General features: G+C 55.1%; 3 protein-coding genes across 4 annotated transcripts in view; 2 read left to right on the forward strand and 1 right to left on the reverse strand.

Moving 5' to 3' along the window:
- Positions 1-6,294: 6,294 nt before the first annotated feature.
- LOC123349382 (fibulin-7-like) lies at positions 6,295-36,531 on the reverse strand. Its single transcript, XM_044987396.1, has 9 exons — positions 36,428-36,531; positions 23,487-23,640; positions 21,012-21,168; positions 18,806-18,976; positions 17,322-17,447; positions 13,978-14,100; positions 13,520-13,657; positions 12,901-13,039; positions 6,295-7,177 (listed from the first exon to the last, which is right to left on the reverse strand). Exons 2-9 carry the CDS (start codon positions 23,553-23,555, stop codon positions 6,817-6,819), a joined length of 1,284 nt encoding a protein of 427 aa, XP_044843331.1. The 5' UTR covers positions 23,556-23,640; positions 36,428-36,531; the 3' UTR covers positions 6,295-6,816.
- On the forward strand, positions 36,282-68,680 carry CLEC18C (C-type lectin domain family 18 member C). The gene is made up of 12 exons (XM_044987395.1): positions 36,282-36,753; positions 38,052-38,143; positions 43,388-43,621; positions 45,193-45,290; positions 48,145-48,266; positions 48,389-48,496; positions 55,956-56,048; positions 57,822-57,928; positions 60,726-60,855; positions 62,219-62,315; positions 64,522-64,613; positions 65,920-68,680. The coding sequence occupies exons 1-12, from the start codon at positions 36,624-36,626 to the stop codon at positions 65,955-65,957; spliced, it is 1,341 nt and encodes a 446-aa protein (XP_044843330.1). The 5' UTR covers positions 36,282-36,623; the 3' UTR covers positions 65,958-68,680.
- A 35,919-nt stretch (positions 68,681-104,599) lies between these two features.
- The window catches only part of LOC123349200 (heterogeneous nuclear ribonucleoprotein C-like 2), a 46,851-nt gene continuing 10,485 nt past the window's right edge, over positions 104,600-140,965 (forward strand). The window contains exons 1-2 of one of the 2 annotated variants that reach the window (XM_044987063.1): positions 104,600-104,849; positions 118,268-118,346. In XM_044987063.1, coding sequence (XP_044842998.1) covers positions 104,615-104,849; positions 118,268-118,346 — 314 coding nt within the window. In that variant the 5' untranslated portion in view covers positions 104,600-104,614. Of the gene's footprint in view, positions 104,850-105,481; positions 105,616-118,267; positions 118,347-140,965 lie in introns of those variants that run through there. The other variant, XM_044987064.1, reaches the window with a different exon arrangement.

The raw sequence follows: 140,965 nt of genomic DNA on the forward strand, positions 1-140,965 counted from the left end.
GCTAATAATGGGTGATGTCAACAGTGGAGGTGGGGGGAACTTGCATTAGTTGCATATATTAGGTTTTAGGTGCTATAATTCCATTGGCTGTGCCTGAGCCAATCCTGACTCATCCCCATGCAATGGGGAGCAGGATTGGCCTGGGCCTTTTAAACCTGCGATGGGCTCTCTAACAGCAGGTCTTTCTAGCCAGTGTTACATTTTGGACTTATTCCAACAGCTTCTCCTGCCCAGCAGATGGCACCGTGGCGCTGCAGATGCCCATGGAAACATGGCGGCTGGCAGAGCCCAGCCTAGCCAGGGATGTGCTAGGCGCAAAGCAGCCACACACGAGCAGGGCGCGTGGCTCCTGGGCTTTGCCTTGTCCAGCCCCAGAGCCCCTCCTTGCACCGCTGAACCGGGGCCTCCAGCGTCACAGCACATGCCTGGCTTCCCACAGCAAACCGGCTGCAGGAACGAGATCAGTGTGGAGGCTGCCGGGAGGCCAGGGCTAAGTACTGAGGCTCTAACGCATGGCTCCAGCTTGCCCTCGCGTCACACCAAGCTAGGGCCCCTCTGAAACCGGATCGACCCTCTTCCTCCAGCTCTCCCAGCCTCCGGCAGTGGCCAGGCACAGGCCTGGGAGCTCTGAGTGCACTGCTGTACTCCTGGCTCTGCCGTGGCCTCGCTGTGGTTCCCATCTGTGAAACAGGGATGATGCTACTAACCCAGCTGCCAGGGGGCTAAGCAGGTCCAGTCATTTATACCAGTAAAGTGCTTTGCAACCCTCTTATGGGAGGATCTAGAGGTGGGCGTATTATTGTCCCTGGCGTGGGACCCTGCGTCTGTTGCTTGCAGCCTGGAGCCCCCAGCTCTAAGAGGGCTGGTGATACAGCACCCGCTTCCAGTGCTGTGCATCTGAAAGGGGGCTGTTGGCCCCTTGCTAACACTCAGTGGGGGTGTTTTGGTTGCTAGCTCCCAGTACCAAAAGGAAGGGGAAGGGTCGAGGGGAGCAGGGTCGTACCAGCCAGAGAGAACCAGAGAAGCAGCCCAGGAAGCAGGTCAGTGCTGGGAGCAGAGCCACAGACGTAGCCCGGAGAGCTGACCTGTGCTGGGAGAAGAGCTGCAGCAACCAGGGCCAGAGAAGCAGCCCAGGGAGCTGGAGGCAGAGCAGCAGCAGCAGCGCTGAGCCAGGATGGAGCTGGAGCTGGGGCAGTCCAGAGCCGGGTGCGGTGAGCAGCTGGGGAGAGTGAGGGGGACCCTGGCCAGCAGGCCCAGCACAGGCCAGGCTTGGAGGGGGAAATCACAACTCCGATGGGGGGCTGACGCTGGGAAGAAGGGTCCTGCCACCTAGAGCCTGAGGGCGTGTGGCCACCACCAGAGCAAGTGTCCGACCCCCAGCATCCCGCAGCACAGCCAGGGCCTGGGCAGGGGCCTGGGACGTATGAGGAACAGACTGAACTTCCCTTACGTTCCAGAGAGGCTGGGTGTGACGTCCCTGTGCCACACAGCGGGGTGACGGGCTTTCCTTTGCCATTTTCTCCTTATTTTTTAATTACTTGCTGTTTAATCATTTGTATTTGCTTGGACCTGTATGCGGTGATCAGTGGGTCAGGGAAGTGTCCAGTGCAGAGAGAGCCCCCGGAGTGGGGACACCCAAGCCCCCGCCCTAAGTGACCACGACAAGGTTGGGGGTCGAGCCCCCCAGGAACCCTGGGCCCAGCCGTGCTGGGGTTACGAGGACTCTGCCGGACAGGAGGGCGGAAGGGGAGCTCTCGCGGTCAGGCAGCCTCTGGGTAAAGGGAGTGGAGCGAGGACTCGGATCCTTTCGCCAGCCCATTTCACCGGGGTCGTGTCTAAGCCAGGGAAGTTCCCCACCACGGGGGGCCCATCCCCCACTCGCACATACAAGCACTGGCTCAAGCAGCCAGCGCCCCAGTGGGCAGCTGCACACACTGGCTGGCCTTGCTCTGCTGCAGGGGCCTGTATTGCCCCCAAGAGAGGAAACTGGAGCAAAGCGACCGGACCCCCACGCTGGCCTGAGCTGGCTGCCTGCAGGGGGGTTAGCGCAGGGCTGGGGCTCTTCCACCCAGCGCTCAAGTGCCAGGTTATGAAGGCTGGCAAGAGGGTTGTGGGCCTGAGCATGCCCAAGCCACTCTCACGCCAGGCACAGTATTGCACACTCATGTGAGTTGAGTGCGAGGCTCACACTAGTGAGCGTCTTTAAACCCCTCAGCCCCTGGAGTCCCGTGATTAACCGAGAAGCTCTGCTGTCATTAGCAGCAAGGCACCTTGCTAACCCTCCCAGGTGTGGGGGAAAAGCCTGAAAACATCAACCTTACAGGTTCAAAACTCAGAAGGCAAATCAAAAGCAACTAAAATGTATTATTATTTTTCAAACTCTCCTGGTTTTAAGCCAATCCTGTGATTTCGGAGGGCTGGTGACAATACTGCAGCGGTTCTCAAGCTGGGTCAGGAACCCAAAGTGGGTTTAACGGGGTGACCAGGGCTGGCGTTAGTCTTGCTGGTGTTGGTGGCACCAGGCATGACCCAGTGTTGACAGAGGGGTGGAAAATGACAGTGCCAATGAAGGCTCCCTGTATTAGGCCTCTGCTTGTCCGAACCGCGTCCATGTTTAGACTTTAATTAACTCCACAGGCTAGATGAAAAGAATGGAATGTGTGGCAACTAGTTATCAGTACCAGGAGGCAATTATACAGCCTGCTTGCACCTGGCTAAAGGGAGTGAAACAGAATGACCGGTCAAGAAAAGTTACTAACGAGATAATATGTTTTTTGCCAAGTATGATCTAACCTGTTTAGAGTAATTGCTGCTTCATAATGTATTTGCTGTATGGGAACTGAAAAGGAGGGAGAAGGGGGGGGAGGGGGGAGCTGGGCATTGGGGGTAATAGACATGCTTAGCTAAGATCACGTATAAAGACAGAGAGCTGTTTGTCTGGGGTGTGCTTGATCTGAGGTGTGTTCCTCCAAGCATCCTGCGCTTTGAGATCTCAAATAAACTTTTTTTTGCTTCTCCACCCTGGTGTGTCTAATTGGAGCAAGGCACTCCGGGCAACGAATCACTGTTGCTGTAGCCTCAGGCCTTTTTGTGCCGGCAACACTGGGACCTGGGGCTGAAGCCCGAGGGCTGTAGCCCTGGATGGTGGGGCTCAGGTTACAGGCCTCCTGACCGGGGATGAAGCCCTTGGGCCCCCCTACCCAGGGCCTGGGGCTCAGGCTTCGGTCCCCCAACCTGGGGTCATGTAGTAATTGTTGTTGTCGGGGGGGTCACAGTGCAGTGAAGGTTGAGAACCCCCCTTGTTATTAAAATTCATGCATCAACTGCCTCCATCTCTCTCATTAGGCGTGGGGCATTTAATTCAATCCTGGGGCAGGCCGGGGCACTGACTAGAAATGGGCCAGGCCAGTCTTGTGCCGGGGGGCTGAAGGAAAGGCGCCGGTAGCTGCATAACGGTCTGTGTGTCTGTCAGCGGCGCATCTCTTCCTGGCGCCAGGCCACTCCCTGTCAGTAAATAAACTTTGCTACGCGCTGGAGGAGATGCCCTGTCCTTGGCAGGCACGCTGGCCGAGCCTGCCCACCGTGGGCACCTGGCTGGCCTGGAGCAAAGTGCTCTGTGTTATATAAGGAGACCTCTGTGGGCGGGTTTCTGCGCTCGCTGCACACAGGAGCAGCTTTGTGTGGGGGGTGCGGGAACATGCTGGGTCAGGCTGCTTTGAGCAAGGCTGCTAACTGGGCTGTTGGGGGGAGGGGACCGAGGCAGAGGATGGGTGGCATGTGTGCAGGCAGAGGGGGATGCATGGGGTGGAGTGTCACAGTGATTTTGGATTCTCCCTCCCTCTGTCCTCAGAGCCCTTTCTCACCCTATCATCCTGGAGCTAAGGTAAGAACAGCCATCCAGCCCAGTATCCTGTCTACTGACAGTGGCCAATGCCAGGTGCCCCAGAGGGAGTGAACCTAACAGGCAATGACAAAGTGAGCTCTCTCCTGCCGTCCATCTCCACCCTCTGACAAACAGAGGCTAGGGACACCATTCCTTACCCATCCTGGCTAATAGCCATTAATGGACTTAACCTCCATGAATTTATCCAGTTCTCTTTTAAATGCTGTTATAGTCCTAGCCTTCACAATCTTCTCAGGTAAGGAGTTCCACAAGTTGACTGTGCGCTGCGTGAAGAACTTCCTTTTATTTGTTTTAAACCTGCTGCCTATTAATTTCATTTGGTGACCCCTAGTTCTTGTATTATGAGAACAAGTAAATAACTTTTCCTTATCCACTTTCTCAACATCACTCATGATTTTATATACCTCTATCATATCCCCCTTAGTCTCCTCTTTTCCAAGCTGAAAAGTCCCAGCTTCTTTAATCTCTCCTCATATGGGACCCGTTCCAAACCCCTAATCATTTTAGTTGCCCTTCTCTGAACCATTTCTAGTGCCAGTATATCTTTTTTGAGGTGAGGAGACCACATCTGTACACAGTATTTGAGATGTGGGCGTACCATGAATTTATATAAGGGCAATAATATATTCTCAGTCTTATTCTCTATCCTCTTTTTAATGATTCCTAACATCCTGTTTGCTTTTTTGACTGCTGCTGCACACTGTGTGGACATCTTCCGAGAACTATCCACGATAACTCCAAGATCTCTTTCCTGATTAGTTGTAGCTAAATTAGCCCCCATCATATTGTATGTATAGTTGGGGTTATTTTTTCCAATGTGCATTACTTTACATTTATCCACATTAAATTTCATTTGCCATTTTGTTGCCCAATCACTTAGTTTTGTGAGATCTCTTTGAAGTTCTTCACAGTCTGCTTTGGTCTTAACTATCTTGAGCAGTTTAGTATCATCTGCAAACTTTGCCACCTCACTGCATACCCCTTTCTCCAGATCATTTATGAATATGTTGAATAGGACTGGGCCCAGTACAGACCCCTGGGGGACACCACTATTTACCTCTTGCCATTCTCACCTTTTATTCCTACCCTTTGTTTCCTGTCTTTTAACTGAAGTGCCTGCAATGCTTTCGGGTCATCTAACCAGCCTTAATTTACTTTAATGACAAGCCTGCACTGCTCCTGGAAGCAGCCAGCATCTCGCTGTGACCCCTAGGCAGAGGAGCAGCTTGGGGGGGGGGCTCTGTGGCCTGGCCAATGGGAGCTGTGGCGCTGGTGCTGGGGGTAGGGGCAGCGCAAGGAGCTTCCCTGATTGGTCCTGTGCCTAGGGGACATGCTGGCCGCTTCCAGGAGCTGCGCAGAGCCAGGGCAGGCAGGGAGCCTGCCTTAGCCCCGCTGCGCCACTGACCGGACTTTTAACGCCCCGTGTGCCATTGTGCTGAGCTGCACCTGGGTGTGTCTGTGGTGCAAGTGCTTGGGCCGGGCTGGGCCCTTGGTGAGGAGGCTGCACTGGGAAAGCCTCCAGCAGGTGCAGGCACAGCAGGAAAGGAGGGAACTCTAGGCTGGGTTTGCAGGACAGTTACCCCAGGGGCTGGGCGCTGGAGCAGGCTCCTTGTGCGTGGTCCCTGGGCTCTCTGGAACTATCAGAGTCTGGCTACAGGGGTGGGAATGGGTTGAAAGAGGCTGAGTGAGGAGATGTGGGACTGGGAAGGGCTGACAGCAGCCTGCTCCCTCCTGCTCCCGAGTCGCAGCGCTGTGGGGTGAGTCAGGGGATGTAGCAGGACCTCAGCCCTCTGTGGGTGGTTTCTGATCAGATAGTAACTACAAGGGGTCCCCCCAGGGCTGCGTGCTGGTGCAGAGGCTGCCAGGGACGTGTCGGGCCAGGGAACACACATGCACACGCACCCAGCCCCTCAGGGCAGCACATGTACCCACCGCCCTCCGTGGCAGCTCACCCCCCAGTCCCTCCTGCCCTGACTCTGCAGAGGCCATGGCCCAGGCAGTCAGCACAGGGCCTGTCAGACAGGGTGGGTGCAGCCATGGAGGGCAGCATGGGCCCCTGGCACCGTGGGCTAGTGGCCAGCTTGCCAGGCCCTTAGGTGCCAGCATGGGCCCCAGTTTGCAGGTGGGTAGCTGAGGCCCGGTCGGCCTGGCCTGGCAGCACCTGGCCGGCTCTCGCTGAGGGAGCAGGCGTGAGGAGAGCTCAGGTGCTGGACAGCAGAGGGACGCCGAGGTGAGGCTTGGGGCACTACCCTGTTGATGGGCAGCGGTGCTGGGGCCTGGCGCTGGAGTCAGCCGGCCGTAGGGGAGGAGGGCAGAGTCTGCTGCTGGCTCGCTCCGAGGCCTGGATCCTGTGCCGGCGCTGGGGAGCAATGAGCGGAGAGGGGTCCTGCTAGGGACGTTGCTGGTTTATTTTATGTTACTACGTATGAGAAGCCAAATCCCCCGTTGGCAGGTCCTGCTCTTCGGCTCGCAGTGCTGCTGCCGCCCTAGCCAGTTGCGGCGTCTAAGCCCGGGGCGCCTACGAGAGCAGGGGAAGGGAAGCTGGAGGGGCGGCAGGGAAGTGCAGCTGGCGGCTGACATGGGACACCCCCACGGGCTCATGGCCAGGCTGGGGAGCAGCTCAGCTACCCCAGGAGCCACCCTTGACCCTGCGCTCCTGGGCACTGGCCATGGTGATTTCTCTGCCATCCACAGCCAGCCCCGGTGAGACCGTGACATGCTATAGTAGGGGGGGATCACTAGGGGCAGGACACTAGGGCGAGGTCTTTGCCAGGTGAAGAATGGGGGTCTCCCAGGAGGCAGCTCCCCAGACATTGACTAGAAGCCAGCGTGGCTGGATGCCCTGGAAGCCCCGTCTCGGCTCTGAGGCGGGTGTCTCTGCTGGACTGCATCGGGCTGGCGGCGTGGGGGGCTCAGAACTCATACTGGGAGATGAAGGCCGTGACCCTGAAGATGTGCTTCCCAAGAAGAACCTTCTGGGCGAGTTTGCTCATTTCCAGCTCCACCTCCAAAGTGGTCGGCCCCGCCACCGGGCTGGTGAGGATCAGCTCGCCAGTGTGCCGGTCGGAGCGCCGCACGGCGAAGACGCCCTGGCCCCTGCCACCCGTGATGGCGAAGCGGAGGCTCTCGCCCATCAGGTGGGTGGTGGACATCTTGAAGAGCACCCTGGGCACGGTGCGGTTGGACTGGAGCGGCAGGTAGTGGAAGGAGATGGAGTTGGCGGCCAGGCGGCAGGCTCTGCTGTTCACAGGGCATGGGTTGCGCTCACACTGACTGCGGGGAGATAGAATCATAGACTCATAGGACTGGAAGGGACCTCGCGAGCTCTCTAGTCCAGTCCCCTGCACTCCTGGCAGGACTGAGTATGATCTTTCTAGACCATCCCTGACAGGAGTATGTCTAACCTGCTCTTAAAAATCTCCACAACCTCCCTAGGCAGTTTATTCCAGTGCTGAACCACCCTGACAGTTAGGAAGTTTTTCCTAATGTCCAACCTAAACCTCCCTTGCTGCAATTTAAGCCCATTGCTTCTTGTCCTGTCCTCAGAGGTTAAGAACAATTTTTCTCCCTCCTTGTAACAAACTTTTATGTACTTGAAAACTAAACAAACCCAATTTTTGCAATCTTCCCTCACAGGTCATGTTTTCTAGACCTTTAATCATTTTTGTTGCTCTTCTCTGGACTTTCTTCAGTTTGTCCACATCTTTCCTGAAATGTGGTGCCCAGAACTGGGCACAATACTCCAGTTGACGCCTAATCAGTGTGGAGTAGAGTGGAAGAATTACTGTTGATTCATATTTAGCTTGTGATCCACTATGACCCCTTTCCGCGGTGCTCCTTCCTAGGCAGTCATTGCCCATTCTGTACGTGTGCCACTGATTGTTCCTTCCTCTGATTGTTCCTTCCTCAGCGAAATACTTTGCATTTGTCCTTATTGAATTTCATCCTATTTACATCAGACCATTTCTCTGGTTTGTCCAGATCATTTTGAATTTTAATCCTATCCTCCAAAGCACTTGCAACCCCTCCCAGCTTGGTATCGTCCACAAACTTGATAAGTGTACTCTGTATGCCATTATCTAAATCATTGATGAAGATATTTAACAGAACCAGACCCAGAACCAATCCCTGTGGGATCCCACTCGTTATGCCCTTCCAGCATGAATCATAGAATCATAGACTTTAAGGTCAGAAGGGACCATTATGATCATCTAGCCTGACCTCCTGCACAATGCAGGTCACAGATTCTCACCCACCCACTCCTGTAACAAACCCCTAACCTATGTCTGAGTTATTTGAAGTCCTCAAATCGTGGTGTAAAGACCTCAAGGTGCAGAGAATCCTCCAGCCAGTGACCCGTGCCCCATGCTGCAGAGGATGGCAAAAAAAACTTAGGGCCTGATAATCTGCCCTGGAGGAAAATTCCTTCCTGACCCCAAATATGGCGATCAGCTAAACCCTGAGCATGTGGGCAAGACTCACCAGCCAGCACCCAGGAAAGAATTATCTGTAGTAACTCAGATCCCAACCCATCTAACATCCCATCACAGACCACTGGGCATACTTACCTGCTGATAATCAAAGATCAATTGCCAAATTAATTGCCAAAATTAGGCTATCCCATCATACCATCCCCTCCATAAATTTATCAAGCTTAGTCTTAAAGCCACATATGTCTTTTGCCCCCACTACTCCCCTTGGAAGGTTGTTCCAGAACTTCACTCCTCTGATGGGTTATCTAATTTCAAGTCTAAACTTCCTGATGGCCAGTTTATATCCATTTGTTCTTGTGTCCACATTGGTAACTGTGAACCACTGATAACTACTCTCTGGGAACGATTTTCCAGCCAGTTATGCACCCACCTTATAGTAGCTCCATCTAGGTTGTATTTCCCTACTTTGTTTACAAGAAGGGCCTGCGAGACAGTATCCAAAGCTTTACTAAAGTTAAGATATACCACGTCTTCATCTTCCCCCCATCCCCAATGCTTGTTACCCTGTCAAAGAAAACTATGAGGTTTGTTTGACATGATTTGTTCTTGACAAATCAATGCTGACTGTTACTTATCACTTTATTATCTTCTAGGTGTTTGCAAATTGATTGCTTAATTATTTGCTCCATTATCTTTCCAGGTACAGAAGTTGAGCTGACTGGTCTGTAATTCCCCGGGTTGTCCTTAATTTCCCTTTTTATAGATGGGCACTAGATTTGCCCTTTTCCAGGCTTCTGGAATCTCTCCCATCTTCCATGACTTTTCAAAGATAATTGCTAATGGCTCAGACATCTCCTCAGTCAGCTCCTTGAGTATTCAAGGATGCATTTCATCAGGCCCTGGTGACTGGAAGACATCTAACTTTTCTAAGTAATTTTTATCTTGTTTTTTCCTTATTTTAGCCTCTGATCCTACCACATTTTCACTGGCATTCACTGTTAGACATCCCATCACCACCAACCTTCTTGGTGAAAACCGAAACAAAGACGTCATTAAGCACCTCATCCTCTGTTATTGTTCCCCTCACCCCGTCATGGAGTAACGGGCCTACCCTGTCCTTGGTCTTCCTCTTGCTTCTAATGTATTTGTACAATGGTTTCTTGTTACCCTTTATGTCTCTAGCTACTCTGATCTCGTTTTGTGCCTTGGCCTTTCTAATTTTGTCCCTACGTCCTTGTGTTATTGGTTTATATTCATCCTTTGTAATTTGACTGAGTTTCCACTTTTTGTAGGACTCTGTTTTTATTTTTAGATCATTGAAGATCTCCTGGTTAAGCCAGGGTGGTCTCTTGCCACATTTCCTGTCTTTCCTACGCAGTGGGATAGAATCATAGAATCTCAGGGTTGGAAGGGACCTCAGGAGGTCATCTAGTCCAACCCCTCTTGTGCCCTTCATCGTGTCTCCTTGAAAAACTGCCACCTGTCAGTTGTTTTTCCCCTTAGACTTGCTGCCCATGGGCTCTTACCTAGCAAACTCAGGGATTTGGTAAGTCTGCCTTGAAATCCATTGTGCTGTTCTCCCTCCTACCATTCCTTAGAATCACAAACGCGACCATTTCATGATCACTTTCACCCAGGCTGCCTTCCACTTTCAAATTCTCAGCCAGCTCCTCCCTATCTGTCAAACTCAAATCTAGAACAGCTTCCCCCTTAGTAGCTTTCTCCACCTTCTGAAATAAAAAATTGTCTCCAGTACATTCCAAGAACTTGTTGGAGAATCTGTGCCCTGCTGTGTTATTTTCCCAACAGATATCTGGGTAGCTGAAGTCCCCCATCACCACCAAGTCCTGTGCTTTGGACTTTAAAAAAAAGCCTCATCCACCTCCTCTTCCGGGTTAGGTGGTCTGTAGTAGACCCCTACCATGACATCACCCTTGTTTTTACCCCTTTTATCCTTATCCAGAGACTTTCAACAAGTCTCGCTCCTATTTCCATCTCAACCTCAGGCCAAGTGTACACGGTTGTAATATACAAGGCAGGGAAAAGGCCGTGAGATGGGGATGGTGGCAGGGCAGGTGGAGGGGGATGCCCTGGGCTGGGCCAGGGGACCTAGGATAATATTTTAAATGTGCCATTAGTTAGCACGTGACCCCCTAAAAGGGTTACCACTGTACACCAGGGAGCACATGGGCCGCGGCTGTAGAATCCTGGCCCATCCAGCTCCGCCAATGCCCCTCAGTCTTGCCCCACAGCCCCGCAATGGGCTTCCCCCCGCCCCACACATCTACACCCAGCTCTGCAGAAATGTTTCTAGCCTCAGCTGCAGGGCCCGCTCCTGTGCCAGCTGTTAATGAGCCATGTCCGCCTGGGCCCCACAAGGAGGGAAGTTTAGCAATGGCAGTGCCTGCTGAGGGTTAGCAAACTCATGGCACGTGTGACCTAAGCCGCATTTAAAGCCAGGCCTTGCAGTGGAATGCCTGGGCCTGAGGCCGGCCAGCCTGGCAAGCTGAGCTCTGTCTAGCGTCAGGGCAAGCCAGGGAACCCCAACGCAGGCCCTAGACCCAGCCTCTGACAAGGCAGCTGTGCCAGCGGGGTGGCATCCTTAGCAGCCTCCCAGCTAGCCCGCACGCACGCCGAGGAACTACGGACACGATGGCCAACCGTTGGACTCAGCGTGGGCCCACGCACCTGGCCAGTCTGCAACCCGGGCCCTGTGAGGCTAGGACAGCTCCAGTGCTCAGGGTCAGAGCACTCCCCCTCCGTCCCTCCGAGCTGAGCTCTTGGGACGGTCTGGCCCCAGGTCTCCCGAGCAGCGAGGGCCGAAAGGGCCTCGTTCTGCTCTAGCCATGCCCCGGGAACGCCACACAGCCGCGGAGCGACTTGCTTTACACTGGTGCAGCTGAGGGCAGAGTTTGCCGTTTGCTGAAAAGCAGAGGGAGCCGGGGGAGGGGGGGGCAGGTTGACCGAGGCGCTGATGAGAACCAGGGTGTCCCGGTCCCACCCTGCACACAACATTCATCGAGCCGCCCCCCACCGACAGCCGGAGGCGCCTGCTTGGTGTCCAGGTTGAGGCTGCCAGCTGGCGGGGGGTGGGGGGGGGGCTCCGCAGAGCCCGGCGCGGGTGTTATTCTCTGATGGAAGAACCTCCCTGCGTGGAGACGGTGCCGTCGCAGGGTCCCGGGGAGCAACTTTGGGTCTAAACAAGCCGAGCCTGTGGAGCCGGGGGAGCAGAGCTGGTCTGCCCCTGTGAGCCGCCAACCCTCTGCTCAAAGCCAGCCACGGGCGCAGGCTCCTGGGCGGGCCTGGTTGTAGGTTGAATTCCCGCCACGGGAGCTGCATGAACAGGACGTTTGGAAATGCAGGCGCAGCGCCAGCCCCAGCCCTAGTGACGCTGGACTGCGGCTCAGGCAGTTGGTGCCAGGCCGCCCATCCAGGAGAGGGCTTGGGTGGGACGCCAGTGCCGGCGGCACGCAGCGGAGCCGCAGCCTGCCCCAAGGCAGGGCCTGACAGCTGGATACACATGTGCCTCTGCAGGCCCTGGCTGTGTGAGCCCCCCGTGGAGGCCAGCCCAGGACGCAGGCTTTGCAGGAAGGAAGGCGTGTGGGCAAGAGGTGCTGACCCTTGTGTGCCCCTAGTGCCTGGGACAAGCCGCACCAATGGTGGGGAAGTCCTGGGAAAGCGGCCAAAGCCTGGGCCAGCCTCAGAAGGGAAGAAGGCCAGGAGAAGGGGCTGTGGTGAAGCTGGTGCTCAGACCAAGCTAGCTCTTCAGCCACAGCACGCAAAGCTGGTCAGATGGGGAAACTGAGGCATGGAGACCTCACTAAGGTCACCCAGCAGGCCCATGGCAGTGCCAGAGCTCCCGAGTCCCAGGCCAGTGCTCTACTCACTAGGCCACACTGCTCCCCTGGAGAATTCCCCTTTGCTCCTCGGGTGCCTTTGCTTTAACAGAGCCCACGGGGATGGAGGGTACTTTGACTTGGGGACAGCCCTTGAATGTCAGAGATGTGACACCAGTTTCCTGCCAGGTGGTTCTCTCATTTTGAAGCAAGTCAGACTATGCCACCTTAAAGCAGTGCGTCTCCAGCTGAGCGTTCCTAGTTTTACACACACACACACACACACACGCACACACACACACACAAAAAATCAGGCATTGATTCGGACAGACCCATTGCCGTAGATAGCACAGCGCTCGCCAGTCACCCAGCTCTGAAGAGACGCTGCTGCAGTGGGGCAGAAGTAGGGGGGCAATGCACGAGGCCAGGCCACCCTTACTTCTGCGCTGCGGCTGCTGGGCACCCGGCCACCATCTGCCGCCTCGTGCCCCTCCCCCAGAATACATTCTGCGGCCCCCTCCCCGGGAGGGCATCCCCGCCAGTTTGCCTTACATGGATACTTGTGTCTGGCAACTGGCCGGTGTCCCTGCCAGGCACAGCATAGGGCACAGGCAGCCTCTGCCAGCAGGGGGCACTGTGCCTCCCATGCCAGCACCTACCTTGCAGGGACTCAGCACTCCCCCCCCAAGAGCCGCGGGCTGCCGCCTGCGTGCACAGAAACACTTACTAGACTGAGGTCTTGACGTAGCTGGTGTTGAGCCTGGGCTTGGGGCACTCGGGGCGCACACACCGGTAGCCCCCGAAGACATTGACGCAGAGCTCGCCACGGCTGCAGTTGTGCTGATTGTCGGCGCATTCGTCCACATCTGGCAGAGCAAACAGAATCCCCCAGCTCCTGGTGTGAAGCCAGGGCCTCGCCCTTCCCGACCCACCCAGCTGTGGCCACGCACCCGGCCAGTGTCGTTCCTGCCCGGGCTGTTTAGCCCCCGTCTGCTGAGCCACCATGCATGGCAGGCCCAGCGTCTGCTCCGGGGCGAAGATGGGGGCCAGTGGGCATTTGCCTCTTCAGGATCAGGCTGGTGCCAAGGCAAGGGGAGCCCAGGTAACACTAGGCCTGGGGAGCCCAGGGGGCTTTGGCAGCAGCCTGGCTCTCAGGCAGAGGGGCAGAGCTGATCCCAGGGTGGGATGGTGCCAGGCCCAGGCCCGTGGGCACCCAAAGGGCTCACCACGCTGCTGAGCTGAGGGCACAGGCGGGCTCCGGGCTGGGTCCCCCTCGCAAGCTGCAGTGCGGCGACCCCGCAGGGAGTGAGGGCTCGCTCCCCTCCCCCGACGCAGGTGCTGCTCACCGGTGCACATGTCCTGGTCTGTGGGGCGCAGGTAGCCCCGGGGGCAGACACAGCGGTAGGAGCCGGGCAGGTTGACACAGTCGTGCGCGCAGAGGCGGGTCTGCCAGCTGGCCTGGGAGCGCTGGCACTCGTCAACATCTGGCCACGGAATAGACAGGGGAGATTCCGGGGAGCGGGGTCAGGAAGGGTGTGACACCCACACCACCCCTCGCAGCCTGGCCAGTGCTGGAAGCCCCCCACCCTGGGTGCTCTGGGGTACCCCAGTGCCATGCAAGAGCCTCCCCTTGGGTTCCCTGGCTGGGGCTGGCCACGTCCCTGAGCCCCAGGGTGCTGCTGCTGCTGCTGGGCGGGTCCCTCGTTGGGAGGGGCCAGGGCCTCGGTCGGGGTGGGGCTGGGCCTGCAGGGGGTTAGACACACCCCAGCCCCGTTGGCAGAGCCTGGAGAGGGAGCCGTGGTACCTTGGCACACGCCGCCGGCCCGCAGCTGGAAGCCGGCGTCACAGGCACAGTGGCGCGAGCCCAGGCGGGTGTCTGCGCAGCGGGGCTGGCGGCTGAAGGACGAGTTGCTGAGCGTCACCCAGTCTGCAGCGGCAGGGAGAGGCGGCTGTTAGCTCCCCTGGTCGGCATCAGGCGGAGCCCGGCCCAGGGCATGGCACGAGCCCGCTCACGCTCCGGGCATCCCACAGCCCTGGGCACTGTGTGGGGGCCACTCCCACCTGCTGGGGATTGGGCAAGCCCGTCGGCCCCGAGCCGCGGCACTCACTGCTCTTGGCACGGCGCCCTGTGAGCCCCGTGTCCGGAACACAGGGCAGCGCCAGAGCCGGAGGCAGATGGACTGGGACAGCCATGGCTGCTGGGGGCAGGGCTGGAAGGACCCTCTATAACCCCACGGAGATTGGCTCCTGCCCTCCCTAGATGGCACCATGGTCACCCAACATCACAACCACATCCAACACCACTCCAACACGCACCCTGCTCTTCCCTGCACCGTGCGCAAACACGCACACATTGCCTGCTCTGTGCACCCACACACACACACACACCCTTCCCTGCACCGTGCACACACACACACACACACCCCCGGCACCCACCCACCCACACACACACACCCTTCCCTGCATCGTGCACACACACACACCCCTGGCACCCACACACCCACCGCTTCCCTGCACCGTGCACACGCGCGCACACACACATACACACACCCCTTGCCTGCACCATGCACCCATGCACACACACACACCCCTTGCCTGCACCATGCGCACACACATATACACACACACACACACACCCCTTGCCTGCACCGTGCACCCACGCACACACACACACCCCTTGCCTGCACCATGCGCGCACACATATACACACACACACCCACACCCTTCCCTGCACCGTGCACACACACACACACCCCCTGGCACCCACCCACCCACCGCTTCCCTGCACCGTGCACCCACGCACACACACACACCCCTTGCCTGCACTGTGCACGCACACACCCCTTGCCTGCACCGTGCGCGCGCACACACACACCCTTCCCTGCAACGCACGTGCACACACACACACCCCTTCCCTGCACCACGTACCCACACACACCTTCCCTCAACCGTGCACACACACACACACACACACACACACACCCCTCTTCCCTGTGCAGATTTTCCCTTGTTATGTTATATGTGAGCCTATGTGAGTCTTACTGTTTTGCTTGAATGCCGTGTGTGCCTCAGTTTCCCTGTGTATTGCACCAATGACTAGGTGGTGGGAATAAGGGGGTGTGACTTTTGCGGAGGCTGCTCCAGCTGCCTGCACTGATGCTATGGCCGCCCCTTCGTAACCTGAGACCCAGGAGAGGGATGCGACCAGGTGATTCTTGGCCTGGGAAGCGAAACAAAGGCCAGAACAGGAGCAACGGGCAGGGCAGGGGCCAGGCAGCTGGAAGCGGGTCAGTCTCGGCTGGCTTGTGATGCAGGGGAAGGATCAGAGCCCTGGTTCTGGGCTCCCCTCCCCCCAAGATGGACTTGGCTGAAAGTCACTGATTTCTGTTCCAAGAAGTTCTGTCCTATGCTGTGTTCCTGTTGACTAATAAACCTGTTTTACTGACTGGCTGAGAGTCACATCTGGCTGCAGAGTTGGGGTGCAGGGCCCTCTGGCTTCCCCAGGAGCCCTGCCTGGATGGACTCGCTGCGGGAAGTGCACGGTGTGGCATGGATGCTGAATGCTCCATGGTCAGACCCAGGAAGGCTGAAGCTGTGTAAGCTTCTTGCCCTGGAGACAGTCTGCTCAGAGAGAGGAGGCTCCCCCAGAGTCCTGACTGCACTTCCCTGCACCATGCAAACACACACACACAAACACACTTCTTCCCTGCACTGTGCACACATAGCCCCCCGCTTCCCGGTACATTGCACGCACACACCCCTAACACCCCTCTTCCCTGCACCATACGCACACACACAATCTTTCCCTGCATTGTACTGTGACCATGCACCCCATAATGCTTTATAGAAATATGCTTATGAGTGTAAATATGACAGAACTGGAATATGTTTTATGCTACATATGCCATTAATGTAGCTTTGCAAATATTATGTTCTACTGAATCTATTCATCCTATTTGTAGGCATGTATCATTTTTATATCTGAAGTTATGAGCATTGGTTCTATACCTGTATTTAAAGTGTTTGCTGTAGGAAGCACATAAGGCAGATTTGGTCAACATAGTGTGAAGGGGTTAGTCAAGTAATTGGGAGCACTTAGGTAACAATGGACTTTGGGAGATGCCAATCCACATCTGAGTTTTCCTGGGAACGTTCAAACACTGGCACTAGCCTGCAAAAAGCTGAATCATCCATAGACACATGACTTGCCTAGGTGGCTACAGACTCCATCTTGTTGTTGTGATTTTGCACAAGAGAACAAAGGGGTTTCCACCCACAAGAGAGGATATAAAAGGCCTTGGAAACCCCTCCAGTTTGTCTTCAGTTGGCTCAAGAGAGAGCCTCTCCACCCCAAAGAAACTGGAACAAAGGCCAGTAACTACGGGGTCTGAGTGACTGCTGGATCCAGACTAGGAAGGAGTCTAGTCTGTGAAAGAAGCTTATTGGAACATCTCTGAGGGGGAGATTTACCTGCATTTAGTTTCCTACTGTATTAGGCTTAGACTTGCATGTTTGTGTTTTATTTTGCTTGGTAATTTACTTTGTTCTGTCCGTTACTACTTGGAACCACTTAAATTCTACTTTTTATACTTAATAAAATCACTTTTTACTTCTTAATTAACCCAGAGTAAGTGATAAATACCTGGGGGAGCAAACAGCTGTGCATCTCTCTCTATCAGTGTTATGGAGGGCGAACAACTTGTGAGTTTACCCTGTATAAGCTTTATACAGAGTAAAATGGATTTATTTGGGGTTTGGACCCCACTGGGAGCTGGGCATCTGGGTGCTAGAGACAGGAGCACTTCTTAAGCTGCTTTCGGTTAAAGTCTGCTGCTTTGGGGATGTGGTTCAGACCTAGGTCTGTTGTGCAGCAGGCTAGCGTGTCTGGCACAACAAGGCAGGTACTGAAGTCCCAAGCTGGCAGGGAAATTGGTCTCAGAGATAGTCCCAGCACATCAGGTGGCAGTCCCAAGGGGGTCTCTGTGACCCAACCCATCACACGTACATATACACACATACCCCTCTTCCCTGTACCGCAGACATGTGCGCACACACACACACACACACACACACACACCCTGATCCACTCTGCTGCTGCCCCTCCCGGAGTTGAAAGGTGCGAGAGGCCGGGGCCTGGTCTGTACCTACAGGAATAGACAGGGGTCTGGCAGTTCCTGCCTGACCAGCTGCTGGGGCACAAGCAGGTGAACCGCTGCACGTCCTCCACGCAGGTCCCGCCGTTGGCACAAGGGTTGCTGGCACAGTGGCTGATACCTGTGGGGTGGGGAGAGACGCTGGTTATCGAGAACCTGGAATGTGGTGACAAAGCTCAAATAAATAAACTCAGGCACAAATACTGGGATCACTCGGTGTCGTCTGACTCCTACCCACCATGCTACTCAGCTGTCCCACCTGCCGTCCTGCCTCCCCCCATCCCCCCACCTCTGGCCGTCCTACCTCCCTCCATTCCCCCACCTCTAGCCATCCTGCCTCCCCCCATCCCCCCGCCTCTAGCCGTCCTGCCTCCCTACCAGCTGCTCCCTGCTGGACATCCCACCTGGCCATCCTATTTATCCATCCTACCCACCCATCTGTCCATCCAGCCAGCGGAGATCGGAGTGGGCGTGGAGGTGGAGATCGGGGCGGATGGGGTGTTGGGTGGGGATAGGGCTGTGGAGGTGGAGATCGGGGTGGAGCGGTGATCGGGTGGGAGTGGAGGTGGAGATCGGGGCGGATGGGATGTTGGGCGGGGATAGGGGCATGGAGGTGGAGATCGGGGTGGAGCGGTGATTGGGTGGGAGTGGAGGTGGAGATCGGGGTGGAGCGGAGCATGGAGTGGGGATCGGGACGGGTGTGGAGATCGGGGTGGAGCGGGGCGTGGAGCGAGGATGGGGGCGGGCGGTGGAGGTGGAGATCGGGGTGGAGCGGGGATCGGGGCGGGAGTGGGGGTGGAGCCGGGCATGAAGTGGGGATCAGGACAGGTGTGGGGGTGGAGATCGGGGTGGAGCAGGGCGTAGAGTGAGGATGGGGGCGGGCGTGGAGGTGGAGATCGGGGTGGAGCGGGGATCGGGGCGGGCGTGGGGGTGGAGATCGGGGTGGAGCGGGGCGTGGAGCGAGGATGGGGGCGGGCGTGGAGGTGGAGATCGGGGTGGAGCGGGGATCGGGGCGGGCGTGGGGGTGGAGCGGGGCATGGAGTGGGGATCAGGACAGGTGTGGGGGTGGAGATCGGGGTGGAGCGGGGCGTGGAGCGAGGATGGGGGCGGGCGTGGAGGTGGAGATCGGGGTGGAGCGGGGTGGGAGTGGGGGTGGAGCGGGGCGTGGAGCGAGGATGGAGGCAGGCGTGGAGGTGGAGATCGGGGTGGAGCGGGGATCGGGGCGGGCGTGGGGGTGGAGCGGGGCATGGAGTGGGGATCAGGACAGGTGTGGAGGTGGAGATCGGGGTGGAGCCGGGCATGGAGTGGGGATCGGGACGGGCGTGGCTTCTGGAACGAAGGCGCTGGCAGCTCTGCCCAGGATGGCTGCCGCAGTCCCTAGCTGTGGCTCGGTCCCGTTCCCAGTCTCTGGAGGCCCCTCAGCCCCTCTCCTGGCGTGGGGCTCTGCCCGCCCGTGGTGCCCCCCCAGCCAACACTCACTCCGGCAGACGGGCTGCTGCCCGCTCCACGTCCGGTCCTGCAGGCAGGTGCGTGACTCGGAGCCCACCAGCCGGAAGCCGGCCTGGCACAGGAAATGCACCTCGTGCCCCACCGTGGCCTTCTTGCCCAGCTTCCTGCCATTGAGGGGCACAGTCAGGGGGGGGCAGCTGCCTGGGGGGAAGGGGAACGGGGTTAGGAGGGAGCGAGCCCTGCCCCCCCCCCGGCTCAATCCCCATCAGCTCCCTTCAGCCGGGATCAGACACCCCAGCAGCGGGGCTGACTGCAGGGCCACAGGCTGACTCCTGCCCCTTCCCCACTATATCCCACTCGCCCCGGGTCAGCAGAGTCTGGCAGAGCCCCAGTCCACACCGCTGGCTGCACCGGGCAGATCTGGGCCCATGGAGAGGTGGGCAGGATCCAACCCAGTGATGGCGGCGGCTCACATGGCCCCTTTGGCCTCAGCCACCCCTGGTCTGGAGAATTCTTTGTCGACCTACCTACATCCCGCGGGGCAGGACGTGCTCACAGCCTCGAGCCATCTAGCCACTCCAGGCGCCGCCCAGGCCTCAAAGCAGTAGGTAGGGACGGAGCTGGCAGTGCAGTGGAGAGCCAGGGACACCCATGCCCCAGGTGCCGTCCAGGAGTGCGCTGGAGGCAACCTGCCTGGGGCAGCCCCACAAAGCCAATGCCTGCAGTACAGCGCCGGGGCACCGGGTTGCCAACTTTCTAATCGCACAAAATCCAACACCCTAGCCCCGCCCCTTCCCTGAGGCCACGCCCCCCACTCACTACATTCCCCCTCCCTCGGTGGCTCGCTGCTCCTCACCCTCACTCACTTTCACCCGGCTGGAGAAGAGGGCTGGGGTGCAGGAGGGGGTGCGGGCTCAAAATGGGGGTGTGGGCTCCGGCGGGGGGGTGCAGACTCCGGCGGGGGGTGGGGCTGGGGATGAGGGGTTGAGGTGCAGGAGGGGGTGCGGGCTCAAAATGGGGGTGTGGGCTCCAGCGGGGGGTGCAGACTCCGGCGGGGGGTGGGGCTGGGGATGAGGGGTTGAGGTGCAGGAGGGGGTGCGGGCTCAAAATGGGGGTGTGGGCTCCGGCGGGGGGTGCAGACTCTGGCGGGGGGTGGGGCTGGGGATGAGGGGTTTGGGGTGCAGGAAGGGGCTCCAGGCTAGGGGGTGGGGCCGAGGGATTTGGAGTGTGGGAGGAGGCTGCGGGTTGAGGCAGAGGGTTGGGGTGCAGGAGGGGGTGTGGGTTCTGGGCTGGGGGTGCCAGCTCTGGGGTGGTGCCAGGGATGAGGGGTTTGGGGGGGGCTCAGTGCTGGGGTAGGGGGTTGGGGCTCAGGCTTACCTCGGGCGGCTCCTGGTTAGTGGCACAGCGGGTCTAAGGCAGGCTCCCTGCCTGTCCTGGCACCGCGCTGCACCCCGGAAGTGGCCAGCAGGTCCGGCTCCTAGGCAGGGCGAGGGAAGGACAAGAGGCTCCGCATGCTGCTCTCGCCTGCGGGCACCACCCCCCAGCACCCATTGGCTGTGGTTCCCGGCCAATGGGAGTGTGGAGTCGGTGTCCGGGGAGGGAATAGTGCATGGAGCCCCGTGGCCAGGGCCGGCGCTTCCATTTAGGCGACCTAGGCAGTTGCCTAGGGCGCCAGGATTTGGAGGGGGCGGCATTTTGCCGGGAGGGCGGCAGGCGGCTCCGGTGGACCTCCCGCATGCATGCCTGCGGTGGGTCCGCTGGTCCCGCGGCTCCGGTGAAGCATCTGCAGGCACATCTGCGGCAGGTCCACCGGAGCCCTGGGACCAGCGGCCCCTCCGCAGGGACGCCTGCGGGAGGTCCACCGGAGCCACGGGACCGGCGGCGAAATGGGTAGAGCCGGCCCTGCGCCTAGGGCGCCAAAAACCCTGGCGCCACTCCTGCCTGTGTCTCTCCCCCAGCCTAGGAGCTGGACCTGCTGGCTGCTTCCGGGGCGCAGTGCGGTGCCAGGGCAGGTAGGGACTAGCCTGCCTTAGCCCTGCAGCACCACCAACCTGACTTTTAAACGGCCCAGTCAGTGGTGCTGACCGGAGCCGCCAGGGTCCCTTTTCCCCAGGCATTCCAGTCGAAAACTGGACACCTGGCAACCCTAGCACCTAGTGCCGCCCAGCCAGAGGCGTTTGCACAGCTCCGCCAGGGGAGCGTCGGGCAGCACCCGGTGCACCATAGTTTGCACTACCGTTGTGCCCGGTGGCCTGCTTGTGGACGTTGCTTTGCAGGACCGTGAGCTGCTTCTTGAGGCTGCGCATCCCCTGCAGCTGGGCGGCCTCCTGCGTGGACAGCAGCTTCTGCATCTGCTGAATGGTGCTGAGCACCTGGCGCTTGCTCAGGCAGTCCTGGGGGCAAACACACGTGTCACCCGGGGTCTGGCTGCACTGCAAGGCCAGAGTAGCAGAACGCGAGTCAGCAGGCCCTGGCGATGCTAACCTAGGGCATGAACAGCTACACTCATTTGTAGGACTCGTGGACCCCGGGTCCCAACCTGGGGCTCTGCCTTACCTGGGCCCATGTCCAGCCTCCGTCTCCCAGACTTCCTAGCACCCACTCAAAAAGTGGCCTCTCGGGCCCTTTGCTCGTGGTGCCGTGTCAGGAAACATGGCAGCCCACAGGTCACCGAGTCGGCCCAGGGGATTGTGGGATATGTTTGGTGGACATGAGTCCAGGGGGGCTGCATCTATACTGCAAAGCAAGAGGGTGTGAACCCTGGGTCCTGGCTTGACTCAGATTTGGATCCTTCATCCTCGTGGGGTCCTGGGAGCCTGGGTCTGAGCCCTGGTTTAGCATGATTGTGTGTGGACGGAAGAGGGTAAATCCTGAGTTCAAGCTCCAGGCTTACAGTGCAGTGTAGACGTACCCTTAAGGGCCAGTCCTGAGCGGAGTGCACAGAAATCTCCCCGAAGGCTGTAGCTAAATGCTGCTGAGTCCTGGGAGACGCCCCCTGGCAGCTGGGGCCCAGGCCCATCACCTCACACCCTGGAAAACTCCATTTATTGGAGCAGGTTTCCTAGAGGCTAAACAGAACAAGAGTGGAAGGGAAGTGGGGGCAGGATCCAGGCCCGTGCCTGAGGCTTTCAGCAGGGCTGTCAGACAGCCCCAGCCCCGGCAGGCAGCCAGGAGATTCAGCCTCTGCCCTGGCACCACAGGGACGTGGGGCACTGCAGAGGCCTCAGGGAATTTCCTGCCCTGATTCCAGCAGGCTGCAGTTCAGCATCTCTTGACGCAGCAGCACTGAGTGCTGGGGCACCCTGGTGGGCTGAGAGGCAGGGCAGCGAGAGCGGGCCCTCGGGCCAGGTTATACCTTACAGTCCACGGTGCAGCGACACGGCTGTAGCTAACGCGCAGCTGGAGTCTGCAGGCTGGGCTTTCTGAAGGGCGACTCCAGGGATCAGATACTTCGGCCAGTTAACTGTTGCCCAGAGCCCACGCGTGCGCTCCACGGCGCCCTGCGTTCGAAGGCTGGGCTCGGCTGTCTGTTCCAAGGGCTGCCAGGGCTCGCTGCGGGGAGCCCCTTGGGGACGCCGCTGGTTGGTGCTCCTCATCACTAGCACAAAGCCCCACAGGGCTGCCTCCGTCTGAGTGTTCCCTCTTCCGCATCGGATTCAAGACACTTTACAACTGCGCTTCAGGCCACGTGCTCCAGGGATCCCCGGCTCTCCAGACCCACTGCCTGCGGCACACTCTGGGGACTGCTGCAGCCAGCCCAGCTCCACGAGGTCCCTCCTCGGCGGCCGTTCTGCAGCCTGCTCCCCTTTCCGCATGCTGCAGCTACAGCTGCTGCCCAGCCGCTCCGGCAGCCCATTCCCCAGGTGGGGGGAGGTGTTTGCGGACTGTAGTGCAGGGGACAGGGTGTGTCCTAGGATTGCATTAGCCTTTTTCATGGGTGCAACATATTGGCGACTCATACTCACCCTGTGTAAACCAATACAGCCGGGTCTTTCTCCTCCTCTGTCGCTTCCAACTGATCCATCCCCAGCTTAAAGCAAAACTGCTTGTTTGTTGTGAGTCCCCGAGTGCATGACCTTGCATTTTGCACTATTAAATTTCATCCCATTTCTACTACTCCAGTTTGCAGGTTCTCCAGGTCTTCTTGTATGACACTCTGGTTCTCCTCTGCTTTGGCAATACCTCTCGGCTTTGTGTCAGCCACAATTTTTATTAGCACACTCCTGCTTTTTGTGCCAAGGTTGTTAATAAAAATGGTAAATAAGACTGGTCCCAAGACAGATCCCTGAGGAACTCCACTGGTAACCTCCCTCCAGCCTGACAGTTCCCCCACTGTAGTCTGCCCTTTAACCCACCTTTCAATTCTCAGATTAATCCAAGTTTAACTACATTTCCCAAGTGGAGCTATACCCAACGCGGCACTGAAATCCAGACAGACTAGATCTAGTGCATTTCCTTAGTCTAAAAACATCCGTCTCGGCTCAAAGCAGAGCAGGTTGGTCTGGCACCATCTACCTGTTGCAGACCCGTGTTGTATTTTATTCCAATTACCTTTCGCCTCTATGTCCTTAACTCCTTGCACTTTCGAAATTGGTTCCAAGACCCTGCATACAATTGAGGTCAAATTAACAGGCCTGGAGTTTCCTGGATCACTTTCCCCCTTTCTTTAAAAGTGGGGCTTTGTTAGCAATTCTCTGGTCGGTCTCCTTACCTGGGTGCTGCTGAGCGGCAGGTGCAGGACGCACAGGGCCACCAGGGCCTGCACCACGAGGAGCCACATCAGGCGGGAGCTGGGCTGGGGCGAAGATCCTGTGACACCCGGGGAGAGCTGAGGGCTGGCTCCTTCCTGGCAATGGCTCGACCCGCTACACAGATGGGAACAAGGGAACCCATGGAGTAACGGGAATAGCAGCTGGCACCAACCCCTGGGCTTTCCCCCCCAGGTTTCCCTGTGGTCGGCATTGTCACCTGCTGCCCAACGCCCAATCCATCATCCCCCTCCCGCTGCAGTCACTGCCCCCTCCATGGGGCTTCCCCACCAGAGGTGCTTCAGAAATAACCCGCTGGAGGCAGAAAAATCACAAGAATCCCCCAAATATGGCTCAGAATTCACCAACCAGCCAGCCCCTAATGGCATCCCCCCAACAACCCCCCACAAATGGCATCCCCCTGGCAACTTCCCCCCAGCCCCCCCACCTATGATGGCATCCCCCCAGCAACTCCCCTTGCAATGGCTCCCCCTGAAGCCCCCCCCACAAGCCCCCCTGCCCATGGTGGCATCCTCCCATGCAATGGCATCTCTCCGGCATCTCCCCCCTGACAATGCCCTCGACAACCCTTCCAGTGATGGCATACCCCCGGCAATCCCCCCTGTGGTGGTATCCCCCAAGCAACCTCCCATTGCAATGGCATCCCCCAGAAACAACCCCCATGATCGCATCCCCCTGACAACTCCCCTGCGATGGCATCCTCCCAGCAACCCCCTCGTGTGATGGAATCCCCCTAGCATTCCCCCCAAATCCCCCTGACAACCCCTCCCTGCGATGGCATCACCTGGCAATCCCCCCCAGCGATGGCAACCCACCAGGAACCCGTCCTTGCAATGGCATCCCCCCCATGATAGCATCCCCCTGGCAACCTCCCCACACCGGCAATGGCATCCCCGCAGCAATTCTCCTTTCAATGGCATCCCCCCAGCATCCCCTCCATGATGGCATTGCCCTGTCATTCCCCCTGTGATGGCATCCCCCCAGCATCCTCCCCTTGCGATGGCATCCCCCAGCAATAGCATCCCCCTCAGCAACCGCCCCCACCGGCGATGGCATCCCCTGGCAACTGCTTCCCGGCGATGGCATCCCCCGGCATTCCCCCATCATGGCATGCCTCCAGCAACCCTCCCAGCAACTGCCCCCCGGCATTCCTCCCCTGCAATGGCATCGTCCTGGTGAACCAGGAGCGTGGCTGAGAGGAGCCTTTGAAGATGCCCTTTCGCTCCATGCCTCCACCCACCCCTGCTGCTGCCCCAGCCACCAGCGCCTGTGTGAGCCCTCAGGGCAGTTCTCGAGGACCGGGGCAGGCTGGCTTATGGCAGAGGTGCCAGCACCCCCAGGCGTGGGAACAGCCCTGCTCCCTGAGAAGGAGCCAGCATGGGGAAGATCCCAGCCTCCCTCCCCCGCCAGCAGGCATGCTCGCTGCATTGCTCCCCGGGCTCCAGCCAGGCTAGGAGCTGCCCCTCACCTGGCCAGTGCCCCTGCAGGCCCAGGCGGCGCCTGCACAAGGGGGCCTGTCCTCTCTCTCTCCGAGCCCTGCAGGAAGCTGCTGTACTCTGCTCCCCTCCCTTGTGTCTGGGGCCCCTGCAGACCCCTGCTTTAGCCGGAGTGACAGGCAGACCGACCGAGCAAGCTGTGGCTGAGTCTCCGGGAAGGTCCGGCTCAGAGCCTCCTGCAGCCCCTGGGAAGGGAGAGCGCCTGCTGCAGCAGCAGGGCCTCTCCCGGGCACAGGGGAAGGCCCGCCAGCAGAGGTTGTTTGTAAGATGCAGGCTCCTGGCTTGCAACCCCTTACTCCCGCTCCTGCCCTCCTGCCGGCTGCAATTTATCCTCCCAGCCACGTGTTTGTTGGTTTTTCCCCTGGCTCCAGCGGTGGGAGGGCAGCGGGTGGTAGGAAACGTTTCCCTTGGCACCAGCCCTTCTCTCTCTCTCCTCCAGATCAGGACATTTCGGGCCTTTCATCTGCAGAGTCTGTTGCTAATGCTGGTCACGCAGTGGGCAGATGACGGCTTTCCCCGAGGCACTCAGAGCTCTAGGATCCCTGGGCGAGGTCCTGTTCACACCAGCACTTGCAGCTAGAAACCAGTGCCCAGGCAGGGGTGTCCCGTGGGGCTGTTCCCCAGGCTGCCTCTGCCCACCCCTTGCTTTCAGTGGCAATTCCCATGTCTTCCCAGCCCAACAGCTCACCCCAGCTCCCCCTGTACAGCCACCTCCTGGGATCACACCCTGAGCTCGCAGACACCAGCTGGTATTTGTGTACAGCGCCATGCACACGGTGCTGTATAAATGGTGAAGAACTGAAACCAGGGCACCTCGCACTAGGGGTGAGCCCCCAGGGACCCACCAGAGCTGCACAAACGCAGAGCAAGTGAATGCACAAAGGGGCTTTTACACATATACCCAGTGGGAGACGCAGTCAAAGGAGATCGGGTCCTGAATGAATGATGAAGGGGGTGAAGTTAGTGACTCCGAGGTGGTGGAGGCACCCGGCTCCGATTTAAACTCTGTCCAGCAAGGCAGAAAAAGTGGGGGAGTGTCGAGAACCCACAGTCCAGGCCAGATTTGGAAAGAGCTTGGCTCCTCGGTAGGGATCTCAATACGGGCAGGTTATCAGAAGGGCTCTGCAGCCCTCACTGGGCCCGACTGGCAGGAGAGTCTAGCGCTCAGCATACCGAGTTCTGACAATCGTGCTCTTGCAGCACGAGGAAGATCTGATGAACGCAGCCTCGATAAAGAGGAATCCTGGGGAAACTTGGAAAATAGGAATACAAATGTGCCAGTCAGTCCGGGTTCCCGAGTAAGAGAATTAACAAAGGAACTCAATATACAACTGGAAATTATTTCTGAAAAGGTCTAAGGAGGAGCTAGGAGACTGAATACAAGCAAAGGTGGTACCGAGCTTCAGAAAGGTAGGAAGAGAGACGCTGGCAATTACTGTGCCATAAATCTAACCTCCATCCCCAAGAAAACAATGGAGAACTATTAAGAGGATAAAAATCACTGACCATCTAGGGGATAACGTAGCCATGAGCATTCAGCAGCCTTGATTTAAAAAGCAATTACCATTGTCTGGCCAGACCATGCTCTGAATGCTCATGGATTGCTTTTGTAAACCACAGCATTAGTGGAGGAGTGTGGAGCAGTAGCTGTCAGGCATGTGAGCAAATGTCTCACAAGACTGATGGCCCATTACCAAACTGGTAGGAAGCGGGCCAAGGGCCGGTTTGCAGGGAAGTCTCTATGGAGCTACTGCAGGAACCCGTTTCAGGTACAGTCCTCGATGATCCAGAAGAGGCTGAATGAAATTCCCAGAGGACACTAAACTGGGAGGAGTGGCAAACCGCAGCGAGGACACAGCAATGACACAAGGGTCCTCATGAAAGAAATACAGGCAGTGGGTACTTGGATAATAATATTCCCCAGCTCTTACATGGCACTTTTCATCAGTAGAACTCAAAGCACTACACAGTCCTCAGTGTATTTATCCCCACATGCCCCTGAGAGGCAGGGCAAATGGGAAACTGAGGCACAGAGAGACTAAGGCCCAGGTCTACAAAGGTATTTAGGCTCCTAACTTCTAATGGACGGTGCACAAGCCACCCTGATTCAGCTTAGAAAAATACACGTCAGTACATCTGGGGAGGGGGAAATCCTCCAGGCCTCACACCCCAGAGGAGGGAGAGTCCTGGGAAGCAGCAAGGCTGAAAGCAACACAAGGGCGAGCACGTTTGCAGTGAGATGTGGTAGCAAAAAGGCTGAGTCTAATTTTGGATTGGCCACATGGAGCCTCGGGTGCAGGTCTGGGACCCACAGAAGTATGGGCTGGATGAATGGAGTATAAGGTGGATAGAAAGCTGGCTAGATCGTCGGGCTCAGTGGGTAGTGATCAATGGCTCCATGTCTAGTTGGCAGCTGGATTCAAGTGGAGTGCCCCAAGGGTCAGTTTTGTTCAATATCTTCATTAATGATCTGGAAGATGGCGTGGACTGCACCCTCAGCAAGTTTGCAGATGACACTAAACTTGGAGGAGTGGTAGATACGCTGGAGGGATAGGATACAGAGGGACCTAGACAAATTAGAGGATTGGGCCAAAAGAAATCGGATGAGGTTCAAGGACAAGTGCAGAGTCCTGCACTTAGGATGGAAGAATCCCATGCACTGCTACAGACTAGGGACCGAGTGGCTAAGCAGCACTTCTGCGGAAAAGGACCTAGGGGTTACGGTGGACAAGAAGCTGGATATGAGTCAACAGTGTGCCCTTGTTACCAAGAAGGCTAACGGCATTTTGGGCTGTATAAGTAGGGGCATTGCCAGCAGATTGAGAGACATGATCATTCCCCTCTGTTTGGCATTGGTGAGGCCTCACCTGGAGTACTGTGTCCAGTTTTGGGTTCCACACTACAAGAAGGATGTGGAAAAATTGAAAGAGTCCGGCGGAGGGCAACAAAAATGATCAGGGGGCTGGAGCACATGACTTCTGAGGAGTTGCTGAGGGAACTGTGATTGTTTAGTCTGCAGAAGAGAAGAATGAGGGGGGATTTGATAGCTGCTTTCAACTAGCTGAAGGAAGGTTCCAAAGAAGATGGAGCTCGGCTGTTCTCAGTGGTAGAAGATGACAGAACAAGGAGTAATGGTCTCAAGTTGCAGTGTGGGAGGTCGAGGTTGGCTATTAGGAAACACTATTTCACTAGGAGGATGGTGAAGCACTGGAATGGGTTCCCTAGGGAGGTGGTGGAATCTCCTTCCTTAGAGGTTTTTAAGGCCCAGCTTGACAAAGCCCTGGCTGGGATGATTTAGTTGGGGTTGGTCCTGCTTTGAGCAGGGGGTTGGACTAGATGACCTCCTGAGGTCCCTTCCAACCCTGAGATTCTATGATTCTGTGATGACCAGCAGTATATCGGATGTTAGAGAGAGGTCAGGGAAGAGCAGCTGGTTAGGGAGCTGGAAGATTACAGGAGCTAAAGTTTGCTAAGAGCAGGGCTGGCTCTAGATCCCAGCACGCCAAGCATGCGGTTGGGGCGGCCTGCTGCCGGGAGGGCAGCAGGCGGCTCCGGTGGACCTCCCGCAGGCATGCCTGTGGATGCTCCACCCGAGCTGCAGGACCAGCGACCGGCAGAGCGCCCCCCGCAGCGTGCCACCCTGCTTGGGGCGGCGCAATTGCTAGAGCCGCCCCTGGCTAAGAGGTGGCTGTTGGAGCCAGGATGTTGCGGGGGAATTACTTAGCTAAAAGGGACAGAACTAGGGTTAGGAGCAGGGACATTTTCCTGCCAGTCAGACCTGCCAGGCTGGGGAACAGTCTGCACGGGCAGCGGTAAAAGCCACAGCGCTTAGGGGTGTAGAATGCCGGACACGGTCAATGCTAGACTGGACAAACACCAGTAAATGTACAATGGGAATGCCCCTGTCGGGGGAGGGAGCGGGGCTGCATGTGACCTCACAGATCTTCCCCAGCAATAGAGGCTTTGACTGGGTTGTTTCTTTGGGGCCCCCCTGGGAACCCTTGTGTTGTGTGTCCCACCTCTCCCCCCCAGGGACAGCTGCTCACATGGGTAGGGAGGCACAGCGGTGCTGGCCAGTGGGAGGAAGGGCCTGACAGAGGCCCAGCAACTCAATGTCCTGAACTGGCTTTGAAATACCATTGTGCCAATATCTCATTTCAGCATCCAATGAGCGAGCAGAAGCCCAGGGACTGGGACGCTCCAAAGCGCCTGTGGCCCTTAGAGTCAGTCTAGCTGGTATCTCTGCTCCTGAGCGGGCCGCATAGCCCAGCGCTATCTGCTTGAGATCCCACTGCTGCCCACAGAGGAACATGGCAGCATCCTGGCTACTAAAAGCGATGAATGAGAAAAGCAATGATGGGCCGAGTCAATGCTCTAGTGAGGCTGTGACCACGGGGCATGCTGGGATCTCTGGATCAGGACCCCGGGGGGAGAGGGGGGCTGTGACAGTACCCAACAGGGGTGTGATGGTAGCAGTGTGGTGAATGCCCCCTCGGCCTGGCCACGAGAGCATGCCCCACTGTGACGAGGTGGGACTGTTCTTAATGTTTCCTCTGAATACTGTGTGGGTGCCTCAGTTTCCCCTATGCATTTCTTAAGTCTCCAGTGTGCATAAATGGCCGACACTCTGTCTCCTGGCAACAAATGGCCGGGGCCCTTCCCCCCTGCAAGGGGGTGGCTAAGGGTGAACAAAGAGATCAGGTGACCTCCTGGGCTGGGAAAGAGACAAAGGCCAGAGAGGAGGGGCTGGAGGGGGTTTCAGTTTGGAGCTGGCTGGGCATGGGAAGTGAGTGCACATGGGGTTGTCTGGCTCACTGGGCCCCAGAATGGACCCGGCTGAGGGGTCCCGTTCTCTGTACCTACAAGATCTGTTTTAGACTGTGTTCCTGTCATCGAATAAACCTCTGTGTTACTGGCTGGCTGAGAGTCACGTCTGACTGCAAAGTGGGGGTGCAGGACCCTGTGGCTTCCCCAGGAACCCCTGGGGCGGGCTCGCTGTGGGAAGCGCACGGAGGGGCAGAGGATGCTGAATGCTCCAAGGAGAGACCCAGGAGGTGAAGCCGTGTGAGCCGCCTGCCCTGCAGACAGTCTGCTCCGAGGGAGAGGAGGCTCCCCAGAGTCCTGCCTGGCTTTGGGGGGAGCAGTTCCAGAGCATCGCCCGGGGACTCCGTGACACCCACACACAGGTAATGTTCCCGGCACTGCCAATGACCTTCAGGAGTCTCTCCATACAGCTGCTATGTCAGAAGGGGGAGGAACATCTCTGTGAAGCCTTCCTAGGTGCCCGTGCGTCTAACACCAGCATGTGGCCCATGGAGATGGCAGCCTGGGGTGCGCGCAAATGCAAGTCACTCTGCCCTCCTTCGTGCCCAGCAGGCATGTACCTGAGCTGGTCATTGCCCTCTGGCTGAGCTGCTCTGTGCCATGCCAAGCCACCCTCCGCCATGTCTGCTGGGACACGGGGCAGGTGCCGAGCTGGGCTCATTGGAAAGCTTTGCTTGGCATAACTCACCTGAGCTGCTCAGCTGGGAAGAAAGAACCAAATTGCTGCTAGTCTGAGAGCACCAGCTAGCAGCGTAAATGCCCTCTCGTGGGCCCCCTGCCGTGGTGTGAGGGCTGCCCAGGCACTGCCCGTATGGGGCAGCAGAGACCAGCGGCGTAAATGCCCTCTCGTGGGCCCCCTGCCGTGGTGTGAGGGCTGCCCAGGCACTGCCCGTATGGGGCAGCAGAGACCAGCTGCGTAAATGCCCTCTCGTGGCCCCCCACCGTGGTGTGAGGGCTGCCCAGGCACTGCCCATATGGGGGAGTACCCGCCATGGTGTGAGGGCTGCCCAGGCACTGCCCGTATGGGGGAGCAGAGACCAGCGGCGTAAATGCCCTCTCGTGGCCCCCCGCCGTGGTGTGAGGGCTGCCCAGGCACTGCCCATATGGGGGAGCAGAGACCAGCGGCGTAAATGCCCTCTCGTGGCCCCCCGCCGTGGTGTGAGGGCTGCCCAGGCACTGCCCGTACGGGGCAGCAGAGACCAGCGGCGTAAATGCCCTCTCGTGGCCCCCCGCCGTGGTGTGAGGGCTGCCCAGGTACTGCCCATATGGGGGAGCAGAGACCAGCGGCGTAAATGCCCTCTCGTGGGCCCCCGCCGTGGTGTGAGGGCTGCCCAGGCACTGCCCGTACGGGGCAGCAGAGACCAGCGGCGTAAATGCCCTCTCGTGGGCCCCCGCCGTGGTGTGAGGGCTGCCCAGGCACTGCCCGTACGGGGCAGCAGAGACCAGGTCTCCCCACTCACTCGCCAGGGCAGGCCAGGTAAGCAGGTGGCGCAGAACACCAGTCACAGGAGCTGCTGCCTCTCCCCGGAAGCAGGTCTGTGCTCAGCAGGTGATTCCCCCTCCTCCGAGTGCCCCCTTGTGCCCGGGAACCCTAAGGCCAGGGGTACATCCCGCCTTCCCTCTCGGGCACCTAGGGCCTCCCCCACCTCAGTAACACCCCTCCTTGGGGCCGGTTCATTACACAAACCCAGAGTAAATAATCCAGGGCAGAGACCACGTCTCACCCTTGGCCCAAAGAGCCCAGATAGTCCCCCAACACCACACCTGGGCTCTTGGCTGCCGGAGAGCCACGCCTGCCCCGGCACCGGAGTGCCACGCCACTCGTTCCCGCAGGAACGGACCCCGGGGGCAGGCACCCCTCACCCCCCGCTCCATTAACCTCTCATCTCAGGTGCTCTCAGCTCAACTCCGGAGTTAGCAGGTAACTCCCTCTGCTGCCTTCAGCCCCCTCCCCCAGGAACCATCTACAGCTTCCTTTGGGGGCCTCCCTCTCTGACTCTCCCCGGCCCTTCAGAGCCCCAGGTGCTGCCCCCTGCTTACCTGGCCAAACTGGGAGCAGCTGCGTGGCAGGGGGTTGTTGGTGTCACTAGGCATAAACCTAGGTAACTCGGGAGGATGGCTTTGGGCCTATGTGACCCAAAGTACCTTTATGTAAAGTGCTTTTGTTAGCCTTACTAAACTTTTGTAACCTTTTGTGTTATGTGCTAATTACTGGCAGTGGCAAGGTTGCTTGATACTAGATGTAGCCAATACTAAATAAGATAGGCGGAAAGCAGGTGCTGTAATTAAAGTTATATGCATGAGAACGTAGCCCCCACGGTGGGAAAGTACAGATAACTGATCACAGAAGAGTTGCTAACGAGCTAAGGTGGTTTTTTGCCAAGTATGACTTAACTGCTTCATGTGATTGCTATTGCAAAGTGTATTTGCTGCATGGGAATGAAAGGTGGGGGGAGAGGAGGAGTGTGGGGGTGATGGGAATGCTTAGCTGAAGTTATGTATAAAGAGAGGAAAACCGCTTGTATCGGTGTGCAGGATTTGAGATTGCTAGTTCTCCCTTGCACCTTATCTGGGCTCAAATAAACCTGGTTTTTGCTTCTCCACCTTGGTGTGTTTATTGGCGAAGCACACCGGGCAACGAACCACTGTTGCTGTCGCCTCGGGCCTCTGTGCCGGCAACAGGGTGCTGGGCCGGCTTCATTTAAAGGGGCCAGCCATGCTGTTGTGCTGCCCCCTTGGGCTCATGGGAACCTGGACCCATTGCACTGGGCCATCCCCTGACTTCTCAATCATCTCTCCCCCTGACTGGCGTGGATACCCTGCCCACACTCCAATGGGGGGGCTCTATTTTGGGTAGCAAAGTCTGTATTTGCCAGTTCAGCCCCCTGGGTGGTGAATGGCTCTCAGGGGTGAGGATGGGGGAGGGAGTGGCTTTAAATGAGGACAGGCACGGTTCAAAGGGGCAAACGCCTGCGTGGGTAGCATCGGGGTTGGCACCACCACTGGCATTTGGACTCATGGCACGTGGACCAGGGAGACAAGGGGGTGTCTCCAAGTACAGTCACGCTGCCAGCTGCAGGATATCACCCATTGCAGCCCCATGGCTGCTGGTACCCTCTGGTACCAGGCACCACTAACGAACCGCCCTGCAGCGGGTCTCCATGGAGACGCCGACCTGAAGTCCGGAGGGACATTGGATGCAGGGGGTTGCTCCAGCCCTTTATCAAGGTAGGGGCCAAGCCCAGCCAGAGCGTCACAGCTTTCATGCATGCCCTGACTGGCTCAGCAGCAGAGCGAAGGAGGGACAGGCCAGGTGGGAAGCCATATGGGCTGCATGGGAGCCCCGGTTTAGCCACTACTTAAGCCTCTGCAACAAGCAGGCACAGTGGGCCCCAAAGAGCCGTTTGGCACAACTGACACCCCTCCTCCAGCAGACACCCCCCTGCCTCTTCAACAGCCACAGTGGGGCAGCACCCCGGCAGGCAGCCGGCTCTCCAGCACGTCAGCCTGATCCACCAGGAGCACAGTGGGGTTTCCAGACCCACAGCACCCCCTGCTGGCCAAGGATGGCTCCACCTCAGTTTCCCCTCACCTGGTTCACAGCAGTTTTCTATCCTGTAACTCCCCTGGGGGGTTATTGGCAAAATAATCTTCCAGGCACAATCCCCAGAGAACCACTCCGGCCCTTTCTAGCTGGAGTCCTCCCACAGGCCTCTGCCGGCCTTGTCTACCTCCAGCTCCAAGAGGCCAGCAGGCAAATGCCTTCTGCTGCTCTCCTGGCCTCTCAGGGTCTGACTCCCTAGTGACCTTTCCCATCTCAGCCGCTCTGGGCTGCCTTTGTGGCTTCCAGCCTCTGGGACAAGGCAGTTTCTTCCAGGCCTGCCGCAGAACCCCCTGGGCTCCCCCTCCAAACTGGGTTCTCTGCCCAGGGGTTTATCAGGCCACCACCTGAGCCCAGTTAGTCCTGCCCACCTCCTAGCTAAGAGTCTGTTAATTAGCACAGGTGGGGCTGATTGACGGCTAGTGTAGCCAAGTGCTGTTCAGATAAAGCACTGCTCCAGGCCCTGAATACAGGGACATGAATAGGGACGTATCTGCCTCTTGTGGGACCTGACACCTCTCAAGCCAGGCTGGGGGATCCCTGCATGATCAGAGTCCAGGCAATCGTTACACTGTTGGCTTCTGACACCGCCCCCCCACCCCCACCCAAAGCCCAGACTGAAAACATTCCGGCTTCATCTCAGCGCCAACGGGCACGGGACAGGCACACATGATGGGGAGGATTCAGCTGGGGTGTCGCTTTGCCCAATGCCCTCTGGGTGCTGCACGGTCTGTTCAATCGGAAATAACCAACCCACCCACAGGCCGCTCAGGTTGCGTCCGGGCAGCTGCGTGTGGGATAGGAGAGAGAATAGTGCCCCCTGCAGGCACCAGAGCGCCTAACACAAACTGGACACATGCTTCCGGAAGCCCGTGCTGGTGTTCACGTTTTCAGACTCCACGGCTTAGCCATCGTTCCTAAGAGCAAGGCCCCCCACATGCTGTGCAGCAAGAGTGACCCTCATTCTGCACCACCAATGAGAAAAATGTCAATGAGATTCCATCTGAGAGTTCATGCTACAGTCAGCAGGGTCTCCCTTCTGTTGTTTAATCTGCCATGCGAGTCAACTGGTTTCACGCTGCCCCGTGAGGTTGAATTGCCAGGGGCTGCAGAATTGTGCATTAAAACACACCACGGCCTTCCGGAAGCTGACGGCTAAGCTGGCCTTTGAGACTGTGAGATAAGCACATTGGCTGGCTCGTTTGCTAAAATGATCAACAGTGAAACAGCCAACAGAGCTGGCATCAACCACAAGGGCTAGAAAATGTAGGGCCTGACACTCCACTGGGCTATGGCAGCCTAGCACTGGCGCCAATGGAGACGTGCCAATCACAGCAGCTGAGGAGCTGCCTAGCATTTCTTTCAGAGGAGACATTGGCTTCTGGGGCACAATTCTGCACCAAGGGATGGATTCTTTGGCAAATGCTGCAGCTTCGGTGACCTGCCCGCCTCACTCACGGGGAGGCCGTAAGGCCGGAGGGGAGCACGACAGCTGTGTGACCGAGGGGCGAGTGCAAGGAGCCGACTAGCCGGCCCAAGGGAGCCCAGGGTTCAGGTGCAGCTGCTCCGACGTTCCCAGGTGCCAGGGTGTTGAAAGCCCAGTGGCAGTGGGTGAGGGGGTGCCCCAGGGGCTCAGCGTCTCTCCTAGTTCCCCACCCCGATAATCACAGCACCTTGTGATTGAGGACCAGGCTGGGAGTCAGGAGACCCAGCTCTGCATGGCCGGCCCGCGAGACGCTGGGCAGATCACTGGGACCAGCGTCTTCAGTGGGGGCGCCAGTTCACTGAGGGCAGCCTTGGTGGCTGGGGCACAGCACGCTGGGGAGTCAGGCCCTCAGCGTCTCCTCCCGCAGCCAGTGGAAATCTCAGGGGTATTGTAGCCCCATTGGGCCACTTCTCTCTTTGTGCCTCCATTTCCCGTCAGATTCCCCCTCCCATGGCGGTGGGGCAGCTTCGTTCTCCAACGTTCGGGTGGGCTGCCGAGACCGCTGGAGGCAAAGGCTTCCAAAGAGCTGGTGCTGTGAGCCAGTGGCCTGGGCTAGGGCTCAGGAGATCTGCATGCTATGCCAGCTCAGCTGACCTGCTAGGCGATCTTGGGCGTGCCCCTTGCCCGCCCCATGCCTCAGTTTCCCCTCCCAGCCTTTGTCTTATTTATTTTGCTTGTAAGTGTAACTCCAGTGGGCGGTGTGTGTTACAGCACCCCGGCTGTGCTGAGCCACACAGGATGTGACTCCCAAGCACGGGCTGAATTCCCCGCTGCATGTAGAGTGCAAACCAATTGCTGGTTGGCAGCCACCTGCCACCCTGCAACGTGTCCCTGGGGCGTCTACACAATGGGCATGTTATTTTAACAGATTCTTCCCTCGTCCCAGCAGAGCCGCCCCCTGGCCTGCAACCGGTCTTTTCCCTAGTAACCCTGCTGCGTCGCCACGGCTCCCGGCCATGGGCCGCTTTCCCTGCGGTGTGTATTACAGCTCCAGCAGGTTTCACTGATGGTGCAAAACAGGGGCGGGGTGAGGCTCTCAGGAAACAACCCAGCCCATCTCCAGCATGGACAGGTCTGACACGGGCCCTCAGCCCCTAGCAGGACCATGCTAAGCCCCATCCCCTGGAGTCGCCCAACTAGTCCCTGCCTAGCGCACGGGAGGGCGAGGGAAGGGGGAGGCTCGTACACCCTGGGGGGCGGGTTGGTGGTTAACGAAGCTGCGTGAGCTGAGAACAGCGCAGCACAAAGCCAGCTGAGAGTCCCATTCATTAATCCGCCCCTTTGGAATGTTCCCCAGCCCAGTCAGCCTGCCCCCGCGCGGATCGACACGGAGAATAACGCACCAGTGAGCACCGGGGTCTGCGCAGCGCCAGGCTCGGGCCGGGGGGGCCTGCGCGGGAGGATTGCACAGGAGCTGTCTCTCCTTTCATGCCAGTGAGCGGTTGGCGGAAGAGTCTGGACAGAGCCATTACTCACCAGTCTCCCTTTTGTTTAACCGCCCAGCAGTGCTTGTCTGGAGTTTTGAATAGGAGCAAAACTTGGAAGCAGCCAGAGAGAGAGACACATCCCCGACCCCCGGCTGCAGGAGCCCAGGATAACTGCGTGGCACAACACTCCTGCTTCATGGGGAGCCGCCCCTTACCCTGGGAGAAGAGAGCACAGAGCCATCTGAATGAAGGATAAAGGGATGCCAGCGTGCCAGCTCTTGGCACTGGCTTGCAGCTTGCTGGGCTCTGCTTTGGGGGAGTTCCCGGTACACCGGCACCCGGAGAAGCTGCCCCCCCTGGTGCCGCTGCAGCAAGGTAACTGACCAATTCCACTGAAATAACTGACTAAGGGGCCAGTCAAGATTTTCCAGCACCAGCTAAGCTGGTTGTAGGGGGCACATATCTGATCTCGGACCTGGAGCTGGGGGAGCCCACCAATATATATCCTTGCAGCCAGGGCTGACCCCGTGCTCACTACGCCTCCTGGTGCACCCTCCGCCTCTACGGAAGCCAAGGGGAGCTGAGGGCACTCAGCGCTCTCCAGCATCAGACCCTCACCCTGCTGGGCCAGGTGCTGTGAATCGGCGCAGCTCCGGTGGCCCCTGTTTACTCCAGCGAAGGGTCTGCACACCGAGGTTAACGGATGGTTTGTTGGTGGGAGGGAGGGAAGGTCTCGGAGCTGCTGAATGAGGGAAGCAGCACATTGTAACATCTGTAGCTGACAAGAGTCCAAACCTCAGGCCGGCAGAGAGGCGGGGGAAATCCATTCCCTCGCGGGGGGAGTCGGGGCACGGCCAGGGTTTATCGAGGCTGGACGAGAGTCCCCAGCCTGTCTCTCCCCAAACAGATCCTGGGTTTCAATCATTAGCATCAAATACTATTTTCATTTTGCAATCTCTTTGCTCCCGGGGTCTGACTGCCACATTGCAGGGCAGTTAGCCACATGGCCAGGCCCGGTCGAGGGGGCCACAGCTGGGGCCAGATTTTCTACCCAGCAGGTGCCAAGAAAAGGGGAATGATTTTCTGAAGGGTGCTGCTAACCAGTTGGAGCCGTCCTGCCAGGACTCTGCTTTGTGCCCGAGATTCAGCAGGGATACAGGCCTCCCCTGCCTTTCCCGTCAGCCCCCCATGTACTTGTGGGTGATCCCAGAAACGCCCCAGCAAACATGCTCCAGGAGCGCCCAAGGACACCACTAGTCCTCCCTTTTCTCTAGCTATTCTGCCCCGCCCCCGCCCCTTTCCTTGGGGGCTCTCAGGGGGCCAGAGCCCTATTCGTACCCGAGCAGCGAGACGCCCGGGCTGGCTCTGGAGCTGGTGTGTGTCAGTGGCTCGCAGAAAAGCCAGGCTTTCTTCTCTCCCCGTCACCATGGAGACCCGTACCCTTCCTTGGCTGTTTGCAGGATTACTGTCCAGCCGGGGCTGGGGCCGGGCTTGGCTTGGATTCCTGAGCGGCTGCTGCTGGAGGTGGCCGGGGCAGGGAGGCTGCAACTCCTGGAGTTGACTTCAGGACCCCAGCTCAGCCATGCTCTGCTTGGGGCCGGGGGTTGGGATCTGGGCCTTCGCTCATCTCGAACTCGTGTTCCCTGACTCCCTGCTTTGCTCCCCCTGCCCAGCTCCAGGCTTGAAGGAACGTTTCCTGCTGCTTTCCCTGCACAACAAACTGCGGAGCAAAGTCCAGCCGCCCGCTGCCAACATGCAGAGGATGGTGAGTCCCCCTCTGCCTGCCTGCTCAGACGCAGCAGGGGCCCAGCCGGGTCTGGGGACGGGCTGCTGGTGATGGAGACGCACTGCGGTTGAACGGGGGATCTCCTCAGGGGAGGGGAGGGTGCGACTGCACTTTGGGGGATCCTCTGGAGAATGCAGGGGCCAGATCAGCCCCTGGCACTGGGCGACAGCTGAGCCCTTCTGGCTAGTGCTCACGCCCAGAGTCCCAGGGCGGGACTGTCCATGCCTGACTGTGCTCTCCCCATTCCCTGTCGGGCTCTGCTCCCCCCAGGCCACTGGCAGCGCGGAGCACAAGACAGAACTGCACAGTGGACCTGGGACTCCCATGGGGCCCAGGGACCTGCCAGTCTGGGGCCTGGGTGGGGGCGGGCAGGGCATGGCTGAGCCCTGGTCTGGGGCACGGACAGGAATCAGAACCACTCCCCCTCCTCAGCCTGCACGGGACTCCACGGAGACATGGCTGAGCTGCACCAGGTCCAGGGCTTACCCAGCCTGTTCACCTCCCTCCTCCCGCATTGAACCCACAGCTCCGGGCCAGGCAGGGCAGCAGAGAGCCAGGGCCAAGAGCTGAAAGAGGGAGGGTCTCTGTGCTGCAAGGTGTCCCCCCCACTCCCGCAGACCCCCCCCCTCCAGAGGGTCTAGCCCCTTGGCCGGGATGGGTGACCTTCCCTAGGGGGCCCCACACAGCCTTGCCCTCTGCAGCCTCTTGCCAGCACCAGCTCTGAACTGATTCCCTGCCCACGGTCACCTCCAGCTCGTGCTGCCGGCCCACAAGGCCCCTGGCAGCGCAGTCGGAAATAAGGCTGCACATTTCAGACCAGCCTGTTGATCAGCCAGATACCACAGGTGCATTCACGCGCAGCCTGGAGGGGTGACCCTGCTCAAAGTGGTGCCAGGACACACGCACGGAGAGACACACACTCACAGACACAGAGAGTCAGACAGACATACAGAGAGACACAGACCGACAGACACACAGAGAGACACACACAGACACACACAGAACAACAGAAACAGACACACACACACACATACAGACACAGAGAGACATCCACAGACCGACCGACAAACACAGAGACACACAGAGCCCGACAGACACACACAGACGCACTCGCACACACATAGACAGAGACACACACAGACACACACTGAACAACACAAACAGACACACACACACACACATACAGACACAGACAGACACCCACAGACTGACAAACACAGAGCCCGACAGACAGACACACACAGACGCACTCGCACACACATAGACAGAGACACACACAGACACACACACACACACAGTGTCTAACAGCGACTCCAGCGCAAACAAGCTCAGGTAGCAGCTAGCGAGGTCGTTTTCTCCACCTGCAGCCCAGCAGACTCAAGCCAGGCTGAATACGTTGAATGTCGCAGACAGACCATGGACCATGGACTCAGCTCCCTCCCGTGGCTGGCCCGGCCCCGAACCCGTCTCAGTCACTCAGTTGGGGGCTCTCACTCTGGGTCCCGGGGAGCAGGTCACTGCATCAGAAGGGGGCAGGTCTGCAGGCACCGGCCAGACTAGAACCACGCAGATGTAGCCGGCATTTCTCAGGGGCAAGATGTCAGGTGTCGGGCCCTCTCCTGCTGCTCTCCCCATGGCTGGGGGCTGAGGCTGCTCTCCCTGCTTCTGGGGGGGGCTCATTGCACAGCGGAGAGGCTGGAGCTGGGGTGACGGGGACGCTTATTGCCCTGGTCCAGGCAGCAGCACCAAACTGTGTGCAGCATTGTGTGTCTTCCCCTCCCACCTCCCCGACAGCACAGGAGCTTACCGATGCTGTCACTGCTTGAGCAGCTCCAGTGAATGAAGCAGGGTGCCAGGGCAGGGCTGCAGCTAGCCATGGTCTCCCAGGGAGCCATGCGGGGAGCCATCCACTTTGGGGGTGGCTTTTCTATGGGGGGCACCCTCCCTCCAGCCAGCGGGGACAAAGCCCTGCCCGGAAGCAGAGAGAGCCCTGGCTGGGGACAGTCTGGCCTCCTGGCCGCAGGGAAGTTCGGGCACTGGCCTGCGTCTAGTCCCCAGGATGGTCCCTGGCTACCAGTTCGTCTGGGGTCAGAACGCTGGGCCTGGTGCAGTGGAGTGTCTAACATCCGCCTCCACGGGACCCTGCAGACGGGAACCGTCCCGGTCCATCTCGCTCTTCCCTTCTCCTTCCTCTGCAGTGCCAGGCCCATCCCCGCTCTGGGTGGGACATGGGACTAGGGGCCTCTCAGGCTGGTCCCATGGGGCAGGAGGCGGGCCCAGGTGGACCCCTGGGCTGACTCAGTGGGAGGTAAGGCCCTGCCAGCAGGAGGGAAACGACCCCTTGTACATCAGCTGCTTCCCCTGCCGGCTCAGCTGCTAGCACAGGCTGGGTATGTCATTTGCAAGCCCTGGGGCAGGGAGCTGGGTGCCTGGGGCACTGGCTGGCGAGAGTGAGGTAGCACCCACCTGGCAGCTGATCTGTCCGTACTGAAAAGCAAATATTCCACCCCCCTGCGCCAGGGCGTTGCAGGCCCTCGCCGGCATCCCAGCACTGCCCTTTGCCCAGAGGCACTGAGCCACTTCCGAGAGCAGAGGAGCCCGAGCCCAGCACCTGTGGTTTTATCTGGAGGGAGCTCAGAGACCCAGCAGGGCTGCATCTGAATGGTGCCACTGGTCACTAAGGGAGAGATTTTCATGAGCCCAGCACGCTGGGTGCTGAGTGCTTGTGAATCCGGCCTAGGTCTATGATGAGCCAAATCAATCCCCGGCTCTGAACACCCGACCTCTGGGGAGGCTGAAATCTGGCTCCAGCCCCCTATTCCTGGCCTCTCCCTGCTCCTCAGGTGGGGCAGCCAGGGGTGAGTGGGCAATGGGCAGGGAGTGCGTGGGGGCTGCAGGCACTGGGGCTGGCATAGCTGGGCAGGCCAGGGCAGCGCTCTGGAACAAAAGGCCATTAATCTCCTTGTCCTCCCAGCCTGGCACCTCGTTAGCAATAATTAATGGAGTTGGTTTAACTCAGGCAGCGGGAGGGGACGTTTGAGTGGCGAGTGGGTGTGGGTGCTTTACAGGCTGGTTTCTTCAAGCATAATAAACTCCCCCAGCTCTCCACATAGGTCTAGGGAGGAAACGGCCTTGTCATCCTGAATGGCTCAGGGCACCCGTGGGCAACCATGGGCTGTTTCAAATGTTTCATGGGCTGTTTCAGTATGTGCACGTGGGTCACGGGTGGGTCCAGCTTCCATGTAGAAACAGGACGGCAAGGGGCCCCAGGCAGGAGTGGTGCTGTCCCTTTAAGGATGCACGGTGGCATCTCATGGCCCGGTGACAAGCTAGCAGGAGCCAGGCAGGTTTAATAGGTGGCTTTGTTCAGCCTGATTCTATTTGCATGGCAATCGCTGGGAGTTTTGCCATTACTCTCAATACTGGCAGGTGCAAGCCAGTGAATAGCTTGGCTGGTTGCTAATGGTCATTTAACCGAGCTGTTGCTAAGAAATGAAAATTGCCTTCATTTTTGTGGGGCCTATCAAAACAAGCATCTGGGCTGCTTCCCCTTCTGGCTGTGCCCGGCGGGATGCTGAGCCCAAACCTGCCATCATCTCAGATGCACGAAGCAGGAAGCTAACGCACAGCTGGGTGATTCTTAGCATTGCCAGCCCCTAGGGAGGAGCAAGGGTGTCGGGGAGCCGTGCCTTCCCAGCGCTGAGGAGAGGGGCAAGGAACGTGGCGGTTCCCCAGGATTTAGTCCACGGCTGGCCCTTTAAAACCCCTGCGGCTCTGCATGGCAACCTCCCCTGACTAGCACTGTGCCCGCGGAGAGTTCAAAGGGCCAGAGCTGTACTGAGCAGGCGCCGTTACCTCCCGGTGCTGCCTCTGTCCCTGAAGAACTCCCCTGCCCTTGTCCTCGACGGTGTTCCACCAAGCCCCCCGCCCATGCCCATCTCTGGGGCTGAGGAGGGGGAAAACCTCCCAGCAGAGCCTTTTACCCCACTCCTGGGGGTCAGGTGGAAGGACCCCATGGGCCCCCCATGTGCCAGTCCCCGTCCCGAGCCTGGCATCTCTGCTGGCAGCGGTGAGGGAGGGTGACTCAGCGCAGCTCCCACGTGTGGCGCTTGGCTCCTGGCCTGGGAGAGGCTCTGCCATTTCCTCCTCCCTTCGGCTGCCCTGAGAGCCGTGGAAATTGCAATTTTAACTGTCTGGAACAAGATGTTTTTCTGCCTGGGAACAAACAACTGCCTGGTCTTCCTCCCACCCCTGCGTGCCATCCTCCTCCTCCCACGCAGGCAGGGGCCGCTGGGTCCAGCTGCTTTGAGGGGTTGGACACTGAACTCACCACGCCAGGGCTAGACGCCGTCCCTGCCCCAGGAAAGCCGCCACATGCAATGCACGTCCTGGCCCTGCTGTGTCCCCCTGCCCATCGAGTGGGCACAGAGGGTCAGATCCTCAGCAGGCCTCAGTTGGAGCTCAGCTGCTTGGCACCTGCTGAGCTCTGGCCCCGAGCTCCTGCCGGCCCCCGGTGCTCAGAGCCATCGGCAATCGCAGGGGCACAGCGGTGCTGGTGAGCACGAGGCCTGGGGAGAACCTGCTGCTCTGTGGCTACCGTGGGCGAGGGCCCGGCCTTGGTGTCGAAGAGCCACGCCGCTCTGTGCTTCCTGCTGCAGCCCCTCGTGGCATGGACTGAGGCAAGTGGTTTGGAAAGGGACGTGGCCTGAGCCACTGAGGGCCTGGTCTAGCAGAGGGAATATGAACCTGCAGCTCCCCCTTGCAGCCAGCCGGGGGGCTGCTCCCCCTTTGCAGCCAGCTCGGGGGCACTCCCCCTTGCAGCCAGCGGGAGCTGCAGGTGTTTCAAGCTGGGCCCCATATACCAGTGCCCACTTCCGTAAACGTGGCCGCACTGATCTTGGTTTGCCTTCCCCCTGGTCTGAGCAGGGAGGGCCTGGGCTCTCCTGCCAGCTGTGGGGAGCAGCTCGTGGCTGGAACAGAACTGATGCCCGGCCTCAGCGCAGCAGAGCCGAGGCCCAGGTGGTGGCGGGAGGTGGGCAGAGATCTGGGCCGTCTGCTTTCACCAGCTGCCCGGGGGTTGTCCCCAAGGGGATGGGGAAGGGCTACAGCCCACTGCCCCTTTCGTTATGACAATGGACCCAGCGCCCGAGGCCCCTGCGGAGGCCGTGCTGGCCAGGCACCCCGGAGGCTCTGCATGCTAACGCTCACTTTCCGCGCTGACAGGACTGGAGTGAGAAGCTGGCCCAGCTGGCCCAGGAGCGAGCAGCCAGCTGCCTGGCAGGGGCCCTGCCCCGCCCTCCGCACCACACCCGGCATGTGGGCTGGAATGCCCAGCTGCTCCCCGCCGGGGCGGCCAGCTTTGCTTCCGTGGTGGAGCTGTGGTTCAGCGAGGGACGGAGCTACGACTATCACACAGCACAGTGCCTGGAGAACGCCACCTGCAGCCACTACACCCAGGTAAGCCAGCGAGGGACCCAGCGCTGTCTCCTCCCCGGGGGCGCCAGGCACCAGCACACGCCCCTCAGGAGAGCAGAGTTTGGTACAGAAAGAACGGTTCACTGTGTATCACAGACCCTCCACCACGTGACTGGGTGTCACGGGGCCGCTCCAGGTAGCCCAGAGCTGGAAGAGCAGGTGGCCTGCAGGTCAGGATGGAGGCACACTGGCAGAGCTGTGTGTGGCGAGCCACTGCGGGCCCCAGGGGTTCATCCCTGCCCAGGATCCAGCCCGGGGCTGTCCGGGCCATAAAAATGCACCTAAGCCTGTTCGTCATTGCCTAGTAACCATCGCCGCCTGCTGTCCTCCGTCCCAGGGAAAGCCAGCAGCGCCCGAAGGTCAGGCGGCCAGGGACAGGGCATAGTGCTGGCAATGCTGGCAGGGCCGGCTCCAGGCACCAGCATAGCAAGCAGGTGCCTGGGGCGGCCGATGAAGAGAGGGGCGGCACGTGTGGCCGCTCGGCAGCAATTCGGCGGCGGGACCATCACTGCCTCTCGGCGTGAAGGACCTGCTGCCAAATTTTGCCACCTCACTGTTTACCCTTTTTCCCAAATCATTTATGAATATTGTGATATAGCAGGGCCATGTCAGGTGGTCAGTAGTATATCCCTACTGCTATATTCTCATTATTAGAGCATGGAATTACTATGCTGTAGAAGCAGCGGCGGTAGAGCTGCCGCCGATCGCAAACACAGCTGCTTTTTTTTTTCCGGCTTGGGGCGGCAAAAATGCTAGTGCCGGCCCTGAATGCTGGGCCTGACAAAGGGCTCCAGCCCTGCCCGTGCGGGCGAGGCCCGGTGGGAGGCCTGGACCCCGCGTATGCCCACAGCATCCCTGAGGGCGGAGTGGGGAACAACCATCTGGCAAGCAGCTGGGGCTGGGACTGCTCGTGTGGGATGGCTGGGCCCAGAGCTGAGCCAGCCCCCCCATACCCTGCCATACCCATCCCCATCCCCACCCCTCCTCAGCCAGGGCACGGGCAGGGCTTTCCCAGGCCAGGGGAGGGAAGGGAGGTAGGGTTGCCAACTTTGGTTGGACAAATTCCTGGAGGTTTTGTCACATGACGTAATCTTTAATTTAAGATTAATCTTTAATTCCTGGAGACTCCAGGACAATCCCAGAGGGTTGGCAACCCTAAAGGGAGGGGAGCTCAGTGCTCTGTGGAATGCGCTGTGACAGGGGTGGATCCAACCAGGCCATGGGATGCAGGTAGTGTGACCAGAGGGCCCGATATTCACCAATTATCCCCCACCCCAATCCCGAGGCGATTGTTCACACTGGCTATCTGGGCTCCCGCAGAGCGTTGGGCTGAGACTCTTTGGCCTGCCAGTTTAATAGTGTGGGGGGGGCCTTTCCCAGCCCTTCGCTGTGTGACCCGGTCGGCAGCAATCGCCAGCCCTCCAGCCACCCTGCAACAGCTGGCACCCCCCACAGCTGGCACTGTGCCTGCAGCCGTGGCAAGGAGCTACCCCCATTGTGGCGGGCATAGGCTGGGCAGGTGCGCTGAGGCCTGCACTGTGTCTCTCTTGCAGCTGGTCTGGGCCACCTCCAGCAGGCTGGGCTGCGGGAAGCATGCCTGCATCGCGGGCCAGGAGAGGAGAGAGGCTTTCGTCTGCGCCTACTCCCCAGGGTAAGGCCTCTCGGCGTGCGCATGGGGCCTACCGCCCTTCCCGCCTGGCTGCGACCTAGGCCACGTGCTCACCCCCCTCATCTCCCTCGTCAGCCCCAGTGAGCCCACAGCACAACCCCGCGTTGTCCACCCCAGCCCAGGCTGCAGGCATGGGTGAACGGGTCTGTCAATGCCAGAGAAACTTGGTGGGTGGGGCTTATAATGGAACATAAGAACAGCCATACTGGGTCAGACCAAAGGTCCATCCAGCCCAGTATCCTGTCTACCGACAGCGGCCAATGCCAGGTGCCCCAGAGGGAGTGAACAGAACAGGGAATCATCAAGTGATCCATCCCATCGCCCATTTCCAGCTTCTGGCAAACACAGGCTAGGGACACCATCCCTTTCTATCCTGCCTAATAGCCATTGATGGATCCATCCTCCATGAATTTATCTAGGTTTTTTTTAAACCCTGTTATAGTCTTGGCCTTCACAACATCCTCTGGCAAAGAGTTCCACAGACTGACTGTGCGTTGGGTGAAAAAATACTTCCTTTTGTTTGTTTTATATCTGCTGCCTATTAATTTCATTTGATGACCCCTAGTTCTTGTGTTATGAGAAGGAATAAATAACAATTCCTTAAAAACAACGAGGAGTCCTTGTGGCACCTTAGAGACTAACAAATGTATTTGGAAATAAGCTTTCATGGGCTATGCCCAAATAAATTTGTTAGTCTCTAAGGTGCCATCGGACTCCTCGTTGTTTTTGCTGACACAGACTAACACGGCTGCCACTCTGAAAGCTAACACTTCCTTAATTACTTTCTCCACACCAGTCATGATTTTACAGCCCTCTATCATATCCCCCCTTAGTCGTCTCTTTTCCAAGCTGAAAAATCCCAGCCTTATTAATCTCTCCTCATACAGAAGTCGTTCCATACCCCTCATCATTTTTGTTGCCCTTTTCTGCACCTTTTCCAATTCCAATGTATCTTTTTTGAGGTGGGGTGACCACATATGCACGCAGTATTCAAGATGTGGGCGTACCATGGATTTATGTAGCCGCAAAATGATATTTTCTACCTTATTATCTATCCTTTTCCTAATGATTCCCAACATTCTGTTCGCTTTTCTGACTGCCGCTGCACATTGAGTGGATGTTTTCAGAGAACTGTCCACAATGACTCAAGATCTTTCTTGACTAGTAACAGCTAATTTAGACCCCGTCATTTTATATGTATAGTTGGGATTATGTTCTCCAGTGTGCATCACTTTGCATGTATCAACATTGAATTTCATCTGCCATTTTGTTGCCCAGTCACCCAGTTTCGTGAGATCCTTTTGTAGCTCTTTGCAGTCTGTCTGGGACTTAAAGATTGTGAGTAGTTTTGTATCATCTGCAGATTTTGCCACCTCACTGTTTACCCTTTTTCCCAAATCATTTATGAATATTGTGATATAGCAGGGCCATGTCAGGTGGTCAGTAATATATCCCTACTGCTATATTCTCATTATTAGAGCATGGAATTACTATACATAGAGATTCTATGGTACAGTTTGGTTCATTTAAGATTTTTACTTCATTTGAGTCTGTGCTTTCTTTGACATCTAGTGCCACTCCCCCACCAGCACGACCTGTTCTGTCCTTCTGATATATTTTGTACCCTGATATTACTGTGTCTCATTGATTATCCTCATTCCACCAGGTTCTGTGATGCCTATTATATCCATATCCTCATTTAATACGAGGCACTCTAGTTTCACCCATCTTATTATTTAGACTCCTAGCGTTGGAATATAAGCACTTGCAAAACGTGTTCCTTTTTAGCTGTCTGCCATTACATGATGTAGTTGAATGGGAATTTTTTTCATTTGACTTTCTCATCAGATCCTACCCCTATTTTATCATCTTCCATCCTCTCCTCCTTACTAGGACATAGAGAATCTCCATTAGTAGATCCTCCCCTATGGGATGTCTCTGACCGAACCACATGCTCCTCCACAGCTGTCGGCTTTCCCCCCACCCTTAAAATTAAAAAGGTTGTAGAGCAGTTTTTAAACTAAGTGCCAGCAATCTGGTTCCATTTTGGATTAAGTGGAACCTATCCATTTCAGAGAATGCTACCATGGAGATCCTGGACTTTAATCTCTTACCTAGCAGCCTAAATTTGGCCTCCAGGACCTCTCTCCTGTCCTTCCCTATGTCACTGGTACCTACATGTACTATGACCACCAGCTCCTCCCCAACACTACACATAAGTCTATCTAGATGTCTTGAGAGATCTGCAACCTTCGCACCAGGAAGTGGGAGGACCTTGGCCCCAGGGATGGGATTTACACTGAAAGAGGTGGGTGGATCTGTCAATAGAAGCAGAGAGTGGGTGGAGCTTATGATAGTAGGCGGAGCTTGGCCCTACAGAAGTAGAAGGTGGGCGGAAGGGTCTGTCAATGGAAGTAGAAAATGGGTGGGGCTTAAGATAATAGTAGGTGGGGCTTGGCCCACAGGAAGTAAAAGGTGGGTGGGGCTTACAATGAAAGAAGGTAAGACTTGGCCCCAGGGAAGAGGATGGTGGGTGTGACTTATTATTAAAGTAGGTGGGGCTTGGAAGCAGAAAGTGGGTGGGGCTAATCAGCTGGCCGGCCTTGCCTGGGCAGAAGATGCTGCACTCCCTTCCATTAAGCATTAGGGGCCGACTGCAGCCTGTGCAGCTCACAGGCTGGTTGCCCAGCTCCAGTGGTGAAGGAGAGGAGGTGGGGAGCTGTGGCCAAGCCTCGGACTGCAATAGGGCCAGCTGCCTGGGGACAACCCACATGGCCCCTGGGCTGGAAAGGGGCCCCTGGCCCTGCGGCTCCATGTCTGTCTGTTCCACCCTCAGGGGGAACTGGGAGATGAACGGGAAGACGATTATCCCTTACAAGAAAGGAGCCTGGTGTTCACTCTGCACCTCAGGATGCTCCGGATGCTTCAAGTCGTGGGATCACAGTGGGGGGCTGTGTGGTGAGTGCTGGCTCCTCCCCCCGCCCTGCTCCCCCCAGCCCGGTACCTTCACTTGAATTTAGATTATGCTAGTCCCCCTGCCCTGCCATCTGACAGCCGCCTTGTGCTTTTTGTTTGATCAGAGGTCCCCAGGAACCCCTGTCGGATGAGCTGCAGGAACGACGGGCGGTTGAACATGAGCACCTGCCACTGCGACTGCCTGCCAGGGTACACGGGCCGGTACTGCCAAGGTGAGAGAGCCGGCTGGCATGGGTGTGTGCAGGGTGCACAGGGATGCCTCTTGCCATCGGTGCCACGGGTGAGACGCCTGCATTGCATGGTTGTTGTGTTGCATTACAGTCTTGTGTGTGGAGTGCTGTGGGGCTGGCGCCCGGGGGCTGCGCAGCGGAAGCATTTTCAGGATGAAGTGGCAGGCATGGGGTGAGCAGCACTGGAGATCAGAGGCTGGAGTCTCTCCAGGGGCAGTTACAGGCATTTGCCTGCCCTGTCTGTGCATTTTGCTCCGTCCCACTGTTTTTGTTTCTTCTAAGTTTATGATCCCCTGAGGGTTGCCTGGGGGTAGCTAACATTGGCTTTGCTTTGAGAACTGCAACAACATCCTTGTAGGGCTTATTTCCGTGTTGCAGGGAGAGTGGGGCAGGGAACCCCTGCATGGGGCCAGTGCAGCAGCCTGATGTGGTGAAGGGAGACACTCCTGCTGCACTCACCTGCGCCCAAAAGCCTAATTAGCCTCCTCACCATTTGCTAGCCCAAGAACCCACTGTAGTCTCGCCTCAGTTTCCCCTTCATCCAGCCATGCAAAGAAATATTGTGTCTCAGCAGCAAACTGAGCCCCTTTAATTCACACACAGAGCCAGTCACAGATCCCTCGTGGTACAGACAGGCCCTCCCCAACCCCAGCGCCGCCACGGTTGCCGTGCAGCAGCCTTCACTCCCGTTCAGGGGTCGCTGTCCAAGGTCACTAACCCCCTGCCCCAGTTCCTTGGCTCCCGTTCCAGGGCCCCACCCAAGAGCTCCAAGCCCCACATCTCCCTGCAGCCCCATGCCAGTGTCCCCGGGAGAGGCTCCCTGCAGCGTGCCACTCCTCCTCCAGCCCTCCCTGCCTGTCAGTCCTACCCCTGCCCAGGGAACCTCCCTCCAGGACCAGCCCTGTGCTCCTGAGTGCCTCCTGCAGCCCCCACTCGCTCTTCTGCCAGAGGGCTCCCCGCAGCGTCCTACTGCCCAGGCCTCCCTGCCGGTGAGCCCTGCCCCTGCTCCTGGGCACTTCTCTGCAGAGGCAGCCCCTGGCTTGTGGGCCCGGCTTACTTGTTCATAGGGGCCACTGCACAAGCTTTCCTGCACCTGGGCCAGACCTCACCAGCCTTCCCAGCACTCACCGCCAGCAGCTCCCAGTTACTGCTCTCCTGCAGCTTCCTCCCTCCGCCATCTCTCCGCTGCTTCCGCGGTCAGGCAGCTCCCCCCTGCCCTTCCCGGCCAACCAGCTGCCTCAGTTTCTCCTTGCTATGGCCCAGGTACCCTCTCTCTAGCTCAGCTGGGAGGCAGCTGACCAGTCACAGGTTTACCAGCTCCCTCGTAAAGGGGCCGGTCAGCCTGGGACATCCCCCAGGTTCTCTCATCCTGAGGATTTCTGCAGGGACCCTTGAGAACAGCAGAAATCAGTCCTGAGGTGTCCCAGGAATCATGGAACTGGCTTATCTAGCCCAGTCCCTTCCTGCTCCCTGGGTACGTCTCTGCCACAGTACAAACCCACGGCAGCAAGTCTGAGCCCAGGTCCGTGTAGCCGTTCCCACTCGGGCTGGAGCCTGGGCTCCGAGATACCCCCCCACACCCCCATGAATCCGGGCTCCAGCCCAGACAGGCATGTCCTGTCACGGACTCACAGGACTCGTGCTCTCTCTCAGCTCCGTACGGTCCCTGGGGGGAACCCCCTTCAGTGCGACAGCCCTTCTCGGGGGTCCACACTCTCTCAGGGGTTAAGCCCCTCCACCTCCTAGAACTGCACCTCTCTGAGCCTTCAGCAGCCTGTCTCTCGCCGTGGGCCCCTCAGGGACTGGAGTCCACTCGCTCTGAACCCCTGGGGCCTCCTCACTCAGAGGGCACCAGAGTGACTCTCAGCCAGCGTAAAACAGGAGGGTTTATTGAGCATCTGAACCCAGCACAGGAAACTCTCTGGGCCTTCAGGCCTGGCCTCCTTCACCACAGTACATCTAAGTCTATCCCGCATCCAGGGGGGCTCTGGCTGCTCTCTCTCCTTAGTCCAGCAGCCCCGTCCTTCCAGCCGATCATCCGATATCATCTCCCCCAACAGCTCCTCCTCTGTCCTTTGTCTTCTGTCCCAGGTAAACAGGTCACTGGGGCTCTCTCTCCTCAGCCCTTTGTCCTCCCACTGGCCAGAACCAGCTGCCTTCCAAGCTGGGCTGAGCCTATCGGTCACCAGGTCACCGGTCACTAGGGTACCCCCATCTCCACGCCATTGTCCGGGGGTCCCGGCTGCCAGGTGAGGTCACACCTGGTCCTCTGCAACAACAAACCCTCTCCCTTCACCTTGTTAAACATGCAGCACACAGGGAAACTGAGGCACGCACACACTATTCATGTAAAACACTACAAAAATCCCACGGGGGAGGCCCAGGGCTGGATGAGGCTGGATCACCCCTAACGCCAGCTTGTCACTGTTCTCTCTTTCTGGATCCCGGGCTTTTCCCCTGGTGACTGTGAACGGGAGACACCTCCTCTCCCTCCATGGACAGCTAGATTAGTGAGCCCAAGCCCAGCTGCGGGTACAAACACAGCCCCTCTGATCTCTGCTGGCAGGCAGGGGTTAGCTGATCAGAGAGGGGAAGTTATTCCAGCAGAGCGTTGGCTCCTGGCTTAGGAGAGAGATTCCCTTTCCCCTTCTCATTCCTCTGCCCCCACACATGCCCAAAGTACAGCTCCAGTATGCCAAGGTGGTACAGTCGCCCAGCTGGGCAGCTCCGGCACATGACTCACCTCCTTCAGCTGGTTGCTGATTTCCCAGGGCTCTCCCCAGGCTCGTCGCACTGAGCTGAGACCCCTCTTCCAGTCCCCGATCAGGCACGTTGTCGTACCAGCCCTTTTGCAGTTCCTGGGCCCCGGCTAGGTTCTTCCTGGCCAAATCCATGAGCTCAGGGAGCTTTCCCCAGAACGATAGTTCAGAATCCACCACCGAGTCCCCATTTGTTTCTCATCAACTCCAGGGGTCCCCTCCCTCTCCTTCCATGCACCAACTCAAAAGGGTGGACCCCTGGGAATTTCCGGGGCAGTAAATGTTCTGCAGCAGCTCTCACCGGGTGCGCTGAACTCCCTGATATTTAGAAGAAGGGATGACCCCCCCAGTGGTATTTCTGGGGGACCACCAGCCTTCTGATCCCACAAGGGTCAGTTCTCCCTTGGAGAGCCCTTTCCTGGTACCGGGTCCCTTCTCCCACCTGGATCCTTCCCTGTGATCCTTCCCCAGGATCAGGGGCGGCTCTAGGAATCCCGCTGCCCCAAGCAGGGCAGCGCGCCGCGGGGTGCGCTCTGGCGGTCGCCGGTCCCGCGGCTCCGGGGGACCCCTTTCAGACATGCCTGCGGTGGAGCCGCGGGACCAGCGAACCCTCCGCAGTCATGCCTGCGGGAGGTCCACTGGTCCCGCGGCTCCGGTGGACCTCCCACAGGCATGACTGCGGAAGGTCCGCCGGAGCCGGCTGCCGCCCTGCCGGTAAAATGCCGCCCCAAGCGCGCGCTTGGCGCGCTGGGGTCTGGAGCCGGCCCTGCCCAGGATTTTGCAACACCCGCTTCTTCCAGGCGGGATCCTTCTGCGGCTAGGTCTGGAATTCAGCTGCTGTGCCTTAGTTTCCCCCTTGGTCTCAGCCCTGTTAAGCCCTGTCCCTGGCAACTCCCTTCCCCCCAGTGGAGATTACACACACCCCTGCTGGGGGAATTGCTGGTGCCAGGCCAAGTGCCCCTCCCTGACCTCAGCCACAGGCAAGGACCAGGGCACCATCTGGCCAGTTCTTCAGTGCATCCCCCTCAGCACCTCTGCAGGGAGCTGACCCTGCACCCCAACCTCTTTGGGGCCCCCATTCAGATGTATCCTCACTACAAGATCTTAACTGGGGGTCCGACCACCCCCAGCACCCGTGTCCCAGTGAGGGCAGGGAGAGAGCCCACTGCTTTGGCTGCCACGTCAGCGCCAGCTCGATCCACCTCTCCTCAGTGCAGGGCCGATGTCCCACTCAGCTCCAGGGGCCTGGCTGCAGACTCGAGCCTCGGAGATCTTCCCTTGTGCTACTAGCCAGGGGGGACTTCCCCTCCTCCCCACCGGGGCCATTCACATTCTCACTGGCTCCTTCCCATCTCCAGGTTCAGATCTTTGGCTGTTACTGGCATGGGGTCTGGATCCTGTCTTAAAGAGACACAGTCGCTTCCCAAGAGTACATCAAAGCTGATGTGCTGAAGGACCCTGGCTACCAGCCCCCCATCCTTCCTGTGTCTCTGTCTGCACAGGAGGTGAGTGGCTGCCATTGGGAAGCTTTCCCCAAGTTACACGGCCCCTCAGCAGCTGGTGAGGTTGCACCACACCCACAAGAGTCTCTGTCCCAGAATCTCTTCACTCCGTGAATGTCTCCCCATTGACCCCCACCTGCCGCTCCCCCTGGGGATCACAGGGGCCTGAGCCCAGGGGGTACAAGCAGACATATCTGCTGGGTTTGGAGGGGAAGCCCGTCTGCCACTCCTCCCTGGCCAGCTCTGCCCCAGGAGCTGGCTGGGTGACCGCTTCCTCTGAAGGGACAGACACCCAGCTCCCTCTCTGAGCCTGCAGTAGCGGCTGTCTCCCCGTCACCTATTAACCCTTCTTGGGCAAAAATGTCCTGTGTCTTTGGGCATGACACCACCTTGCCTCCTTTTGCCCGCAATAAGGACATCTCAGGTCCCACAGGTCCCAGGGAAGGGGTCTGCCTGCTCCGGCATTTCTGGGCTTCCTGGAGACTCACCTCTGAGAGGTCTCTGGGTGACTCCCCCTCCAAGTCCCCGACCTGGGTCTCTCTCCCACACCCCATCTGCTGTCCATAGCCTCAAGTCTGCCAGCGAACCTGCACTTTGCAGGGCTTTGGGCTTCTGAAGGCAGATGTCCTACAGCTGCCCCAATCCAACCAGATTCTACACGTTCTCTGCAGAAGTGGCCCCACACCCTTTCCCCCTTGCTGAGAGATTTTCCCAGCAGGGTGGTGACTTCCTTGTACGTGATGCCCAGGGTTTCTCGTACACCCTGGAATCTCTTCCTGTCTGTCTCAGGGGTCCATTCAAATGAAAGCGGCAAAGCCTGTTTGAACCTTCATAGTCCCCAGTCTCTGAACAGCCCTGTGGCCTTGGGACCAAGCAGGGGGGTGAGACAGCTGTGCCTGTCCGCAGGGTCAGTCTGGTTCAAATCACCAGCCTTCTCCCAGGCCGGGGGGTCGGCCCCGATAGCCCTCCCCCGTAACACCGGGCACACTTTGGAATCTGGGCTTCCTGCCGAACAGGCATCCTGGGGTCCTTCCCCACTTACCCCACCACAAGTCCTCCCGACCTGCCTCTCCTCCAACTCCAATTCATGTTTTTGCTGCTCTGAGCAAGTTGCTGCCTCCTCCAGCTCCAGCTCCTTCACCCTCAGCTCCGGTTTCCATCTCTTCGCCTCCACTGGGGGGAACCCAGGCTGGGGAACCGTACCCCCCTGCTACTCCCAGGCTCTCCGGGCATCCCGGAAGCCCCACTGGGATCTGGAACTTGTTCCGTGGACTGGTCACTCTCTACCAGCCGGGCAATCAGCTGCTCCCGGGTGAGCCTCACAACGCTCTGCCCTCTTTCCCTGCACAGACGTGGGGAGGGTTGTAGGCCATTTCTGTGCTGGTTCCTTCAATTCCCTTGTTTTATCGCTGGCAGCCACTCACTGCAAAGTGCCTGTGCTCGCAGCCAACTGTCTACAGGGTGCATCCGCCAACCATCCTCTGCTACCACGTTGTCACGGACTCACAGGGCTCGCACTCACGGCTCTGTATGGTCCCTGGGAGGAATCCCCTTCAGTGTGACAGTCCTTCTAGGGGGTTGAGCCTTCAGGCCTGCACAGCTGTTTCTCACCGTGGGCCCCTTCAGGGCTTCCACTCGCTCTGGACCCTCAGGGCCTCTACTCCCAGAGGGAATAATCCAACCCCGATATCTAGACCAGAGCCACTCTCAGGCAGCGTAAAACAGGAGGGTTTATTGAATGTCTGAACACAGCACAGGAAACTCTCCAGGCCCTCGGGCCTAGCAACCCTCAGCACAGTACATCTAGGTCTCTCCTGCATCCAGGTGGGCTCCGGCTGATCTCTCTCTCCTGTCCAGCTGCCAATCATCCTATATCATCCCCCAACAGCTCCTTTGTCCTCTGTCTTCTGTCCCAGGTAAACAGGTCACTGGGGCCCTCTCTTCTCCGTCCTCTGTAACAACCCCTCTCCCACCACCTTCTTAAACATGCAGCACACAGGGAAACTGAGGCACACGCACACACTATCCATGTCTACACTGCTATAAGCCCTGCAGCCTGAGCCCCGCGAACCTGAGTCAGTTGACCCCAGGCTCTGGGACTCGCTGCTGTGGGTCTTGCCTTCAGAGTAGATGCACCCTCTGTGGCTCCCAGCATGTGGGTGACAATTCCTAAATAACCCTCCCCTGGAATGGCTCAGGATGTGAATCTGCCCCATGCTGGTGGCTGCACCTGAGTGTGAGGGCTGGGTCCCAGGGACCCATCACCGCTGGCCACATGAGGGCCAATGTAGCATCCGACACTGAGGAAAAGAATGTGGCTTGTGGGGCACATGGGAATGCAGAGCAAATACACGCCTAGATCCCAGCAGCTCCCAAATTCCCTGGGCCCTGTTCGAAGCTTCCCAATCTGCAGACCCAATGGCTCAGCTCCCATCCACGGTGGGCGCAAAGGATGGAAATATGGCTTGGGATGGAAATCCAGGCTCAGCCTTGACTATGGAGTGGCTACCACTGCCTCCATCATGCTGTGTGCACGCGTGTCCTTGTGGGGGGGGGGGGGTGCGGGTGTGTGCATGCCCATGTGGGGTGTGTGTCCCATGCTGTGTGCATGTGTGTCCTTTGCAGGATTTGTGTGTGTATGTGTGCCCCATGCGGTGTGTGTGTGTGTCCCATGCGGAGGGGGGGTGTATATCCCATGCAGCGGTGGGTGGGTGTCCTATGCGGTGGGTGCACGTGCATGGCCCATGCAGTGTGTGTGCGTGTATGTAGGCATGAGAGTGCACATGGCTCATACAGTGTGTATGTCCCATGAAATATGTGTGTGCGCACATGACCCATGCAGGATGTGTGTTCCCTCCCCCACAGGCAGTGCATGTTTGTGCGTCCCATACAGTGTATGTGTGCAGACATGCGTGACCCATGCAGGATGTGTGTTCCCTCCCCCACAGGCAGTGCGTGTTTGTGTGTCCCATACAATGTATGTGTGCAGACGTGCGTGACCCATGCAGGGTGTGTCCCCCATGCGGTGTCACTGTCATGCACTGCAGAGCCTGCAGTTGTGTCTGTGGTGCTTGCCGAGGTGTTTAAGAGCTTGTGCTGGCTCCACTGGGACGCTGCTGGGGCGGGTTGGGGAGCCAGTGCCAGGCCAGGCTGCAGACTAACTGCCCATTTTTCTTCCAGTGAAGTGCAGCATCCAGTGTCTCCACGGGAGGTTCAGGGAGGAGGAATGTTCCTGCCTCTGTGACATCGGCTACGGTGGAGCGGAGTGCGGCAGTGAGTCCGGCTCAGTCACGTGTGCCCCAGCTGCTGCGGGGGTGGGCAGTTCCCCTGCGTCCTCTGGAAAGGGGCAGCTGCAGTCCCAGCCCGGTGCAGCCCCCACACTCCCTGCCAAGGGGCACAGGGAGCCAGCTCGGCTCCTCCCCTCCCAGGCTGCGCCCAGAGGCCATTCCAGGCTGGGCACCGGCAGCGCACGGCGCCGCCAAGCTGGCTGCTGACCCTGTTTCACAAGCTGGTCGCTAAGGGAGGCTGCAGTTCAGCCCAGCCTCTGCTTGCAGCACTCGGCCCCTTTGCTGGGGGTCCCGAGCTCCCGCGGGGCCCAGGACTCCAGACAGCTAGGTCGAGGCATTAGTTAACTTGTGCCCCTTTGTGGTTCTTTAGATTTCTTCAATCCCAGGCTGAGCAAATGACGTCCATTGCACCCTGTGTCGGGCAGAGTCCGGGACTGGTGGGGTGTGGGGGGCCTGCCCATATTCAGCATTGGGTACACACAGCTGTAGCCACGGCTTTGCCCCCGAGTTCAAACCCATTTTCAGCGGCTGTTTATAATCAGCCCCCGCCCCAAGAGCGGCCAGGGCCAGACGTGGATCCTGGCAGACGTCCCCCTGGCCCAGGCAGAGGGGTTCCAGTGGGTTCCCTACGTGGCTAGGGTTACGAGGGTAGCAGATCCTAGAATGGGGCAGGCCTGGTTGGAGCCCGCTGGTGCTGGCAGGGGGAATAGCCCAGGATTGTGCCGTGTGCTCTCCAGTGCGTGGCCAGGTGAGCACAGAATTGCTCCAGGATTGGGGTCCCTGCTGCATGCTGCTCTTGTCTTGTTGGCGTCAATGCACTGCCAGGCTTGGGCCCCTCCCTGGGCCCGTGTCGCAGTTTGCCTGGCTGCATGGATGAGTGTTAAATGCCCCCGGTTTGCAAAGGTGTAAATGAGTCCAGGGGAGGGGGCGCCCCCTGCTGTGCAGCCAGGGGGCTGGTTGGTTGTCATTTGTTGCTCTTCTGCCCGTCCCTCCCAGTTCTGGAGACGGCTGCTCAGTCTCGCCTCCTGTCCCCTCCCGGTCCCAGCTGCTGGCTAGCAGTGAGACCAAGGTGCAGATGTGGTGCTCCTCAGCTGGGGCTGGACCTGCTCAGGCTAGCTGGCCCCTCGCTGGCCGGGTCAGAGGCGGAAGATCTTGATGCCATTCAGTGCATGTTTGGAACCCGTGAGACTGGGGCAGTGCCCTATGGGAACCCCAGGTCTCTGTGCAGGTGGCGTTGGGGGGGAGGGCAGAGCGGCTGTTAAATGAACCCCCCTGGCTGCCAAGGGCAGGGGCTGAATGGTGCCACACTTATGGGGAGTCTGAACAAACTTCCCCCAAACGTCTGACTACCAGTGCGGGCTCCTTTAAGAGGTGCTGACCTGCCTGATGCAAAGGCTGCTGGGCCGGAGTAATGCCTGGCGTAAGAGTGACGCCCTGTGGGGAGACCCGAGCAGTGCATGATCCTAATCCTTCTGGTTCCACTTCCTGCACCCCTGACGTGCTGGGCTGAGGAGAGTTACAGGGGGGTTACATGTTCCTGAAGGTTTCATCACATGACATAATCTTTCATTAAAGATTAATCTGTAATTCCTGGAGGCTGCAGGCCAGTCCTGGAGGGTTGGCAACCCTAGTTACAGGTGAGAGCCTGCCTGCTGAGTGACCGGACTGGCACGTGTAGAGGGCTCTGCTTTCTCTCCTGCAGGCAGAGTGCCTGGGGGTTAAAGCAGGGACTGATCCTTCCCTCTCTCTCCTCTCACAGCGAAGGTTCAGTTCCCTTTCCACACCTGCGACCTGAGGATAGATGGGGACTGCTTCATGGTTTCCTCTGAGGCAGACACGTACTATGGAGCCAAAATAAAATGCCAGGTAACCCATGTGCTGCAGGCAAGACCCAGTTCCTAGAGAGAGCCAGACCCTGCTCCTTCCAGTCCCAAAACACAGGCCACAGCTGCTTGAACTAAAGGAGAGCTCCTGAGCTGCTAGGAGTAGTAGGTCTCTTACCTTTTCTGTGGGGCGTCCAGTAGAGGGCAGCCTCACTCACTCATGCACACAGAGCTAGTGCGTTGCTTAGGAAGCCGCATTCGGTAATATTTCAGTCTGGGGACAGCGGAATGAAATCCAGGCTGGGATTCACCTGCACAGCACTGGAGCTTGTGCTAACACACTCTGGGAAGGGGGCTTCCCTCTTTCCCACCAGCCCTGCGGTCTCTTCAGTCCCCAAGGCCCCACGTTTTATAAGGAACGCAGGGATCTGGATTCACTCGGGACCCCAGGCAGTCTCCAGCAGCTCCTCGGAACCACTGCATGGCACAGGCCGAGCACGTGGTGGGCACCATACGAACTGTGGTGGTTTCTGAATTGCCAGATTGTGAGCAAATGTTACCCGATGCCCCTGGGCGGATGAAAGAGACCAGGGTGCAGGCAGCATGGCCTGCTGGTCACGGCTGGGCTGTGTCCACACGCTAAGGGCAGTCACGAGGCCCGGGGATGGGAGCAATCGCCGAGGTCAGTCAGAGCGAGGGTCAGAGTGAAGCTGGCTGGGAGGCTGGAGAACAGGCAGCAGGATGGGGTCTGGAGTCACAGCCTGCTGGCCACCCTCCCGGGTCACATAGGGAGCATGGGCCGATCAGGGCGGTTCTTCCCGCGGCGCCTGCTCTCGGCAGTGCTCCGGGGCTGGGGCTCTGGCTGGCCTAGCGGTGGGGTGGGAGTGGCAGCCGGCCCCCGTTCTGTAGCCCCCGGTGCTAGTCCCATCGGTCCTGGCAGAAAGGCTTGAACCTGGGGCCTCTGGCTCGAACAGCCTCTGCAGTGTAGCTAAAAGAGCCCCCCCTCGAGCCGGCTTGTTAATGGCTTTCTGTGGGGGGACAGCACGCCCCGGAGTGGGGCTGGGTGTCACGAGCCACCCTGGCCTGCGGCAGCATTTCCGAGCTGATCATTGACCCTGGCGAGCCGCGGGGACGGGCCGCAGGACTGGAGATCTGCAAGGGCGGCCGGGTGCAGCACACAGCGGGATGAACTGCCAAAATCTTAACAACCAGTTCCCTATAAAAAGTTCTGATTTAAGGGGGGGGAAGGAAGAAAGGGGGGGAAACGGGGGAGGGGCCGGGGCTGGGGGAGACATACTTGTGGGGCCTGGAGCAAATTGCCCCACTTGCCTCCCCGGCAGCCCTGGAGCTTGCAGCCCCCCCCCCTTACCTTGCCAGCAGCTCAAAGCAGCAGGATGACTCAGGAGCTCAGCTGAAAAAGAGTAGGGGGGAGAGTAGGGGCCAGGGGGAAACATCCTCGTGGGGCTGGGGGCCCGGGGCAAATTGCCCCATTCCCCCCCCCACGGCCCTGGAGCTTGCAGCCCCCCCCCCTTACCTTGTCAGCAGCCCAGAGCTCAGCTGAGCTGCCCAGCTGCTGGCCATGCTGTGGCTCTGCAGGGTGGGGGAAGCGGGGGAGGGCTCGGGGGAGAGATCCTCGTGGGGCCGGGGGCCACTGCAGGGCCCAGGCCAATTGACCCACTTGTCCCCTCCCCTCTGGCCAGCCCTGGAGCTTGCAGCAGCCCCCCTCCCCACCTTGCCGGGCCGCTCAAAAAGTGGCAGCAGGACGACTCCCGAGCTCAGCTGAGCTGCCCAGCTGGTGCCGGCGGCTGGCCACGCTGCAGCTGGGGGGAAGCCGGGGGAGCCTCAGCCTCCCCAGCTGGGAATCCTGGGAGCAACAGGATGGTCCGGCCCGCGGACCGGAGTTCTTTGCCCACCCCCTGGCCCTTTAACAACCGGTTCTCCACGGAGGTCTAATTTTAGCAACCGGTTCTTGGGAACCGGTGGGAACCGGCTCCAGCTCACCACTGGATGCATCATGCCAGCCCTTCCCCCACCCCCAGGCTCTCGCCCCTGCAGGCCATTCCATTGATTTCACTCCTGAGTGGCCCCAGGGGGAGCGTCCAGTCCGGTTTGGCTGCCGTGTGTCGCAGCCTGAGCCCTCTTCCATGGCAGGGGTTTGGGAGCGAACAGCCCAGGCCAGCTTCTGCCACAGCACTGGAAGCCGAAAGCCACCTCGTAGGTGGCTGGAAATTTCCTCTCCATTTGCAGGCAGGATCTTGGCTTTGATCTCTGAGGCCAGTGTCCCGAGCGCTTCGTGCACACCTGGCGCAGGTGATAGACAGAGAGCACCGGCTCGGAGCCCCGGGGAGTTAATCTGCCCACAGGGGTGACGATCAGCTGGGAGAGCAAGTGTCGCTCTCTCGAGTGGCCGTTCCATGAGAACAAAGCAAGCCAGCTTCTGGGCTCCCATGGGCCGTGTTCACGCCGGCGCAGCAGACTCAGCGCTGGTGGGAGCTTGCTAGGGTGACCAGACGTCCCGATTTTATAGGGACAGTCCTGGTTTTTGGGTCTTTTTCTTATATAGGCTCCTATTACCCCCCAACCCCTGTCCTGATTTTTCACATTTGCTGTCTGGTCACCCTAGAGCTTTCAGTCCTTTGTTCCCTGTGGAAGAGAAGACGCTGGGGAACTGGACTCCTCTGCCTGTCTGGAATGGATTTGGGTCACATGGGAGAAGTGCACAGATGGGGGACTGGCCCGTCTGGGTTGCAGGGTCTAAACTGTGGCTGAAGGGCAGGGTTAGCCTGTGGTGCCGGCTGGCTGGTTTCTTGATTTGGCTGTCTGGGTCTGATCCCCTGCAGGGGAAAGGAGCCGTGCTGGCCCAGATCACAAATCAGAAAGTGCAGGATATTCTGGCCTTTTACCTGGGGCGTTTGGAACCCACCAATGAGGTGACAGAGCCGGATTTTGAGACCCGGAACTTCTGGATCGGTGAGTGACTGCAGTGTTTGCTGCCGACGGACAGCGGGAGCCCCAGGGCTGGGACAGGACTTTCCAGAGGCAAGGAGGAGGTGAGCGCGGCCCTAGAGACCTCGCAGGCTGGGTCCCGGCCCGGAGGGAGGCCGATGCAGTCTGTCCTAGCGCTGCCAGCAGAGAGTGCAAGGTGACCCTGGCGGGATCTCGAGGCAGGCGCGGAGCTCTGTGCTGTGTCCAAAGGCTGGAGTCCCGTCTTTCCAGCTTTGCAAAGTCCTCGCTCCGATTGTAGGGCAGCACGTAGGGCACAGTAAGATCCAGCCCCGCTTTCCGGATCACAGGCCCTAAGTGATCACAGTCCTGGCATTTCCATAGAGCGTGTCATCGTCAAAGTGCTCTGCAGACGGGAGCTAATTAACGAACTCGATTGCTGTTGTTTCCTAGGGGCAGGGTTGCTCATGGGGATGTTCTCCCTCAGGCTGCGGATGGAAGTGCTGCTGTCTGATAATCCTTAGTTCTTCCGCAGACCATTCACCCTCCCCAGCTCCCCAGGAGGGAGGCATCTGTGTTTCACAACTGGGGAAATCAAGGCATTGCAGGGCTCCGACTTGCCAGGGTTCACCCCAGGAGTTGGGATTAGAACTTAGGACATCTTGCCACCTCAGCCTGTAGGCACCTGGCCTCGCTGTTGGGACTGGGTCGAAGCTACTCGCTGACCGTCTGGGAGGTGGTGGCTCAGCGGGAGAGGGGGGTGGCGTGGAAAGGGTGTGCGAGCAGCAGGGACAGCTGCAGGAGTCTGACTCGGGTGGGAGGCCGGGAACCCACACCCAGGTACAGCTGCCACACTGTGCCCTCCGTGGGGCATTCCCAATGCAATGCCCTCTGAGGGGGAGGGAGCTCGAGATGGGGAGGGGAGGGCGAGGGAGGATGGGCCTCATCGCTCTAGGGGCCAGACACAGGCCACTGGTACCTAGCCCAGAGGCTGCCACGCAGCTCACCAAGAGGCACTGAGCGTGCAGCCCCGGCTGTTTGAGTCAGCAGAGCCCACGTGCGGCTTTGCAGTGCAGGCAAGTTCAGAACTGGGAGTGTGATACAATCTTAACTTCCTGATGGCAGCAGGGGCAGAACGGATCCCACTGCTCCAAAGTCACCTGAGCTAATGGAGAATCGCTGCTAGCAGCGTGGGGCTCATGACACACAGCTCAGCAGCAGGGGCATGGCCCTGCGGTTGCTGTGCTGCTGGGGCTGCTGACTCACATGGACAGCCAGCCCTGCTCCTCGGCAGAGATGCAGCCAGTGGGGACCTGTGTGATGAGACTCAGACCCAGCGCTGTGGTGGTGCGCGACTGCCCCAGGACATCCCCCGTGCTCTCTCGTTTAGGTCTGACCTATAAAACGTCCAAGGATTTGTTCCGCTGGGACACCGGCGCCCAGTACTCCTTCACCAGCTTCGCGTTCGGCCAGCCAGACAGCCAGCGGTAAGTGACCCTGGCCGTGCTTCTGCTGCTCCCGCTTGGTCCCGAGGCCCAGGGACACGGAGCCCGCCGGCGGCACCTGTCAATATTTATTCGTTGTAGTGCAGGAGAACCTAGAAACATCAGTCATGGCCCAAGACCCCAGTGTGTCAAGCACTGTACGAACACAGAAAAAATAGCTGGTCCCTGCCCCCAGATTTACCATCCTTGTATAGGGTCTCCTGCACCCCGTGCTCTCCTCCCGGGTGTGGGACCGCTGTCCTCTCTGCTCTGGGACTCCTGCACCCCGTGCTCTCCTCCCGGGTGTGGGACCGCTGTCCTCTCTGCTCTGGGTCTCCTGCACCCCGTGCTCTCCTCCCGGGCGTGGGACCGCTGTCCTCTCTGCTCTGGGTCTCCTGCACCCCGTGCTCTCCTCCCGGGCGTGGGACCGCTGTCCTCTCTGCTCTGGGACTCCTGCACCCCGTGCTCTCCTCCCGGGCGTGGGACCGCTGTCCTCTCTTCTCTGGGTCTCCTGCACCCCATGCTCTCCTCCCGGGTGTGGGACCACTGTCCTCTCTGCCCTGGGTCTCCTGCACCCCGTGCTCTCCTCCCGAGCATGGGACCGCTGTCCTCTCTGCTCTGGGACTCCTGCACCCCGTGCTCTCCTCCCGGGCGTGGGACCGCTGTCCTCTCTGCTCTGGGTCTCCTGCACCCCGTGCTCTCCTCCCGGGGGTGGGACCGCTGTCCTCTCTGCTCTGGGACTCCTGCACCCCGTGCTCTCCTCCCGGGCGTGGGACCGCTGTCCTCTCTGCTCTGGGTCTCCTGCACCCCGTGCTCTCCTCCCGGGCGTGGGACCGCTGTCCTCTCTGCTCTGGGTCTCCTGCACCCCGTGCTCTCCTCCCGGGCGTGGGACCGCTGTCCTCTCTGCTCTGGGTCTCCTGCACCCCGTGCTCTCCTCCCGGGCGTGGGACCGCTGTCCTCTCTGCTCTGGGTCTCCTGCACCCCGTGCTCTCCTCCCGGGCGTGGGACCGCTGTCCTCTCTGCTCTGGGACTCCTGCACCCCGTGCTCTCCTCCCGGGCGTGGGACCGCTGTCCTCTCTTCTCTGGGTCTCCTGCACCCCGTGCTCTCCTCCCGGGTGTGGGACCACTGTCCTCTCTGCCCTGGGTCTCCTGCACCCCGTGCTCTCCTCCCGAGCATGGGACCGCTGTCCTCTCTGCTCTGGGACTCCTGCACCCCGTGCTCTCCTCCCGGGCGTGGGACCGCTGTCCTCTCTGCTCTGGGTCTCCTGCACCCCGTGCTCTCCTCCCGGGCGTGGGACCGCTGTCCTCTCTGCTCTGGGACTCCTGCACCCCGTGCTCTCCTCCCGGGCGTGGGACCGCTGTCCTCTCTGCTCTGGGACTCCTGCACCCCGTGCTCTCCTCCCGGGCATGGGACCACTGTCCTCTCTTCTCTGGGTCTCCTACAGCCCGTGCTCTCCTCCCGGGTGTGGGACCGCTGTCCTCTCTTCTCTGGGATTCCTGCACCCCATGCTCTCCTCCCGAGCATGGGACCGCTGTCCTCTCTTCTCTGGGACTCCTGCACCCCGTGCTCTCCTCCCGGGGCGTGGGACCACTGTCCTCTCTGCTCTGGGTCTCCTGCACCCCGTGCTCTCCTCCCGGGTGTGGGACCACTGTCCTCTCTGCTCTGGGTCTCCTGCACCCCGTGCTCTCCTCCCGGGGCGTGGGACCACTGTCCTCTCTGCTCTGGGTCTCCTGCACCCCGTGCTCTCCTCCCGGGTGTGGGACCGCTGTCCTCTCTGCTCTGGGACTCCTGCACCCCGTGCTCTCCTCCCGGGGCGTGGGACCACTGTCCTCTCTGCTCTGGGACTCCTGCACCCCGTGCTCTCCTCCCGGGTGTGGGACCGCTGTCCTCTCTGCTCTGGGTCTCCTGCACCCCGTGCTCTCCTCCCGGGTGTGGGACCGCTGTCCTCTCTTCTCTGGGACTCCTGCACCCCGTGCTCTCCTCCCGGGGCGTGGGACCACTGTCCTCTCTGCTCTGGGACTCCTGCACCCCGTGCTCCCGTTCTGGGCCAGGAACCGCTCTCCTCTGCTCTGAGATTCCTGCACCATGTGCTCCCATAGTCCCCTCCCAGGCCTGGGACTGCTCTCCTCTGCTCTGGGACTCTTGCATGCCCTGCTCCCATGCTCCCCTCCCAGGCCTGGGACCACTTTCCCCTGCTCTGTGTCTCAGGTTTGGGAACTGCGTTGAGCTCCAGGCATCAGCCGCCTTCAACTGGAATGACCAGCGCTGCAAGACCCGAAACCGCTACATCTGCCAGTTTGGTGAGTGGCCCAGCTTCCCTCCTCTCTGCTCGCCCGTAACCCGCTCTGCGTGGGGAGGGGCATGCAGGGACTGAGCCAGCCGCTGGCTAGTGCTTGGGCAGGCCCTGTGCGCCGTGCTAGCGCACCTTAGCCCTGACCTGCAGCATCCCAGACAGCGACGCCGATGCCCCTCGGTCCCCACATTCAGCCCCTGCTGGGCTCCCTACAGAGACGGCTCTGCCGAGGCCCTTCCGCCAGCCGTGGGCTCCCCACACACAGCCCCGCCAGTGCCCCCCATCCCAACATGCAGCCCCTGTCCTGGGCTCCCTACACAGACGGCTCTGCCGAGGCCCTTCCGCCAGCCGTGGGCTCCCCACACACAGCCCCGCCGGTGCCCCCCAACGTGCAGCCCCTGTCCTGGGCTCCCAGCCGCACAGATCTGTCCCTCATCCCTGACCTGCAGCCCCCAGCTATTCCAGGCCTGGGTAACCCTAGTTAGTGGTCTGGGCAGAGAATGAGCCACCCCTTACCCGTGGAGCTGGTCCCTGCAAGAGGCCCGGTGGCCGGGCAGCATGGAAGTAGTTTGCCCAGCTGCTACCCTTCCTGTGCCCAGTCTGGTTAACAGGCCCTGGCCTTAGCCACCAACAATTCATTTCCAAGTTTTAAACCAGCCCTTCTCTGGGTCCGAACGGTGCCATGGGAACTGATCCACGTTGCCCAGGTCGGGCCTGGTTGGCAGGAGGGTGAGCACGGCTGGGTGCCGGCTGGCCACACCTGCCGCTCTGTCCCCACTCCCCGGTCTGTGTGCTAGCTAAGCTAGCCACATGGTGCCCAATTACCATCTTATCTAGGGCAGCGGTTCTCAAACTGGGGGTCATGACCCCATTGTCATGGGGTACCAGGGCTGGCTTAGGCTTGCTGGGGCTGGGGCCGAAGCCTGAGCCCCACCACCCGGGACCGAAGCCTGAGGGCCCCCGCCCTGGACAGTGGGGCTCAGGCTTCAGTCCCCCCTCCTGGGGTCATGCAGTCATTTTTGTTGTCAGAAGGGGGTCGTGGTGCAATGAAGTTTGAGACCCCCTGACCTAGGGGTAATGTGTGCATTGCGCCTCCTCTAGGGGCTAGTGCACATAAAGGATAACAGCCTACTACTGCTGCTAGCTTATGGGGTTAGCCCTCTGGCTCACCTAGTAAGGATCTGTGTTTTGGTGCTGCTGACATGCTGGGGTGGATGTGGGGATTTTCTCGCTATGGGGCCTGGCTGGCTGGCAGTGGGCTGTGGCGCCCGACCTGGCGGGGTAACGCTAATGCCGGCTGGGATCCTTTGCAGCTCAGGAGCACATCTTCCTGTGGCAGCCCGAGCCCTGAGCCCGCACCGCTTCCGGCTGCTGAGCGGTGGGCGCGACGTCGCCTCCAGCCCGCACGCGGCTTGAGAGAAAGCACCCGCTGCTGCTGTTCTGCCAGGTCCTCTACCGCCCACCCTGGGCGCTCGGCCCATCCCAGCCGCGCTGACACCCCCCTGAGGGCCGGGGGTGGCGCCAGGACCTGCCGAATGCTCCGGGAGACAGCGCTTCCCGGGCTGCCCTTCCAGACCGGAGCGGGGCCGTGGGGGGTGGGGGCCTGACTCCACCAGAGCCATCGCAGTCGAGCCAGGTGGGGGTCTCTGGGGTGCATCCCAGCCCCGAGCTCCTGTAGAACAGCCCCTCCCTCACACATGGCTGCTGGGGCAGAGGCAGCTGCTTCGTGTCCCCACCCCCTTCCTCTGGGGCGTGACGGCCCGTCTGCGCGGGGAGCCCCTCGCTTCTCCCGGCTGTGCCAGAGGGAGCAGGGCGCCCCCCGGTGGTTCCCCCAGTCCATCGCTCTGCGGCCCTGAGACGGACTAGGGCCGGCTTAGCGGACTCTGCGGGAGTCGCTGGTGGGAGCGGGCTGGGGAGGTGAGTGGCACAGAGTCTGTCCTGCCTAGAGCTGGCAGTGCTGTGCCAGGGCTGTGGGCCCCCCCAAATCACAGCCGAGACGCGCCCTGCGGAGAAGGCAGATGTGGCTCCTGGTCTAGGACTCGGTGTCCAATCGCTAGCCAGGGCCATCCCGCCTCCCGCTGTAGCCCGGCTGCAGGAGGCAGCCTTCCCCGGGCAGGCAGGTGCAGCGTGGCCACGCGCTCAGCCCCACGCCCCTTCGCTGTGCCAGTCGGCCAAGCCACGGCTCAGTGCTAACGAAGCCGGATAGCTCCAGTACCAACCCGCTAACCTAGCAGAGCCGGCTCTCAGCTCCCGGAGCGGCCTAGAGGCCTCTTCTTTCGCGCTGTGCAGCAGCTCTCCGGCCGGGGCACTGCCTAGGCGACAGGAACTCGAGACCTGGGACTGTCCCTGTCTCCAGCTGCGGGGCTGGCCCGGGGGAGCGGCTGGGAGCCACCCGCCTTGGTATGGGGCAAAAGGAGGAGAAAAATGGGGAGTGGTGAAAGCAAAAGCCAGGGGCCCTCCTCAGCCTGTCACCTGCTCCCTGCTGCAATCATCTCTCCTGCCACTTCCCACTGGCATCCTACACTGGGCTAGGGCTCCCCGTCCTGCCTGCCATCCCAGGGCTCGGCTCACCGTCCCCCTAAGCTGCTGTCCTGCACCCTGCCTGGCCTAGATGGGCAAGGCGGGATGGCTTAGGGGTTTGAGTATTATCCTGCTAAACCCAGGGTCGTGAGCTCAGTCCTTGAGGGGGCCATTTTAGGGATCTGGGGCAAAAATCTGTCTGGGGATTGGTCCTGCTTTGAGCAGCAGGTGAACTAGATGCCTCCTGAGATCCTATGAAGGAGCTTCTCTGCCAAGAGCTGTGTGTGGCCAGGTCCCCCGGAATGGGAGGGTTCCAGAGCACACCAGACCTCAGCTCGACAGTCCATGTGGGAGATTGTGAAGTGCCCTGCAAAGAAAAAGCAAGGGGGGCTTGGGCCATTTTCTGTTGGGGGCAGGGGCTCTGCTTGGGTTTTATACTGGAAATTCAGAGCCTGTCTGGCCAGGCAGACTTGCAGGCAACTAGGGAGCTAGTGTAAAGAGGGAGGGAAAGACGAGGTTTAGTTATTAGCACTGGGTGGGGGTGTCTAGGATCAGGCCATGGTGCAAGGTGCTGTACATACACACAACAGAGACAGCCTCAGCCCCCAGGAGCTCACGGCCGAAGGATTTAAAACCACTGGTGTTTGCCACCAGCTGCTGTACTCACTGCCTCGGGAACGTTTTGGAGAAGCTGTTTTGGGAGAGATTCCATACACACACTGCATATCCCTAGGGACAGCCAGCAGCTCCTCCGGCCAAGTTAACCCCATCACCCGGCTATTTCGCAGCAGGAAAGGGCCGAAACCCAAACTAAACCCGCTGGCCCATTCGCTAGCCTAACAAAGCACCGACAGGCACCAGCCCTGGGTTAGAACGTCTGCTACAGGCCCCGTGAAAGGAGCTAACCGTGACATTGGCATTAGTCCAGCCCAGCGCCTGGCTCACTGCCCAGGGGAGGGATCTTGGGGGTGGGGGGGGAGGAGAGATCCTGTGGGGGGTGGGGTATATGATGATGTTGTGAATAGTCAGGGGAAATTTTTTTCATCTGAAACTTTTTTCCCCTCTGAAAAATGCAGCTTCAGGTCAACTGAACCGTTTGGCGAATTCACGGTGAACTTGCCGAATCAGTCAGGGGAAAAGCCCCGAACCCTCGGCAAAAATTGCCAAAACCGTCACAACATTTCCCCCACGTCAACATGATTTTTAGATGAAATTTCCTTCAATGTTATTACAAAAAAATTAAAAATCTTTTAAAAGGTTCAGAAAATAAATGAAACATTTTGTTTAGTCTGAAACAACCCCCCAACCTTTCCATTTTAGGTCACCCTCCAGCCAGTCCCGTCCCCCCCCCGCAGCCGGGCTGCCCCCTGCATCTCTGCAAGGACTCAGCACGAACACCAGCACGTCACCGTTTAGAACGCGCCGCACCAACGTTAACCAAATCATTCTCTGCCATTTCCATGGGGAGCTGGTGGGCCAGAGGAGAGTGCAAAGGTGCCAGTGGGGGAACCCCACATGGGAGCAGGGGAGTGCCCCCAAAGGAGCAGGGATCCTGTTGTCTATCAATAAAAATGCAGAAAAATACACGTGACCGGATCCCCCTGGGGTGCAGCCTGGGACGGTGGGACAGTTATGCCCCCTTAACTCTCCCCAGCCTGGGCTGTCTCTCACAATGCCTTGCTAGGGAGCAGCAGCAAACCCCTCCAGGCGCTGTGATCACTCAGCACAACCGCATGTGGAACCCAGAGCCAGCTACATTGCATGAATGCGCCCAGAGCCACTCATGACTCACCCAGAAAAAGGCATCTGAGCCAAATCCCTGCACCAGCTCCCAGCACTGTACCCCAGGTATATACCATCTTGAACTGCTCAGGACAAGCAGTGCAAATTTATTAATTGGTTCACCACTTCATCAATGGAAAGTGGACATACACCAGCCTTTGTACCCTGAGCAGATTTGCCCCACACTTCATACAAACTCGCTGGTAAAGATAAACAATTAAACAAATTTATTGACTATAAAAGGTAGATTTTAACTGATATTAAGTGACAGGCAAAAGTCAGAGTGGTTACCAAAATAAAATAAAATAAAATATAAGCACTCAGTCTAAACTCTCAGCCCTATTCAGTAACGTCTAGATGAAGCACAATTCTCATAACTTCACAGGCATTAATGATACACATCTATGGCTAGAGAAATGCCTTTTGGCAGATCGTAACCTTTCCCCGATACCGTACAAGCCATGCTTTATAATTGTCGAAGAAAAACTAAGTTCTCGCTTTTTGTTTGGGTGCAGCAAAACCAAATACTTTATTTATTTCTCTAGTGAACACAAGAGGGAGAGAGTGTCAGGAACTGGGTTGCCCCTTGTAAACATTTGCATTTGTTTATACATAAGCCTATTCGCTATCTTATTTGTCTGCAATACTAGAACAGAAAACAAGACTGCAGTTCACAGGGTCGTAATGACTCTTCACACTCCTGTGGAGGCCAAGAATTAATTAATATAGGTTTGAAGGGATCTTAATGTATGTTAGCTAATTTAGCAGAAGTTAAGATGTGACCCTGCATGCTGTAAGATATGTGGTACAGAGAGAATTGTGTGAAGAGTCATTACGACCTTGTGAACTGCAGTCTTGTTTTCTGTTCTAGTATTGCAGACAAATAAGATAGCGAATAGGCTTATGTATAAACAAATGCAAATGTTTACTTTTTACTGTCTCCAGGTTTGCTAGCCACTGTCTGTAACAAAGGTATAAATAATTGCTATGATTGTTTACTAATTGAGAGAGATCCGTCCGGGACAAGGGGCAACCCAGTTCCTGACACTCTCTCCCTCTTGTGTTCACTAGAGAAATAAATAAAGTATTTAATTTTGCTGCACCCAAACAAAAAGCGAGAACTTAGTTTTTCTTCGACAATTTGGGGGCTCGTCCGGGATGGCAACGCCCACGGACACACAGACGGCTGCTACGGATCGTTCCCCTTCGAACCCCATGGCGCCACAATAGAGGTAAGAGACCTTTTGAAATCTCTATTGGGGTATCGGAGGAGGACTGTCTGTGGGGGACGTCTGTTTCTGCTGGGCTCACGCCATCTGAACTTATTGACTGTGCAGCAGGATCAAATGCAGAGTGGTATTGGGGTGAGGCCCCAAAGAGGCCTTGGTGGGTGTGTGTGTGTACACCAGTGTGAGTGATCGTTATCGGAAGACGCCCAGAGTATGAAGCGGAAGCTAATGATCAGGACGACGCTCTTTGCTGAAAGGAGGTGTGTCAGTCTTTCTTGTGAGTCTCTCCTGTATGTGAGTACCCTGTAGGGAGGGATTCTTAGATTCTGATCTGCTAGCGCGGACAGGGACCCCCTCAGTTGGTGTGACTGGGGGGGAACAGTCTAAACTTTCCACCTTACCCCCTAAGGGTACCCCAGCATATTACATGTACGTACATTATGGTCCTAAAACCTGCAGGTATTTAAATGATTGGAATCTGTACACGCGTGAAAATTCATTTAAACAATGCCCATTAGAAGGTACCTTTGAGTTAGATAAACTTACATACCTCAGAGAAACCCTTAAATCACACGCCTCTGCTGCGCAGTGCGAGCAGTTTCTGTCTTGGTGGGAGGAAGCAACAAAGAGACTCCATGAGTCTCGGGTGCGGAGTCTGAAGGACTCCGGTGTGCTTAAACTTCTGCTTAAAAATTTTGTACCTCATTTTAGCATCCCTGTAAATATCAACAGTAATCATAAAACTCACTTTACTAAACAAATTATAAAAAAATTATGTGCAACTTTGCAAATCCAACACAACCTTCACTGCCCTCATCACCCACAATCTGCTAAAACAATAAAACACCAAAACAAAATTTTAAAAAATAAACTGGCCAAAATTTGTGCTGAAACAAACTTAAAGTGGCCAAATGCTCTTCCTTTGGCACTAATAAGTATAAAAGCCATTCCCAATCAAAAAACTAAACTCAGCCCTCATAAAATTTTAACAAAACGCCCAATGCAACTACCAACTGCACCCCCACTAACCTTAGCTCAAATAAACATTCATTTAATAAATAACATAATGCTTAAATATTATCAAGCACTAATAAAATGTGTTAAGTCTTTTTATACACAGGGTCACATCTTAACTTCTGCTAAATTAGCAGAAACTTTTTATACGCAGGGTCACATCTTAACTTCTGCTAAATTAGATATGTAAGATCACGATTTCATACAGATGAGGAATATGGGCGTTCCAGGCCGCTCCCCCAAGGTATAGAATGTCACAACACATGCAGGAAGATGTCAGTGAATTGTTTCTCCTAGACCATTGTTCACCCTGCCCCACTAGCCTCCCACTTCTGTCCAGTGCAAACCCGGCTTCAGAGTGAGGAATCCAGCACTGCCGCCAGCCTTTAAAACACCCCGGTTAAAGGGACACGTTCTCCCAAGGCAGCTGAACAGTCCAGTGCTCACAGGGATGGGGGAGTAGGACCCGGCGCAGGGGGCATCAGGATTTTTAATACCACCCTCTTGTGAAGCGTGATACTGCAGGGAAATGACCCATGTATGGACTGCAAGTCGGAGCTGCTAACCCTACTGGCTGCCAATCCAGATTGGAGGTCCTGATCCGACTCCCCATTCAGAGAACGGGAGTTTTCCCACTGGGCCCTGGAGCCACCAGAATGGTTTCCGACATGCTGGTCAGTGCATCTGAGAGCGCAGTGTGTGTGTGCGTCTCCTCTTTAACAGGCCGCAGCAGGGCTGAGAACAGATGGCTGCTGGCTCAGGTCTCAGCAGCGGCCAGGTGCAGGACACAGAAAGCAAAGGCATGGCAGGGCCTTGGCTGCATATACCGCAGGAGCCACACGTTAGACAGGGTGATGATAACAACACCCAGCCCATGGCTAGCACCTTTCGTCAGCAGATCTCAAAGTACTTCACAAAGGGGCCGGGGAGAAGGGGCCAGTAGCCTTATAACAGGGGTCGGCAACCTTTCAGAAGTGCTGTGCTGAGTCTTCATTTAGTCACTCTCATTTCAGGTTTCGCGTGCCGGTCATACATTTTAACCTTTTTAGAAGGTCTCTTTCTATAAGTCTATAATATATATCTAAACTATTGTTGTAAATAAAGTAAATAAGGTGTTTAAAATGTTTAAGAAGCTTCAATTTAAAATTAAATTAAAATGCAGAGCCCCCCCGGACCGGTGGCCAGGACCCGGGCAGTGTGAGTGCCGCCTTTGGCATGCGTGCCATAGGTTGCCTACCCCACCTTATCATTTTACACATGGGGAAATTGAGGCACCAGCAGAGCCAGGAACCAAAGCCAGCTCTCCCAAATCCCAGCGCAGAGCTCTAGCCACGCTGCACCTTTGACTCCAGTTTCTCCTATAGCTACCTGCAAAGTGCAGGGTTTGGTGTAGATGCCCTGATGGGGTGCAGAGTTGGGAGGGTATTAACTCCTGCAAGAAACACATGGGCTCCTGCACTCAGATCTTGTAGTTCCCCGCTGACATGGCCAACAAGGGGCAGTTCAGGCCAAGTGCACTGAGATCACCTGCTGCCCACAGAAGGGGACATCTGTTGGTCACTAGCTCCTTGGCCAGGATTAGAACCGGTGCACCAGAAGGGAAGCGCGCGCTGTGGCACTAACCACCCCGAGGGCCTGCTGCTCCCTGCTGAGAGTGCTTCCTAGTAGGAACCCCAGTGCCCCCAACAATGGGCCTGTGAAACCAGCCTCCACCCCAGCAAGCCCATGAGAGCCAGGCAGCAGCTAGCAAAGGGCCGGACCCAAGGAGCAGGTGGGGGGGCCAGGCCGGGATTGGCTTGCTAGGGCAGAACGTCCCCGGGAAGGGCCCAGTTCTGCTCTCACTCAGGAGAACGCCACTGAAATCAGCAGCTGTTCCACCCCAGGTGCATGGCAACCGCCCCAGCCCCGGTGTCTGGCGCCGCCTCAGGCAGGACTGGGGTAGCACTGGTTTGGGGCACGACGAAGCTGCATCATCTGGGCATGGCGGTAGGCAGTGCTGGGCCCAGCCACTGGCTCTCTGGGGAACGGCTGGCATGGCCCCCCCAGGCTGTCTGTTCCCCTGGCCCCCATGGGGACCTGTAGTGATTCTCCAGGCAGGGACACGGCCCTGCCCAGCTGGGTGAGGGACTGACCTGGAGGGGCAGGCAGTGACGAGCTGCCAAAATCTTGACAACCAGGTCCCTACCGGGTCTTCGGCGGCACTTCAGCGGTGGGTCCTTCAGTGCCGCCGAAGACCCGAGTGAAGGACCCGCTGCCGAAGTGCCGCTGACGACTTTGAGCACCCCCCGGTGAGTACAAGCCCCACCGGTTTTTTTATGTGTTTTATTTTAGTCATCCCTGCTGGGGCCCCGTCGAAATCGGGCCCCACACTTCCTAAAGCCGGCCCTGCACAGCGGGGTTGCAAAATTGTATGGGGGCTGGGTAGGGAAGGCTGTGCCTCCCAAAACAGCCTGTCCCCCCCATCCGACCCCCACCCACATCTTGCCCCTGACTGGCCCCCTCAGAACCCACAACCCATCAACCCCCACCGCTCCTTGTCCCCTGACCACCCCCTCCTGACACCCCCCACCCTAACTGCCCCCCAGGACCCCACCCCCTACCCAACTCACCCCACTCCCTGACCCCTGACTGCCCCAACCCCATCCACCACCACCCCGACAGCCCCCCAGAACTCCCACACTTACCCAACCCCCCCGATCCCCATCACCTGACTGCCCCCCCAGAACCTCCGCCCCCTCCAGCTGCTCCCTGCCCCTTATCCAACCCCTCCTCCCAGCCTCGGCCCGGCCTGGCCCCCTTACCATGCCGCTCAGGGCACCGTGTCTGGTCACCGCGCGGCGCTGGAGCTCGCAGCCCCCCCCCCCCCTTACCATGCCGCTCAAAGCGGCAGGAGCTGCAGAGCTGCCCAGAGCGCTGGCACCAGCGGCGCGTCACACTGCGGCTCTGCGAGGGGGGAGGGGCGGGGGGAGCCTCCCCAGCTGGGAGCTCAGGCGGGCCGGAGACAGGACGGTCCCGCGAGCCGGATGTGGCCCACGGACCGGAGCTGTTTGCCCAGCCGCCCGCCCCTTTAACAGCCGGTTCTACACCAGCTTCTAAATGTAACGACCGGCTCCAGCTCACCACGGGGGGCAGAGAGCGGCTGACCGGTGTGAGCGCGACACACAGACGGCCTGGGGGCCATGCCCAGGGCCCCCCAAGGGGCAGTGCCCAGCTGCTGCTCTGACAAGCTGTGGGTGTTTGGGGTAGGAGCCCGGCTGCTGCCTGAGGAGAAGCTGGGCCGCCGGGTCACAGGAACAGCCCAGCTTCCTTGTGCTCCTTCTACACTGAGCGTCACTGGCTGCCCCTCCCAGCGCCACCGCCTGGGCTCTCCAAATGCCACAGGCTGCCGAGGGGGCGCGGCTGGGGCAGGGTCACCCATGGCCTGAGACACGGCCCTCTCTGCCTCCTTCTCGCTCCCCGCCCCGGCCGATCACACCCCGGTGCTATGGAGGGACCACGGGGTCGCGGCCCAGTGCAGCCAGCCAGGCTGTCCGCAGTGCCAGAGACAAGCCCCCCTCGGGGTATAATCTATTCACAGGAGCCAGTGCAGGAATCCCCCCAAACCCGGGCAGTAAAACCATTCTCGACAACCCCCCCGGAACCATATAAAGTGCAACAGTTCTTCCCGTTCCCTGCTTCAGGGCCGGCGCCTCCGGCTCCCCAGCGCTCACAGCCGCGCTGCGTTCCCAGTGCCTTGGGCCCCACCAGGCCCAGGCCCCCTCTCCAGGCCTCCCTGCTGGACAGTGGCCAGGCTCCCGACTCCACCCCGGCCCCCAGGGCAGGTATCCCCCAAGAGAGCTCCACTGCCTGGGAGTGCCAGCCCTGGCCAGGGCACGCCCATCCCCTGGCACCCAGCTGGGCTTCCCCCGACCAACCTGGATCCTCCCTTTTGCTGAGGGGCAACTGCCCAGGGCGTCCACTCCGCAGGGCCCCAGCTTGGGGCAGTTCTCCCCAGCCCCTCTGAACCCAGCTCTCCCAAGCAGCCCTGGCAGCTCTCTGCAGCTGCTTCCCTCTTGTTGCGCCTCTCAGGCCAGTCTCTGTCTCGGCTGGACGGTCTCCTGGGCTGACTCCTTTCAGGGCCCCAGGCTGACCCAGTCTCCTCCCGTCTGGGCCCAGGGGCCCTCTCTTCAGCCCAGCCAGGGCTCCGCTGGCCAGTCACAGGTGTGCTTGACTCTTTCCCACGCCACACCCCATGGTGAGCTGCCCTCCCCGTGGACAGGAGACCTGGCCTTGGGCTGGGGCCCTGGCTACACACAATCAAACCCTACACCACCCGTGGCACCTCTGAGATAACAGGCAGCAGTGCCGTGGTGCAGCGGGCAGCCCTGAGGATGGAGCGCGTTCCCTGATCTGACACTCACAGACTCTGCCACCCCATGTTCCTGCAGGCCAGGGGCTGATGGCAGAGCCCAGATGTTCATGTCAGCCACCTGGGCACTGGCCACAAGGCCAGTACATTTCAGGAGTCCTCTGCCCTTCAATGGGAAGGATGGGATGCTTTCCTCCCTCCAAATCCCCAGAAGTCGATGGGGTCCCTGGGATTCCTGGGGCCCTGCCCACCCCGGCTACCCTGGGTAATTAAGCCGGACTCTGATGGGAAGAGGCAACATCTCAGCTATCTCACTTGGAGGCAAGCGGGGGAGAAAGGTGAGGCGAGGGGGAGGGGTGCAGTCTACTGAGGCACAAAGCCAATGGCGTTAGGGCCATCTCCAAGGAGACTGGAGCACGTTGCACAGCATGTGTGCGAGCCCGGGGGCTGCTCCCCAGGGGGCAGGCTGCGGGAATGAGTGTGGCTGGCGGCCCATCTCCTGGCATGGCCCTGCACGGACAGGAGCTGCCATGGCAGCAAGAATTCCCAATGGCTTTGCAGCAGAAAATTCCTAAGCACTTTATTAGGGAGGGCACATCTCATTGTCTCCCGTTTGCAGACAGGGAAACCGAGTCACTGGACTCCGGGATGCCCCGGGTACGTCTCTTCCAGCATTGCTCCAGAGAGTCAGACAGGCTTTATGCAGTGGAGAGTCTGTTTCATTGAGTCTGTAGGTTATTTTTATAGGCCGGAGGGGGTAGCTAATGAATCTCAGGTCATTTTATTGGTGGGACATTGTCTCAGTCAATACGTAGTAAGTATGGGCTGAATGGCTTTGTTCTGCCTTTTGCAGCAGCAGCTGAATTAAAGGTGTTGGTGGCCGGACTGGTCACTTGAGAAATTTTCAGCTCTCTCTACTTCTTTTAGAGTCTTGTCAATCCGAGACAGGGGTAGGCAACCTATGGCACGCGTGCCAAAGGCAGCACGTGAGCTGATTTTCAGTGGCACTCACACTGCCTGGGGCCTGGCCACCGGTCTGGGGGGCTCTGCATTTTAATTTAATTTTAAATGAAGCTTCTTAAACATTTTAAAAACCTTATTTACTTTATAATATATAACTAAACTATTGTTGTATGTAGACTTATAGAAAGAGATCTTCTAAAAATGTTAAAATGTATGACTGGCACGCGAAACCTTAAATTAGAGTGAATAAATGAGGACTCGGCCCAGCACTTCTGAAAGAAGAACAGGAGCACTTGTGGCACCTTAGAGACTAACAAATTTATTTGAGCATAAGCTTTCGTGGGCTACAGCCCACTTCATGAGATGCATAGACTGGAACAAATTTATTTGAGCATAGGTTGCCGACCCCTGGGCTAAGAATACAGCCACTGCAGTGGGAGCCTCCTCTGTCCACTTTTCTAGTGGCCGTTGGGCCGTGAGCAGTAGCACGAGGATGAGCCAGAGCACCAAACCTTCCTTTTAGGCGCAGGCATGTTTATTAGCCAGGCACAAGGACACAGCTCAGCGCTGGAGGGTCAGGCTGGCAGCGGGAGAAAGAAGTTGTGCACAGGAAGCCCCAGAGGGGGAGTAACTGGAACCGGAGGTGGGTGGAGAAGATAGAAGGGAAGCAGAGTCACTGGAGGTGACTGAGGTAGGGGTGGGAGTGAAGAGCGGGCACCTGCAGTGACAGGCCCTGGTGCCTTAGCAAGGCCGTGCGTGGGACAGTGGCTAAGCTAGGGCCCGTGAAAGCATTAATGGCAGCGCATGTAACTGGCCTGATTTTGTTTTCAGTGCATTGATCTGTTATGGGTCGTAGGTCCATGGAGTGAGGCAGAGTTAATGCAGCATGGTAGAGGAGATGAACACACTGTGCTCTCTATCTCAGTGAGACTTTCCTCAGTGAAAACTGTCATTCAGACAGAAAGCACATGGCTGCTCTTCAGGTCTGGAGAAAACACCTCTGCTGGGGCCCTGCAGGAGCAGGCCTGATTCTCCACTTCCAGATTTACCGTCTACATTTCCTCTTCTGGCTCCTCCTTGCATCACGCTCTGTGCAGGTCACTATTTTCCAGTCCTTTGTTCTGCCGTGTTGTGAAGTGTTCCCTCCTGTGCTGTCTCTCTTCCCTCCTGAGGCTGTTCATAGGCACAGCTTCAGGCTCTGGAACAAGATGTCCAGATCCTGCTGTGGAAGTCAGAGGGATCTTCCAAGCCTCATGGGCCTAGGCTCCTCCAGATCTGAGGACAGAAGATAAGGAAATAAGATTCTCTTTGCATATGAGATTGTGTGCGTCTCCAGAATGGTGAGGGGCAACATCTGATCCCTCTGCAGGGCGTGGCCTTAGAAACCTTTTGTAGTTCCCGACTTTCAATTTGGGAGAAGATTCCATCTCATGCGTGCACCTGACTTATGGTAGCAAGGCATAAATGGGGCCCAGAAGCATTTCTTTCCGGGCATTCATTGCCAGCACTCCTGCAAAGCACATCGGCTCTATCACTTCCATTTTACAAAGGGGAAACCGAGGCCGAGGAAGATTCAGTGATTTGCCAGGGTCACCGGGGAGCTTGTGGCAGTAGTCAAGTCTCCCAAGTCTCTGCCTGACCCTCAGAACACACTTCCTCCTCCAGGAGAATTCTGTTTGGATCACCCGGCTTTCAGGCCATGGGTTTTGGAGATTTATCCATTTGAGTTCAAAAGTGTCTTGAGCAATAATCTATTCAACACAGGCAAACCAAGGGAACCGCGCACACGCACGCACGCACACACACACACACACACACACATGAAATAATTTAAAACACTTGTGCAACGAACAACCCCCACCTTTGTTATTCTCTTGACAGGTGAATTAGCCTCCCAAATAATTGCACAATAATCCCACTGCCCAACCCTTCCCCCTCACCCCCCCAGCCTTGCTGCACTATTATCCGCTCCTGCTGTTCCCATTTTCACAGAGACGATAAAATCTTCAGGGCAGGGGATGTGTCTGACTCTCTGTCATAAGGATCCCTGAGCAGCCATGGTGCTCTGTAATCAGAAATAAATAGCCGGCGGGGCACGAGGCGACCTGCCATTGGTAGGACACATGGGAGCTCTGGTGATGGGCGATCCTGCTGCCACCCCAATGAATTCAGCCCGGAGCTGGTTAGACAGGTGATTGCTGGTGCCCCATCAGCCATGGGGCGGCTCAGTTATCCTGTGACGGTAGCAGAAGGAACATGCAGTAGAAACAAGCAGCGGGTGTCTGACAGCTCAGACACTGGCCGCCTGGGCTTGGAGACAGACCACAGCAAAGATAAACCCCTTTCTCGTTATGTGTCCTTGCAACTCCTGTGCATGAGCAGGGCAGGATTTGCTGCGCTGGTCATGCCTGGCCTCTGCTTTCACCCGCTGGGGCCTTGCAGAGGAGCTGGTGGATTAGCACCTCTCTAGTGATTTCCATGCCCGGTCAGGGCCAGTGTGAGCAGGCGTCTGCCCTAACCAGAGAATCATAGAATGTCAGGGTTGGAAGGGACCTCAGGAGGTATCTAGTCCAACCCCCTGCTCAAAGCAGGACCAACCCCAACTAAATCATCCCAGCCAGGGCTTTGTCAAAAGCCAGGCTGTAGAACTGATGAATGAAATTGTTTTTAATTGTTCACTTTATCAATATAACTTCTGTTCACTGTTTGCCATCCACTACACTTGTCTATATTGTAACTTCTGGTCACTGTTTGCCATATTGTAATTCAACCCTCATTTTAAAATACTCACTCCATTTTGTAAAAGCTTCCTCCAACCTTCATTTTTGCAAACCCTGCTGTAATCTTATTAGTTTAGGTTAGATGTGTGACTGAGGTATGTATGGATGATGGAATCAACCTCCAGCCCCAGCCTGTCCTGATGAAATAGAGTTCAAACCCCACCGGCTGAAGATGCAGACAAGAGCCCTAACAAAGTGAGAAGAGTCCACCCTAAAAAGAAAAGGTACAATAGAAGGAAGATCAAAGCCAGGTCCCAGGCTAAAAGTCACACCTGCAATTGACGGGTGATCAATCACCAAACCCAGAGGCAGCAAGACCTATAGACTCTGGATTCAAACTAAAGGATGGGTGAGATGAGAGACTTTGGAGGGTAACATTCTGCTGCCAACATAGAAAGGCATTGGTGCCTGCCAAACAGAGACCCAGGTCGTCCTTGTGCCCGGCTTTCCTGGCCAGTTACAGCCACAAGCTACGAACCCAAGCTGCAAAATCAAGCCACGAACTCAAGCTATCTTCAGGACTGGTAACTATGCAGCAGCTGCAGAACATCTGATGGATATGTGTGTGTGTGTGTGTATAGGTATTAGGTATAATGTGTGTGTATAAGGATTAATATATTAGTTATTGGTCATAAATCAAATTATCATAATAAATGTGGCATCTTTGTCTTGCCACCTGAAAAGATCCTGTGTAGATTTGTCTGTACAACAGGGCCTTAAAAACCTCTAAGGAAGGAGATTCCACCACCTCCCTAGGGAACCCATTCCAGTGCTTCACCACCCTCCTACTGAAATAGTATTTCCTAATATCCAACCTAGACCTCCCCCACTGCAACTTGAGACCATTACTCCTTGTTCTGTCATCTGCTACCACTGAGAACAGTCTAGATCCATCCTCTTTGGAACCCCCTTTCAGGTAGTTGAAAGCAGCTATCAAATCTCCCCTCATTCTTCTCTTCTGCAGACTAAATAATCCCAGTTCCCTCAGCCTCTCCTCATAAATCATGTGCTCCAGCCCCCTAATCATTTTTGTTGCCTTCCGCTGGACTCTTTCCAATTTTTCCACATCCTTCTTGTAGTGTGGGGCCCAAAACTGGACACAGTACTCCAGATGAGGCCTCACCAATGTTGAATAGAGGGGAATAATCACGCCCCTCGATCTGCTGGCAATACCCCTACTTATACAGCCTAAAATGCCGTTAACTTTCTTGGCAACAAGGGCACGCTGTTTACTCATATCCAGCTTCTCGTCCACTGTAACCCCTAGGTCCTTTTCTGCAGAACTGCTTCCTAGCCATTCGGTCCCTAGTCTGTAACAGTGAATGGGATTCTTCCATCCTAAGTGCAGAACTCTGCACTTGTCCTTATTGAACCTCATCAGGTTTCTTTTGGCCCAGTCCTCTAATTTGTCTAGGTCCCTCTGTATCCTATCCCTACCCTCACGCATATCTACCACTCCTCCCAGTTTAGCATCATCTGCAAACTTGCTGAGAGTGCAGTCCACGCCATCCTCCAGATCATTAATGAAGATATTGAACAAAACCGGCCCCAGGACCAACCCTTGGGGCACTCCACTTGAAACCAGCTGCCAACTAGACATGGAGCCATTGATCACTACCCGTTGAGCCCGATGATCTAGCCAGCTTTCTATCCACCTTATAGTCCATTCATCCAGCCCATACTTCTTTAACTTGCTGGCAAGAATACTGTGCGAGACCGTATCAAAAGCTTTGCTAAAGTCAAGGAATAACAACACATCCACTGCTTTCCCCTCATCCACAGAGCCAGTTATCTCCTCATAGAAGGCAATTGGGTTAGTCAGGCATGACTTGCCCTTGGTGAATCCATGCTGACTGTTCCTGATCACTTTCCTCTCCTCTAAGTGCTTCAGAATTGATTCCTTGAGAACCTGCTTCATGATTTTTCCAGGGACTGAGGTGAGGCTGACTGGTCTGTAGTTCCCTGGATCCTCCTCCTTCTCTTTTTTAAAGATGGGCACTACATTAGCCTTTTTCCAGTGATCCAGGACCTCCCCCGATCGCCATGAGTTTTCAAAGATAATGACCAATGGCTCTGCAATCACATCCACCAACTCCTTTAGCACCCTCGGATGCAGCGCATCCGGCCCCATGGACTTGTGCTCGTCCAGTTTTTCTAAATAATCCTGAACCCCTTCTTTCTCCACAGAGGGCTGGTCACCTCCTCCCCATGCTGTGCTGCCCAGTGCAGCTGTCTGGGAGCTGACCTTGTTTGTGAAGACAGAGGCAAAAAAAGCATTGAGTACATTAGCTTTTTCCACATCCTCTGTCACTAGGTTGCCTCCCTCATTCAGTAAGGGGCCCACACTTTCCTCGACTTTCTTCTTGTTGCTAACATACCTGAAGAAACCCTTCTTGTTACTCTTAACATCTCTTGCTAGCTGCAACTCCAAGTGTGATTTGGCCTTCCTGATGTCACTCCTGCATGCCTGAGCAATACTTTTATACTCCTCCCTGGTTATTTGTCCAATCTTCCACTTCTTGTAAGCTGCTTTTTTGTGTTTAAGATCAGCAAGGATTTCACGTTAAGCCAGGCTGGTCGCCTGCCATATTTATTTCAGTGGGAACAGGATTTGGCCCCAAGAGATCAGAGAATGTGATTTTGATCAATTGCTCATCTGCCCAGACAGTTCTCAGGCACGTTCTGCCAGGCTGGTTTCGATGGCCCCTCCTGTGTGTCATGCTGAGAAAAGTAATAAAACAATGTTGGCTGTAGTTCTAGCGAGACGTACGTGGCACACACAGCTCTATGCCTCTTATCCATCAAACCCGGCTGGCGCCGCATCTTGGCTTCCCTGGTGCCTGGCGGAGAGCGATCCTTAGATAGAGGCAAGCTGGCAGAAGCTTAGTTTGGACATAGGGAGGCACTGGGAGTGTGTTAAGGGACAGTGGGGTGATTGTCCAGCCTATCCTTCTTTCATTTAAGAAGTTTGCAATGTGGGGGGCTGCTGGATCCTCAGTGACACCTGGAATACAGGTGGCACCAGGGGCCCAAAGCATCATTTTACAACAGCACAGGTAAGGGGACGGGGAGAGCGTGGGGGCCCCAGGCTGAGGGCGGGGCTGGGCGGAGTCACATGGAGGGTCACGTAGGGAGGTGCATGCATCCGACAAAGTGGGTATTCACCCACGAAAGCTCATGCTCCAATACGTCTGTTAGTCTATAAGGTGCCACAGGACTCTTTGGTCCCCTCCCTTGCGTCCCTCCCATGAGTGCAGTACCAGCAAGAAATTATTTCTACTTGCGCCACTGATGGGGAGGGACAGCTCTGCTTGCCTAGACTCTGAAGTGAGCATCTGCATAGGGTGGGATTGGTTTCTTAGGGTACGTCCATACTACCCGCCCGGATCGACGGGTAGCGATCGACTTCTCGGAGTTCGATATATCGCGTCTCATCTAGACGCGATATATCGAACTCCGAACGCGCTCCCGTCGACTCCGGAACTCCACCACCACGAACGGCGGTGGCGGAGTCGACGGGGGAGCTGCGGACTTTGATCCCGCGGCGTCTGGACAGGTAAGTATTTCGAACTAAGGTACTTCGAGTTCAGCTACGCTATTCGCGTAGCTGAACTTGCGTACCTTAGTTCGAAACCCCCCCTCCCCCAGTGTAGACCAGGCCTTTCAAAGGCTCAGTTAAAGGAAGTCCCCCAGCTGAAGACAGCATCCCTGGTTCCCTGAGAAAGCACAGCCCAGGACTACCAGGGAGCGAGCTGACCTGGCAGGATAAAGCTTGGTCCCACGGCAGGAGGGTGCTATAAGACAGGCCCAATCTAGTATCCAATGAGAGACTACAACGGGGTTGGGAGGAGTCCTGAGCGGGGCCGCTGGCCTGGTAAGCAGGCGGAGTGCTGACCACAGAATGCACACGGCGAGGCAGCTCCTCCACTGCCCTGTACCACGTTCAACCGCGCAAACCAGCGCAGGGTGAGTGCAAACCAGCGCAGGGTGAGTAGCATTTTCCCCTTCTTTTGCACCAGTATGAATGGTTACACATGGTGCAGGGAACAGAAACTCAGGCCTAATGGATGTAGTCCAAATTTACCCCATACTTGAGACTTGGCTTTACTGGTAGCTTGAATAATAGAATCATAGACGATTAGGGTTGGAAGAGACCTCAGGAGGTATCTAGTCCCACCCTCTGCTTAAAGCAGGACCAATCCCCAACTAAATCATCCCAGCCAGGGCTTTGTCAAACCTGACCTTAAAAGCCTCTAAGGAAGGAGATTCCACCACCTCCCTAGGGAACCCATTCCAGTGCTTCACCACCCGACTAATGAAATAGTGTTTCCTAATATCCAACTGTGGTGGGGCGTTACCTAGGTTCCCCTAAAAACCAACCCAGGGTCACACTTGTATTAGTTTTATTACAATGCCGCTGCTAGGTCAGATTGAATAAGCTCCATCTCTTTTCTTACACGCACACATTCACTGCATTCATACCCTCATGCACCCACACACGTACACAGGTGGAGAGTTACCGGAGACAGCATGGAGGCCGAGAAGCCGAAGCATGGTAGATCTGGTGGGTCTGTCTGCGGTCACGAATCCAGGCTGCTGAGAGGGTCAAGAAGCAGGGGCTTGTGTGCATGCCTTCTTCCTCTTATTTTGGAACTGGGTGGCTCCTGTCACGTACACTGAGTTTCCTTTCTGTGTCCGTCACCGAGAAGCATTCCCAGACCAGTTCCTTTCATGCATACCAAGTTCTTCTTTTCTTTTACAGCACTTCATGACTGCCTTCTCAGGGCAGATTATATCAGACGCTCCTGTCTCCGGGCTCCTCTCTCCTTGCAGTTCCTCTCTGCCCAGTCCCACATACACTCCCTCGTTCACACTCTCTCTGAGGGCTGGGATGTTACAAAGCTTGGAACTTCATACAAGTGGCAACCTGAAAAGGCCACAGAGCTTGCAAAGGTTACAAAACTTAAAAGGCTATGCTAACAATAATTGAAGTTACAAAGTCTGCAAAAAAGTTGCAGAACTTAATGATACACGTTACAGATCTTACAATTGCATTTGAGCGGAGGCTTTACATAACAGAGTGGTGCCCCAGCCCCTGAGAAAAAGGCTGGAACAGAGGCCTGTTAGGAGCCAATCAGGGCAGGGCAGAGGAAGCCAATCAGGGCCAGGTTAGGCCCTATATAAAGGCTGCCTAGCAGGAGAAGAGGCAGCTCTCCCTGACTGCCAAGGGAGGAAGACTGGCTCCTGGGCTGAAAGGTAGCACCTTGGACAGAGCAGTGCTGGGGAGCTCCAGCCAAGGAAAACTCTAGGCTGCAGGCCTGGCTACAAAGGGCCGAGTGGGTGCACAGGGCTGAAGGCGAAGTGGCCCAGGGACAGTCTGACAAGGGGAGAGGAAGGCAGGGAGGCTGCCGCTAGAGGGTCCCTGGGTCAGGACCCAGAGTAGTGGGTGGGCCTGAGTCCCCCATTGTACTGCACCTGGCTATGGCTGGCTCCTGGGACAAAGGGGCTAGACTTTGAGGCTGCAGCCGGCCACTAGAACAGGTGCAGACGGGGGACTGCTGATAACACCAGACCCCTGGCAGGGGGTGAGACCAGAGCAGTGGGCACTGCTGGAGGGCAGTGTCCTGAGGAGGGCGCCACTGAGTGGGGAGCAACGCAGGTCCAGACACCAACAGGGGAGCAGATGATGGACGAGACACCACCGGCAGAGGGCGCCCTGCAGAGGACAGAGCTAATTCCCAGACGTGCCAGTAGGAGGTGCTGCGGTGGGGAGTCCCAACCCCGTCACGCCAACCTAGACCTCCCTCACTGCAAGACCATTGCTCCTTGTTCTGTCATCTGCCACCACTGAGAACAGCCAAGCTCCATCCTCTTTGGGACCCTTCTTGAGGTAGTTGAAAGCAGCTATCAAATCCCCCCTCACTCTTGTCTTCTGCAGACTAAATAATCCCAGTTCCCTCAGCCTCTCCTCCTAAGTCATGTGCTCCAGCCCCCTAATCATTTTTGTTGCCCTCTGCTGGACTCTCTCCAATTTGTCCACATCCCCTCTGTAGTGTGGGCCCCAAAACTGGACACAATACTCCAGATGTGACCTCACCAGTGCTGAATAGAGGGGAATGATCACATCCCTTGATCTACTGGCAATGCTCCCACTAATGCAGCCCAATATACTGTTGACCTTCTTGGCAACAAGGACACACTGCTGACTCATATCCAGCTTCTTGTCCGCTGTAACCCCTAGGTACTTTTCTGCAGAACTGCTTCCTAGTCATTCGGTCCCTAGTCTGTAACAGTGAATGGGATTCTTCCGTCCTAAGTGCAGGACTCTGCACTTGTCCTTGTTGGGCCAAAAGAAATCTGATGAGGTTCAATCTTCCAATTTGTCTAGGTCACTCTGGACCCTGTCCCTACCCTCCAGCATATCTACCTCTCCCCCCAGCTTAGTGTCATCCACAAACTTGCTGAGGATGCAGTCCATGTCATCTTCCAGATCATTAATGAAGATATTGAACAAAACCGGCCCCAGGACCGACCCTTGGGGCACTTGCTTCATACTACCTGCCAACAAGATATCAGGCCGTTGATCACTACCCGTTGAACCTGATGATCTACCCAGCTTTCTATCCACCTTATAGTCCATTTATCCAATCCATACTTCTTTAACTTGCTGGCAAGAATACTGTGGGAGATCGTACCAAAAGCTTTGCTAAAGTCAAGGTATATCACGTCCACTGCTTTCCCCATATCCACAGAGTCTCTGTAATCATAACAATATCATATGAAATTCCCCAAAACTTGGCTGATCATACAGTTTTCCTACAGGACCTCTCTGTCCAAGACCCTCATTCCCTCTGCCCCTTGTATCTTGGATGGAGCTTGCTAGCAGTATACTCATTGCTCCATCTCAGCAATGAGTATACTGCACCCGCATGCCACCTGATAACAGGATGAATCACCAGAGGAGCCCTGAGCCTGCAGGCAGGTTCCCAGAGTCTGCTTCCCTACACATCCCCTATAGCAGTGCACAGGGCAAAAAGAGCCTGCAAAATTACTGCTGGAGAGGGAAGTGTAAAGTGAGTCTGTCTTCCCAGCCGGTCTCTGTGCATGGGTAACATCAGTAGCGACCAGGCCGGGCAGTTTCAGTGAGAGGGGAGAGTCTGTGGGAGGGAGAGGCAGTGTTTATCGAATGCCTGTGCCTGAGGCGAGGAATTGCTTTTAGAGGATCTACGCTATCAGCAGCAGCAGGTAGGCAGAGTAAGAGATTGGACGTTGTGTGGATCTTGTTTGGAAGCACAATTGCAGCAAATCGGAGGTGAACCAGAAGCCAGGCTCCCCTGACTCTGGGGTGAAGGTGGCAGACATCACTGTAACATGGCCAGGAGAACTCCAGAGGAAGTTACCAGCATTCTTGTCTAGAGCAGTGATCACCAACCGGTAGATCGCGATTGACTGGTGGATCATGGAGCCTCTGACAGTCGGTCTCAGTCTCAGTCACTGAGACTGACTGTCAGAGGCTGCTCGATCGACCAGTCCATTGCGATCTAGGATTACCAACCCTCCTGCAGCCGGCCGCTAACTGTCCGCAGTGGTGCAGCGGGGTGAAGGCAGGTTTCCTGCCTGCCATAGCCCTGTGCTGCTCCTGGAAGCGTCGGGCATATCCAGCAGCGGCTCCTGGGGGGAACAGGGGGTCTCCCCGGGCTGCCCTTGCCTACAGGGACATGCCAGCTGCTTCCGGAAGTGGGGCAGGGCCAGGGCGGGCAGGGAGCCTGCCTTAGCCCTGCTATGATGCCACCCGGGAGCCACCTGAGATAAGTGGCACCTGGCTGGAGCCCACACCCCAAACACCTCTTGAACCCCAACTCCCTGCCCCCTGCACCCAAACTCCCTCCCAGAGCCCACACCTCCTCCTGCACCCCAACCCCCACCCCAGTCCTGAGCCCCCTCCTGCAACCTGCAGCCCCACCCACACCCTAAACCCCAACCCGTTGTCAGAGCCCTGAGCCCCCTTCTGGAGCCAGCATCCCGCGCCCCCTCCTGCACCCAAACTCTCTCTCAGAGCCCTCACCTGAACCCCCTCCTGCACCCCAACCCCCTGTCCCAGGCTCAGCCCAGAGCCCCTCCCACACTCCAAATCCCTCGGCCCCAGCCCAGAGCCTGCACTCCCACCCCCGTCCCAGCCCAGTGAAAGTGAGGGAGGGTGGGGGAAAGCAAGTGACAGAGGGAGGGGGGATGGAGTGAGTGGGGTGGGGCCTCAGGGCAGGGGTGGGGCAATTGTTATTTCTATATTTTCTCTGAGGTAGATTCTAGGTTGCATTTAAATTCAAGAAGTGATCTTGGGCTTAAAAAGCTTTGAGACCACTGGTCTAGAGCATCTACATTAGGGGTTTACAGCTGGGTAACTCCACTGATGTGGGAAACTGCCCTGGTCTAGGCAACCCCCTGGCTACAGGCTCGCCCTGTAACACACCTGCCCCTCTGTGAGAGAAGCTCGCTGCGTTGGGATCCACTTAGTGCGAGCGCCTTAATTCCAAGCAGTGAGACTCTGGAGCAGGGCACCGAGCTGTGGGCTTTCAGCATCTCTGCACGGCCTGGGTATCCACACACAGCACTGTCTGGACCCCCAGAGTCCTGCCCAAGCAGGTACCGGGCTCCCTGTAAAACCAGGGATGGATTCCTTGGCCGTCAGTCCCTCCTCCATATGGAGGGGGCATCCCCAGGCAGGGAATGAGGGTTTTGCCTGAACAAACACCACATGATTTGGCCCTGTGGCTTTTACCGTCACGTCTTTGGATGCCCTGTCAAAATTAGAAAAGTTTCATGAACTCAGGAAGGTTTAAGGACCCCAAGTAGGGCTGGAGTGAAGGTGAGACCTGTCCCACCCCTCAATCTAAGATCAGCATGGCCTGGCAGCAAGGACTCCCGGTTCCATTCCTGGCTGCCTTGAGCAAGTCATTTCACCTCCAGGACTCAGTTTCCTCCTTCTGTAAAATGGTGAGAATGATCCTTACCAACCTCACTGGAATGGTTGATAGGGCTAAGGAGTCAGTGGCTGTGCAGTGCTTTGGAAATCTAGCAGACCCATACCCGTTGTAGATCAGCCACGGGCAGTCGAGGGGTAGTACACACTGGACAGCCGGTGACACTCTATACGGGTGTTAGTTATCAGGGGAATAGAGACTAGTTTCTCTCTCTCTCGCACACACACACACACCATGGTGCCTGTGACAGTGACTTGGGCGAAGGAGCATCCCGCTGCCTAGGACAACGGATTTTTGTGTAAAACGGTGATGCAAGTCACAGCTTCCATTCCGCTCTGCTTCCGTTTTCTCTCTGGCCTCAGAGGTGACTGAGCAACTTTCCCTGAGTGGAATAACGAATTGCTGAGCTCGGAGAGAGGCTGCAGCTTGTTTCTAGAGTTGACTGTCTCCTCGGAAGCTTCACATTCCACCTGCTGCAATCAGAGCTGGCACACCTCAGTGACTTCCCTGGCAGAGGCGCTGAATACAGAGAAACACACACTCAGAACCCAGGCCGCACATCCCCCTCTCGGCTGTAATGAAGAAGTCACAGATCATCAAGCAATTTGATTTCTAACCATCTTGGAGTGAGTCTAAAGGGGAGGAAGAGTGAAAGTTTCTATCCCAGGACAGCAGCAACATGAGTGTCTCGGGTACCCTGTCTCAGAGTGGCAGCCGTGTTAGTCTGTATCAGCAAAAAGAACAGGAGTCCTTGTGGTATCTTAGAGACTAACACATTTATTTGGGCATAAGCTTTCGTGGGCTAGAGCCCACTTCATCGGATGCATGGAGTGGAAAATACAGTAGGAAGATATATCTATATATGCTAATTTTTCCCCTACGGTTACTCACAACAATTACTGCACGACCCCAGGAGAGGGGATCGCGACCCCAGGAGAGGGGATCTCAACCCAAGCTTGCCTGAGCCGCACGCCCCAGGTGTGGGGGGGGTCAAAGCCACAGCCCAAAGGTTTCAGCCACAGGCAGGGGGATAGCCCAGTGGTTTGAGCATTGGCCTGCTAAACCCAGGGCTGTGAGTTTAATCCTTGAGGGGGCCACTTAGGGACCTGGGGCAAAATCCGTACTTGGTCCTGCTAGTGAAGGCAGGGGGCTGGACTCGGTGACCTTTCAGGGTCCCTTCCAGTTCTAGGAGATTTGGTGTGTATATCTCTCTACAACAAACAAAGATGGAGCCTGTAACCTAAGCCCTTAGACTTCAGCTTTGGCCCCAGCATGTCTAAGCCAGCCCTGGCAACCCCATTAAAACAGGGTCCCAGCCATTGGCACGGGTGGGTGCTCACACACCCCCATCCCTACCCTGGCCCCACCTCTTCCCCAAGCACGCTGCATTACTCCTTCTCTTTCCTAGGCTTGCTGCGCAAAACAGCTGTTTCGTGGTGCAAGCACTGGGAAGGGGGGGAGAAGCAGGACACAGCAGCCGCTCAGGGCAGGAGGTGGAGGTGAGCTGAGGCCGAGTGGGGAGCTGCCAATATTTCCCTGTGGGCGCTCCATCCCTGGAGCACCCACAGAGTCGGCACCTATGGTCCCGACCCCCAGTTTGAGAACTGCTGATCTAAAGTATATATATTGACCTAGGGGAGTGGCTGGTCCTTTGGGATTAGAAGGGCCTTGTGTATGATGAATCTGGCTTTCAGCAACCTCTCATCATAAGGACCAGCTGTGTGGGTGGTGCTAGGGGCTGGAATGCCTCAGAGGACTGTGGTTTAGCGTCTCGTTAGCCAGCGTGGTGCCACAGGGGCTCACTGTTGTTACTGACGCAGTGAACACTGACGTTAGAATCACCACCAGTTTGGGGGCTCTGCCCGGTTTTATATCAGGCTGTCCTGCATTTGGCTTTCTCAGCTGTGACCCACACAAGGCACGGTCCCAATCCTGTCCTGCAGTCTCACTTGGCCACACGGCGCTGAGGCCAGCAACTTCTTGTCACTAAGCAGTGATCACATGACCAGTAGTTTCCAGGGAGGTTGGCGTGGGCTGACTTGGAACAGGGAGTTTCCATCGCCTGACACAGTCTCCTACCCAGGCCGCATTTCACACGCTCATGCACCATGACAGGCTGCTTGTCTCATGGCGGTGGAGCTCCAGCCACCCTTTTTCTGATCACAAAACCAGGCCAGCTTCATGGCAGCCTGTCCCTGCCCGCAGCCTCCCTGATCTCTCTGCTCCCCCCTCTTCTCGTGGTTCTCTAATCTTGATAATCTTTTAACTTGGAAATCTGGGGGGAGGGATCCTGAGAGTTCCCCAGCTGAGCAAGAGTTCTCTGGCTGCGTTTAGTATTCTGTTCCTTCCCTGCCCCAGCCGCCCAGCCAGGAATGCTGCTGCCGAAAGCTAGCCCTGAAAAGCCAGCTGGCAGCTCTCTGCATTATTAAGCCAGGCTGCGCCTGATGAAGATGGATGCATGGGCCCCCAGCCGCCGCCGCCCCTCCTCCTCGCAAAGCCCCAGTAGCTTTTCATTTAGTCTTTTTCCTTTTCAATTTTCTTTTTTGTGTCTTGCTCAGTTGAGCCTTCTATACACAGAGTGTGAAGTCCCTCCCCCACCCCAGCACCGTTTCATTTGTTGCCTTCCAATCCCCTGGCTCTACACAACTGACTTGGAGGCAGTTATCTGTGTAAGGGTCACCAGGTCCCCTGGGAATCAGCAAGCCAAGGTCAGGGCAGACAGCTGGGGATCAACGTGCTCCTTGTACAAGGAGCATTTATTACTGAGGCAGGGAAACAAGAGCAGGAGGGGTTCCCCACCCCGGGTCTATGGCTCATAGCCCCACGGCTCCTGTTGCTTGTAAGAATTGGTGTCATACCAACAGGATGGGAGAGGCTATACAAATGAGATGATGCAGTACTGGCCGGAATGCCGCTGTGCTAACACCATGCTAAGCCTCTGAGCGAGCCCAGTGAGAGGGAGAGGAGTCAGGAGCTAAACCGAGCATAGCAGCCATCCAATAAATGAACTATCGAGCTATGATGTTGCCTCTCTGCTGAGTGCTGGTAGATTTCAGGGCCTTACCGGTCAGCTTCCCACTGGAGGTGAAATCAGGGACATGAAGTCTGGATATATTCGTAGTGTAACTCGTTTATTTACATTATAGACACCAGTTCTGGAACAGAGGGCATCCCAAAAGGCATGCAGGCAAGCTCCTTTTAACGGGATTTCAAGCCAAAGACCTGTGCTTAGTCAGCAGAGAGCAACACGGTCTCAAGAATTGGCTCTAGTCAACTTAAGGCAGAGAGCAAGTTGCCCTGCTGCTTGCCACAGCTCCCCCATCACAAATCTACCAATAGCACAGCAGTTCTTCCAAGCCTGAAACTTGCTCACCTCTCACAGGTAAAGAAAAGAACTGTAAGACAGCACCACCTGGTGGCCACTATCATAACAATATGTATCAGGTAAACTTCCCTCTGGGGAGAGGATGGGAGACAAGAGAGAACTCTATATGGCAGGTGTTGGTCACATTGCTTCATGCACGCCTGGAAGGTGCCCACTTACCATGATGCCCAGAATAAGAACTTGAACAGAATCATTTGGGGCCCAAGCCAGGGACAGCCTGCCGTAGGAAGCTGATTGAAACCATTACCCGTGCCAGAGCCAGTGCAATTGGTGAAATGAAGATTTGGGCCCCAAGTGACCAGGGACAGAGCGAGCAACCAGACCATGTGGTACCATTTAAAAGACAGAACACTAGAAATGAGGGGAAACAAAAGAGAGGCAAAGACTCCTGGGCCCCTGATGTACTTGAGGACACAAGCTGAGGAATTGCCCAGCATTGTGTCAAATATGCCATACACACAATAGAAAAGATCGAGTGCAGAAAGTGCATTGCCCAGTTACAGCCAAGAATGGCTGTGTCATAGGTCTTCTCCCCCACTTGGAGCTTTAGGGTTCCAAGATGGGGACCTGCATGGGCTCCTCTAAACTAATCCTAGTCTAGATCCGGTTCTGCTGCCACCAGTTAAGTTTAAAGTGGGTAACACACTGCCTGTCCCCCAAACTTCCCCTGGGGAACCCAGATTCAAACCCCTTGAATCTTACCAGAGAGAGAGAAACAGCCAGTTCCCCTCCCCTCCTTCCCCCTCTCCAGCCTGCTCCGGAGAGATACACACCGAGTCAAATCCTTGACTCAACACAAAGAGGGACTCACCTCCCCCTCCCCTTCCCTTGAAAATGCAAACAAGAGAAGAATCAATCAAGTCCTAAAAAGAAAAGAGTTTATTAAAAGAACAAAAAGAAAGTACACTATCTCTGTAATACCAGGATGGAACAATACACAGGGTCTAACTTATAACCTGGAGAGAATTCCCCCTCCCCCTTTCTTTCTCAGTAAAAGCAAAGTAACAGCAACAGAAATAAAGAGATTCCTTCAGCAAAACACACAATTGCAAATGTAGAAATAAACTTATAATACTAGTACACCTTTCTAATACTCACTAGACTGAATAGATGAAAAATACTGCAAAAACCTGGGAGGACTTGATTAAGATGTCTGGACTCCCTTAGCTCCCAAGAGAGACTCAACTCAAAAACAAAGAACACATAAAAAAAACTTTCCTCCACAGAGATTTGAAATTATCTTGTCCCTGATTGGTTCTCTGGTCAGGTGTTCATCAGGTACTGCTTGTTAACCCTTTACAGGTAAAAGAGACCTTAACCCTTAACTAACTGATTATGACAGGCTGTGACGTTATGTACCTTGGGGGAGTGTACTGTAACCCCCATATTCCTCATTTTCATATGGTCATGATCTTACGTATAAAGCAGGCCTTGTAAGATACAGGTCATGATCTATTGAAAGAGTTGCTGCCAAGAGAGTTCCTACCCTGATGCAAAACTGACTGGTAAAGCTCTCAATGTATTCAATGAAATGCCCATTGAGGATGCTTTAGACTATTATAAATTCAAAAACACTGTTTTACAAAGGTTTCAGATTACCCCTGAAACATATAGAATTACATTTAGGAATCTTAAAAGGGATATTGCTATGAGTAATGGGAAATATGTGAACAAAATGAAAGATGTGATGGCAAAATGGATGAGGGCAGAGGTGTTACAAGCTTTGAGGGATCTTGTTGGTAAAGAGCATTTCCTAGACATGTGTAAGGCTGACGTAAAGCAGTGTCTATGGGATAAAGGTGTAAAGTCTGGGGATGAGCTGGCGTCTCTAACTGATACCTTTGAACAGACCCAGGCATCTACTGAAAGCAAACCACCAAAACAGTGGTTTAAAGCTGGTGGGACGGGAAGATCCCATTTTATCCCTCGCAGGAAGGAGGGTGGCTGGGAGGCCAAGTACTCCCCTCTCCAAAACCATTCCTCTAACCCTCATCCCAAACCTCCTGTGAAAGCAGAAGAGCCCCAAAGGTGCTATTGGTGTAATTCCACTGATCACCTGAGGAATAAATGCCCTGTGCTAGGAGGAAGCAGGCAACCAATAGTTCATATCAGTTCTGCTGTCCTCACACAGAAACGCCCCAGGCAACCTATCATACTGGTTTTATGAGGGTAGCCTCTGCAGACCCAGATATGGACCATGTTAAGGTTGTCAAAATTAATGGCAGGGAATGCTTGGGGCAGAGGGATATAGGGGCCCAGATCTCTCTGGTTAAGCAGCGTGTGGTCCCAAAGGCCAGTATGTTACCTGGCCAAATGGCAGATTGTGGGGGTGGGTGAAAGCAGGTTCCTCGTACCACTGGCTAAGATCCATGTGGTGTGGGAAGGTTGGAAAGTGTTTTGACTGGGGGGGTAATGGAACACCTCCTAGCTGACCTGCTTCTTGGTAATGATTTTGTCCGTGTAGCTCAGGTTAAAGTATTTGCCTGCAGCAGGAGGGAGTTTTATGCTGGGACCCCTGAGGGAAAGGGTCAGGTCTCAGGAACTGCTGAGAGAAGGGGCGAGAGTCTCCTTGATTCTTCTGCAGCAGGGGGAAGCCACATGCTTCCAGGTGGGAGACCAACTCCTGCCCTGCAGCTGGAGGCAACACCACATCAGGAAGGGGCGGGGGTGTGATGCCTGTCGTGGCTGTTAGCTGCCAGCAGGTCGCAGCTGAACCAGAGACAAACCCGGCACTAGGGAGCAGAGAGAAATGTGTCCCAGAGGGGAGCCCAGAGAAGGGTGATGGGATCTCAGAAACCACTGAGGTGGGTGAGGATTCCTGTGACTCTGTCACAAAGGGAAGCAGGGTGCTTCCAAGTATGGGAGGAGCTGAGACTAGCTACTTTCCTGCAGAAGGCAACATGCCCTCAGGCGTGGGGGCAGGAGAGGGGTTGTCCATGATGAAAGAAATTGTCCCAGTTGTTAGCTGGCAGAGTTTTGCTGATGAACCAGGGATAGAGCCCTTCCTAGGGAGCCCAGAGAAATGTGTCTTAGGAGGGGACCCAGAGGAGGAAGCTGGGGAAGGAATTGTGGGGGTGCAGAATGTCTCCTCACTAGTCACTTGGGGCAGGGAGCCCAGGACAGAATGGCTGAGTCAGCATCTGTGCACCCAGGCACTCTGCCCGTGACTCAGGTTTTGAGAAGGATCTGTGTACCTGACCTCCAGCGGGGCAGTCACACAGCTGACTTCTCAGGGACAGAGAAAGGGGGGCAGAGAATCTCATTTCGTGGTTGGACATCGGGGCGAGCTCAGCAGCACCGGCAGCAATGCAGAGCTCTCCAGCAGAGGAGTTCATGTAATCTCTGAATAGAAAGAGGGACCCGGCATAGACTGACCGGGAACTCTTGGATCTGATCGGTGTGTGGGGCGAGGAGTCTGTGCTTTCGGAGCTGCGCTCCAACAAACGGAATGCAAAGACCTACGAGAAGGTCTCCAAAGCCATGATCCAGACAGAGGATACAGCCGTCATGCAACGCATCGCCGCGTGAAAACCAAGGACCCCAGACAAGGCTACCAAAAAATCAAAGCGGCAAACGGACGCTACGGAGCCTGCCACCACTGCCCCACCAGTGACCATGGACTCTGATGATGGGACAGTGTTGACGGACAGTTCCTCGACGATGTTCACGGACGGGGAAGATGAGGAAGTGTTTGTGGAGGACGAGGCAGGCGAGAGCGGTTACAACGCTGGTTTCCCCGACAGCCAGGATCTATTCATCACCGTCACGGAGATCCCCTACCAACCCTCCCCGGCCATGAACCCGGATCCTGAATCAGGGGAAGGAGCAGTCGGTAAGTGCTTTAACCATGTTAACTTTTATTCTTAATATAACAGGAATCTGAAGTGTGTGAGAAGGAGGTCTCTCTATATACGGTGATAGAACAGAAATCCTCCTGGGAGATCTCCACGAAGCTCTCCTTCCGTTAATCGATAAGCATCAGCAGGAGGTTCCTGGGGAGAGCTGCCTTATTGGGTGCTCCGTGATAGCACCCTTTTCCGCGTGAGGCTTTCATGAGGTATTCAGGGAGCATTGCCTCCCCGAGCACGGCTGCATAGGTCCGTGGTTCGTGATAGATTTCACGCAGCATGCGCTCTCTATCTCCTTCAGTGCCCGTCCTCACGGTGATCTCGCTAGGAGACTCATGCATCTAAGTAGTGGAATTACTGTTATGGTGCGCCTGGTCCAAAGTATTTTTAATAAATCCACGGACAGACGGCATAGCACAGACTCAGCACGCAGCTGCGTGACGAGCATAACGGAAAGCCAAAGAATCAAATGGATGCTCATGGAGGGAGGGGGGAATGAGGACGCAAGGTATCCCACAGTTCCTGCTGTCTCCGAAAATCATTTGCATTCTTGGATGAGCTCCAAATGCTTCTATGGTAAAACACCGTGTCCGCGTTGGTTCAGGGCACAGCTCTGCAATTTACGCACCCCCCCCTGAACCCGAGAAGTTAAAGGGAAATCAATCCTCTGTTGACTCGTTTACATGTCACCGTATCTTTACTGAATGCTGCAGATAGATGCGATGCTGCAGCACTCAACACCAATATCCTTGCTCCCCCCCCCCCCGCCATGGGTGGCTGACGGTACAATACGATTGATACCCGTCGTCATCGTCAGCCTATTGGCACATGGGGCAGTGCAAAAGGGCTGGTAACCATGCCGACTAGCATCAGTAAGGTCAATCAAGAGCGCCTGTCCCTAATTTTTCATGGCAGATGGTGCAATATGGCTGGTAACCGTCCTCATCATTGCAACAGGGGGCTGAGCTCCATCAGCCCCCACCCTTCATTGTAAATAAAAGATTCAATTGCCCCTGGACTAGCAGAGGGATGATGGGCTCCTTCATCCACACTCCTTAATGTCCTGCCTGGACTATCATTGCAGCTGGAGGCTTCCTTCCACTCATTTCTCACAAACAAGTCACTGTGTCTTATTCCTGCATTCTTTATTACTTCATCACACAAGTGGGGGGACAATGGTATGGTAGCCCAGGAAGGCTGGGGTAAGAACGGAATGAACAGGTGGTGTTGTTGCAGGAGCACCCCCTGTGAATAGCATACAGCTCATAATTTATGCAGGATCGGACACAGAGCAGCTGTGCTCTCTGGTTCTATGATACAGTGGTTCTCTAGTACACTTGCCCATATTCTAGGCAGGACTGATTCTATTTTTAGATACCAAAAAGGAGGGATTGACTCAGGGAGTCATTCCCAATTTTGGCTTTTGCGCCCCTGGCTGATCAGCCAGGGGCACTTATGACAGCACCAAATGGTGCAGTGCAAAAGGACAGGTAACCATGACCATCTTATTACCGTCTTCTTACCAATTCATGGTATGGTAGACGGTGCAGTATGCCTGGTAACCATCGCTGCTGTCATGCAAAAGCAAAATCATGCTGCTGTGCAGCGCTGCTGGCCCGCCTCTGTCAGCGGCATCTAGTACACATACGGTGACATACACAAAATCCAAAACAGGCTCCATGGTTGCCACGCTATGGCGTATGCCAGGGCAATTCATGGAAAACGTGCTCAAAATGATTGTCTGCCGTTGCTTTCCCGGAGGAAGGAATGACTGGCGACATTTACCCAGAATCCACCGTGAAAATGATTTGTGCCCTAGCAGGCACAGGGGTCTCAACCCAGAATTCACACAGACAGTCTAGATTCAGTTAATTGTTCGCAAAAAAGAATATTTGCTCCCTGTTTCCCATCTCACAGCTTCCACTGTCTCCAGACCTGACACAGCATCCCCCTCGCAGAGGCTTGCAAAGATTAGGCGGCGAAAGAAAAAGACAAGGGACAAGATGTTCGAGGAACGTATGGGCTGCTACCTAGCAGAGGCGGACCAGCAGAGCCAGTGGAGGGAGACCGTCTCTCTGTGCCAGCGCTCACACAGCGAACGGGAGGAGAGGTGGCGTGAGGAAGACAAGCAGGCGACTGAAACAATGCTTGGACTAGTGAGGGAGCAAACGGACACGCTCAGGCGCCTTGTGGATGTTCTGCAGGACCGCAGGAGGACAGAGACACCCTGCAGTGTATCTGCAACCGCACTCCCCTGCCACACAGTCCCATACCCCCCTCACCGAAAATAATCAGGAGGAGGGGCGGCCGGGGACGTGAATACTGTCACTGCACCACAGCACAGTGCTCAAGTACCCAAAAGCTCTCATACCCTACATTTGCCGAAGTCCTTCACTTCCAGACTCACAGTAGTCCCAATCCCAGTCCCATCCCCTAACTGTCTACTTAATTAATAAAAATGCTTTGCTGTTAATTACTGTTTCCGTTATGTTTTTTCAAAGAAGACTGTGTTTGAATGGGGGGCGTGGGGAAGGGGGTGGTTAATTGCATAGGACAGTCACCTTTCCCAGGGTACAGACACGGGGGCAGGATCAGCAGCGGGTCACACACACGGTGCAGTCAGTAGGCACCCTGGTCGGTATGGGAGGTGGTTTCCAGGATCTGTGTGGGCGGGGGAGATGTGACTTTGCAGCGGGGGAGGGCGGTTACAGATCTTATACAGCGGTCCTTGTCCTGGACCGCTGAGTCACGCAGCTGAGGAATCTGTATCCGTCCTCCTCCACCACAAGGTCACATATCCGCCCGCACACAGAATTCCATAAAGAGGGATGGCAGGCTCCGTTGAAAGAAGCATTCCGGCACTGCGGACCGCTCTAGGAGCAGGAGCCTGTCATTCCTTGAGTTTAGAGGCGGTCTTTACATCACCGCACACCCTACCCAGCACAGTCTGCCTCCCAGTTTCAACCCTTTAACGCAAAGTCATGAATAAAGAAACCTTTCTTAAGTAACAATGGGACATGTATTTTATTTTTACACGTGTGTTGGAAGTGGGGGAAACGGGGTGAACGGGGTATGTAACCGAAGAGGAGAGTCAACAGTAACTGGGTAAAGAAACAGGGGCAGGTTCAGCTTCTCTGTAAAGAAACTGAACAGTCACAGGTCACGCTGCTCGCTGCTCACTGGTATTTGAAGAGTTCCTTGTCGCTGTCCCAGGCGCCTGTATAGGGCTTCATGAGCAAGTGCATTAGCGGGCAGGCTGGGTCCCCGAGGATGACTATAGGCATCTGCACATCCACAACAGTTATTTCGTGGTCCGGGAAGAAACTACCTTCCTGCAGGCGTCTGAGCAGCCCACAGTTCCTGAAAACACACGCATCATGAACCTTGCCCGGCCACCCGACGTTGATGTTTGCAAAACGTCCCCTATGGTCCCCCAGTGCTTGCAGCACCATTGAAAAGTCGCCCAATTTCTCATCAGCTGACTGTGGAAGAGGTGGACGATAAAGTGCGAGGAGAAGAAAACGGCGATGATCGCAGCGGGCTCCATGCTTGCAGTGCTGTGGCGTCCGCGCTGTCACTGACCAGAAAAGTGCACGAACAGATTGCCCGCAGGCGCTTTCAAGGAGGGAGGGAGGGAGGTTGTGATTGACGGTTCAATGACGACACTTACCCAAAACCACCCTCGACACATTTCTCCCCCCCAGCAGGCATTGGGGGCTCTACCCAGCATTCCAATGGGCAGCGGGGACTGCGGGAACTGTGGGATAGCTTCCCACAGTGCACCGCTTCCAAAGTCGACGCTGGCCCCGTGAATGTGGACTCAGAAATTCGAATTAGTGTATTTAGTATGGATACACAAATTCGACTTCATAAGGTCGAATCCACAAATTCGAACTAAGTTGATTCGAAATAGTCTTGTAGTGTAGACAAGGCCTGGGTGGAATCAGAATTCCACTGGTGGGTGGATATATGAGAAAGAGGGAGAGAGACCCCCACCCCCCTTCTGCTCAATGGCATGGCTCAGGAGGTGCAGAGTTCTGTGCCCAGAGTACAGACATCCTGACATTCTCAGGGGCCATTGTGTGCAGCATAGTGACAACTGTGAAATTTTTTAAGGGTCATAGATCTCTCACATGGTGATATATCGAAGCAATGTTTCACACTACACTGCTCTGTTCCGTTTGGGTTCTTATGCCACAACACGTTGATACGGCACTGACCCCAAATCATTTCCAAGACACTACAATGTCCCTGCAAGCCTTGTTCTGAGGAAGGGACTGTCCTGGGCCCTACAAGCCAATCCTTCTTCTAGTTCACAAATTAGACTGTGATCTCTTTGGGGCAGGGTCCTATGTTTATACAGCACCAAGCACAATAGGGCCCTGATCCTCACTATGGCATACTACTGTCATAATTACAGTAATAAGGCCATCCCCCTAAAAACAGGATATCCTGCAAAAAAGCAAAAACAATGTCAACTCCAGCCCTTCCCCTCACGGGATCTCAACTGTTTGTAATGAGTTCCCGTTAGTTGGTTCTGTGGAATTGTGCATGATTTGGCTGATTCTCATGGTGGGCTCATTGAGAATGTGATCTCCTGGGTTGCTAGGTTGGAGCCCCAGGGGTCTCCAAACTGATGCCCTCGTTGCATGAGGCCTACTCTGAAGGGGTGAACTTCAGCTGGCTCTGCCCAGAGAAGCACTATGGGCCCCAGACACACATTGTCCCAGTGTTTGCTGCACTCTCCTTCCTCCACTAAGAAACAGGAGATTCCAAAACTCTGCCCCGACCCCAAAGATTCTGAAATCCCTTGGGGCTAACTTTGTACTTTATATAGTTAAATTAGGGCTGTTGATTAAACGCAGTTAATTCATGTGATTAACTAAAAAAAATTAACTGCAATTAAAAAATTAATCGTGATTAATCACACTGTTAAACAATAGAATACTAATTGATACTTATTAAATATTTTTGGATGTTTTTCTACATTTTCAAATATATTGATTTCTATTACAATACAGAATACAAAGTGTACAGTGCTCAATTTATATTTATTACAAATATTTTCACTGTAAAAATGATAAAAGAAATAGTATTTTTCAATTCACCTCATACAAGTACTGTAGTGCAATCCTTTATCTTGAAAGTGTAACTTACAAATGTAGATTTTTTTGTTACATAACTGCACTCAAAAATAAAAATGTAAAACTTTAGAGCCTACAAGTCCATTTAATCCTACTTCTTGTTCAGCCAATTGCTAAGACAAACAAGTTTGTTTACATTTATGGGAGATAAGGCTGCCTGCTTCTTATTTACAGTGTCACCTGAACGTGAGAACAGGCGTTCGCATGGCACTTTTGTTGCCGGCGTTGCAAGGTATTTATGTGCCAGATATTAAACTGATAAGAACAGACACTACACTTTGATCTTAGCTTTAACATTCATATGCCCCTTCATGCTTCGGCCACCACTCCAGAGGACATGCTTCCATGCTGATGATGCTCATTAAAAAAATAATGCGTTAAAATTTGTGACTGTACTCCCTGGGGGAGAATTGTATGTCCCCTGCCCTGTTTTACTTGCATTCTGCCACATATTTTATGTTATAGCAGTCTCAGATGATGACCCAGCACATGTTCGTTTTAAGAACACTTTCACTGCAGATCTGACAAAATGCAAAGAAGGACCAATGTGAGATTTCTAAGGATAGATACAGCACTAGACCCAAGGTTTAAGAATCTGAAGTGCCTTCTAAAATCTGAGAGGGATGAGGTGTAGAGAATGCTTTCAGATGCCTTAAAAGAGCAACACACCAATGCAGAAACTACAGAACCAGGACCACCAAAAATCAACCTTCTGCTGGTGGTTTCTGACTCAGATGATGAAAATGAACATGCGTCGGTCCGCACTGCTTTGGATTGTTATTAAGCAGAACCCATCATCAGCATGGATGCATGTCTTCTGGAATGTTGGTTAAAGCATGAAGGGACATATGAATATTTAGCACATTTGGAACCTAAATATCTTGTGATGCCGGCTACAACAGTGCCTTGAGAATGCCTGTTCTCACTTTCAGGTGACATTGGGAAGTGGGCAGCATTATCTCCTGCAAATTGTAACCAAACTTGTTTGTCTGAGCGATTGGCTGAAGTAGGACTGAGTGGACTTGTAGGTTCTAAAGTTTTACATTGTTTTATTTTTGAATGCAGTTACTTTTTGTACATAATTCTACATTTGTAAGTTCAACTTTCATTATAAAGAGATTGCACCACAGTTCTTATATGAGGTGAATTGAAATATACTATTTCTTTTGTTTTTACAGTGCAAATATTTGTAATAAAAAATAAATATGTGAGCACTGTACACTTTGTATTCTGTGTTGTAATTGAAATCAAAATATTTGAAAATGTAGAAAACATCCAAAAATATTTAAATAAATGGTATTCTATTATAAACAGTGCGATTAATGGTAATTAATTTTTTTAATCGCTTGACAGCTAGGGTGATCAGATGTCCCGATTTTATAGGGACAGTCCCACTTGTTGGGTCTTTTTCTTATATAGGCTCCTATTACCCCTCACCCCCTGTCCCAATTTTTCACATTTGCTGTCTGGTCACCCTATTGACAACCCTAATTTAAATAGGTGGATTTAATGCTGGGGAAACGTGCTGCATTACCCACAGGAGAGGTACAGCATGGGCAGGGACGGGTCAAGGTTCCTTGCCCAGTCTGACAACCTGCTCCAGCCAGAGCCAGAGGGGAGCTCTGTCTCCAAGGCCCACTTGTACCCCAGATTATCTGCGAAGGGCTGTGTGTGTGAGAGAGCAAGTGTGTCTGCCAGAGCTGCTGTGTGAGTGGCTGTTGGTGTGTTGTGAGTGGGTTGGTGTCTGTGGATGTTTTGGGATATGTGTGAGTGTCTGTGTCTGAGCATGGCAGATTTCCCCATTTCACTAGCTGCAGTAATTTTTTAGTCCAATTGAAGAGCAATTTGTCTGCATCTGTAGCAGGTTGCACTCGGAGGCCAGCTAGGGTGACCAGACAGCAAGTGTGAAAAATCGGGATGGGGGGTGGTGGGTAATAGGAGCCCATATTAAAAAAAAGCCCCAAATATCAGGACTGTCCCTATAAAAATCGGGACATCTGGTCACCCTAAGGCCAGCAGGTCTAGTGGGCAGGCCGTGGCTCATCAGTCCTTCCGCCCCCAGAGACCTGGCAGGGGTGGTCAACTCTCCGAGGATGGGCTCAAGCAGCCGCTTGTCAATTCCCAGTGCTCCGGAGTTCTCCCAGACGGACGACGGGTGGAGGGACAGTAGGGCAGCATTTTTCAAAGTTTGGGTCGTGACCCGGTACTAAGGCACTGGGTTACCTTGCTCAGCACTCAGGGACCCTAGCGGCTCTGGTGAGCACTGCCGACCGGGATGTTAAAAGTCCCATCGGCGGTGCAGCCCAGCTCCGATCCTGCGCTGCGGCCCAGAAGCGGTCAGCAGTGGGTCCGGCTTCTAGGCAGGGGGCCATGGGGCTCCACGCGCTGCCCCTACCCCGAGCACCGGCTCCACACTCCCATTAGCTTGTGCACCTCCGCCTAGGAGCCAGACCTGCTGCTGGCTGCTTCCAGAGCGCAGCGCAGTCTGCAGTGCCGCTGACCGGGAGCTGCTGGACGTAAGTCCGCACCCCAACCCCCGCCCCAATCCCCTGCCCCAGCCTCCCCAAAACCCCTTCCTGCTCCTCAAACCCCTCATCCCCAGCCCAACCCGAGCCTGCATGCCCAACCCTGACCCCCTCCCGCACCCCAACCCCCTGTCTCAGCCCAGAGCCCCCTCCCACACCCTGAACCCCTCATTCCCGGTCGCAGCCCTCACCCCCGCACCCCAATCCTCTGCCCCAGCCCTGAGCCCCTCCCACATCCCAAACCCCTCAACCCCAGCTCCGTTGGGTCATGGGCATTAACAATTTTCTTCACTGGGTCCCTAGAAAAAAAGTTTGAAAATCTCTGCAGTAGGGGGACCCAAGCCCTCCTGCTCCAGTGAGTCCCTGCCCAGGGCCCAAGGGGGAGAGGTGTGCAGTGTCTGTCTCCTCTTCCTGGGCCACCGGACCAGCCTCTCCTGGGCCACTTCCTGCCCCCTGCTCTCTTCGGTTTGGGGCCTGCGAGGTCCCGGTCAGCCTCAGCAGCTCAGCCCCTCTAACTAAGCATTGCCCAATGCTCTCCCCAGTGTCCCTGGGTCAGGCCCCTGCCCTGCCAGCTGGGCCTTAACCCTCTCCAGTGGCCCACTTGGTCCCAGAAGCTGCACCTGGCTTCCAGCCTTTGGACAGCCTCCCCAGCCCGCTCCTCCCTGCTGGCCTGGCAGCGCCCCCCTGCAAGCACATCCCCCCACTTGGGGCTTGCTCCGCGGCGTGCCAGGGCCTCCTTGGCCCAGATCGGCTCCTTCCGCCCTAGGCCCCCGCAAAGCCCATCGGTTTCCCCAACTCCCACCCCCTCCCCGCCCCCTTCCCTTCCTTCCATACCCCCAGGCCCCTTCCCTTCCTTCCATGCCCGCCCCACGCACCCAGGCCCCTTCCCTTCCTTCCATGCCTGCCCCACACCCCCAGCCCCCTTCCCTTCCTTCCACGCCCCCAGCCCCCTTCCCTTCCTTCCACGCCCCCAGCCCCCTTCCCTTCCTTCCATGCCCGCCCCACACCCCCAGCCCCCTTCCCTTCCTTCCATGCCCGCCCCACACCCCCAGCCCCCTTCCCTTCCTTCCATACCCCCAGCCCCCTTCCCTTCCTTCCATGCCCGCCCCACACCCCCAGGCCCCTTCCCTTCCTTCCATGCCTGCCCCACACCCCCAGCCCCCTTCTCTTCCTTCCATGCCCCCAGCCCCCTTCCCTTCCTTCCCTGCCCGCCCCACACCCCCAGCCCCCTTCCCTTCCTTCCGTGCCCGCCCCAGGCCCGGCCTTGGGGGGCCCGCGGGGTAACAGGGCCGCCAGGCAGCCTCTGTGGGTGCGCGGGGCCCGCCCCGGCCGGGAAGCGCTGCCCCGGGCTCTTACAAGCCCCGGGCCCGTTGCCCAGGGTGGGGCAGGATCGGGCCCTCAGACAGCCGAACCCGCCCGGGGCCGGCCCCGAACCCCGGTCCCCGCGCTGAGCTCCTGGGACAGAAATACCCCCCCCCGCCCCGCGCGGGAGATGGTTTGCTTCGCGCGCAGCCCTCCCCCGCGCACTAGAGGAGATGGTACGTTCCTCTGGTACAGCCTCACTCCCGACGTCCGTTGGCCGCCGGGGCAGGAGCTGTTGGCGAGCGGGGCGCGCGTGAGCGAGTGGGAGCCGCGAGCCGCAGCGGGCAGAGCCCCGCGTCCGCCTGGCACCAGGCCCCGGCCCGGGGGCATGACTCTGTTCGGCGGCGAGGCCGGGGGCTGGAGATGTAAGTAAGGCCCGGCCCGGCCCGGGCGCTGCCCCCCCCCCGCCCCGAGACAAGATGGCAAATGCAAACCCGGCCCAGGGAGCGTCCCGCCCCCGCCCCCCTTTGTACCCCGCGCGGCCCCCAACGGGCTGTTCGCGCGGGCGGGCGGGCGGGGAGGCCCAGGCCCGGGCCCGGTGGATGCTCCGCTGACGCATGGCGGGAGGGGGGGCCGCTCGGATTGACCCCGGCGGGCGGGCGGGCCTGGGCGGTGGCGGCGAGCCCGGGGCTGGACCATGGCAGCCGAGCCTCCCTGCCAGCGCCAGGGCAGCCCCGTCCGGGCGGGGGAGGTCAGAGCGCGCCGCGGAAAGGCCGTTGGGAAAGCGGGTGGCCCGTTGGGCCGCCAGGCCGGGGGGGCGCCTGTTTACTGCCCCGCGGAAGGAAAGAGCTTCCCTGGGCAAGATGGATCAGATTTCCTCCGCTCAGCCGGCCTGAGCGGAGGAAATTCACTCTCAGCATCGGGCTCTTGGTTCAAAACGAGCCTGAGCTGCCATTCCTCTGGGGCTGTGCCATCTTGTCAGGGCAGCCGCAGTAGGAGCCTTGGCACCTCTGCCTCCAGGTATGCCCCCTGATTAGTTGAAGTCCCAGGGCAAAATGCCCACAAAGGAATCAGAGGCGGCACTGTCAGACAGTGAGGCACCAAAAAAGGAGGTTCCTGGACTGGAGGACTGAAGGGAAGCAAATGTTGTACCTGAAAAAGATGGTGGGCGATTGTGGGAATTGCAAAGCAGTGAGTCTGACTTCTGTAACTGGTTTAAAATAATAATTAAAATAGAATGGTAACGCATCTAAATTAACGTGAGATAATAGGGCTAAATCTGCATGGCTTCTGCAAAGGAATATCATGCCTCTGCATCCTATTAGAATTTAACAAAAAGGAGAACAGCTGACGTGATTTATTTGGAGTTTTAAAAAGCTTTTGACAAAGTCCTTCATGACAGGCAACTAAGGAAACTGGAGTCCAAAATAAGGAATTAGCATGGATCAAAAACTGGCTAAGTGACTGAAAAACAAGGAGCAGGATTATTTGGCAAAAGGTTAACAAGGTTCCGTACTATGACCACAGTTTTTAAGATATTTATCAATCATCTGAAAAAGGAGGTGAGGTAGCAACATTTTGCAGGTGACACAGGATCATTTTAGATTAGTTAACACTAGAGAAGACCACGAGGAACTTCAGAAGGACCCAGTTAAGCTAGGTGAATGGGCAGCATGGTGGGAAATAATATTCCATGTTGAGAAATGCAAGGCAATGCACATGGGAAGAAATAATTTGAACTACTCCTACACCTTGTTGTGTTCTAAATTAACTGCAAAGACTCAAGAAAAAGGTCCTGGATGTCACTCAGTGAAAGTTGGCAGCTGTAATCAAAAACCCAAAATGTTAGGGTGCTTAAAGAACTGAATGGGTAATAATAAAAATATTATAATGCCATTTTATAAATCAGTGGTCTGGCTTCACCAGCAATACTGTATTCAGTTCTGGCCACTACATCGCTAGAAGGATATAGCAATAATTGATGGGTTTCAAAGATGGGTGACAAAAATAATTGATGTATAATTCTGTATGTGGCAAGATTGAAGAGATGGGGTCTGTTTAGTTTAGGGAGGGGCTGTGTGGAAGTATACAAAGCACTGAGGAATACAAAATAATGAGTGGTCTAGAGAAGAGAGATCAAGAACTCCTGTTCACCCTCTCTGATTACTAGAACAAAGAGATGGTCAAATTGAAAGACAGCAAATGTAAAACTGTTAAAAGGAAATTCATTATACAAAGCATAATTCAGCTGTGGAACTCGCTGCCACAAGATATTGATGAAGCCAAGGGTCTAAGACAGAATGGACATTTATATTGAGAATGAGGACATCTGTAGCTCCTTCAGAAAGGATATTAACACCAATATTTTTAGATGGAATGTGAACACTCCTTCAGGGTATAAGCCAACTATGAAAGGATTTTGGGAAGACCCTTCCCCTAGGGGCAGGTTATTTCATTATTGTCCACTATGGGGTTTCTTGCACATCCGTCTGAAGCATGTGATGCTGGCCACTGTCAGATGATGGATCTGTGAGGCCCTGATCTGGTGTGAGAATTCCAACATTCTGTTGATTGATGGTCTGTTGGAGTTTGCATGCTGTTTGACAGTAGCTTAGGCTGAAGCCCTATCTGAGCTAGCATAAAACAATGTTAGTGACACTGTATTGCAGAAGCACTTGTACTACAGTGATGGGGATCATAGAAGAGTAGGGTTGGAAGAGACCTCAGGAGGTCATCTAGTCCCACCCCCCACTCAAAGCAGGACCAACCCCAACTAAATCATCCCAGCCAGGGCTTTGTCAAGCAGGCCTTAAAAACCTCTAAGGATGGAGATTCCACCACCTCCCTGGGGAACCCATTCCAGTGCTTCACCACCCTCCTAGTGAAATAGTTTTTCCTAATATCCAACCTCGACCTCCCACACTGCAACTTGAGACCATTGCTCCTTGTTCTGTCATCTGCCACCACTGAGAACAGTCTAGATCCATCCTCTTTGGAACCCCTCTTCAGGCTGCTATCAAATCCCCCCTCATCCTTCTGCAGACTAAATAATCCCAGTTCCCTCAGCCTCTTCCCATAAATCATGTGCCCCAGCCCCCTGATCATTTTCGTTGCCTTCTGCTGTCCTCTCTCCAATTTGTCCACATCCTTTCTGTAGTGGGGGCCCCAAAACTGGATGCAGTACTCCAGATGTGGCCTCATCAGGGCTGAATAGAGGGGAATAATAATAGTCACATAAGTACCTTAGATAGAGAACATGGTTTGTTGTCTTGCTGGTTCTTACCAAAGCTCATCAAGACTGCATTTGACAGAACCATTTTGTAGTGTCATCGCACAGTACACCCTACAGCCAGGGGTGTACCAGCACATTATGGGGCTCCTGAGACGACACCTCCATAGTGGCCAGCTGGAAGCTGGAGTTTTGGGATAAATCCTAATGTAAGGCACTGCCTCGTTGTGGGATGAGTTAGCACTGGCTGAAGTAGTGCAGCTGCGTGACTTGTGGATTCCCAACCACACTGGGGAGAAATTGTTGTAGGCTACACAGGTTCAACCGGACCTGAGCTAAAGACCTTATCCTTTCCCCCCACTTACAACCTGGGCTTACAAAATGATGGGGACAGTTTCTGTGTCTGCACTAGTGTTCTTTCCATATGATGGTTTGTGCAAAACCTTTTCACTTGATAGTATTTGAAGTTCCGGTGCAGGCTGGTCTAGGTCCACCCATAAGTAAAACCCCTCCCCATCAACTCAAGGGAGAAATCACGAAGTCCAGGCTCCAGTTGATTACGGGGGACAACAAAGGAGAAAACAGGAATGGGAGTGAGGTCAAAGTTTGAAAATCAGGGAACCAGATTGGAACACCAAGCAGAGAATCTTGGACAGCGCCTACCCCGCCTCAACGGTGTCCAAGGAATCAGGGGACACGGCCCAGAAGAATTCTGCATGAAGATATGAGCAACAAGGGACTGGAAATGGGCCCCACCATAGCAGATCACGTCCCCTCTTCTCCCGCCCCCCCCCACACACACTCCCTATGTAGCTTCCTTCTCCTGGAGTGATGGATGGAAACTGACCAATGCCAAGAGGAAGGGAGCCATGGATGAGATATGTGTAGATTAGGAGGGACAAGGAAAAGTGCAACCAGAAGAAGGGCTGCAGCCTGACACACCCTGCATAGATGTGCACCAGCATCGTCTTCTTGCTGCAGAAGGGACAAGTGTCCAGGGAGTTCGTGGACTGTGCCAGGTACACGCCCATGATCTTGGCTCCATGGAGGAGCCCCTAACTAATAACCCGGGTGTGAGTGGTGTGCAGGCTGATCCACCAGGATTCCTTGCCCTCCTCAGGTGGTAACAGGTTCCACCACCTGGTGTTGAGGCAGAATACAAGAGTGAGGAAGTGGATGTTATGAAGCATGAGCAGCAAAACCTTGCCACTTCTTGTGGGTGGGGTCCTGATCTTGACAGGGAGTTCCAAAGGCTGGCTTCTATTATAATTATTTAGTTAAAGATCCAGCAGACTCCAGCATGCTTCTTGGGGCACTGCGCCCTCACATACCCCAGAAATGTAGGCTGTGCTCTCACAAAACGGGCCCCAAAGATCAGTAGCATGGCAGCCCTGGGGTGCATTGTGCTCAAGAGTGCCAAGCCAGGTAGGCCTAGTTCGGGGTTCGTTCTTCCTTTCACAGATGGATTGGAGAAGCTATTTTAATTGGCAAGGCATCGGTAGTAAAAAGTGCCCCTCCTTCCATTCCTTCTCCAGCAAGTGGGGTGGCATGCTCCTAGATGGACTGCAGCATCACCAGGGCCAGGTGAGGGGGAGAGGATCTTGGTCTCTGTCCCTTCTTGGGAGGCAGTGATGCTCAGATGGGTCAGGACTGGAGACTTCTTAGGCTCTAGTCACTCCCTGGAGCCAGGTCTCGCTCCCAACTCTGTCCAAGCTCTGGGAGTGGATAGCTGTGCCCATCCACTGGCCTTGCACTGGGTGGATGTTGCTAGCACCTCAGCTAGGGTCTGGCCTTGTAGGGGACTCCCTGCCCAGCAGGGTGAAAGCCTGGCAGCAATGCGGTTTGAAATCCCCAGTGTGGTCAGGGATTCAGTTAGCAGTGATTGCACATGAGGCCTGTGGGGAAGCTGCAGGGTGGAGGTTTTGCTCCACATGTGGTCAGCCAGAGATGGAAGGTAAGCAGAGAAATCACTGAAGGCTCCAAGAGGAAGAAAACATTGTTTCCTGGGTTCCCCCTAGGGGTCTCTACAGAGGGAGCTCTCAGCTTGGATCTCCTTGGGGGTTTCTTGTCTTCAGTATTTTATCATATTGGCTTCTACAAACCCTCATACAAATCCAGGAATTCAAAGGCCCGCCACTTCCCTTCAGTCTCTTCCACTTGCACCCCAAGTCACCCATTAGATCCACATGACCATCCACCCTTTGCCTCTGTAAATCTGCCTCCCACTTCTGCTGCTCTGCGTGGTTCCTCAGTATCCTGATCATCTCCGAACCTGACTGTTACCCACCCCATGGCCCTCAGTGCCCCCCATCACCTCAGTACCTGCCTGCCACCCACCTCATGGCCCCACCCCATCACCTCAGTACTTCACTACTACCCCCCCGATAGCTCCATCCCCATCACCTCAGTATCTGACTGCCACCTGCCGCATGGCACCTCAGTGCCCCCAATCACCTCAGTACCTGACTGCCATTCACCCCATGACCCTCTGTGCCCCCCAATCACCTCAGTACCTGACTGCCATTCACCCCATGACCCTCTGTGCCCCCCAATTACCTCAGTACCTGACTGCCACCTGCCCCATGATCCTCAGTACCTGATGGCCACCTGCCCCAGGACCCTCATTGCCCCCCAATCACCTCAGTACCTGATGGCCACCTGCCTCATTGTCCCACCCCATCACCTCAGTACTTCACTACTACCCCCCCGATAGCCCCATCCCCGTCACCTCAGTACCTGACTGTCACCTGCCCCATGGCACCTCAGTGCCCCCCAATTTCCTCAGTATCTGACTGCCACCTGCCCCATGGCCCTTCAGTGCCCCCGTCACCTCAGTACCTGACTCCACCCGCCCCATGGCCTCACCTCATACCTGACTCCACCCACCCCATGGCCCTACCTCCATCACCTGAGTATCACCTGTCCCATGGCTCCTCAGCTCCATGCCTCTTGCCGAGGTGGGTTTTTTTTGCCAGCAAAGCAGGAGAGTTTTGTTCGCGGAAAGAGCATTGTAGTGTGTGCGGTTTTGTTGATGAAATCTGACTTTTGTTGACAAAAGTCTGTAGTGTAGACAGGGCATTAGTGTTGCTAATGTGCCTGCATGGAAGTGTTACTATGAAATCTCAAATCACTCCCATTGTCCACCTCAATGCCAGCAGAAGTCACACCAGACAGTCCTTGGCTTCTCCACTAGTCGCTTGTTATGTTGGTGAGATTTTGTTTGTGTGCGTGATATGGACACTTCCCCACTGGGAACTAGACACACAACCCAGAGACCAGTGAGTAGCATCAGCGGTTTAGTCTCCACCAAGCTATGCTGCAGTTCAAATAGGCAACAATAGTTTTTGGAAGTCCTGGACAACTAGAGCATTATCTGGTCGACAGGATACAGTAAAAGTTGTACTAATTTTCAAAAAAGGAAGCAGGGCTGATCCTGGCAATTCCTGCCTTGGAAGTCTAATTTCTAACCCTAGTAAAATAATAGAACAAATATTAAAAGCAAAAAGAAAGCACTCTTTGGAGGATAAAGGCACTATGAGCAATAACGAGAACAGATTTTAAAAGACGAGTTCAAACCAAAAAAATCTTGCTCATGCTTTTCGACAAAATTAGATATAGTTAGAGGTTAGTAAAGTATTTGCCACAGTGACTCACAAAAATCATATTCTTAAAATAGATTCAGATTGGCTTTGATATGGATATTACATGGGCTAAAAATTGATTATTAAACCCTAGACAAAGGGTATTGAAAAGGAGCAGTTTAAATTGCAGGCGGAGAGGTGGGGATCCAGGTGGATAGGGGTTGGAAGAAGGTAAACGTCATGTTAGTGAAACGTGCCAGAGTGCCAGTCAATGGGATAGAGTAAGATGCTATTCAACATAAGAGTAGTTGAATCTGGCCTTAAATTTGCAGATGACACTAAATTGGGATAGTTGCCTACAGCAGAGAGGCTAGAAATAATACCGGTGAATTGAGAGAAACTGGAAAGATGGGCAAAAAATAAAATGAGATTCCTCTTGGAATAAAGTGCACAGTGATTTGGGGATAATATCATCCGATTTACAGATTTTTTCAAGGGAAGAGTGAAACCTGGAGGACAGTGATGCTGAAAGAGACTGACAGGTGACAGTAGAGGGCAAATTAGACATGGATGTGCAGTGTGATGTGGCAACAATGCTGTTTTGGACAGAGACATCACATCGTGGACAAGGAATGAATAGTCCCGATCTGCGTGACGCACCTGGAATAGGGTGTTCGGTTCTGGACACCTCGCTCCCAGAAGAGAGTGTGAAACTGGAAGGGGTTCAGAGAAGAGCAGCAGAATGAAGAGACAGACTGGTCATAGAGGAGCTGAATAGATAGCATGGCTAAGGTGGGGACATGACAGCAGCCTGCAAATATGGAGCCTGTAAACACCAAGGAGGAAGAATTATTGGCTGGTACAAGGTGGTGCAGATAGGAGCAGTAGGATGGAGTGATAATGTGTAGTACAGGTTTCCTAGTGCTGGAAGGAACCTATTGCTTGAGGACAATTCAAGCTAGATGGGACAAAGCCCTGGAGGATATACTCCAGGGGACAATCCTGCACTGGCAGGGAAAGGGGCTAGATGACCCAGGAAACGGGCCTGAACCAAACCTTGGATCCAGATCCCTGTTTCCACATCTGGCCCTTCCTCTTTCATGCGCTGAGCCTAGCACCCAGAACTTTGCCTGTGAATCTCATATCTTGGGGCCATCCGTGTTGTTTCTTCTTCTGAGGCATAAAGGCCAATCCCCTGAGACACCCAGCCCCCACCCCAACACTTTACCGTATTGCCTTGCTGCTGTTATGTGTGTTGCCTAGAGGCCCAGAGGCGCTATTGCTGTCCAGACACAGTGAGACGCAGTCTTTGCCCCAAAGAGCATACAGTCTAAATAGACAAGGTAGAGGGGCTGTGACTTTGCAAAGGTGACAAAGATCTGGGAATAGAACCTAATTCTCCTGAATCCCAAGCCAGTGCTCCACCCATTAGACCACACTGCCTGCCAGCATGGCCTTGCTGGAGTGAGAGTCTGGGAGCAGCATCACTGCAAGGCAGTGGCAATGTGAAAGGTCTCCCAAGTACGCAGGCACATGAGTGGGGGTATCTTGGGATGGTTTCCCCCTCCCACCCCATTCCTTCTTAGCAGTGCCAGGCCATCTCTGCAGAGTCTGTCGCAGCTGAGAGATCTGTTGTTTGCCTGGGAACACCTATTAGCATTTCATGAATATTAATTCAGCTGGTACTTGGGCTCTGGGAGAAGCGTTCCAGAAGATGGGGCCCCGGGGATTACTGCAAACAAGAGGAGACAATGCTCATTGCACAGGTGATGATGTGCAGACGTGTAACAGGTGCAAATGGAGGGCCATGGAGAGAGGAGGGGCTGTCGGAGCAGCTCAGACCCTTCCAAGGCACTGGCAACCAGCATACTAGTGGAGTCCTAAAGGTTACTAAAGACTCACTGTCAAGATAAAGAACTGGCAGCTACAGGAAGTGCATCTGCTTGGCTGGGGCCCTGCCTGGAATTCCGCAGCTCTCAAAGTCCTGTCCCAGCACATACTGGGTGTTGTGTGGGCCCAGCTCAGCCATTCCTAAATCCTGCTCTGGATCTCTGCGGGGCATTACACGTGGACTCTGCAGGGGAACAGAGTAATGGTGGAGCCAGCATGATCTGCGGTTGCATGGCGGACCGTCACTACTCTCTGGATTCAGCAGCAAAGATACTCAGGTGATGAGCGCAGTCAGTACCAAGATAGATTTCCAGTCCGGGTGCTGGGATGTGCAAACGTGGATGGAAAGCAGGAGCTGCGCTGATGGGAATGGTGAGCTCTTAGTCTGGGCTTTTGCTCCTACTGCATGTAACTCCCGCAGATCTGTATGTGCAAAGCACCCCCCTGGGGAGGTTCCTTCACTCATTCTCTCCACCATGGGAAGGCAGAGGAGCTTTCACCTCCATCCCCCATGCTATTTCCTGCCAGCTCTGAGCCTATGTACTCCTGACACTGAGCCCTGAGACTCCCCAGCACTGACTGGGGCTGGCACACGGGGTAGGTGGACAGTGATGGTCCATGGCAGCTTTGATTGTGGTGGTGGGATCGGTGGATAATGGTCTTGCTTGAAAGGTTGTTGCATCCTCCCCAAGCGGCACTGGACCCTAGTTCCCCCTTTGGCAGGACCATCACTATAGGGGCTTTCCTTCTACTGGGCTGGGAGAACATTAGTGTCCCGCACTGAAAGGCAGCAGGCAGCAGCTGTTTGTGACATCCAGCTGAGTGACATCTTGCCAGGCTGGCTTGGCCTTGTATTTTTCTGCAAATTTTGTTTCCAGGCAGCCTTCTGGGCCCAGTCAGCACAGTTCACACTCAGCTGAAGGCAGACCAGCCAGGGGTGGTTTGTTCAGCTAGTGACGCTGGAAGCAGACAGGGTTAATGCACCGTGTTCTCTACCTGGGCTGACCCGTGCAGTTCTTAAGCCAGGTCAAAACATTCTCTGTCCTGATCCAGCACAACTTCATTCAAGCCCTGTGTGGTTGGGGTCATATTATTATTGGTACTGCAGCAGCATCTAGAATCTCCAGCCGAGATCTGGTCCCCATTGTGCTGGCCTCTGTACATATACACGGTCCTTGGGAGCCAAAAAATCTCACCGCCTTATAGGTGAGACCACGTTATATCGGGTTTGGTCCAGTACGGTGTACCAGACTGGACCGGCTTCCCTGGCGGTGAGTTAAAGGGCCCGGTGCTCCAGCCGCTGCAGGAAGCCTCTGGCCCTTTAAATCACTGCCAGAGCCCTGGTGGGGATTTAAAGGGCCCGGTGCGCCAGCTGCTGTGGGGAGCCCCGGGCCCTTTAAGTCACCGCCGGAGCTCTGGCAGTGGGGCTCGGGTGGTGATTTAAAGGGCCCGGTGCTCCACACGAATTTGGATATAACGCGGTAAAGCAGCGTGGCTCAGGTGGCGCTTTAAAGGGCCCGGGGCTCCCCGCTCCTTTACCGTGTTGTATCCAAATTCGTGTTCTATCAGGTCGTGTTCTATCTGGGTAGAGGTGTACTAACAAAGAGATTGTCCCTGCCCCAAAGAGCTTACAGGCTAGCTAGACGGAGGAGGGGAAGCAGCTTGCTTAAGGTCACACAATAGGTCAGTGGTAGAGGCCTCCTAAGTCTTTAATACCTTATCTACTGATCCATGCTGTTGCTAATAAATACGAGGCTTGAATCCATGACCCTAAGATTAAGAGTTTTATGCTCACCCAGTGAAGCCACCAAGTAAGGATGGCATCAGTCGCAAGAAATCATTTGCTGCCCTGGCAATGGGCCCAGCAGCACTGCTTCTAGTGGAGCAGATAGGGGCGGGCTCCTCCCATCTGTTCGTTCACCACGAGCAAAGAGAAGAGGGCAGGATTCCTGTGCCCACCTGGAATGGACTTTGGATGCAGCTCCTGCCATGAGAAGAACCAGGACTGGATGTCAGTGGGCTGCAAGGCCAAGCACAGCCCCTCACTTGGTTGTTTGCCTGCAGCAATAGAGGAACCTTAACTGTGGTGCTGGGACTATGTAACTTCTGCCATTGGAAGCTGGGAATCACCATCTGCTGATAGTGTCTGCAGAGAGACTGCCTCACACAGGAGTCGCCTAGGGTGCCCCAGTCTTTTGAAGGCCCTTTCTAAAGCAGGCCACCAGCCTGGGCCATGTCTGGCAGTGGCCAGGGTACCTCCTGGGCTAAGAAGAAAGGACTGAAATGAAGCTCTCAGAGTAAGTGCAAAGAGAGTGCATTTGTGCCAATGGGAACATATGGCCCTGGAGTACACTGAAACGAAGACACGAGTAATTGATTCCCCAGGGGCAACATTCCTGATGGTCAGATTGCCTTGTCTTTCACTGTTCACCCACCAGGCTTTTTGTAAACTCTAGAGACTCGGGAAACACAGCAGCTGCAAGCCCAGTGTGCTGAAGTTTAGTGACCTGCTAATGCTTGCTCCCCGTAGCTGTGTCAGTGACCATGGTGTACGTGCTGGTGCCTCTACCCTGGGAGGTTACAGAGACCACACTCGTTAGCCTAGAGTGGTCACCAAGCAAAGCCCCTCTGCTGCTCTCCTGGCCACCGCTGGGTAGTCTCCTTCAGGACCTCCTGCCCTCTGCAGCTTCTGCCCTTACTTCCCCAGCAGCTCCCTCAACTCCCTTGGGTGAGCGAGATCAGTGGGTAACCAGCCTTCCCCTGCTGCTGCCGCTCTTTATAAGACCCAGGTTCCTTCCCTTAAGCCCAGTTGGGCAGGAAGGAATCAGTCACAGGTACTCTGGACCCCTCTCTCTCTCTTCCCTTCTCCCCCCCCCTTCTTAAAGGGGCCAGTCAGCCTGTGACAGCCATCAGCTGTGGTGACAATGCAAATAATTACCTTGTGCCCTAAGGCTGTTTAAACCCCTGGGACAGAGACACCTCCCAGCCTCACCTCCTGTGAACTTCACCCCTAGAGGGCCATCTTTGGGGAGGAGGGATAGCTCGGTGGTTTTGAGCATTGGCCTGCTAAACCCAGGGTCGTGAGTTCAATCCTTGAGGGGGCTGTTTAGGGATTTGGGGATTGGTCCTGCTTTGAGCAGGGGGTTGGACTAGATGATCTCCTGAGGTCCCTTCCAACCCTAATAATCTATTATTATAATAAACGACACTTGTACAAAGTATAATACATATTTGTACCTGCCTCTGGAAATTTCCATTACATGCGTCTGACGAAGTGGGTATTCACCCCCGAAAGCTTATGCTCCAATACATGTTAGTCTTTAAGGTGCCACAGGACTCATTGTTCCTTTTTACTTGTACAAAGTGCTGCATATCCATCTGTGCTGATCTTGGGTTCTGAGCCTCTCCACTTCAGCCAGAAATGGTAAGCAGGGGGAGGCTGGGCTGCCGTGTTGTTCAAAAGACCTTCAAAGAAAGCCCAGCACTGTGCTGGAAGAAGTGCTGGCTTGTCAGTGGGTAGGACTCAGGAGGCATCTGGGTGTCAGGTAGGGTAACCAGACGTCCCGTTTTGGCCAGGACAGTCCCTTTTTTAAGCCCTGTCCTGACGGTCCTGACTTTTTTGGCAACAGTGGGCATTTGTCCCATTTGCTCTTGTTAGCTTGATCAGTTGGCAAGAGCAAACAGAACAAATGCTCACTTTCCAAAAAAAAAAAAAAAAGTGGGGTGTGGAGGAACGTGCTGGGGCAAGCAGCGATGCCAGCCCTGCGCAGTGGGGGAGGCAGGGCTCAGGTGGAGGCATGCAGGTCTTGGGCAGGGGGAAGGCAGGGCTCGGGCGAGTAGTGATGCCAGCCCCAGCCTTGCGCAAGCAGTGATGCCAGCCCCGCCTGGGGGGCTCAGGTGAGTGGCTTGGGCTAGCCCCGTACTGGGGGGGTGGGGGAGGCTTGCGCTAGCCCCACGTAGTGTCCTGTTTTCCCTTTGGGAAGTGCGGTCACCCTAGACAGAGGTTGCAGTTGGCTGTCGGTTTCGTCTTCACATCCTGCCCTTACTGCTTGTGTCGTCTGTCCAGTGTCTAGCACAATGGGGTCCAGTCCCTGGACTGGGGTTCCTAGTTACTACCATAATATAGGGACTACCTCTGATAATGGGGCTCTGTCCAGGAACCTGTCCCCTACAGTACCCCAGGCCTGACCAAGAGGGACCATGTACAGGCAGGCCATCAGCCATGTTCTGTAACGGTTAAAGCCCTGCTCATGCAGAATGGAAGCATCAGGCACCCCGGGAGGTTGTGGCAGTCATTGGAGGATCTGGAAAGGAGGGTGCTTAGGCGGTGTGGGTTACTGGTGGTTATGGTGCCTTTGTACCTTCAGCATGTGGAAGTATTGTGTGTGGAGCGTTGCATAGTGGTTGGAACCAGTGACTAGGAGTTAGGACTCTTGTATTCAACTCATGGCTCTGATGCTAGTTTGCTTTTAGGCTAATGTGTTCAAAAGTGGCCTCTGATTTTGGGTGCTTAATATGAGCCTGGTTTTCCGACAGTTAAGGCACCCTGAGCTGCAGTTGAAGTCACGGGTACTGTGAGTGCTCAGCACCTGACAATTGGCCCGCCTGATTTCAAGTCAGGCACCAGAAACTCTCCCCCACCAATCAGAGGCTGTTTTTCAAAATGCGGCCTCTACTATCCCTGTGCCTCGGATACTGACTGACCTGCTTGGGGGGTGAGGGGATGAGGGAGTCACTGTGAAGTGCTTGGAAGTGTGACGTGCTAGAGCTGCCTTGGAGGTCGGTCAGTCAGTCACTGGAATCACTCCTCTGGTTCTCGCTGCTTGTGGGTCACATTCAGAAACGGGGCGGGGGGCTTGAAAACAATAAGAAGATTCCAAAAGTGCCTAAAGGAGCCAGGGCCCAGCTCCTCCAAGGCATTTAGGCACCTGAGTTCCATTGAAATCAGTGGAAGTTACGCGCCTAGGTGGTTCCTGAGAGCCAGTGGGTGTTGGCTGCCAGCTCCCCGAGGTGTTTTTGGAACCCCAACTCTAAGGCAATATACGTCTATTTCTTCTCGTACCCCCCTTCCTTTCTGTTTTCCACTGGCCGTTTCATCCCCGCTCCTAGCCCTGTCTCACTCCCCCGCTGTCTCTTCCCCTAGATTTGGACATGGCCAGAGAACCCAAGCCGAGCCGAGCCAGGCCTGGACAGAAGCGGCAGCATGGCGGCACCCTCTACCAGTGAGTCTGCGTGGCACGTTGTGGTCTGGTGGGGGTGGGGGTGCTGTGCTGAGTGGTGCTTGCTTCTGGGCCTGGGGATTATCCTCAATAGTGTCGGGAGAGCCTCAGAGGGTCTCTCGTGAGACAAGACCTCTACTCCGATGGTCTCTCTTCTCCCACCATCCCTCCTCCCCATATCCCATCTTCTTCAGCTCTTCACTCAGCCAGGTCCTGCTCCCTCCAGGTTCTCCTCCCATAGCCCACAGGGCCTCCTGCACCCCACCACAGCCCAGCCCTTGGGTGGCAGGGCATTCAACTCTCACTCTCTTCTGGCCTCTGGATGACATCTCTAGTCGAGCCACAGGTGACTCCCATAATGCATTGCGTCCCACTGGGGGGGGTGGAAGGGGTGGGGTGGCAGGTGTACCAGCTGAGATGGGGAGGCCTGCTGACCTGCTGAAACGCCATGATGGCTCTCAGCAATGGCACAAAGCCTGCTCTCATGGTAACTCAGCCTCATGTTTTCAAATCTCAGATAAAGTGTCCTAATTACTCATGATCCTCTACTACACCCACTGTATTGGCCTCGCCCTCTACTGGCCGGGGGATCTGAGTGACGGAGACTCTCTTTGAGCTCCCTGGGGAGCTGGTGCTTTGGGCACAGCAGGGGCGGATTCTTTGCGCTGGGGGGTGTGTGTGTGTGGTTTGCTTGCACCATTCTCCCTGGGTTGGACGTGAGGGGGATGGTTTCCTCGCACCGTTCTCTTGGGACGGGGGGGAATAGTTTCCTCTCATTGTTTGTGGGGGAGGGTGATGGTTTCCTCACTCAGTTCTCCCCAAGGGGGGGATGGTTTCCTTGCACTGTTCTCCCCGGGAGGAAGGGGTCAGTTTCTTCGTGCCGCTCTCCTGGGTGGGGTGGGGCGGGGGCGGTTTCCTCACGCTGCTCTCCTGGGCCTTGTGCTGTTCTCCCGGGGGGGGTTCCTCGCACTGCTCTCCTGCGGGGAAGGGGAGGTTTCCTCGCGCCACTCTCCATAGCTGTCAGAAGGCTGCATCTCAATAGAAATTAGGAGCTCTAAAGGTTAATCTGCTTTAGAAATAATATGTTGAAATTCACTGTCCCAGCCTTGAAAATGATTTCCTAGAGATGTTGGTCCCTCTGAGGAAACTGCCAGGGATTGAACTGAGGAGCACAGGTGTTGCCAGACCAGCTTAGACCCAGAGTCATAAGAACAGCCATACTGGGTCAGACCAAAGGTTCATCTAACCCAGTATCCTGTCTTCCAAAAGTGGCCAATGCCAGGTGCTCCAGAGGGAATGAGCAGAACAGGGAATCATCAAATGATCCATCCCCTGTCGCCGATTCCCAGCTTCTGGCAAACAGAGGCTAGGGACACCATCCCTGCCCATCCTGGCTAATAGACTTTGATGGACTTGTCCTCCATGAATTTACCTAGTCGTTTTTTGAACCCTGTTATAGTTTTGGCCTTCTCAACATCCTCTGGCAAGGAGTACCACAGGTTGACTGCGTTGTGTGAAAAAATACTTCCTTTTGTTTGTTTTAAACCTGCTGCCTATTAATTTCATTTGGTGGCCCCTAGTTCTTGTGTTATGGTAAGGCATAATTAACACTTCCTTATTTACTTTCTCCACACTAGTCATGATTTTATATTTATATTACCTCGCAACCTAAAGCTGGCCTCCAGGACCTCTCTCCTATCCTTCCCTATGTCATTGGTATCTACATGTACCACGACCACTGGCTCTTCCCCAGCACTACACATAAGTCTGTCTAGATATCTCAAGAGATCTACAGCTTTCGCACCCGCCATCTTATTCAGTACCCTGCCTCCCAAGGTGGCCAGCACCATATGGTGGAAACCATAGCAAAGCATCTACCTTTCCCTCCCATGTCGTTGGGCCTTATGCTGGAGGGGTACAGAGGGCCCGACACTGAGAGCTGTTTGTAAGCCATTTTTCAAGAGCACTTCCGGTATCTTGATCTAGAGTTCTCCATCTGAGTCTAGAGCATTTCCAGATCACTCTAGACCATTGTGGATTTCTAGATCCAGGGCACTATACTGCTGGGTCCATTTCACAGCTCCTGAGCTCCACACTTTGAGATTTGCCCATCTCTAGTATAGAACTGCAACTAAGGAAGAGGAGCTTTGATCCACTCTCAAGGCACAGCCTTGAGAACCAGCTCTTGGAAGGCCATGCTAATTTGGCTCCCAGCCACTTCAGCTTGCTCGTGTGTCTGGCTTAACCATCTGCAGAGTCCACTCTGGACCCTGAATTGTAATAGAATCTGCTATTGCTCCATCTCCGCACTCATACACATGCCCTCATTACTGGCCAGCCCCCAGGGATCTGGGGCCAGATCTTCCTCTGAATCTGTCAACTCCTCTTTTTGTAAGGGGCTGAACTGAAATTCTGGATCCAGGCATCCTCAGGCAGTGGGTAATTAGTTGGGGCTGGGACCCTTCTCTGCTCGTGAGCCAATCCATCCTTCCCACATTAGCATGGAGGTGGCATAACAGAGCCCTTGAGGCGGGACGCGAAAGCACAGACCTTGCCTTTTGCAACCATCACGGGTAACTGGAGCAGTGAGGGAAGGAAGACAGCCTGGCTCGACTCCCCTGCATGGAGACAGGCAAGGTGGGCAGCCACTGACCTTGCCGAGTAAACTGCGGTGAGTCAGCACTCTCCCTAAGGAGCAGGGCCTGGATCTGGGGAAGGTAGCATGTGGAGCAGGAGGGACACTGCCAGCTGGCAATCTTGCTAGAGAGCACTTGTGCATTGAACTAACTGTTCTGTCAGTTGCCATGGGGATGGTGTCGCAGCCTGCTGGGATGAAGGCAAAGAGGGGACATCCCTGGCCACATGAGATCCATTGTTGCTGCTCGCCCCCCATCCGCAGCTTATTGCGTCTGGGGCACCCTGCTTTTAGGAGCACTGTCCTGCTCACAACATGGCTCATTTATAGTGCACTACAGAGGCAGGTAACACTCTGCAGTGCCTTGCACAGATAAGGAAACTGAGTCAGAGAGGGAGGCCAAGGGACTTGGCCAAGACCACAAATCAAGTCAGAACCAAGAGTAGAATCCAGGCTCATGCCGCATCCAGTGGCTCATAATGCTGCATTTCAGTGGGGCAAGTTGTGGGGACCCATATGGCTCTGCTGCTGAGTAATCGCCTCTGTTTCCTCTCCCACCTATGCAGGGCTCACCTCTGCAGATGGTAAGCTCTTTGGAGTCGGGCCTGTACAGTACATAGTGTGACGGGGCCCCAGTCTGGCACGGGGCCTCTAGATGCCATTGTTATACAGTGCGTAAATCCTATCGCTGGCTACCGTTATGTACAGAGTGGTGTCCTTCCATACGAACGCACCCTCCATTCATATGGAAGGACACTCCGACCCTTGCAGCTCTCCTGACATAGCCGCTAGCCCGTGCATGTTACCTCTCTGTTCTTAGGGAGCCCAGAGAAACATCCGGCCTTTTAGGGGTGTAGGTGCACTGCCTACACCTCCAGACCTCTCTCACTGATTCATTATTATGTATTGAGAGTCGCCCAGGACGCTTGCCATTATACCTACAGGGGGAGACAGGCCTGCCCCTGGGGCTCCCTAGCTAAGTCAGGCAGACAGTATAGTTTGCCTGTTGTGTAACTTGTGAAGCATGTGGTTGTTTTACTGCTCTCTGGGGGTTAATGCTGTTGACAGCATGAAGCTGAATACTCTGCGGGGCTGGGGGAGGGGGAACATTGTTGCATTAGCTAGGAATCGAATCCAGGCCTCCTGCATTGCAGGTGAGACTTCTACCACTGCAGGAACTGGCAGACAGCAACCCCAGTGCTTAGCCAGGAGGACTGATCTATTCACAGTTTTTGTCCAGCTCAGCTGCAGCGATGCTGCCGCTCCAACAGCAGGGCTAGGTTCTGTGTGAGGGGAGGGAGGGAACATATCCTTCCATTTGAAGAATCCTGTTTTGCTTGTGCTTGTTCATTCTCAAGGATACAGGCTGCTTGGGAAGTAGAACGTGGTACAGCGAGCACAGAGGAAATGGCCCGGAGGCGTGCTTGAGGAGAGGCAGCTACTTTCGGGTTCTGCCCTGTTTCACTGCCAGCTTGACAAAGCAGAGTTGGGATTACAAAGAGCTCCATTGTCTGGGGAGCAGATTAGAGGGGGTGGAGTTTTTAATTTTTTTTTTTTTTTTTTTGACAAAAATGAATTGGCTGCTGGTGCTTTACTGGGTGGCAGATCTGGGAGGACTAGGCAGGGGCAACAGGGTGGATTTTCTGTACACTTCAAGCTTGCACTCTATGGGTGCTATCTCCAGCCAGCTGTGAGCTAAGCACACAGCAAATGGAATTGCTGCCAGGCTCCGGCCTGGGAAGCTGCACTGTTATCTTTGCTGCCAGACCTGTGTTTCAGCATGGTGCTGCGAGGGGCCTGCCGGGCTTTCCTGGCCAGTGTGATAGAATCATAGAACCACAGGGTTAGAAGGGACCCCCAGGGTCATGTAATCTAACCCTCTGTCAAGATGCAAGATTTGTTGTGTCTAAATCATCCTTTTGAAAACCTCCAGTGAAGAAGCTTCCACAGCCTGCCTAGGTGTCTGTATCTGTAAGAGCAGTTGGCCAATGGAACAAAGTTTTTCCTGATATTTAATCTAAATCTGCTGTGCTGTAGTTTGAGCCCATTGACTCTTGTCCTGCTTTCTGGGGCAAGAGTGAACAATGTTTCTCCATCTTTTTATGGCAGCCTTTCAGTATTTGAAGACCACTATCATGTCCCTTCTTAATCTCCTTGTGACGTTGCACTCTATATAATTTTATAAATATATGCTAATAAGTGAATATAATGTAATTGGAATATGCTTCATGCAAAAGGCCTCTTGTAAGGTATCCTTGCAAAGCTTATAATCTACTGAATGGGGTCACCCTATTTGTATAAATGTGTCACTCTTGTATCTGAAACTAGAAATATGAACTATAACTCTGAGGGCCTATTGTAATTATGCAAAGTGTGGGCCATTAATGGTGGTTTGGAATCTTGATGGCTCCCATCAACCAGGACAACTGACTGTGGATGGCTCTGTTTGCAGCCAGGCCTTCCTGTGAGTCAGGCTGGGAGGAATGAAGGCTTGGGGGTCTTACAGTGACATGTGATCATGTCACCTGAACTGGAATCCATCTTTAACCTGGTGCTTTTCCATTGAGAAGGAGGGGTGGGAACCCAGGGAGGGACAAAGGATTCCCGCCTTATGCAAAAGAGATATAAGTGGATGGAACAGAACAAAAGAGGCAGCCATCATGGGGAATCCCCTAGCGACCACCTGAGCTGGAACAAGGGCTGTACCGGGGAAAGAATTGTGCCCAGGCCTGGAAGGTGTCCAGTCTGAGGGAAAAACTTACTGACGCACCTCTAAGGGTGTATTCTGTTTGATTAGACATAGATCTGCATGTTTTATTTTATTTTGCTTGGTGACTTAACTTTGTTCTGTCTGTTACTACCTGGAAGCAGTTAAATCCTACTTTCTGTATTTAATAAAATCACTTTTTACTTACTAATTAACTCAGAGTTTGTGTTAATACCTGGGTGGGCAAACAGCTGTGCATAGCTCTCTATCAGTGTTATAGAGGGCGAACAATTTATGAGTTTACCCTGTATAAGCTTTATACAGGGTAAAACGGATTTATTTGGGGTTTGGACCCCATTGGAAGTTGGGCATCTGAGTGTTAAAGGGAGGAACACTTCTGTAAGCTGCTTTCCGGTAAGCCTGCAGCTGTTGAGGAACGTGATCCACACCTGGGTCTGGCTCAAACCAGGCAGGGCACTGATGTCCTAAGCTGACGGGGCAGGAAAGCAGGGGCAGAAGTAGTCTTGGCACATCAGTTGGCAGCTCCCAAGGGGGGTTCTGTGATCCAACCCATCACACTCCTCTTTTCCAAACTAAACCTACCCTGTTCCTTCAGCCTTTGCTCATATGACTTGCATTCCAGCCCTTCGAGCATCTTTGTCGCTCACCTCTGGATCCTTTCCAGTTTCTCCACATCCTTTCTATGCATTGGTGACCAAAACTGGACACACTACTCCAGCTGAGGCCTAACCAGCACCAAGTAGAGCGGTACTGTCACTCCCATGCTATGCCTCTGTTAATGCAACCAAAATGGCAATTGCTTTTTTTGCCGCAGCATCACATTGCTGACTCATGTTGAGGTTGTGATCCACCACAACTCCCAGATCTTTCTCAGCAGTGCTGCTGCCAAGCCAGTTATCCCCCATTCTGTATTCGTGCATTTGGTTTTTCTTCCCTCAGTGTAGCACCTTACATTTGTCTTTGCTGAATTTCATTTTGTTGTCTTTAGCCCATTTCCCCAATATATCAAGATCCCTCTGAATTTTAGCTTTATCCTCCAAAGTGTTGGCAGCTTTCCCCCCTCAGCTTTGTGTCATCTGCACATTTGATCAGTATGCTCTTTATTCCTACATCCTGGTTATTAAAACAGATGTTAAACAACACCGGATCCAGAACAGAGCCCTGTGGAACCCCACTTGAGACCTCCCTCCAACCTGACATCATTCCATTACTAGTTACTCTTTGTTCGTGGTTGTTTAACCAATTATGTATTCTACTTAATGTGAGTTCCGTCAAGCCCTCATTTCTCCAGCTAACTTATCAGAATGTCAGATGGAGCCGATCCCAGCACAGCAATCCTCTTTCCTGGAACATCAACTCATTGTCGAAGAAGTCAAAGCCCTCTCACTGACATCACCTGTGTAGCCTCACATTTACTTCCACGATTTGACGGTCCCTGCCCAGCCTTTTCCTTCAACGGGGAAGATGGACGAGAACTCCACTGGCACCCCAAACTCTTTTATCCTTCTTCCCAGAGCCATGTAGTCTGCCACAGTCAGTACCTTAGATTGCTGACGCTAGGGTAGAGTCCTCACTGGCCACCCCTCCAGCCGGAAGTGAAATCACTCCGGCTGTCCATTGCCATTGCAGAGCTGGGGGCACCAACGGCTCTTGCTGGGATGCAAGGGAGGGCTGTGAAAGCGCTTTGCCAGTCAGCAGGAGTCGTGTGCATAGGGAGATCACGATGCCTCCCAGTAACCATGTCACAGACGCGGGGTGGACAAAAATTGATGATTTTTTTAAAAAACAAATGGATTTTTTATATAAATGGATTTTTTTTCCATTTTGATATTTGAATTATAATAATTTTTTAACAATAAACCTGTTTAAAATGAAATCTGAATTTAATACAAAGTATGTTATGGCTAAAACTTACTATAAACTCTTAAAACACTGAAATAAAAAATAAATATGCTAAATCCAGGAATCTCTGTTTTTAAAAACAAAACAAAACAAAAAAACCTGCTTTTCTGTATAAAGAAAGATTCGGGGAAAACACCTAATTTTGGAGGTCAAACTTTATAAATGTGGCACAATAGATCATGTACTGTATTAAGGGTTTGTTATGTGTTTAATTAAATTCCAGTTACCACCCTAATGCAGCTTGACACAGACCATGAACAAAAGGTTAATTATCTAGTAAATAAGCAATAGATCATTGCTATTTTGTAATCTACTAAACTGTACATTAATAAGAATCTGAAAATATTAAGCTATATCATTGCTTAAATAAATCTATATAGTTATAATATATTCTCTTAGGCAGCAAAAATATGTACTAAATCTAGTATAAAGGCTCTATTTAGTTGTAAGTCAACATGTTTTAATGGTTATATCAACCAGTGAGAATGCATTTTTCTTTAGAAAATAGCTAAAGTACAAATGGAAAAGTTGATTAAAATCAGTGATTTACACTGAGGCTTTCCACTTGGTGAGTTAAATCAACCCACTCTGTGCAGGCCCCTGTCCGTGTCCTAGAACTCCTCCTCCAATGTCAGAACCCCTTTTTTCTCATCCTGACACTCTCCTTTCCCTGTCCCCCTCTGTTATCCCTTGGGAGCCTAACCCTCTCTCCGCCACCTTCTTCTCTGTCTCTCTCTTTAGCCTTCACGGCTTCGTTCTTATTCCAGCCTCAGAGATTATTGGAAAGTCACCACCTTCCTCTTAAGAATGCAGATGTGACAAACCCAGGGCCTGTGTGTTCTGACTGGGCTCCCTTTGGGGCTGGCTGCCTGGGGATTCTGATCTAGGCTGTTGGTCTCCAGGCAGTGATCTCCAGCTGCAGTTTCTAAGGAGCTTCCAGTCCCATCTCACTTCCTTTTAGCAGTGTTTGGTCACTGTTACATGGCTGCACTGTGTAGCTCCCGATGGGCTTTCTGGGCTCTATCCTGCAAAGCGCCGAGTGCCCGATCCTGCAGAGGGTTTAAGCATGTGCACACGGATGGAGCCCTCTAGCAACTGATTTGCTCCTGGGCTTCCCCAACAGGAGGCTCTGCAGAGTGAGGGAATCCAGTCCCAGCCCCTCTCAGCAGCAGCTGCTGGAGGGAATGCTGATGCAGGTCTGGCTCTTCAGTCACACCACACGGCTGGAGGCAAAGTAGGAGATGGTATAGCTCAGGGGTCGGCAACCTGTCAGCAGTGCTGTGCCGAGTCTTCATTTAGTCGCTCTCATTTCAGGTTTCGCGTGCCAGTCATACTTTAACCTTTTTAGAAGGTCTCTTTCTATGAGTCTATAATATAGAACTAAACTATTGTTGTAGGTAAAGTAAATAAGGTTTTTAAAATGTTTAAGAAGCTTCATTTAAAATTAAATTAAAATGCAGAGCCCCCCGGACCAGTGGCCAGGACCCGGGCAGTGTGAGTGCCACAGAAAATCAGCTCGCGTGCCGCCTTCGGCACCCATGCCATAGGTTGCCTACCCCTGGTCTAGCAGATCAAGCTAATAGAGCCTGATGCCTAAGTGCTAGCAGGAGGCGCTGTAGAGAACGGGGTAGCCAGAAAGAGTGCACAGGAGCTCCAGGCTACTCGCTCCCCTCCTGTGTGACTCTAGCCTCCAAATAAAGTGCTAAACGGTGGCCAGAACTCTCTAAATCCCAGGCTGCCCCTGACCATGAGCCCGCGTTCCCTTTCCTTCAGCCTCTTGGGAGAACATTGCCAGAGGCAGGACATGAGTTTTTGGCAGGCCTGGATGCTGTAGGCGTGGATCTGAAGGCCTGACTGTCCCTATAAGAACAGGCCAGAGAAAGAAGGGAGCAGCAGATCCCCCTGATGGAAACTTGGAAAACAAAAGGGCCTGAACAAAGAATCCTGAAATAACTCCAGGTGCAAACAATAGCAGCAGTGGCAGTGTTTCCTGCGTTCCTGGCGGCTGCTCTCCCCTCTGCTGCCAAAGAGCTGCTGCACTGTGCCTTTAAAAGGAGGGCTGTTACTATTGTTGTCTGTCCGACCAGCATGAACCATTCCTGAAACCCTCTAAAATACCACAGCCTCCTGCGACCTGAAATCCAGAACCAGCCACGTCCTCTGAGCAAGACAGGAAGGGGAGCCAACCGCTCCCTCCACCCCGGTGCATTTGGTCAATGCACAGTGCTTATCAGCTACAGAGCACGCTGATCAGTGCCCCAGAGCTGCGGTACGTACGCCAGGCTGGGCGCTAGGGCTTTGGGCGATGATGATTCTCCCCTTGGAGCTAGAGCCAAACCAGCTGCCCCCACCCCAGGTTGTTAGGGACTGTTGGAGATGCTGTCTTCTGGGCAAGGTCGTCCCCACTTGTGGTGATCAGAGGTCCCCTTGACACTTTTCGTGGAAGTCTCGGGGTCCAGCCCAAATGCCAAGGTAATAACATCTGGCACTTACGTCGCTGTTGTCACACAAAGGTCTCAAAGCATTTGACAAGGACAAATATCATTATTCCTCACTTTACAAGTGGGGAAACTGAGGCACAGAGCGAGGCCAGCACAAGCCTGCCCAGGTCGCACAGCAAGTCTGGGACCCAGCCCCCAGCTACCTAGTTCTGTCATTTAACCATGAGACCAGGAATGGGCAACGGGTAGCCAAGGGGCTGCAGCTGGCCCCTAGACATGTTGTTTGGCTCGCCAGCCGAGAGAGGAGACCGCACCACCATCTCTGCCCGGAGGGAGGGACGGGTGAGAGGCTCTGCCAGCACCAAGCAGAAGACTGTGAAAGGAGGCAAGTGGTGACTTTTCCTATTGCCCTGAGCCCGCACCTGCTGGAGCCAGAGAGGGAGGTGGGTCCCAGCAGGCTCCCTCCTGGTTGGCTGTGGTGGACAGTGCCCAGGGGCTACCAAACAGGGGCAGTGGGGACCAGCACAAAGGCAGGTCGAGGGCATGGCCTTGTCCCCCTTCCCGAAATCAGGGAGCTGAACACAGGCAGGCCAGTGCATGTGATGCCACTGCGGGACTTGCTGCTCTGCTGCGCTGCCCTGAGACAGCATGGCCCGCTTCCTCCTCAGCCACGACAACCCACCAAAGGGTGTGAGTGGAGTGTGTGGCTCTCTGCCCATCCCTGGATCAGACCATTCTGCCGCCTCGGCAGCGTCAGTAGAACGTGCTCGTCTTCACATCCCACCCTACAGCTCGGTGGGAGGAGCCGAGATCCCTGCAGCTTTCATTGGTAACATTTTGTCTGTTCTCCCTGTCTGAGCTCTCCCATCTCATCACAGCTGTTCACGGAATCTGGCCCCAAACTCATGCCATGAGCCCTGTGCACAACCTGGACCTCCCTCCCCATTGCGTCTGATGGGGCTGGAGCTCGGCAAGGTAGTGAAGAAAGGGTCCCAGGGGTTGGATGCCACTTCAGAGCACACTTCGCTACGGCCAGAAACACTCGCTTTGTAGTGGAATCTCACAGCTCTCTCTATGGCCTTGGTGGACTCTCCTTTCCCAACTGGATGCCACTACAGGGGGGATGCTGGAGAGGTCACATGTCAAATCTTCCTGCTGAAATATGGCTGTGCAGCTCATAGGGCTCACCCCAACTCCTTCGCCTTGATTTTCATCAGCAGTCCAAGGTGTTTGTTTCAAATGATATTTTGGATGCTGGGGAGAGGATGCCATGCACCGCCTTTGGTCAGGAGAGCCACTGGAGAGCCAAGCAGCAGAGCAGGGGCAGGGAGAGGGGATGGGTCAGTGTGGGGAGGGGATCCGTCTCTTACAAAGGTGTCTGCAGAATGAATGAGCTACAGAGCCACCAGCTGCTTGCAGTGTGTCAACTCTCCTGTCTTACTCACCCCCTGAATGCCAGAATTCAAGATCCTGAGCTGAACGTCCCAGAATTTGGGGTTGTTAACCTTGGGGGCTTGGGCTTGGTCTGTGGGGAGTTTGGATCTGGAACCACTCTTCTGTTGGGTGCAGCATAGTCTGGCTCTGACCCCACTCTTGTTCAGACGTTTCCCTCCCAAAGTACGCAGATGAGGGGGAGGCTGGGAGAGTGTTTCCCCTCCCCCTGCTGGAAGCGCTTTGAACTGTGGTTTGGAATTAAATTCTCAAGGAGGGGCCACAGGGCCTGAGGAGAGAACAGCTCAGTCTAATGGGGACCGGGACCAGGGGCAGAACGCCCTTGGCCCATAAGCCTGAGGCATGTGGTTTGCAGAAACGAAAGAGGAGGCCTTCTCGGATTCCTGGCTGTGTTTTGTAGCTGTTGCTTGAATTCCCCAGCTACACGTGGGGGTGTGTGTGTGCACGTGCGCACAATGGAAGGTGTCTTGTTTTGCTATGTGTGAGCTCACATGTTCCAAGATTCCTTGCTGGCTGGGAATTCCAGCTCTCGTTGGCCGCCTGTAGCATGTGGGCTAGAGTCCTTCCCGCATAAGCCCCTGGCACTATCCTGCTCTGACCTTGGAACACTGTGTCCTGGCTTCTCAAGCTTCCCCTAATGCGTTGTGGTTGGGTGCAGGCGCTTCAGCAGCACTGTAGTGCAGAGGCTGCCTCTCCTGCCGCACGGGGCCAGTGGCCTGTGTGACCAAGTGGGGATTTCCCCTTGTTATGTTGTATGTGAGTCTTATTAACTGAGCCTATGTGAGTTTTACTGTTTTGCATGACTATTGTGTGTGCCTCAGTTTCCCTGTGTGCTGCACCAGTACCTTGGTGGGAACGGGGGGGGGCGGGGTGACTTTGGCTGAGACCTCTGGGGCAGGTGAGGCTGCTCCAGCTGCCTGCACGGATGCTATGACTGGTGCCCTTTGTAACCTGAGACCCAGGAGGGGGATGCAACCAGGTGACTCTATGCGGGAAGCAAGACAAAGACCAGGAGGAGGAGCAAAGGGCGGGTCAGAGGTCAGGTTGCTGGAAGCGGGCAGTCTGCTGTGGGGCACTGGAAGAAGGAGAGGGAGAGTCCAGGGCATCTGGCCCAGGACTCCCCAAGATGGACTTGGCTGAAAGTCACAGTGTCTGTAACAGCTCTGTTCTACACTGTGTTCCTGTCAACTAATAAACCTTCTGTTTTACCGACTGGCTGAGAGTCACTGCTGACTGCGGAGTTGGGGTGCAGGGCCCTCTGGCTTCCCCAGGAGCCCCACCTGGGTAGACTCGCTGCGGGAAGCGCACGGTGTAGAAGGGGAGGCTGAATGCTCTGAGGCCAGACCCAGGAAGATCGAAGCTTTGTAGGCTTCTTGCCCTGGCGACAGTCTGCTCAGAGAGAGGAGACTTCCCCAGAGTCGTGGCTGGCTTCATATGGAGTAGTTCCAGAGCATCGCCCAGTGACTTGGCGAGGGTCTCTCACTGGAAGCCATCAATGGGTGACACGGCCCACGAAGGATCAGGGATCCTGGATATCCAGTTGGGATTTCAGCCATAAAAATAGTTCCTTGTGTACTGCTCCTAAAACCAGCTCCCAGGTCCTGTGAGCAGGGACTTCTAATAGACTCATAGTAATTAGAGATGGAAAACTTCTCTTAGCTCACTGGTACCACCTGTCTGCAGCCAATGCCTGTTTTTAAGATGGGGAAACTGAGGCACAGTGATCTTTCCAGGATCACCGATCGAGTCGGGGGCAGAGGCAGGACTAACCTCCTCCCTCTCATGGCCTAGTAAGTAGGGAGAAAGACTGGGACTGAGCCCCACCTGTGCCCTGACCTGGTGGGTCACTTCCTCTCTCTCCGCCTTTGTTTTCCCCTCCTTTCTGTCTTGTCTAGTCTGTCAGCGCGTTGGCTCTTGCAATGTGTTTGTACGGTGCCATGCATCAGGGGGCCCTGACCTCAGCTGCGATACTGTGAGAGACATGAAATAATCTAACCAAACAGGAGGATTATGATCCCGATTTTACAGATTCGGAACTAGCCACAGTGCCATTAAGTGACTCGCCCAAGGTCACACAGGGATTCTGTGGCACAGACAGGAACTGAACCTGCTCTCCTGAGTTTCAGGGGCCCACCAAGCTAATTCTGGCGGAAGGGTGGCGTAGCGCTAGGCTCCCTGTGTCCTTCAGCAGTGGAGCAGATGTGTTCTGATGGGGGTAGCTCACGGCTAAGGCTATGTTTTAGTCACAGGTATTTTTAGTAAAAGTCGTGGACAAGTCACGGGCAGTAAACAAAAAATTCACGGCCCGTGACCTGTCCATGACTTTTACTATATACCCCTGACTAAAACCGCGGGTGCTGAGGGGGCAGTGACACATGGCCCAGGACCCCCCCTGGTGCTGGGGGGGGAGGTAGGTGGCGGGGCCCGGGACCCCCGCTGGGGCGGGGGGTTGGTGGGGCTGGCCGGCTCCCTGCCTGGCTCCGACTGGCATGGCTCTGCAGCTCCTAGGGGGAGGGGCAGCCAGGGGGGCTCCGTGTGCTGCTCCTGCTACAAGCACCGGCTCCACAGCTCCTGTTGGCTGGGAACCACAGCCAATGGGAGCTGCGGGTGCGGGCAGCACGCAGAGCCCCCGGTTCCTCTGCCTAGGAGCTGCAGGGACATGCTGGTGGGAACCAGGGAGCCCCTCCCCCAAGGTAAGCGCTGCCATGCAGCCTGGTGCAAGTGGCACTGATGGACCATACGATTAGGTCTGTCTCTCCAATTCCATCGGTACAGACTTCTTGGCACTGACAACAACTGGTACCGACACCATCCACGCCAGCGGATTTCCAGTGTGCCATGGATCTCTGTGTCCGACGCAGTACCAGGGCTCCGCTGCCGAGTTCTCCCAGAGCATTGGTCTCAATGACATCTCTATGCCGTGCACCACCTTTCTCCACATCAGAGTCAGGTAGTGAGCAAGAGCACTTGGGTTCCCACCGCTCATCCTACCCTCCATAGGGATCCCAATTTCATCAGGGACCCTCAACCTCCATGGTTTGGGCAGCCATAGTACCAGGCACCAGCCCCCTATCCTCAAGGGCCGGACTGGGACTTCTGGCGGGCCCAGAGGCAACAAGCCTCCCAGACCCCGAGCGTGGTGTACCAGCAGGCAAGGAGGCACCCTCCTTCAGCTGGGACGTCAAAGGTTCGGAACCTCCTGAGCACCTGGGGGAGGAAGTTGAGGCTGAAGCAGAAAGGGAAGACACCCTTCAAGTTCGTCTCCCATTGTCCTCACCTGACGAGGGGTGATGCCCCCACTGCCATCCATGGTGGATGATTTTAAGTCATTCCAGGACTTAGCTCAGAGTGTGGCAGAAGCCCTGCAAATACAGCTGCACCAAGTGACTGTGCCTCACCACAAACTGGTGGACATTCTCCACTCTTCTACCTCTGCCAGAATGGCCCTCCCAGCTGAGAGGTGCTCCTGGATCCTGCAAGAATTATATGACAGACCCCTGTGTCTGTCCCGCTGACATGCAATCGAGCAGACAAAAAGTGTTATGTACTGGCGAAGGGCACGGAATTTCTATTCTCCCACCTGCCTCCCAATTCCATCACTGTGGATCCAGTTAATTCTAGGAGCTGCCAGTACCAGTTTAAATCCACCCCGTATGGCCAAAACGGGAAAGGCTTGGATCTGTTTGGCAGAGAGGCATTTTCATCAGCCACTCTTCAGTGCCAGGTGGCTAATTACCAGGCTTTGTTGGCCAAATATGACTACCAGAATTATGTGAAACTAGGTTCTTTTATTGATCAGCTCCTGGACTCCCACAAAGACCAATTTATGGCCATAATTAACAAGGGCCAGATGGTTGCAAAAACATCTCTCCAGACTGCATTAGATGCGGCATACATGGCGGCATGTTCAAGTTCCGCGGCCATGATTATGAGAAGGGCCTCATGACTGCAGTTGTCTGCTTCCCTAAAAAGGTCCAACCCACAGTGGAGGGCCTTCCCTTTGAGGGAATGAAGCTGTTCACTGAAAAGACAGATGTTCCTTTCACACATTGAAGGATTCTTGGGTGACCTAGGGATACATGCTGGCCCACAAGAGAAAATACAGCCCTCAACTGCTGTTTAAGTCCCGGTCATCGCAGCACGCGCCTCAGTGCTCATCACAGGGATCTTATGAGCCACAGAGAAAGAAATCAAGGTTCCCTAAGCAAAAGCAATCAGGACCACAGCTGTCTTCATCTGACCCCTTAACCTCCAAGTGGCAGTTTTGACGGGTTGGTCGAGACGAACACTCCTCACCACCTTACACTGGGAAACCCCACTCCTCCTTTTGGACACCGCCTTGCCCCATTCCGCAGCATCTGGGAACGGGTAACCTCTGACAAGTGGGTGCTGGAGATCATCCAGAATAGATATGCCATCTACTTCTCCTCCCTTCCCCATCCTGCTTCAGGGACCCTTCTCATGAGAGTTCACTACGTCAAGCGGTAAACCATCTCCTGAGAGTAGGAGCTATTGAACCTGTGCCTGTGCACCTCAGAAGCAAAGCTTCTACTCTTGCTACATCCTGACACCAAAATAAAAGGGAGGCTGGAGACTGATACTGGTCCTCAGAGCACTCAACCGATATGTCAAAGTGCAGAAATTCAAGACGGTCACCCATCAGTGATCATTCAGCGTTTGAGGAAGGAGATTGGCTCTCGGCCCTTGATCTTCAAGATGCATACTTCCACATTTCTATCATACCAAGTCACAGGTGTTACCTCAGATTCAGGCCAGGCCAGGACCACTTCCAGTACAGAGCACTCGCTTTGGCCTCTCATCGGCCCCCAAGGTGTTCTCCAAGTTCCTTTCGGTAGTAGCAGCTCACGTACGCACTCAGGGAATAATGATTTATTCCTACCTGGACGATTGCCTTCTCAGGGCACAGTCCTGCACAGAGGCCCATCGAGTCACTCAGACCACATGGGACCTGTTTCTGAATCTTGGCCTACAGATCAACGAATAAAAATCAACCTTAACACTGGTACAGAGGCTAGAATTCATACGAGCTGACCTCAGCTTCACTAAGGCGAGGGTGCTCCTCCCACATCACAGATTTCTCACTCTCTCCTCATTGATAGAGAGCGCAGTCCAGCCCCCATATCTCGGCCAGGCATTGCCTTCAGCTTCTGGGCACATGGCCTTGGGCACATCAGGAATTGCTCCCATCAGACTACACATGAGTTGCCTTAAAGCATGGTTGGATTCGGTTTACAGGCTGAACAGGGACAACATAGGCAAGCGTCTATCAGTGCCCACCAGGGTCAAGCAAGCCTTAGCCTGGTGGAAGGACCTGAGAAATGTGTGTACGGGAATCCTGTTTGCTCAGTCTTCCCAATCCCTTCCCCTGACCCCCGATGCATCCTTCATAGGATGGGGAGCACATTTCAGTGGTCACACAATACAGGGCACATGGTCTGTTGTGGAGACAGGCCTCCGTATCAGCCTGCTCAAGCCCAGAGCAGTCAGAAATGTGTGTGCTCACTTTCTCCTCCTGATCAGGGAAACGCACACGGAGGTCATGACGCACAACCTGGCCTTTATGTATTATATAAACCAGCAGGGAGGCGCCAGGTCTCATTCCACTGAAGCTGTGGAACCAGTGCATCTCCCATAACGTCCTAATATCAGCCACCTACAGTCACAGAGTCACCAGGGCGATGCTCTGGAAGTACTCCATACAAAGCCAGTCAGGACTCTGGGGGAGCCTCCTCTCTCTGAGCAGACTGTCTCTAGGGCAAGAAGCTTCCATAGCTGGGGGGGAGGAATAGCTCAGCAGTTTGAGCGTTGGCCTGCTAGATCCAGGGTTGTGAGCTCAATCCTTGAGGGGGCCATTTAGGGATCTTGGGCAAAAATCTGTCTGGGGATTGGTCCTGGTTTGAGCAGGGGGTTGGACTAGATGACCTCCCGAGGTCCCTTCCACCCCTGATATTCTGTGATCCCCACTGTGCACTTCCCCAAGCAAGTCCACCCAGACAGGGCTCCTTGGGAAGCCAGAGGGCCCTGCACCCCAACTCCACAGTCAGATGTGACTCTCAGCCAGCAGGTAAAACAGAAGGTTTATTAGTCGACAGGAACACAGCATAGAACAGAGTTTGCTATCACAGAAATCACTGATTTTTCAGCCATGTCTATCTTAGGGGGAGGGGACCCAGAGCCATCTTTTCCAATTTAACTAATAATTCCCCATGTGGAACCATATTAGATGCCCTACTGAAAGCAGGGTAAATTAGATCCACTGCATTTCCTTTGTCTAAAATATCTGTTACCGTCTCAAAGAAGGAGATCAGGTTGGTTTGGCACGATCCACCTTTTGTAAAACTATGTTGTATTTTGTCCCAATTACCTCAATGTCCTTAACTACTTTGTCCTTCAAAATTTTTTCCAAGATCTTGCATACTACAGATGTCAAACTAACAGGCCTATAGTTACTCAGATCACTTTTTTCCCTTTCTTAAAAATAGGAACTATGTTAGCAATTCTCCAGTCATATGGTACAACCCCTGAGTTTACTGATTTCATTAAAAATTCTTGCTAATAGACTTGCAATTTCATGTGCCAGTTCCTTTAATATTCTTGGATGAAGATTATCTGGGCCCCTTGATTTAGTCCCATTAAGCTGTTCGAGTCATCTGGTCGCATCCCCCTCCTGGGTCTCAGGTTACGAAGGGGCAGCCATAGCATCCATGCAGGCAGCTGGAGCAGCCCCCACAAAAGTCACACACCCTTATTTCCACCGCCTAGACATTGGTGCAATACACAGGGAAACTGAGGCACAGAGAGCATTCATGCAAAACATTATAGGCTCACATACAATATAACAAGGGAAAATCCCCACTTTGTCAGACGTACCTACTGGGAATACACAACAGGATGGCGGACAGTCTCAGCCGCAAATTCCCACATGACCGTGAATGGGAGATAGTCAGTGATTCTACATGACATATTCCAACAATAGGGGATGCTGGTAATAGACCTGTTTGCTGCTCACCAGAACAAGAAATGTCCAGAGTACTGCTCCTGGGTGGGGATTGAACGACACTCCATGGTAGATGCTCTCCTTCCTTAGGACAAAGGCCTTCTTTATGCCTTTCCCCCAGTCCCTCTATTACTGAAAGTCCTGTTGAAGATAAACATGGAAAAAACAAAGATCATTCTGATCATCCCCACCTGGCACAGGCAGACGCGGTACCCTTACCTGTTGCAGCTGGCATGATGTCTGCTGATGACTCTACCGCCTGTCGCAGAATGAGGGTTACACTCTCCACCCCAATCTGCAGATCCTGCGACTCAAAGCATGGCTCCTTCATGTTTCCAACACATAGAAACATCTTGCTCTGAGGAGGAACAGGAGGTGCTATTACACAGTAGAAGGGGCACTACTTGTCATACCTACCTTCAGAAATGGAAGAGGTGCCAGCCCAAGGGGGTCACCCCTAATTCAGCCACCATACCGGTGGTCCTAGACCACCTGTTAAGCTTAAAGAAATCACATCTCTCTATTAGCTTGCTGAAGGTTCATTTCGCATCAGTTGCAACCTTCCACCAGCAGGTACAAGGCTACTCAATCCTCTCCCACCCAGCTATGAAGAGGTTTCTTAAAGGCATAGCAAACCTCTTCCCACAACCCAGGCCCCTGCTCCCTAACAGCACCTCAACCTAATATGAAAAGAACTGACTAGACTGCTGGTTGAGAATATGGCCTGTTGTTCACTAACTCAGAAAGCATTCCTCGTTGCCATCACTTCAGCCAGGATAGAGGAAATACGAGTTTGGACTGGCACCCCAGCGCTGCAGCAGCAGCGCTATACTCTTTATTCCTCTTGTGGAGGTGGAGTACAAGCAGCGCTGTAGCCAGGGAGATATAGCGCTGTATGTGCCTTGCCAGTGTGGACGGGGAGTGAGTTATAGCGCTATAAAGCCACTAACAGCGCTGTAACTCTCAAGTGTAGCCAAGGCCTTTATCCCAAACCTCCTGAGGACAACAGGGAAGCCATCCTCCATATGCTCGACGTGAAAAGAGCTTTGGCCTTCTATTTGGACAGAACAAAGACCTTTAGAAAATCTCTGAAACTCTTCCTCTCCATTGCGGATAGATCGAAGGGTGTAGTAATCTTAGCTCAGTGGCTCTCCAAGTGGGTCTCTGGCTGTATTAGACTATGCTACCAACTGTGTGTGGTAACACCCCCATCTTCAATATGCACATGTTCCATGAGGTCAATCTCTTCGTCAGTCACCTTCTCTAAGGTCCCCATGTCACCCAGCTAGCTGCTTTGCAGATTTCTATCTGTGCATACCTTTGCATAGCACTATGGGTGATTCAGCTACAGACGCCCAGTTCGGTGCTGCAGGACTGTCGTCTATATCAGACTTGACTCGAAGGTCCCATCTTCCAGTGGTGGATACTGCTTGGGAGTCACCTACATTGGAGCACCCATAGGGACGTTACTTGAAGAAGAAGATACTCAACTTGTGCCCTAATGACGATTCTTTGAGATGTGTCCCCCTGTGGATGCTCCACGACCTACCCTCCTCCCCTCTACTTCAGAGTTCCCTCCAGTTGACTCTGTGGTAGAGAATGAACAGAGGAGGGAAATGCCCGCACATGCTGGCAAGCCTTGAGGTGAGTGAGGTAACACGCTTGTGGGACAGACTGCTATTGAAATTCTCCGATCAGCAGTGTGGGGCGCACGCACTCCTACAGTGGAGCACCTATAGGGGAGAGACATCTCAAAGAACCATTGTTACTGCACAAGGGTGCGTAACTTCTTGCTAATGGGGAAAACACATTCTGAACTGAATAATGAGTCAACAAAAATATTCACTCTTGTGAATGCTTTGCCTGCTTGCAGCCAGCTGTTGCATGGTGGTTGGTGGAGGAGTGGAACATGTTCTCTCCCAACTCGTATTCTCCTGATAGTGTGTCCCCTGTGTTACCAGATTTGCCCGTGACTGTGGGGCTTGCTTATTTATTTGGGGGGGGGGGGTTTCTGTAATTCTATCAATGTACTGCTTGTGTCACTTGTGTCCTCACGCGGAGCTCCACTTCTGCAAGTTCTCTCCCAATGGAGCTATCCTGCAGGACCTAGGTTCCCCACAATCCCTCTCTTTCTCGCGCACACACACACACTCACACCCACCCACCCCCTACCTCTCTCTGAGAGGACCGGGTTAATCAGCACTCCCAAGCTGACCCCTTGTATGTCCCTGGGCCCAGTGGGCTGGGTTGAGCAGCACTTCCAAGCTGCCACCCTTAGATGTCCCAGGTTCAGCACATCCCTGTCCCCATTTTCACGTTACAATTGTTCTGGTCGTAACCAACTTGATGAGCAAAGTCCACAGGATTTTTGGACGCTCCAGGGATCTTTAGCTTAGGTACAAGGAGCGTTGCTGCAGAGCGAATGAGGAAGCCAAAAAACACCCATGAAGGAGGGAGAGAGAGAAGCAACCAGCTTAATCATGAACATTATTTATTGCCAGGTAATAACCATACAAGGGGAGCGAAACAAACAAAGCAGTGATAATATTAAATCTAACTTAAATTTGATTATAGAAGTCAGGTTTAGAAAACTGTAACTGATCACGCAAGTCAGGGTCAGAAGGCTACATGCTGGGTTCTCACCACTCCGTGAAGCTTGAACCGGTCAGGGTTCCCAAATGCTGGTGGTAGCTGAGTGCTGGAGACGGGCAGAGCCCCCAGCACAGTCGGTCAGGAGAAGATGACGTCCCAGTGGCACTGATGCAGATTTTGGATCCAGGCATCAGAGGGGTAGGGGGTTTTTGTAGGGAGAGAACAATGGTTCAAAGGAAAACCCTAGATTTGTTTATATGTAAACAAGGGAGTAAACCAGAGTTGTTTTGTTCAGGCTAGACAATAGGAACTGCTCATTCTTGGCTGTGGGCGGTGTTCCTTGGAGGGAGCTCACAATGCAATTAGGCAGCATCAGTATTTTGGATACCAATCAAGGATTTATTACTAGAACTGGTCTGATAACTGCTGAGCTGGGTGTGTGCAGGTGTGGGTTCATTAACAGCTGGAGCAGAGATCCCCCATCATGCACTGCTTCCCTGGTTTTCTGGTCATAGAGTTCTAGGCGGTTCTTGCCTTGGAATCTCTGTTCTCCATTCTGTCGCTAATGGAGATGCCTCCCACGGCCTTTTCCTTGCTTTTTGTAAGTCTTTCTTCTGATCAGCTTTGGTTCAAGCAAAGGCTGGGGGAGGGGATGGTCTTTTGTGAGTCAGATAGGCTGGGTACTGCACCCTGGTTCCCCAAGAACACAGAGCTGATAGGTAACACCTGTGCCCAGCCGGAAGCCTCCTACATTCTCACTTCTGGGCCCCCAAACTTTTAAACCATGGTGTCAACTCTCATTCTTTGCCCTTCACCAGCCCCTTCTAGCCAAGAGTCTCCAAAGCACTTTCCAAACATGAATGAACTAAAGCTCAAAACCATTTTTCTGGGTGAGGTGAGGATCATTATCCCTGTTATACAGAGAGGGAAACTGAGGCAATGAGATGGGAACTGACTCCTCTAAAATCATACAGTGGAGCTATAAGAGAACCAAATTCAGATGTCCTGATTCCCACCCCTGTGTCTGAATCACAAGCCCTTCCTTTGTCTCAGATGTTTCTGCTGATGTAATAGAAACACTGGACCCCAGGGAAATTTGGACTTCTGCATCCCTCCCCTACCCTGGCACCCTCACTGAGTGGTGACACTCCAAAGCAAAGCTTCACATTAGTATTAATCTAACAGCTACTGACTCTGCAAGAGCTGAAGCAGCAAAATGAGCTTTTACAGAATATTTTATTACATCCTTCACGCAGACCCCAAACTTCTGGTTCATGGTGCATGATTTATTACAGGCATGCTGGCTTCTTGCCTTGGAGATGCTCTCCCTGACAGATTGCTTCTTACGTTGGAGCTGAAAGACCAGATAGTGTGTGCACAAAACCAGAAACCATGAAATTTAACATCAGAAACCTATAACTGCAGGTTCCCAGATAATGGGTCCTGCTCAGACTGCTTGAAGGGGGCTCATCTCTGTCTAAACTCAGACACAGACGCTCAGTAATAAACTTCCTGGAGGAACCTAAATGCCCTGAGAATCCACAGTGAGCCTCAGTGACAGTGTCCCACTCACCCAGAGACACCCCTTCAGTGCCTGTCTCCCCCATAAGGCCTTTCCTGTTCAATTTTTACTGAAAAATTCCTGGGTTTTACAAAAGCCATAATTCCATTTTTACTGATTTCCCCCTTAATTTTGGAAGTGCGGAAACACACTAGATCCAGATTCCTGCTCTGGAAGGAGAGATGGGTGTCCCAGGTGACCTAGCTGCTATCTCCCCTTTCTGACTGGGGAGCTGGATCAGTGCTGGTATACGTCGTGTCGTCAGTTTCACGCTTGCCACATACACGTACCAC

The sequence above is a fragment of the Mauremys mutica genome, chromosome 14 (genome assembly GCF_020497125.1).
Source record: "Mauremys mutica isolate MM-2020 ecotype Southern chromosome 14, ASM2049712v1, whole genome shotgun sequence".
Lineage (NCBI taxonomy): Eukaryota > Metazoa > Chordata > Testudines > Geoemydidae > Mauremys > Mauremys mutica.

What these genes read in the sequence shown, in the direction of transcription:
- LOC123349382 (XM_044987396.1), bottom strand. Translation starts at nt 23,555, where the DNA reads ATGTGGCTCCTCGTGGTGCAGGCCCTGGTGGCCCTGTGCGTCCTGCAC. An exon ending in GCAGCAGCCCGTCTGCCGGA is followed by an intron (nt 17,448 to 18,805) that starts GTGAGTGTTGGC and finishes CCCACCCCACAG; the next exon opens with GTATCAGCCACTGTGCCAGC. An exon ending in GGCCGGCGGCGTGTGCCAAG is followed by an intron (nt 13,658 to 13,977) that starts GTACCACGGCTC and finishes TTCCGTGGCCAG; the next exon opens with ATGTTGACGAGTGCCAGCGC.
- CLEC18C (XM_044987395.1), top strand. Translation starts at nt 36,624, where the DNA reads ATGAAGGATAAAGGGATGCCAGCGTGCCAGCTCTTGGCACTGGCTTGC. An exon ending in TCACAGTGGGGGGCTGTGTG is followed by an intron (nt 48,267 to 48,388) that starts GTGAGTGCTGGC and finishes TTGTTTGATCAG; the next exon opens with AGGTCCCCAGGAACCCCTGT. An exon ending in GGCCAGCCAGACAGCCAGCG is followed by an intron (nt 62,316 to 64,521) that starts GTAAGTGACCCT and finishes TCTGTGTCTCAG; the next exon opens with GTTTGGGAACTGCGTTGAGC.